The sequence below is a fragment of the Puma concolor genome, chromosome E2 (assembly GCF_028749965.1).
Source record: "Puma concolor isolate L17-30 chromosome E2, mPumCon1.1.hap2, whole genome shotgun sequence".
Classification (NCBI taxonomy): Eukaryota; Metazoa; Chordata; class Mammalia; order Carnivora; family Felidae; genus Puma; species Puma concolor.
In genome coordinates, this window is record NC_141681.1 from 14757829 (window position 1) to 14871765 (window position 113937).

The 113937-nt window shown below is 40.6% G+C and overlaps 2 protein-coding genes, 1 long non-coding RNA gene and 1 pseudogene across 4 annotated transcripts; 2 read left to right on the forward strand and 2 right to left on the reverse strand.

Annotated features, from left to right (window-relative positions):
- Positions 1 to 18272: 18272 nt before the first annotated feature.
- On the forward strand, positions 18273 to 18550 carry LOC147573393 (ragulator complex protein LAMTOR5 pseudogene; annotated as a pseudogene).
- A 21031-nt stretch (positions 18551 to 39581) lies between these two features.
- Positions 39582 to 80136, reverse strand: LOC147573394 (uncharacterized). Its single transcript, XR_015244713.1, has 3 exons — positions 79918 to 80136; positions 75635 to 75705; positions 39582 to 40033 (listed from the first exon to the last, which is right to left on the reverse strand). It is a non-coding gene; the product is annotated as an uncharacterized LOC147573394 (long non-coding RNA).
- On the forward strand, positions 46057 to 57284 carry CHST4 (carbohydrate sulfotransferase 4). Its single transcript, XM_025920816.2, has 2 exons — positions 46057 to 46377; positions 55379 to 57284. The coding sequence occupies exon 2, from the start codon at positions 55394 to 55396 to the stop codon at positions 56528 to 56530; it is 1137 nt and encodes a 378-aa protein (XP_025776601.1). The 5' UTR covers positions 46057 to 46377; positions 55379 to 55393; the 3' UTR covers positions 56531 to 57284.
- Positions 80137 to 82147: 2011 nt separating the features above from the next.
- TAT (tyrosine aminotransferase) lies at positions 82148 to 92704 on the reverse strand. Of its 2 annotated transcripts, XM_086688997.1 has the most exons (12): positions 92579 to 92704; positions 91743 to 91989; positions 91485 to 91589; positions 89167 to 89234; positions 87915 to 88073; positions 87576 to 87714; positions 86956 to 87008; positions 86010 to 86162; positions 85286 to 85414; positions 84861 to 84944; positions 84186 to 84284; positions 82148 to 83341 (listed from the first exon to the last, which is right to left on the reverse strand). In XM_086688997.1, the coding sequence occupies exons 2-12, from the start codon at positions 91975 to 91977 to the stop codon at positions 83201 to 83203; spliced, it is 1365 nt and encodes a 454-aa protein (XP_086545123.1). In that variant the 5' UTR covers positions 91978 to 91989; positions 92579 to 92704; the 3' UTR covers positions 82148 to 83200. The 2 variants fall into 2 exon arrangements, with proteins under 2 accessions (XP_086545123.1, XP_025776517.2); XM_025920732.2 differs by lacking the exon at positions 92579 to 92704 and having other exon boundaries at positions 91743 to 92007.
- Positions 92705 to 113937: the final 21233 nt, after the last annotated feature.

The following is a 113937-nucleotide window of genomic DNA, read 5'->3' on the forward strand; positions in this document are numbered from 1 at the left end:
AATAATCATCAAAAATTAAAAGCACTTAAGATGAGATATCAGACCAAATTTTATCACAATAAATGTAAATAGGTTAAAATACTCTTAAAAGCATCAATACATTAAATGGATGAGAAATACTCTGCCTAGATGACTGGGTTACTTTCCATAAGTACAAGGGTAAATAAGCCTGTGAATAGTGTTATTGCCTTTACCTAGACAGCCTTCACAAATGGGAGATCTTGTTTTTCTAATATCTGGAAAGCCCTTCCTCTTTTCACTGAGGACAAGACCCTATGTACTCATGAAGTATACTATCCTAAATAGAAATTACTGATTACTAATTAGTAATTACTAATTACTAACACAACAACTTATAAGTGAGCTATCTTCTCATTATCCTCTTACAGTTCATATACAATACATTCTGTCCTGATATTTCTTGCCAAAGTCCAGTAATCATTAAAGACTGGGAACAATAACTTCTGTGTACCAGTTTCTCGTACCAAACTGGTGGATTTGGACGCTCCAAAACAAATGGACACTTACAACAGCCTTAGTTAAAAGCTGCAGCCTTTGGTGAGAGAACCCAGGAGGCTGCTCTCCCCATTTAAAACTTTTTAAATGTTTATTTATTTATTTTGAGAAAGAGAGAGAGAGAGAGAGAGAGCAAGCAGGAGAGGGGCAGACACAGAATCTGAAGCAGGCTCCAGGCTGCTAGTGTCAGCACAGAGCCCAATTCAGGGTTTGAACTCACAAACCGCAAGATCATGACCTGAGCCAAAGTTGGAGCCCTACCAACTGAGCCACCCCGGAACCAGCACTCTATATATGTTCTCCATAAGTTACAGGCTCAGCTGGCTTTGCCAGCCTCTCCAGATGTTCACAGCTTCTTTGTTTTCCAAAGTTCTCTTGATAGAAAGAAACCGGTGCTTACTAGATAGGATGAGTGGCACTACTCATCTGGCTTGGGATATATCCATTCTTACTGAATCAGTATTAAATAACAGTTTATAAAAACCCACTCCAGAAGTCCCAGGAATTTCCACCAGGGAACACTTCCCAAAGGAAACTCTATCAGGGCACTGGTTCTCAAACTTGGCTGCACATTGGAATCACCTGGGAAGATTTTTAAACCATAGATGTCTGGGTCCCACCTCCTACGGCAGTGAGTCTCAACTGGGTGATTTGCAAATGTCTTTTTGTTGTAGGCTTCTAGTGCATAGAGCCCAGGGACAGTGCTAAACATCCCACAATGCACAGGAAAGCCTCTCAAAGCAAAATATTACATAGTTCCGAATGTCAGTAGGGCCAACGTTGAGAAGGCTTGTTAAAGATTCGACTGTTTACGTAACAGGTTCGGCCCGGGCATGGGAATTTTAAAACCTTCCCAGGTAATTTTAATAAGCAGCAAAGTTTGAGGGGGGAAATCTCAACAGGGAGACATGTTGCTAGAGAATATTTGAGTAAGTGGCTAAATTCCTTTCAACCCTTTATCACTGAGTATTAACTGGAAACTTTCTATACCTTCCCATTTGATCATGAGTTGGGGGTTGAAGGTGGTTGGAAGGAGGAAGAGTTAGTTGCTTTTGTGAGGAACTGCAGGTTTCCCACAACATGCCAGAATATACATCTCCACAAATGTAATTTTGCTGCTTATTATTGGCCTCACTTAGGAGTTGGCTTCCCTAGTGTAGTTCAGGAGGATCATTAACTAAGACAAACAATCACATCCCAGGAACAGCCCAGAAAGAGTTACACATGGGAGTAACAACTCCCTTGCTCCAGCTGCTGCCCTGGAGGATGACAGGGGCTTCTTTGGGGGAACCACCAGGAAGTGCCACCACAGCTATGCAAATCCACAGGGCTCTGTTCACAAAGAACACAATGTGACTGGTGCTCCCTGGCTCCAAGGCCCCCAAAGGAAATTTTTAGACTCACCAGATTGCCTAGACCTTTAAATCAGATCCTTTTATTTTTTAATGTTTGTTTATTTTTGACAGAGAGAGAGAGAGAGAGCATGCGCATGCATTGGGGAGGGGCAGAGAGAGAGGGAGACAGAGGATCTGAGAGGGCTCTGCACTGAGAGCAGAGAGCCTGATGCTGGGCTTGAACTCACGAACCATGAGGTCATGACCCAAGTGGAAGTTGGATGCTTAACCGATTGAGCTACCCGAGTGTCCCTGAATCAGACCCTTTTAAGTCTTTTTGCCAAATAAAAACATCCAGGTAGCTCTCTAGGTATTTATTCTGATATTTACTTATGTTATCTCAGGTAATGCTAAGGAGAATATGCGTGTGTGTGTGTGTGTGTGTGTATAGTATGTGTATATGTATATGTATACATTATAATATGAAAATGTTTTTAATGAAACCAGTTTCACATTATACATACAAACCTGCAACTTGCTTTTTTCATTTCATTTTCTATACTGTCCATGTCACAGGTCCAGACATGTAGATACATTATTCCATTTAACACTGTAGAGTATTACACTGCATGGGACTGATAACCATAAAGAACCATTGCTTCCGAAATACAGGCAGAAAGAACACAGACATTTCCTGGACCCTATAACATGACATTAAAAGTACAAAAAGGATGAGAATCTACAAGGACATGAGAATGAAACGGGATGAAAACAGAGGAGAGCTGTTGACACTGTTGAGGGAGATGGAAAGGGATAGAGAAGTGATAACCAGAGACAAAGGGAAGCCTTGCATGGGAGCCAGGTGGGGAGGGGTGGCTAGGACCCATGGTTAATAGTACGGGACAAGCTGATTCACCCAGTGGAAAGGCTCAGGAATCAGCCATCAGGTGTCAGGTATTTTGCAAGGCAGAGATGAGCCATAGACCAGATGTACAAGGAGAAATTGGACCTGCAGGTCTTACCCACATGTACACAGCCCAGAGACTTCTCCCAAACCCTGCAACAATACACTTACTCTCTGGGGGGAAAAATAGCAAAGGGTCAGATTTAAGCAGTGGATTTAAAACAAGGAAATGAACGAAAGTGTATACGCTGAACAGAGAAAAATCACAATGCTCCACCACTGCCCCCTGCCCATTCTCCCACCTGGCTCTCAAACACTCAACCAGGGTTATAGCCTTTGCATGGGAGCCTGGAAGAGCCTTCTTTACAGGCAATGGGCAGTGAATAATCCCAAATTAACAGACATCTTGGGTAAGGGTCTATCAACAAAAAATTTGGAAGTCTCTTGAGCTTTTCCTCCTGTAGAAGATTGCATGTGATTCTAAGGTCTCAAACATGTCCATGCCTATGGGTAGCTTGAATGTAACTGAAATAAAAAGGAAGCGGAAGGAATACTCTAGAAATAATGATTAAGGATACAGGTGATATTTTATGTTCACACTGGGACCCCTAAGGAACACAGTAATGGAGGTAATGGGGAGCTGTTGGAAGATGTCAGTCTGAGATGGACCAGAATGAAGTGAGAATCAAGAGCAGCAACCAGGATGTCTCCTTCCTAATTCCCATCAAGGAGGCAAGGGGGCTCAACGTGTCAGGGAACAGAGTATCACCAGTGCACAATCCAACCCCGTAAACATCCTGTGTGTAACTACTATGTTCCAGGTTCTGAGTTAGGGAACATATGTGGATATAGAACTAAGATGCTATTCTTGCCCTCAGTGAACTAGCAACCTATCCAGGGGAGACTGCCAATCATAAAGCTCCCTGCCATCCTAGAGCAGACACGTGGGCCCCAAGACTTTCCTGTTACCTTCACAGCCCCCTGCCTAGGCACAACTTAATGCAGCCGCACCCTCATTTCCTCACTCTCCTCCAGCCTGACACAGAACTGTCTTTCTGAGAGCACTCTCCCTCAGTTTGCACAGCTAAAGGTCCCTTCTGACTTCATGTCAAACCAACAAATAAGCATGGAAAAAAGCTATGTGCAAGGGGCTAGCTAACTTTGGCATTCAAATTTAAAGTCTTCAGAATATAGGAGGGCTAATTTAGCAGGTAGCAGAGAAAGAAGATTCGGTATTATAAGTTGTAGTTTCAGTCTGCACAGACTCTCAAAGCCACCCCACTGAAGAGGAAGTTTTTTTTTAATTTTTAGTCCTGTACCTCCGGATGGGAGAAGTGTCCCTCAGACAAACTGTTGCAAAGCCTTGAGGCCATAGCACAATGCTTGGAGAACAGAGGGGCATTAGACAAGATCTTCAGAAATACGGTGGCTTCGTTCTACAGCTGTGGAACACAGCATTTTTGCTTGCACACCCCTTAAAATGAAAAAATAGGAAAAACTAGGTAGTCATGGCCAACAAGCACATGAAAAGATGTTCAACATCATGAGTTATTAGGGAAATGCAAATCAAAACCACAAAAAGACACCACTTTATAGCCACTAGGTTAGTCATAACTTTTTTATAATGAAAAAAATAACAAGAGTTATTGAAGAAGCAGAGAAATTGGAACCTTGTACATGGCTGCTGGAAACATAAAATGGTGCAGTGTGGGAAAGTTTGGCAGTTCCTCAGAAAGTTAAAGACAGTTATCAGCAATTTTGCTCCTAGGTACAGACTCGAAATAACTGGAAACAAGTATTCAAACAAATGCTGTACACTCCTGTCACAGCAACATTATTCATAATAGCCAAGAGGCAGAAACAAGGCAAATGTCCAGCAGGTGATGAATGCATAAGCACAATGTGGTATACACAATGAAATATCATTCAACCATGAAAGGGAATGAAGTACTGATACACCTCAAAAACATTATGTTTAGTAAAAGAAGCCGGGCACCAAAGATCACATATTGTATGAATCCATTTATTTGCAACATCCTGAACAGGTAAATCCACAGAGACAGGAAACAAATTTATGGTTGCCAGGAAATGGGCAGGGAGTGGGGGAATGGGAGTTCTTGCTTAATGGGTACAGAGTTTCCTTTTGAGATGATGAAAATATCCTTAGAAATAGAGGTGAGGGTTGCACAATATTATACATACACTAAATGCCACTGAATTGTAGGCTTTAATATGGTTAATGGCCAATTTTGTTATGTGAATTTTACTCAGTAAAAAAATCCATGAAAGAAAAAAACCCTAAATAATCTCCCTACACGGTTTTAGTTAATATTTAGCATTTTGCATGTAAGAATAAAGAATTGCAAAGGATGTAATTTCAGGTATATCATATGGTACTGGTGCCCTTCTGGCTGTGCAGACGGCAGCTCTCGGGTATATCATAACAACATTTGAAAATAAAACTGTTACGTCGTTCTTTTAATTGCATCCATATGGGGCACCTGGGTGGCTCAGTCTGTTAAACCTTGTCTCGGGTCAAGATCTCAAAGTCAGTGAATTGGAGCCACCCCCACCCCACCCCCATCAGGCTCTCTGCTGACACCTCAGAGCCTGGAGCCCCCGCTTCCGATTCTGTGTCTCCCTCTGTCTCTGCCCCTCCCCTGCTCATACTCTGTCTCTCTCTCAAAAATAAATAAACATTAGATATGTCCATGTAATCTTAATGCTCTAATCTGATACCCCGTTGCCCATTTTCTTTTTTAATGTTTTATTTCTTTCTTGAGAGAGAGAGCAAGTTGGGGAGAGGCAAAGAGAGAGGGGAACAGAGGATGGAAGCAGGCTCTGTACTGACAGCAGAGAGCCTGATGCAGGGCTGGAGCTCACAAACCTTGAGATCATGACCTCAACCAGGAGATCATGTCCTGAGCCGAAGTTGGACGCTTAACCGACTGAGACACCTAGGCGCCCCCTCCCCCATCACCTATTTTTAAAAGTACATGAACAACCTCTTCTTTATCAGTTATTTTATATCATTCCTTTTTATCCTTGCAATTATATTTTCATTACATTTCCTCTCAGATATTTATCTTTGTGTAATTTTTAAAGTTTTTGGGTTTTTTTGCTTGTTTGTTTTGTTTCCAGGAGTGCCTAGCTGGTTCAGTTGGAAGATCATGCAACTCTTCCAAGTTGTAAGTTCAAGTCCCACATTGGGTATAGAGCCAGCCAGATGTCCGAACCCGGATACTCCCCTTGCATGCTTTTGGCTTCTGTAATCTTGCTTGTCTCTTGATCAGCCGACTGCCCACGTAGCACAACCGATAAATGCCCCCCCTTTTTTTCCTTGAGCGCCTGCAATCCCACCCTGGGCAGGCGATAGAAAGTTTCCAAGTACCCAGAAGCTGGCCAGGCATAAAAGTAGGCTAGTGCCAGGGCTGGGGTCTCAGCCTTTGGAGAGGACTCCACTGAGCTGGCACTGGTGTGAAATAAACGTCATTTCTGATTCTCCGAGCGCGTGTTGCTTCTCTCTTCCTGTGTGCCGAGTATTTGCTGTAACACATTTGGTGCATTGGCTAGGAAGCGGGCAGCCCCGCTGGCCCCTTGAGCGACCGTTGTCGGAGGCCAGCAGAGAGGCCACTCATCGCAGGCCGCTGCAATGGAAAGGAAGGCGCCCCGCCAGTGATTTCACTGGGTCGTGACCCTCACCAGCAGATAATAGTTGGCCACCGTTGCAGTTGAATGGACTCCAGGGGGAATCAGAAATTTCTGCCAGGATGGGCCACTGAATCAGGTAAATGTCCCCAGGGACCCAGGGCAGAAATCAAGCCTGCCCTAGAGGCAGAAGGGGAGCTTGATCACCTTGCAGGTGACCTAGTCGCCATATAGGACAGGGAAGTCCTGGGTGGGAGTCTGCAATCTGTCTGAATGCGTGTGTGAGTGCCCATGCTCCATGGTTTTGGCTACGCAGCCTGAGTGGGTCCTGTTCTGTGATTCCCTGACGACCTCATACGGCTCAAGGTAGAATCAGGTCCGCAGAGGCCTGATCAGAGTCAGGGGTTTATACTGACCTGCCAATGCTAAAAGGCGGCTAAATCTCTACAAGAGGAATGGCCAGGAGGACAAAACGACCTCTTGCCTCGTGTTTGTCCTGCAACACAGTACACTGGGAGGGACCCATCTAGGGTATCAGGATGGAGTTGGCGGGGGGGGGGGGGGGGGGGGGGGGGGGGGGACTCCTCAAAACCAACTGTTAGAACCAACTGTCTCTAGTTAGTCTACCTCAGAACAGGGACTAAGAAATATTCCTAAGCAGCTGCCGAAACTCCCTTTGTTTCCGGGAAATCCCCTGTCTTCTCTGGACTGACATGGGCTGCCTAATTCCACTAGTGGAAAACAAAACAAAACAAACCTGGAGTACACTCCTCTGAGCTGACAAGATTTAAAACTGAGAATTCTCTTACTCTACCTTCTGCTAGCACCTCGCTTCTTCTGCCTTCCCTTCCCTTCCCCCTCCTGTTTCTTTTTTTTTTTTTTTTAATTTTTTTTTCAACGTTTATTTATTTTTGGGACAGAGAGAGACAGAGCATGAATGGGGAAGGGGCAGAGAGAGAGGGAGACACAGAATCGGAAACAGGCTCCAGGCTCTGAGCCACCAGCCCAGAGCCCGACGCGGGGCTCGAACTCCCGGACCGCGAGATCGTGACCTGGCTGAAGTCGGACGCTTAACCGACTGCGCCACTCAGGCGCCCCTCCCCCTCCTGTTTCTGCACCACCTGGGGTGCGGCCTGCATAACTGGCTCCTCAATGCCTCAGGCATCAGCTCCTCCTCCCACCCTAGATGCCCAGGAACGAAGACCACCCACTTCAGATTTCTCCACCAATGTCCAAGTAAAAATAAACTGTGGGGAACAAATTGTTTTAAGTGGACCCAAGTAAAACATAATCAATGTTTAAGCTAATTTAAGTTTGTTGTTTTCAGATAGACCTGTTTATCAACATTAAGTAAAACACACACACACACACACACACACACACACACACACACACTTTTATTCTACCTAGATTTGCTGAAGGTCAAATAAGCTCATGTTATCTCTGTTCCAATCTGTTAGCAAAAGGATGACTTAAATAATGGTTAACTTTGTCTCATAGTTTTCATGGGTAATTGTTAAGATAGCTTTCAAAGTCTTTGGTAACCTAAAACGTTAAAGTTTTGCTTGCATGATAAATTGGGATTGAATTCATTGGATATCTAAGGAGATAAGAGAAAAAAGCACCAATTACTAGATGTAGGTTTGTGCTTTTGACTTGTTGCAGAGAAACTAGGGATGTTTAGATCTGTTGGAAAACATGCTTTGTGCTTAACTGATTCATAAGTTTGCCATCTAAGGAATTCTGGTGTAACAGTTCACAATTGGTCACTAGTTTTCACTGGAGACTAAGACTTCCAAGAGTTAAATTCTGCTAAATGTAATTAAGACTGATGGAAATAAGAAAACAACTATGTAAATAAAAAGTACATATGTAAAAAAGATGTACGAAATGGAAATACATTTTTGTTAAAGGTAAAAGAAAATAATTTTGTCCTAAATGAGACTGCTTATTTAGAAACAAATGGCTTGGAACAGAATCTGAATGCAAAGGAGAGTTGTAAGAGGTTCATGAAGGAAAATCTTTAAAAAAAGAAATTTTATATATAGTTAGGATGGACTAAGCTTAAAATGAATGGATTTTAAAAGTACCCTGGTTTAAGATTTTAAAAATCGAGATACATGTATGCAATGTAAGGTGGATCCTGATTTAATGGCAACCCTTCCTGAAGTCCAGCAATCAGGAGGGAAAATAATGAAGGGCCCCTTACCTGTATCCAAAGCAGACCTAGAGAAGGAGGAAAGAAAGTGTTCCACCTCTTCCTTCTCGGGTACTCAATCCATATAAAAAGTGCAATTCCGCTCCCTGCTGCCCACCTTATCTACGTCCTCCCCATAATGTAACAGGCATGTTTCCATTGAAAGAAGCTAGAATGCCAGAAGGAGAAACCTTTTACATTACAAGGTTTAAGACAGATAAAAGGAGATCTAGGTAAATTTTCTGATCAGGTAAGTATATAGAGAGGATTTTCTGAATATTATTATGTTTTTGAGTTGACCTGGAAAGATATAATGCTTTTGTTAAACCAGACTCTTAATGAGAGAGAAAACTGTGGGGTTCAGGCAGCAGCTGAGAGTTATGGGGATGAGTAACTCATTAATTACCATGGGACTGGAGGTCCGGTAGGAAACTTCCAGCTCCCTCCTGGAGCTCAGGCCATTCTATCCCAAGATCCTAACTGGGACTATGACCATACTTTTGGGGAATGGTATCGCTGGCAGCTTGTGTTTTTAAAAAATTAAAGAAATCTAAGATTAAGCCCTTAAATTATGCTTAATTAGCTACTATTTTACAAGCACAGAACGAGAGCCCGATGGTCTTCCTGGGGAGGTTGAGGGAGGCTCTCATTAAATATATGGCTATCTCCCCTGACACCCCTAAGGCTGAGATGGCTTTAAAGGGCAAATTGGTCACTCATTCAGCCCAAGATATTCAGAGGAAATGCAAAAATTGGCTGTTGGCCTAGAAGGCACCCTAGAGGAGCTCTTACTAGCTGCCAATTTGGTATATTACAACCAAGGTGAAGAGAAAAACACAGGAAAGGAGACTTAAAAAAAATCTAAGCTCTTAGTCGCAGCCTTAAGTACTATGTCAGACTAGACTTCCAGAGGTCCTGGCACCAAATGCCACTCATGTGGTCCTTCAGGGCACTGGAAACAAGACTGCCCTCAGAAGGGACAACAGAAGTCAAAGCCCCATAAACCATGTCCCTTGTGTGGAGACAATCACTGGAAGCCTGAATGCCCTCGGGTACATCTATCTGCAGGGCTCAGATAACCAGTGTCCCTGAAAGGAACTGAGGGGGTCTGGGTCTCTTCAGGGTGGCTCCCCGGAATCAACTGTCTATTGGAAACCCAGAGCCTCGGGAACTCTGGATATAGAAAACAAAAACAAAAACAAAAACACCCCAAAGACCAAAAAACCAGTTGATTTCTTTCTTGATCCTGGAGCCACCTTTTCTGTCCTCCTATGCACTCCTGGCCAACTTTCCAAACCCAGCATTAACAATTAGAGGCATCTCCAGAAAACTTTTGACCAAATTTTTCTCTCAGCCCCTGGGATGTATATAGGGAAACCTACTTTTTTTTTTCATTCTTTCCTGATAATGCCAGAGAGCCTTAATCCCTTGCTAGGAAGGGACATTATAACTAAATTAGAGACTGTAGCATTACTAGGTCCAGGACAGATAAACAATTGCATGTTTTTAAAAAAATTACTGGATATTGTAGACTGTGGATATCAGGGTTCAGAAAATAGCTCACCTGCTATATCAATTATTAAGAGAGACTCAATCCCACCTACTCCCCTGAGGAAATGAACTGAGATCTGATTCATGGACAATGTCTCCAGCCCTTAAAATCGTTACAAACAGAGCAGGGGCAATTACTATTATCTGTCTCACAGAGAGAGAATATCAGTAAAGCACCGCATCAGGCCTTTCATTTAGGGAGGGATAAAACTTATCAAATGGCCCAAAGGATGTTTACTGGAAAAAAAAAATTGTCAAGGACATTTCAACAAATAGTATCAGCCTGTAAAGTTTGTCTTAGAAACAATCCTCTCAACCACAAACTTACTCTCTCAGGCAATTAAGATACTGGAGTCTACCCAGAGGAAGACGGACAATTAGATTTCACTCATACGCCAAGGTCAAAGGGGTTGCAACATTTGTTGCTATGGGTTGATACTTTTACTAATTGGGTAGAGGCCTTCATCTACAAAATGAAAAAGGCACAAAAAGTAATAAAAGTTCAGCTGTATGAAATAATACCTGGGTTCAGCTTACCTAAAAATTTACAAAGTAATAATGGGAAGCGGCTGCCTTGGCTCTTTCTATAGTAGGACTCCCAGCTCTTGGAAAAGTTTACACCTTGAAATAAGACAAACTGTCTGCTTATACTCAGTAAAACTATAAATAACACCCCACAAGCGTTAGATGCTTTAAAAAAAAAAAAAAAGTTAGGGCCAAACTCTTGGAGAATAGAGCCACCATGGATTACTTAATGCTCTGCTTCTCCATCACCTGTGTTATGAGAGTTCCCCTGACATATATCGTTTCAATGTAACCGGTAATTCTCACAGAGTCTTAGAACTGATAGGTGACATTCAGACAAAATCAGGGTCTCTCCTGGATTGTGTGACATTATCTTAAGATGCCCTCTTGTTGGTCAGTATCATCTTTACTTTGTGTTTTTCTCTTTGTGTCTGCTAATGTTTTTGCCACCTCATGCCTGCCAGCCTTCCTGTAAAACCATTCTGTGGGCAACTCAACTGACTCTTGGGTAGACTCTAACTGCTGTACCCCCACACCATCCCTTATCAACTTGAAGAAGCCAGAATGGTCATCATCTCTGCTCCCTAACAGCTGTTACAGGCCCTATTCCAGGGCAAAGAATAAATAGGAAAAGGATTAACATTAGGCAGGGAGAGATTAGGGACCTTCCAGACCTTCAGACCTACAGACTGCAGCTACAAATGGGAAGTTAAAGAAGCAGATGGAGTTCTCCTCTTATAAAATCCTTTATGGGTGCCCTCTCCCCATTATCAAGGGCGTAAGGGGGGATCTAAATAACATAGGCAATCTACCCCTAAGGCAACAGATGTGGGCCCTTGCCTCTACCGTAACCACCTTACACCACTGGGTTAGGGAACAAATTAACAAACGGAGGCAGAAATTAGCAGACTCAGGGAACTCTTGGAACAACATATAAAATTGGGCATCTTGGCTCCTCCCTTTTGCTGGTCCTCTCCTAATGTTTTTCATAGCCCTCCTGTTTGGTCCTTGTATTAATATGCTAACCAGATTTGTTTCCTGTTGCCTAGAAGCTATAAAACTCCAGATGATGCTTCAGTTGGGCCATTCTAGCCGTGGCTGACTCTTTTGGATGTCAGAAGAACCCAGCTGTCACATTCCTCCCTTCAACGTCCCTGCCCAGCAGGAAAAAGCCAGAACAGTCTTCGCCCCTCCTCCCATGGCAGCAATGAGTTCCCTGGCTCCCACAAACGGATTTTCTCTAAGGTTGCTACAGCAGCTTGAGAATCAAGAGGGGAGAATGAAAAGGAAAGCAGACAAAAGCAGATAAAAAAGGGCCAGCCAGATGCCCAAGCCGGATACTTCCCTTGCATGCTTTTGGCTTCTATAATTTTGCTTGCCTCTTGATCAGCTGACTGCCCACATAGCACAACTGATAAGTACCAGCACCACCACCCCTGTCTTTTTTTCCTTGAGCCCCTGCAATCTCGCCCACCTGTGCAGCCAATGGAAAATTTCCAAGTACCTGAAAGCTGGTCAGGCATAAAAGTAGGCTAGCTCCAGGGCTGGGGGGCTCAGCCTTTGGAGAGGACTCTGCTGGGCCGGCACTGGTGTGAAAGAAAGTTTTTTCTGAGTCTTTGCGTGCGTATCGCTTGTCTCTTCCTGTGTGCCAAGTATTTGCTGTAACAACTTAAAAATAAAATCTTTAAAAATAATAAATAAATAAAGGTTTTTCCCCCGATACCAAAGTCTCCAAATATTAAAAATTTCTTCTGGATTGGGTTGTTATAGTTGGTATTAGTATACAATTGATCAAAACAACATAAACATTACAAACCTTGATAAGTAATATGAACAATTATTAAACACAAAAAAAGAAAATAAATTGTTAAAAGAAAGAAAAAAATTGTTGAAAACACAGACCTCTTAAGAGAATGGATGGGGCTTTTCTTTTTTTTCCTGTTTGCTCATGAATTCATGAATAAATATTACAACTTGCTAATATGAAAAAGTTCAGCATAAGCCTTTATTGTTTGTCTTTGTTTCTATATATTTAAGCACTGTTCACATAAATAGGTAGATGGGAATGGAGAGTTTTGTTATAGCAACGTCAGTCATTCAGTCCTTTCAAGGTATATGCCAAAAATCACAGTGATAAATCATCAAAAAATTAGTTTTAGCGATTTATCAGCTGACAGCTAGATTAGGTACTCCTTCAATGAGTTTATTTTTTTAGATTTGTTTTTATTTACCTTTTAATTTTTATCATTGAAAAGTTCAGGTCTATACAAATGTAGAAAAATAATAAAATGAATCTCCATGTGACCACCATCCAGCTTTGACAATCTTATTAACCCATGGCCAGTCTTCCTTCATTTCTATCTTTTCCTGCTATCTATCCTCCACTCCCACCCCTTCACACTGCTGGATTATTGAAGAAAATCCAAAGTATCATCTGCAAATATCTCCATAAATATCTCTTTAAAAATAAGGACACTTTAAAAAAATATATTTTTAACATTTCTTCACTTTTTGAGAGACAGAATGTGAGCAGGGCAGGGGCAAAGAGAGAAGGAGACACAGAATATGAAGCAGGCTCCAGGCTCTGAGCTGTCAGCACAGAGCCTGATGCAGGGCTTGAACTCACAAACCGTGAGATCATGACCTGAGCTGAAGTCAGATGCTTTAACCGACTGAGCCACCCAGGTGCCCCCAAAATAAGGACATTTTAAAACAAACCAGTACACCTAAAAAATGTAAATCATCCACTATCCAGCCATTGTTCAAATTTCCCTGGATTGTTCCATATATGTTTTTATTTTGTTTTGTTTTGTTTTGGATTTCAGTGTTGGTTTTTCAACTCAAGATTCCACGAATGCCCACAAATTTCATTTGGCTGATACTTCTCTTAAGTCTTTTTTTTTTTTAATCAATAGATTCTTTCTCCTTATTTTTCTTTTCCCTTTCAATTGATTTGTTTAAAAATGGGGTCATTTGTCCTGTAGATATGTTTTCCATGTTCTTGATTTTGCTGATTACATCTCCTGGCCTCCATATTTCCTCAAAATTGATATTTTGATCTCAAGACTTGATTAGATTCAGATGTGATACTTTGACAAGAGTCCTTCATAGCTGGTGTATGTGTACTTTTTATTTCACGGGAGTTACCTAAAGTCTGAATGTCTCTTTTTGTGATAGGCTGTATCAGTGGGTTCAATGTTATTAGCCATATCCACTCATGATGAAGGTCTCCATCAGCTTTGCATCTAATGGTTTAGCAGCCAATAATGATCATTGCCTAGATCGGTCATTTCAATACAAGTTCTTCCTTCAATTTTAATGAAAATAAATGATTGGAAACATGGAAAATAACTTCTTGCCTAATTATTAGAGTCATCACTTTCTTTCTTTTCTTTTTTTTAAGTTTATTTATTTATTTTGAGAGAAAGAGAGTACATGTGAGTAGGGAAGAGGCAAACAGAGAGGAAGAGAGAGAGAATTCCAAGCAGCCTCTGCACTGATATGGGGCTTAAACTCATGAATGGTGAGATCATGGCCTGAGCCAAAGTCAGACTCTTAACCAACTGAGCCACCCAGACACCCCAGAGTCATCCACTTTCTTAATTTCTGGAAAGTAGTATACTCAAACAATTTCAAGAATTACTAATTATCAGATTACATAATTATTAATATTGAGAATTATGTAATTATAATAAGTTATGCTTGTTACTCTTTCATGTAAGAGGGACCTTATTCTAATATACTCAGAAAATATTGGGAAAACCAAAATATTAATTCTAATACACCATAGCCAATTCAATATTTTTTAAATAAAAACAATTTTCCCATCCCACATTAAAAAAATATTAAAAAATTTTTTTAATGTTTATTTATTTTTGAGAGAGAGAGAGAGAGACAGAAAATACGCAGGGGAGGGGCAGAGAGAGAGGGAGACACAGAATCTGAAGCAGGCTCCAGGCTCTGAGCTGTTAGCACAGAGCCCAATGCAAGGCTTAAACTCACAGACAGGGAGATCATGACCTGAGCTGAAGTCAGATCAGATGCTTAACCAATTGAGCCACTTAAGCTCCACCCTTACCCCGCATTTTAAACACACTTTTGTGAAAAGTCTTGGAGATATGTCTTTTTACACTTATGAAAAACACTCACCATATAACCTAATTGGCAACTCTGATCCTCATTTTCTTTTTTTTTTTAAGTTTATTTATTTAGTTTTTAGTAATCTTTATGGCTAATGTGGGGCTCAAACTCACAACCCCAGATGAAGAGTCACATGCTCTTCTGACTGAGCCAGCCAGGCATCCCTCTGATCCTCATTTTCAAACCAATAAAGTAAATGAGAGCTAATTTCTGTCTGACTTTTAAAATTCAAGTCATTGGGACACCTGGGTGGCTCAGTTAGTTAAGTGTCCAACTCCTGATTTCAGATTAGGTCATGATCTCACAGTTGGTGGGATCAAGCCCCATGTTGGATTCTGCGATGACAGCATAGAACCTGCTTGGGATTCTCTCTCTGTTCCTCCCCTGCTCATGCTTTCTCTCCCTCTCTCAAAAATCAATAAGTAAGTAGGGGCGCCTGGGTGGCTCAGTCGGTTAAGCGTCTGACTTCGGCTCAGGTCACGATCTCGCGGTCCGTGAGTTCGAGCCCCGCGTCGGGCTCTGTGCTGACAGCTCAGAGCCTGGAGCCTGTTTCCGATTCTGTGTCTCCCTCTCTCTCTGACCCTCCCCCGTTCATGCTCTGTCTCTCTCTGTCTCAAAAATAAATAAACGTTAAAAAAAAAAATTTAAAAAAAATTAAAAAAAATCAATAAGTATTTCAAATAAAATAAAATAAAATTCAAATCAATATGTTAATGGGCATTTTGAGGGATATTAGAACAATTACTGAGCAATAAGTTATGGAACATATCTTGTATGATACATTACCAAAAGCAGGCAAGAATCAAATAATGCAGCTCTTACATAATTAATTTATTCATGTTCAGACTAATTTTTAAAAACAAGATAATTATGCTATTTGCCATATATGTTCCAATATGTTATGCAACTAATATTGTGAGTTATTTACAAAGCAAGGAATATGAGGATTTTTTTTTATTTCTTGGATGTGTGCATGTGCATATATAAAAATCAGGTATTCAGCTTTTGAAAATAAAATGATGCATAAAAAACAGAATTAACTTTATTACTTTTCACATCATGTTTTTTTTTTTAATGTTTATTTATTTTTGACAGAGAGACACAGAGTGTGAATGGGGCAGAGGCAGAGAGAGAGGGAGACACAGAATCCGAAGCAGGCTCCAGGCTCTGAGCCGTCAGCACAGAGCCCAATGCGGGGTTTGAACCCACGAACCATGAGATCGTGATCTGAGCTGAAGTCGGACGCTTAACCGAATGAGCCACCCCGGTGCTCCTGTTTGACATCATGATTGAACTTTTCCAATGAAAGAGAAAGGCATATTGCACTAATTAGTCCAGGATTTGCATCATTAAACATTAAAACATTTTTTTTAATGTATATTTTTATTTTCTGAGAGAAACAGAGCATGAGCAGGGGAGGAGAGAGAGAAAGGGAGACACAGAATCTGAAGCAGACTCCAGGCTCTGAGCTGTCAGCACAGAGCCCAAATAGAGGCTCGAAACCACAAACTGTGAGATCATGACCTGAGCTGAAGTCGGACGCTTAGCCCACTGAGCCACCCATGCGCCCCTCATTAAACATTTTATAAGTTAAATCAGATGAGGACTGACTGCTATTGGAGTAAATATTTCATGATATGTTTTGATAAAACTACCTTATTAACTACCATATTGATTAATGCACAGAAAATCTGAAAGAAATCACATGACAGTTTTGCTGGCGAATTTATCCGGTGTATCTTGAATAATTTGATAGTCCCAGATGAAGTTTCCTTGAAAGGAATCAGCGTTATTTACTTGTACCCCTTTGAAGATAGCTTTTCTTTCCACAAAAGACATCCTGGGGTGAGTACTGAATAAAATGTACAGAATGGAATGGTTTATCTTAAATATGCAGGGAGGGGGGCTGGGAAGGTACTTGGAGGATTTGATGTTTGCTTTGATTTCAGGAGGTTGTTGCTAGGAGCAAAGTTTTTTCAATAATAAACTAGAGATGGAAGAGGTGAAGTCATTTCCACTCCATTATCCCACTACACAATATCTGAATTCAAAATATCCCAACGGAGGCCAATTCCTCCCAATAAAAAAATGTACAAACAATGGAAGACAAAAAGTAGGCAGTTTTTCTTCCCCCTTTGATTAATTATTAAAGGAGCCTTTTCAGAAATCTGTATTTCAAAGTGTCCCTTTGTTTGGTGCCCCAGAGGTTTTTACTCCCAGGGGCAGTTCAGGGCAGGTTAAGAGTATGCATTCCTTTTGTAAAGCAAGAGGAGGACAGATTATGAAAGCAGCTTTGAGAAGGAGGACCTGTGTGAGCAAGCAGCCCTCCTTTCACGCAAAGCTGGGGATCTGGAAATAGATGCTGCTGTTCCCACTTTGAAGACATCTGACCATTGACCTCCAGCTTTGAGGATATTTCCTTGGGCTGGACAAAGGCAGATATAGCAGGCTCACCACTGAGTTGCTTTGGAACTCAGGGAACATTCTTCATCCATCTTGTTCTAATCTTGCAAGTGGAACCAATGTCTAGGTTCCAGTTTCCCTCCATAGTATTTTGAGAATTAAGCATGAGAAATAGTTACTACTACTACTTAGGTTTTGAATAGTACTTTAACTTTCCAAAAGACTTTGTTGTCTGGATCTTGTGTTTTCCTCCCAGTTGTCCCTCAAAGGCAAGTTTTCCCCTTGTGTGACAGATGTGAGTCATGGAGACCCAGGGCAAAACAAGCCAAAGATCTCACAGCAAATAAGTGCCGTGGTTGGGAGTAACACCTTCACTTGCCTCTTTCCTCCACATGCATCAACATGGGAACATACTGAGAAAACAACAAAAGCAGAGCACAAAGAAATCACCAATTACATCAAATACTAGCAGATGAATAGAAAGTATGAAGCATTTCCAGTACGTATACTTCATACAATATATAGTGTATCTAAGTTTCTAGTGCATCTGGATTTTTAAAAAATATCATTTTCATAAAGTAATAGAGGCCAGTGAATATTCTTAGTTCACTCCATCAAATTATGACTCAGTTAACTGAAGGGGATAAAAAACAAAACCATTCTTTACTGCCCAGTAATGTGTGATGTACTTTGCGCTTCTGTAACCACCCTGTAAGATGATCCTCCCTGGTATGGAATGATGCCAGCCAAACAAGGAATTTTTTTAGAAATAATTACATTTCAGATTATTTTCAGATTGCTTCATTTGAAACAAAGTTTTATTTTTTGCCACCCTGTTCCTTTCCCCAGAGGTAATCAATGAGAAAGAATTTAAACCATGAAATCTGTTGTAATCCTGCACATGCCCTGGGCAATATGAAATAAGATATTTGGGGCTAACATCTTAGGTAATATTACCTAATCCAGTAAGTGTTTGGATATTGTAAGACCTTGGTTTATGGACAACTAAGTATATAATGTTGGAAGCAGGGTAGGGGTGAGGCAGGCAGCAGGCGGGATGGAGACGACCTTGGAACAACACTTGGAGGACACAGTGAATAATTCATCCATTGTTGGAGTCCTGTGCACAGATTCACAAGGTCTTAATCTGGGCTGCCGCGGATCCCTGTCAGATGAGCATGCTGGGGTAACATCTGTTCTAGCCCAGCAAGCAGCTAAGTTAACCACAGTCCCCACTAAATTCCTGTGGTGTGTCTAGAATCAGATAATGGGAACATTGTGATCCAGAAACATGATGGCATCACAGTAGCAGAGCACAAAATGGTCTCTTGACATCATTTCAGTTCTCCAGCAGCCTGTCTTAGGGGCTTGATCCTATGTTAATTATCTTGCAGAACTATTAAACTTCCAGTGGTTAGGCCCCATTTGTTTAGTGTGCATTGGGCACTTTTCTATGAATTTTAGAGTAAGCTGCTTTTTCACACTCAGCGGACTGACTTATCAAAATATAAGTAAGAAAGAAAGGATCATGTTTTGAGGCAGCAGATCCAGGTCACCTTGTATATAGAATTTTGTTATGTTCAATAAATCTGGTTGGAGGACAAGAAAGAAAGAAGAAAGAAAGAAAGAAAGAAAGAAAGAAAGAAAGAAAGAAAGAAAGAAAGAAAGAAAGAAAGAAAGAAAGAAAGAAAGAAAGAAAGAAAAAGAAAGAAAGAAAGTCGGAAGCAGGTTCTAGTCAAGGGTCAAGGTAAAAATTTACATATCACTTAAGCATAAAAGAGGACAAGGAGTGAAATAATGAGTGTGGGAGAAATGAATCGTAACTGGGAGTTGTGTGTGAGTCCAAGACAGGAAAGGAGCTTCCACAAGTCCATCGAGCAGTTAAGAGCAGAGAAAATCCAGGTGCCCAAGATCAGTCAAACAATGTGTAACCTAGGCCCAGAATCCAGTTCCAAGACGACCCTTCTTCTCTGAGCTGCCCCAAAGACTGCCTAGTGATCTGGAGCCCCTGCTCCTGCCCTCCAAAAGTTATGTATGATCTAAATTGCTTTATGAGCAGAGAACCCTTCAATTTTAGAGCCGAAAAGAAACTTAAATATTACCTAATAACACCAAGTTCTCAAGCAATTTGCTCCTTGGGCCACATAATACTCTTAAAGGTATTGAGGACCCCAAAGAGTTTTAGTTTATGTCTGGGCTATATCTACTGATATTTACCATATCAGAAATTAGCTCTGATAAAATTTTTAAGTACTTGTTAATTTAATATTTTTAATGTGTATTTATTTATTTTTTTTTTAATTTTTTAACGTTTATTTATTTTTGAGACAGAGAGAGACAGAGCATGAATGGGGGGAGGGTCAGAGACAGAGGGAGACGCAGAATCGGAAGCAGGCTCCAGGCTCTGAGCTGTCTGCACAGAGCCCGACGCGGGGCTCGAACTCGTGAACCACGAGATCATGACCTGAGCCAAAGTCCAGCACTTAACCGACTGAGCCACCCAGGCGCCCCATAATGTGTATTTATTTTTGAGAGAAAGAGAGAGACAGAGTACAAGCAAGGAAGTGACAGAGAGAGACAGAGACTCAGAATCCAAAGCAGGCTTCAGGCTCTGAGCTGTTGCACAGAGCCCCACACAGGGCTCAAACTCATGAACTGCGAGATCATGACCTGAGGCAGAGTCGGATGCTTAACTGACTGAGCCACCAGGCACCCTGTACAGAAGGTCCCTTTTATGACTATGTGCTTTCCTACATGTGCATCCTGACAGTCATTTAGATATATAAATGAGGTGATGGATACCTATAAATGTTTACTACAGGGCTTGGCTCATAGTAATCACTCAAAAAAAAGGGGGGGAGCTCTTCCTACTATTGTTGTTAATAGTTGTTATTAAGTACATTCCAAGCAATGTGCCAGGGACCAAGGGTCATATCAAAGTGAGTAGGATGGCCTGAGCTGTTTAAGAGTAGGGGAGGTAAGATAAATACACACCTATATAGAACAAAACAGATTATGTCAAGAATGATAAAAAAACAAGGGAGATGCCATATTCATTCATTCATTTATTCACTCAACAAATATTAACTGATTGTTCCCCATGTACCAGGAGCAACAGCCAGGAGGGAGCCAATGTAGTGGAGTCAAGTGAATGAGAGGGAGGGCGGCAGAAGTTAAGGTGAAGAGATAGGGGTGGCCCATGCGCATACTGTGTGGGCCTTTGTAGGTCAGTATGATTGGGGATATAAGGAAATGTTTCATGAGAAATTGGCATTCGAGTTAGAAATTGAGAAGAGGTAGGATTTGGAAATAGAGTTGATACACACATTTTTTTTAATTCACATTCAACAAACATTTGATTTTCTTGCTAAGTCTGCTCCATGTTGTACAAAGGATCCCTACTTTCTTTTTAATTTTTTTAAATGTTTTATTTATTTTTGAGAGAGAGAGACACACACACAGAATATGAGTGGGGGGGGGGGGCAGAGAGAGAGGGAGACACAGAATCTGAAGCAAGCCCCAGGCTCTGAGCCATCAGCACAGAACCCGATGCGGGGCATGAACTCACAGACCTATGTGGGGCATGAACTCACAAACCGTGAGATCATGACCTGAACCAAAGTCAGACGCTTAACCGAATGAGCCACCCAGGTGCCCCCAAAATCCCTACTTTCAAAGAAGAAAATTTTGCATTTGTTTTTATTATATAAGGAATACATGCTCACTTCAAAACATTTAGAACATGCAGATGAGCAAAAATGAGAAAATAAAAACCACCCACAATCTTCCTATCCAGAGAGAATCCCTTTAATTAAGGCCAGGATTAGAGTAAGGTGAGTGACACATTTGCCTCAGGTACAAAATTTAAGGGAGTGTGGGGGAGGACAGTGCTAACAAATTCAGCAATCAAGATAAATCATATTTTAATGTAATAGTTTTTAAAAAGCAAAAAAATCCACAGTGACACAATACCTAAATTTTAATAAAGGCAGGATCCAACCCTGCACTTGTCTTGCTCACCTTCCCTCTCTTTACCTTCAGACTGGCACTGACTGGGCTTGGTCATTTCCTGTGTGTCCCCTCTCCTCCAGATCCAGTCTCTGCCCTCCTTTAGGCTGTGGGAGGCTGAGCCCTGGTGGCGGGTGGGGGGAGGTACCAATGGGCTTCTTTGCCTTCTGGCTTCCAGCTGGGTTCAGCCAACGGGAAGCAATTGCAGGAAACCAGAAAGTGGGGTGTTTCTTCTCCACTCTCTCCCTTTTCATCACCTAAGTTCTGGCAGTGGTGGCTTTTTCTGCAAAAACAGCTCCTGCCCAGAGGCCCCTCTCCCACACTTCCCGCTTTTACAGAGCTTCCTTTCCTCCTTCAGGCATATAGGTGCTAATGGCTTACTGCTATTGTCAGAGTGTGGGTACCTCACATTCTCTTGTTGATTCCCTTAATGCTGCTTACATTTCTGTAAGTTGACCTTTTAGAAGAAACTACTTACTATATTCCAACTTAGGGTGCCTTCTGCTTTTTAAAGGAACCTTGACTGTTAAAACCATTGTCAACATTTTAGTTCTAAGATATTTACCTTAAAAAATCTTTTTTAACATTTATTCATTTTTGAGAGACAGTGTGAGTGGGGGAGGGGGAGAGAGAGAGAGGGAGACACAGAATCCTAAAGCAGGCTCCAGGCCATGAGCTGTCAGCACAGAACCGGACACAGGGCTCAAACTCACAAACCCTGAGTTCATGACCTGAGCTGAAGTTGGACACTTAACTGACTGAGCCACCCAGGCACCACAAGCATCCAACTCTTGATTTCAGCTCAGGTCATGATCTCTCAGTTTGTGAGATCAAGCCCCATGTTGGGCTCTGCACTGACAGCACAGAGCTGCTTGGGATTCTCTCTCTCCCACTCTCTTTGCCCTTTCACCACTCATACTCTCTCAAAATAAATAAATAAACATAAAAAAAAAGAGTCTCTTATGGAGGTTTGTTTCCCTTTCTTTTTCCCCCTTCCCATATGTTCATCTGTCTTGTTTCTTAAATTCCACACATGAGTGAAATCATATGGCATTTGTCTTTCTCTGACTGACTTATTTCACTTAGCATAATACATTCTATCTCTACCCATGTGCTTACAAATGGCAAGATTTCATTCTTTTTGATGGCTGAGTAACATTCCATTGTACATATATACCACACCTTCTTTATCCATTCATCAGTCGATGGACATTTGGGCTCTTCCCATAATTTGACTGTTGTGTGTGTGTGTGTATATATATATATATATATATATATATATATATATATATATGTTGTATGTATATATATATATATGTTGTATGTATATATATATATGTTGTATATATGCTGCTATAAACATAGGGGTACAGGTACCCCTTCAAATCTGTATTTTTGTATCCTTTGGGTAAATACCTACTAGTGCAATTGCTGGAATGTAGGGTAGTTTTATTTGTAACTTTTTAAGGAAACTCCATATTGTTTTCCAGAGTGGCTGTCCCAGTTTGCCTTCCCACCAACAGTGTAAGAGGGTTCCCCCTTCTCCACATCCTTGCCAACACCTGTTGTTTCTTGTGTTAATTTTAGTCATTCTGACAGATGTGAGGTGGTATCCCATCATAGTTTTGATTTGTATTTCCCTGATGATGAGTGAGCATCTTTTCATGTGTCTGTCTGTTAGCCATCTGGATGACTTCTTTGGAAAAATGTCTATTCATCTCTTCTGCCCATTTCATTTTTTTTTTAATGTTTGTTTATTTTTGAGAGAGAGAGAGAGAGAGAGAGAGAGAGAGAGAGAACATGAGTGGCAGAGGGACAAAGAGAGAGGGAGACACAGAATCCAAAGCAGACTCCAGGCTCTGAGCTGTCCACACAGACCCCGATGAGGGGCTCAAACTCGCCAGCTGTGAGATCATGACCTGAGCCGAAGTGAAAGCTCAACCAACTGCGCCACCCAGGCACCCCCTGACCATTTCTTAACTGGATTATTTGTTTTTTGGGGTGTTGAGTTGGATAAGTTCTTTATAGATTTTGGATACTAATCCTTTATCAGATATGTCATTTGCAAATATGTTACCCCATTCTGTAGGCTGCCTTTTAGTTTTGTTGATTGTTTCCTTTACCGTGCAAAAGCCTTTTATCTTGATGAAGTCCTAATAGTTCATGTTTGCTTTTGTTTCCCTTGTCTCTGGAGACAGGTCTGGTAAGAACTTGCTGCGGCTAAGGTCAAAGAGGTTGCTGCCTCTTCTCTAAGATTTTGATGGTTTCCTGTCTCACAATTAGTTCTTTCATCCATTTTGAATTTTTTTGTGTGTATGGTATAAGAAAGTGGTCCATTCTTCTGCATGTTGCTGTCCTGTTTTCCCAACACCATTTGTTGAAGTGACTGTCTTTTATCCATTGGCTATTCTTTCCTGCTTTGTTGAAGATTAGTTGGCCATATAGTTGTGGGTCCATTTCTGGGTTTTCTATTCTGTTCCATTAATCTATGTGTCTGTATCTGTACCAGTACCATACTGTCTTGATGACTACAGCTTTCTAATATAGCTTGAAGTCTGGAATCGTGATGCCTCCAGATTTGCTTTTCCTTTTCAGGGTTTCTTTGACTATTTGGGGTCTTCTGTGGTTCCACACAAATTTTAGAACTGTTTGTTCTACCTCTGTGAAAAAATTCTGGTAGTATTTTGGTAAGGATTAAATGTGTAGATTGCTTTGGGTAGTACAGACATTTTAATAATAGTTGTTCTTCCAATCCATGAGCATGGAATGTTTTTCCATTACTTTGTATCCTGTTCCATTTCTTTCAAAAGAATTCTATAGTTTTCAGAGTACAGATCTTTTACCTCTTTGGTTAGGTTTATTTCTACGTATCTTATGGTTTTTGGTGCAAATTTAAACGAGATTTATTACTTTATATATATATATAAAATTTATTTATTTATTGCTGTTTCATTATTGGTGTATAGAAATGCAACAGATTTCTGTACATTGATTTTATATTCTGTGACTTTGCTGAATTAATATATTAGTTCTAGCAATTTTGGGGTCAAGTCTTTCAGGTTTTCTACATAGAGTATCATGTTGTATGCAAATAGTGAAAGTTTGACTTCTTCCTTGCCAGTTTGGGTGCCTTTAATTTTTTTTTGTTGCCTGATTGTTGAGGCTAAGACTTCCAGTATTATGTTAAATAGTAAAGGTGAGAGTGGACATCCCTGTCTTGTTCCTGACCATGGAGGAAAAGTTCTCATTTTTTCTCCATTGAAGATGATATTAGTTGTGGGTCTTTAATATATGGCCTTTATGATGTTGAGGTATATTGCATCTATCCCTACTTTATTGAGGGTTTTTATCAAAAATGCATGCTGTATTTTGTCAAATGCTTTTTCTGCATCTATGGATAGGATCATGGTTCTTATCCTTTCTTCTATTGATGTGGTATATCATGTTGATTGATTTGCAAATATTGAACCAGTGCTGCAGCCCAGGAATAAATTCCACTTGATGGTGGTGAATAATTCTTTTAATGTAGTGTTCGATTCAATTTTCTAGTATCTTGTTGAGAATTTTGCATCCATGTTCATCAAGGATATTGGCTTGTAATTCTCCTTTTTCATGCATCTTTGTCTGGTTTTGGAATCAGGGTAATGCTGGTCTTGTAGGAGTTTGGAAGTTTTCCTTCCATTTCTATTTTTTGGAACAGTTTGAGAAGAAGAAATATTAGCTCTTCTTTAAATGTCTGGTAGAATTTCCTTGGAAAGCCATCTGGCCCTGGACTTTTGTTGTTGGAAGATTTTGATTACTGATTCAATTGTTTTGCTGGTTATGGGTCGGTTCAAATTTTCTCTTTCTTCCTGTTTCAGATTTGGTAGTCTGTACGTTTCTAGAAATTTATTTATTTCTTCCAGATTGCCAGTTTGTTGGCATATAAATTTTCATAATATTCTCTTAAAATTGTTTGTATTTCTGTGGTGTTGGTTATGCTCTCTCCTTTTTAATTTGTGATTTTATTTATTTTGTGTTCTTTATCTTTTCTTTTTGATAAGTCTGGCCAGGAGCTTATCAATTTTATTAATTCTTTCAAAGAACCAGCTCAGTTTCGTTGATCTGTTCTGTTTTTTGTTGTTGTTGTTGTTGTTTGTTTCTATATCATTTATTTCAGCTTTAATCTTTATTATTTCCCTTCTTCTGCTGACTCTAGGCTTTATTTGCTGTTTCTTTTCTAGCTCCTTTAGGTGTAAGGTTAGGTTGTGTATTTGAGACTTCTCTTGCTTCTTGATGTAAGCCTCTATTGTAATATACTTCCCTCTTAGGACTGCCTTTGTTGTATCCCCAAGGTTTTGGACTGTTATGTTTTCATTTTCATGTGCTTCCATGTAGTTTTTAATTTCTTCTTTAATTTCCTGATTAACCCATTCATTCTTTAGTAGGATATTCTTTAACCTCCATGTATTTGTGGTCTTTCCAAATATTTTCTTGTGGTTGACTTCAAGTTTCATCACATTGTGTTCTGAAAATATGCATCGTATGACCTCAATCTTTTTATACTTGTTGAGGGCTGATTTGTGACTCAGTATATGATCTATTCTGGAGAATGTTCCATGTGCAGTGGGAAAAAATGTGTATTCTGTTGCTTTAGGATGAAATGTTCTGAATATATCTGTTGAGTTCATCTGGTCCAATGTGTCATTCAAAGCCATCGTTTCTTTGTTGATTTTCTGCTTAGATGATCTGTCCAGTGCTGTGAGTGGGGTGTTAAAGTCCCCTATTATTATTGTATTATTATCAATGAGATTCTTTATGTTTGTTACTGATTTATATATTTGGGCACTTCATGTTGGGGGCATAAATATTTACAACTGTTAGATCTTCTTGATGGATAGATCCCTTAATTATGATATAAAGTCCTTCTTCATCTCTTGTTATGGTCTTTGGTTTAAAATCTAGCTTGTCTGATATAAGTATAGCTACTCTGGCTTTCTTTTGATGTCCATGCCTGATAGATGGTTCTCCATCCCCTCACTTTCAATCTACAGAGGGTCTTGAGGTCTAAAATGAATCTCTTATAGGTAGCATATAGATAGGACTTTCTTTTTTTTTTTTAATCCATTCTGATACCCTATGTCTTTTGACTGGAGCATTTAGTACATTTACATTCAGAGTGATTATTGAAATATATGAGTTTAATGCCATTATGTTACCTGTAAAGTTGGTGTTTCTGGTGGTGTTCTCTGTTCCTTTCTAGTTTTTGTTGCTTTTGGTCTTTTGTCCCCACTCAAAGAGTCCCCCTTAATATTTCTTGAAGGGCTGGTTTAATGGTCACAAACTCCTTTAGTTTTTGTTTGTCTGGGAGATTCTTTATATTTCCTTCTATTCTGAATGACAGCTTTTCTGGATAAAGTATTCTTGGCTGCATATTTTTCCCATTCAGCACGTTGAATATATCCTGCCATTCCCTTCTGGCCTGACAAGTTTCTATTGACAGATCTGCTGCAAATCTGATTTGTCTTCCCTTGTAGGTTAAGGACATTTTTTGCCTTGTTGCTTTCATGATTCTTTCCTTGTCTGTATATTTTGTGAAATTGACTATGATATGTCTTGGTGATGGCCAGCTTTTGTTGAATTTAATAGGAGTTCTTTGTGCTTCTTGGATTTTGATGTCTGTTTCCTTCCTCAGATTAGTTTTCAGCTATAATTTGCTTAAATAAACCTTCTGTCCCTTTTTCTCTCTTCATCTTCTGGGACTCCTATGATATGAATGTTATTATGCTTTAAGGAGTCATTGAGTTCTCTAAGTCTACATTTGTGACCCAATACATTTCCTTCCCTCGTCTTTTCAGCTTCATTATTGTCCATAACTTTATCTTCCATATCCCTGATTCATTCCTCAGTTTCATCTATCCTCACTGTCATGGCACCATTTGGGTTTGTATCCCAGTTATAGCATTTTAAATTTCAGCCTGACTAGTTTTTAGTTCTTTTATCTCTGCAATAAGGGATTCTCTAGTGTCTCCCATTCTTTTGTCAAGCCCAGCTGCTTCATTTATAATTATTGTTTTAAATTCTAATTCAGACATCTTACTTATATGTATATTGATTAAATCCTTTCTTCATATTCTTTCTTTTGGGGTGAATTCCTCCATCTTGTCATTTTGTCCAGAAAAAAAAAAGGAAACTGGATCCCAGGTGTGTTTTGGTCTGTCTGTTAAAAGAAGCTAGATCCAGGGGCGCCTGGGTGGCTCAGTTGGTTGAGTGTCTGACTTCGGCTCAGGTCATGATCTCATGGTTCGTGGGTTCGAGCCCCATGTTGGGCTCTGTACTGACAGCTTGCTCACAGCCTGGAGCTCACTTCGGCTTCTGTGTCTCCTTCTCTCTCTGCCCCTCCCCTGCTTGCACTCTGTCTCTCTCTGTCTTTCAAAAATAAATAAATGCTAAAAAAAATTTTTTAAAGAAGCTAAATCCAGAAAATAAAAAAGTAAAATTAAAAATTAAAAAAAATATATATATCTATATTAAAAAATAGGTGGCTCAGTTGGTTGAGTGTCTGACTCTTTTTTTTTTTTTTTTAATTTTTTTTTTCAACGTTTATTTATTTTGGGGACAGAGAGAAACAGAGCATGAACGGGGGAGGGGCAGAGAGAGAGGGAGACACAGAATCAGAAACAGGCTCCAGGCTCTGGGCCATCAGCCCAGAGCCCGACACGGGGCTCGAACTCACGGAGCGCGAGATCGTGACCTGGCTGAAGTCGGACGCTCAACCGACTGCGCCACCCAGGCGCCCCGAGTGTCTGACTCTTGACTTCAGCTCAGGTTACCATCTCATGGTTCATGAGTTCAAGTCCTGCATCTGGCTCTGTGCTGACAGTGTGGAGCCTGTTTAGGATGCTCTCTCTTCCTCTCTCTCTGCCCCTCCCCTGCTTGCTCTCTCTCTCTCAAAATAAATAAACTTTAAGTTTAAAAGCAAACTTTTAGTTTAATAGTTTAATTTAAAAGTTTAAAAATAAGAGAAACAATAAAACTCTATTTAAAAAAAAATTTTTTTTCAACGTTTTTTATTTATTTTTGGGACAGAGAGACACAGAGCATGAATGGGGGAGGGGCAGAGAGAGAGGGAGACACAGAATCGGAAACAGGCTCCAGGCTCCTAGCCATCAGCCCAGAGCCTGACGCGGGGCTCGAACTCACGAACCGCGAGATCGTGACCTGGCTGAAGTCGGACGCTTAACCGACTGCGCCACCCAGGCGCCCCGTAAAACTCTATTTTAAAAAAAAGAAGGAAAGCTAGATCCTAGATGTGTTTTGGTCTGCTTGTTAAAAGAGGATAGATCCAAAAAATAAAAATAAATTACAAAATAAGAAATAGAAAAATTAAAATTAAAAGTATATATATGTATATATGTACATATATGTATATACATGTGTATATATGTGCATATACGTACACATATATGTATATACATGTACACACATATACACATATGTGTACATGCATGTGCATATGTGTATATATATACATATGTATATATGTACATATGTATATATACATATGTATATATGTACATATGTAGGTGTGTGTGTGTGTGCATATATATATATATATATATATATATATATATATATATAGGGGCACTTGGGTGGCTCTGTTGGTTAAGTATCTGACTTCAGCTCAGGTCATGATCTCATGGTTCATGAGTTCAAGCCCCATATCAGGCTCCCTGCTGACAGCACAGAGCCTACTTCAGATCCTCTGTCTCCCTCTCTCTCTCTCTCTCTTTCTCTGCCCCTCCCCCACTTGCTCTTTCCCTCTCAAAAATAAATAAACATTAAAAAAAATTTAATGATCAAATAAAAATAAAAAGGAAGCTAGATCCATCCAATTTCAGCTCAGGTCATGATCTCATAGTTCATGAGTTTGAGCCCCAATCAGGCTCTGTGCTGACAGTTCAGAGCCTGGAGACTGCATCAGATTCTTTGTCTCTCTCTCTCTCTCTGCCCCTCCCCTGCTCACGCTCTGTCTCTCTCTCTCAAAAAAATAAATATTAAAAAGAAAAATTTTTAAAAAAGGAAGCTAGATCCTATTTCTCCTAGAAATGAAGCTTTGCAACACTCTATGATCAGTAGACTTGGGGCCCTGGAGCGGTTTGTGCTGGTTTTCTGGGGTGAGGCCTGTTGTGCACATTCTCAGGTGGACTTGCCCTAGTGGAGAAGAGCCTGCAGTGTGCAGGGAGGCGGGGCTTGGTGTAAGCAGCTCCAGCCTCCACTAGGTGGCACTGTTTTGCTCTCTGAAGTCAGTCAGTGCTGATGGGTGAGGTGAAAATGGTGTGGCTCCACTTGATCATCCCCAGAGCTGAGAGCTCACACTGGCCACCCTTCAGGAAGCCCTCACAGAAGAGCAAACAATCACTTCTGTGTCCCTGGACTTCATCAGATCCTTTCTTCATCCTGTCTACCTCTGAGCTGTCTGCCTGCCAGGCAGCACAGCACTCCTAGGCTTTATCTCAGGTGATGGCTGGGTTCTAAAACTCCAGATTTTAGAGATCCCCACAGTGCAGTCCCACACCAATCCCCTGAGGGAGGGTCTTGCTGCGCTGGGGCCATCCACCAGTTCGTCCCAGAAATCGGCTGCACACATGCGAGTTTAAGGCAAAGCACAGCAGAAAGCCAGCACCAAGGCTCACTGCCCTCAGCCAGCGCCCCCATTCCTATGCTACCATACAGGGCAGCTCAAAGGTACCAGCTCGATCCTTCGCCCCCAGAGAGGTCATGCTGTCTCTCCCGAATGCACTCCAAGCGGGGGAATGCCTCTTCCTGTACAACCCAGGGGATCCTCAGACCATGCTGCCCACTCAGGGTTTCTGCCCTCCTCCACCAGGGCACTGCCAAGCCCACCGGGCACAACGCTGGCGATGGCGCAAACTTTCACAACTTCAGACTCTGTGCTCTGCTGTGTTTTTTTTTTAATGTTTGTTTGTTTGTTTGTTTGTTTGTTTAGAGAGAATGTCAGCAGGGGAGGGGCAGAGAGAGAGGGAGAGAGAGAGAATCTCAAACAGGCTCTGCACTGTCAGTGCAGAGTGCAAAGTGGGGCTCGATTCTGACTAGGCTACTAGATAGATTTTCCTCTGCAGACTTTCTGTCTATATCACCTGGGAAAATATTTGGAAAAAAATGACCCTAAAAGCTAGAGTCGTGGAGCCACCTGGGCCCTGGTTTGTTACACATTTGAGGAATTCAAGGGGATAACAACACACCTGTCCCTCACAGTCCACCCTCAACCTCCCCTAACTGGTCCCTTGAACCTAGCCTGCTCCTTTCCTGGTTCTTTTGGCATCCTGAGAACTGGGATGTGTTTGGAGCTTCGTGACTTGGTGTCCCTAAGACCAACATGCCAGATTCAAGCCAGGGGTACCAGTGATTTTATCAGTAGGAAGCTAGAAGAAGCTGGAAGAGCCAGCTTCCTGTAGGAAGCTTCCTGTAGGAAGTGTAGACTTCCTCCTCTCCCCCTAAATAAATTGTGCTCATGTTCATTTAGTCCTCATTGCCTAATGATTACAATTCATGCCTATCTGATTACAGTTTTGAAAAACTGGAAGGAATATACATTAAGCAAAAGGCCCCTTAAGAAAAGGGCCCAGAGGATGCCCCCTCTTGTCTGCTCTTCAGGGAGGCAGTGGGTGGAAGAAGATGTGGTGGGGAGGGCAGATCTCCTCAAGAGAGTGAAAAAAGTTACTGTACAGAGGAAACATGAGAAAACCAAGACAAAGTGGAGTTAGCATCCACAATAGAGATGCAGCCAGGCAGAAAAAGTAACCACACTCTTTAGGGCTCCTGAGAGGGGTCAAAGTGTCATGGGAACTGACCAGCACACAACTGCAGGGAGTCCACGGGGGAAGCCCTGAAGGGAACACCACAAAGGGGCAGCATTAACACTTCCTTGATGGCTACAGGAGGGCTGGGAAATGTCCTTTCCCAAACATTCTGAAGAAGAAAAACATGAATCTAAGTGAAGATGGCTTTAGGTGCTGTCCCTTAATCTTTTTTTTCTTTTGGTCCCTTATTCTTTTGCTTAGATTGTTGGAAGAGTTTAGAATTTTCCTTTTTGCTTTTCAATTCTTTCACTTTGGATTTGACATTAACCAAGCACCTAGTGTGTACCCCAGCTTGGTGCTGGGGACATAGAGGAGAGGAACCTCAAGGCTCTTAAAATCCAACAGGGGAGACAGACATGTAAAGGAATATGCATAATTACAGAAGTTTGTACATCCCAGAGAATGCTCACTTCTATGAGGGAAGGAGCGTGGATGGGAGGAGACAGAACTGTCCTTGGGAACAAGACAAGGTTGCACAGACAAGGCATGTCTAAGCAGAGTTTTGAAAGCTGAATCGGAGTTTGTAAAGTGGAATTGGGAGGAAGGTGGAGAGGAGAACATGCCAAAGAAAACAGGTATAGAGGAATGGAACACGAAAAGGCTTCTATCACTAACATGACAAAGGATTTGAGGTAAGATATTTACCTTCCTGACTCTAAGTTCCACTTGAATTAAAAGAAATAGTGACACCTATGTAGCAAATTCAATTAGTGGATTATGAATCATTTTTCAAGAACACAATGATACCCTCACACCCAAAAGGTAAATGCTACCAAAACTCAGGTGAAATGCATTCTTGGAAAAGGCACTTAGAAAAGTTTATACCAATATTGATTCTGGTTTTGGTTACATGGAGTCCCATTCATTCTGACTTCTGACTTTCACACCCGTCTGTAACTAGATTTTTTTTAAGTTTTATTAAAACTTTGTTTTAAATTTGAGAGAGAGCAAGAGAGAGAGCTTGAGTGGGGGAGGGGCAGAGAGAGAGGGAAAGAATCCCAGGCAGGCTCCGTGCTGTCAGTGCAGAGCCCAGTATGTGGCTTAATCCCACAAACTGTGACGTTATGACATGAGCCCAGATCAAGAGTCAGACACTTAACCAACTGAGCCATCCAGGTGCCCAGGTGCCCCCCATAAATAGTTTTTTTATAGAACCAAACAAGCAGAGCCAGGGGACTATATCAAAAGCACAATAGAAGAAAATGAGACAACCCAATAACCTGAGGGGGAAAAAAGTCATTCATGGACTCCTAATAGACAACAGGCCAAATGACTATCAGGAAGAGAAAAGCAAACCTTCCAAAATTTCAAAATAATTCCTTGGTCATTTACATCCAGTATGAACCTAGACTTCAATGAGACATGTGATTTTACAACAAATGGGAACATCATCTGCATAACAGTATTTTGGTATTAAATTATTTAATATAACTATGAAATACATTCCTGCAAAAACCATCCCACATAGTATTGCTAGAATCCAGCAGCTAACATTGACCCAACCCTTCATGATGTCACTTCTTTGCTCAAAAGCTGTTTAACTATCCTCTGCTCAGTAAAAGGTGATGTTGAAATGTCCCTAACCTTATATTCAAGGACTTTCACAATTGGGATCCATCCTGCCCTGCCGCTTCCAGCCTTTTATAAAAAATTTATATGTAATTGACATTTAACGTTAGTTACTGCCAATCTTACTTACAATTTCTCTGCAGAAATGCACTTCTTTGGTAAAATTACTTTCTGTGTCCCCAATACATGCCATACCATGTGACTGCTGACACATATAATAATATGTTTCATATGAAATATAAATAAAACATATATATATGTTTATATATAAAACATATATATAAACATATATAAACATATATATAAATAAAACACATATATATGTTTATATATAAAACATACATATATAAAACATATAATAATATGTTTTATAATAATGATATTCTCTGGCTAAAATAAAAAACATAAGAAATAAGTATTGGCGGGGCACCTGGGTGGCTCAGTCACTTGAGCATCTGACTTTGGCTCAGGTCATGATCCCACAGTTCATGGGTTCAGGCCCTGCGTTGGGCTCTGTGCTGACAGCTCAGAGCCTAGAGCCTGCTTTGGATTCCATGTCTCCTTCTCTCTCTCTGTCCCTCCCCTGCTTGTGGTCTCCCCCCCCCCCAAATAAATAAATAAACATTTTTTAAAAAGAAGAAATAAGTGTTGGCAAGGATGTGGAGAAAAGGAGCCCTCAAACACTGTTGGTGGGAATGCAAACCGGTGCATCCACTGCAGAAAAGAGTATGGAGGTTCCTCAAAAAATTAAAAACAGGATTACCATATGACCCACTAATTCTACTACAGGGTATCTACCCAAAGAATATGAAGACACTAATTTGAAAAGATACATGCACCCCTATGTTTATTGCAGCATTGCTTATAATAGCCAAATTATGGAAGCAACCCAAGTGTCCATAGATAGATGAATGGATTAAGAAGAGGTCACACACTCACACACACACACACACACACACACACACACACACACACACACACACACATAGAGGAATATTACTCAGCCATAAAAAGGAAGGAAATCTTGTCATTTGCAATAACATGGATGGATCTAGAGGGCATAATGTTAAGTGAAATAAGTCAGAGAAAGACAAATACTATATGATTTCACTAATATGTGGAATTTAAGAAACAAACAAGTGAACAAATAAAAGAAGAGACAAACAGGAAAACAGACTATTAACTACAGAGAACAAACTAACAGTTACCAGAGGAGAGGTAAGTGAGGGCATGGGTGAAATAGGTGGAGAATTAAGAGCACACTTACCGTGATGAGAACTAAGTAATGTATAGAGTTGTTGAATCACTATATTGTATACCTGAAACTAATATAATACTGTATGTTAATTATACTGGAAAAAATAAAAGAACAATATTCTCACCTTCCCACTCTCATACCTGACTAGGCCACTAGATGTATTATCCTTTACAGACCCCTAGAAGAAGTTATCTTTTTTTATGTTAATACAAATAATGTTTTTTTAAGTTTATTCATTTATTTTGAGAGAGAGAGAGAGAGAGAGAGAGAGAGAGAGAGCAGGGGAGGGGAGGGGAGGAGCAGAGAGGGAGAGTGGGAGAGAGGAAGAGAGAGAGAATCTGTGCTGTCAACGCAGAGCCTGACATGGGGCTCAAACCCACGAACTGTGAGATCATGACCTGAAGTCAGACACTTAACCAACTGAGCCATGTAGATGCTCCAAAATAATGTTTGTTTGTTTTTTTAAGGCAGTGCAAGTTTCTCAACATTATTTAGGAAATGTCAGTAATTACAATGGTTTGGTATTGTGTACTGAAGATCATAGTAAGAATATGTACACTGAGTCATATCCACTTACACTCTACCCTTTAAAGTGTATTTTGTGAACTGAGAACAAACTGAGGGTTGATGGGGGGTGGGAGGGAGGGGAGGGTGGGTGATGGGTATTGAGGAGGGCACCTTTTGGGATGAGCACTGGGTGTTGTATGGAAACCAATTTGACAATAAATTTCATATATTGAAAAAAAATAAAGTGTATTTTTTGGGATTTAGATTATCTTTAAACTGACTACACAATATAATAAACTATTAAATTGAGTGCCAATGTTTAAGAAATGACCACTGTACTTGAGGTAGAAAAGCACTTGAATCTGTGATGAGAGTTTTTTTTAATTACTAAAAAATATTTTTTTAGAGAGAGAGAGTGCAAGTGGGAGAGAGTGTCAGAGGGAGAGAGATACTCTTTTTTTTAATGCTTATTTTTTAGAGAGAGAGAGTGCAAGTGGGGGAGAGTGGCAGAGAGAGAGAGAGATACTCTTTTTTTTAATGCTTATTTTTGAGAGAGAGAGAGACAGAGTGCAAGTGGGGGGAGGGGCAAAGACAGAGATGGAGACACAGAATCTGAAGCAGGCTCCAGGCTCTGAACTGTCAGCACAGAGCCCAACGCGGGGTCAAACTCACGAGCCGTGAGATCATGACCCGAGCTGAAGTCAGACACTTAACTGACTGAGCTACCCAGGTGTCCTGAGAGAGAGATAATCTTAAGCAGGCTCCACTTGGAACCCAGTGTGGGGCTTGATCCTACAACCCTGGGATCATGACCTGAGCCAAAATCAAAATTGGACACTCAACTAACTGAGCCACCCAGGAGCCCCGAGCTTATTTTTTATTGTAGTTTCACGCACCTTGTTGAATTCAACAAGTTCAACCTTGTGGTTGAATTCATTTCATCACATTATTTAGTTATGGGGAATTTTGCACTTGTTGTGCACAAAGCAGAAAGTCCCTTTATAAAGCTTGAACAAAGGTTCATTCATTCATTCCTTTTGCAAGTTTCACAGCACTCTCAGTGTGCCAGGCACTATGCTAGGTGCTAGGTATACACAGATAAGAGGTGATCATGTTCTAAAGGAGATCCCCAACATTAGCTGGGGAGATAGAGCTAAGGCTTGTGACAGAGCTATGCTCAAGAGATTCTGTATCAATGATCCAATGGCACCATAATGCTGAGTAACAACCAACCATAAAACTTGAGCAATATAGGACAATAACTGTTTATTTCTCATACATCTGGGGTGGTTGCCTAAGCAGTTCTGCTGATCTTGGTTGGGCACCCTGGAGTGCATGGCTGCTGTTGGCTGATCTAGGATGCTCTCATCAGAATGATTCATCTCTGCTCATGTGTCTCTCATTATCCAACAGGCATGTTCTAATGGCTTAGACACAAGAAGAAGTGCAAGCCCAACTACACAAGTGATTTTTTAATTTCTGCTTAAAAACCTCCCATTAGTCAAAGCAAGTTGCATGGGTGAGACTAGAATCAGAGTTATATGACACAGGGCATGGATACAGACAGGAGAACTGGGGTCAGTACTGCAATCTATTACAGGCTCTGAACACATGGACTAGGGACATCTAACAGCCTAAAGAGATAGGAATGGTTTCCCTCAGAAGGGATAGTGACTTGAGTTGAATCTTTTTTTTTTTTTAATTTTTTTAATGTTTAGTTTTGAGAAAGAGAGAGAGAGACAGAGTGTGAGTGGGGTAGGGGCAGAGAGAAAGGGAGACACAGAACTCAAAGTGGGCTCCAGGCTCCATGCTGTCAGCACAGAACCCAACGCGGGGCTCAGCCTGAACTCAGAAACTGTAAGAGCATGACCCAAGCCGAAGTTGGACGCTTAACCAACTGAGCCACCCAGGTGCCCCTTGAGTTGAATCTTGAAAGAGAATGGAAGTTAGCTAGATTATACAGAAGGGACAGTATGTTTAGCAGAGCAACCCACACGAGCTAAGAACTTCAGAGATTATTAAGTACTTCTACGTGTTTGCTCCATAGGATGTATATACCCTTTATCTCTTTTCCTCATTTCCTATTTGGAATTTAGATGTGCGTCCTAGATGTATAGCAGCCTTCTTTTTAGCATGACACAATAATCATCAGATTGAAGGTCTACAGAAAGATCGCACCTAACAGCATCACTGAGCCACTGAAATGGCCTTGTCAATGGGTCAGCACCCAAGAACTCCTGCAAAATACCCTGGAGAACTACCCTGCTGCTTAGTGCTGCAAGCACCATTATGTCCCTTTTTTCCTTCAATGAAAACTCCAGTTCCTTCAGTCAAGCTGACTCCAGATGCTTTGCATCAATTGCAAAAGTGGTGACACTATTTCTCTCCAGGATGAAGTTTCTAAATTTCTGGAGTTTCAAGTGCTCTGGAAAAGACAGAACCCTTATCCTGGCCTCCACATCATCACTGCCAAACATCAACAGATGCACCTTGGACTCTCATGGCAGGTCCTTCCTCAGTATTCAGTTTGACCACCACTGTCCTCCTTGAGACCACTGTTACCTGTTATCATGATTCCCTTTATCAGGGTTTAGGCCAGTCACGCAAGGAGCCCAGGATCCTAGGTTGTTCCTTATCCCTTGCATTTCATCCCCAATGGCCTTGTACATCTGACCCCATTTCCCAGATCCCCCACCTCCTGAAACCCTCAGCAATTCATTGTCAGAAGTGGCAAAATCCCTCTTTTTTCAAGGTCTCTGAATTTTTTCTCCACTTTTTTGCTCTAAAGGGACACTGCTTCCTCTGCTTCTCAAGCTGTGGCTCTTTTTCTCCCACCTCCCACAGTGGAATAATTGGTGTCCTTCATTATTCTTTAATATTCCTCATTGCTGCTTCCAGACTGTTCTGCTTCCCCCCTTCCTAGCAACTGCCCAGCTTTGATTCTGACATTAACCAGGCTATGCTACCCTCATTGCAGCCATATGGCCAGTCTCACTTTTTGACTCAGCTCCTACACAATCTCAACATCCTTAAAGACGATCCTTCTAAAATACTAACTTCTGGGATACCTGAGTGGCTCAGTCAGTTAAGCATCTGGCTCTTGACTTCAGCTCAGGTCATGATCTCATGGTTCGTGAGTTCAAGCCCCACATCAGTCTCTGTGCTGACAGTGTAGAGCCTACTTGGGATGCTCTCTCTCTTCCCCACCTCCATTCATGCTCTCTTTCTCAAAATAAATAAATACACTTTAAAAATAAATAAATAAAATACTAACTTCCCAAATCCTTGACCTCCTCTGGTCAAAAAAGCCTGTCGTCCTCCTTAGCTTAGTTATTCCCCTCAAGCCCTTGTTTCACCTCTTATCCTGCTTAGATTCCATGGCCCTTTATTACAATCACTCTTTTGAATTCACCCTTGGTTCCCTTTCCCCTCTCTCATTTCGTTACACTCTTCTGACAGCACACAAGCCTTAATTAAATCTAACTCTCCACTTATGTCTACACAAGTGCAACAGCTGAACATGGCTGGGACATTCACACACCTATGCTACTGCTCCCACTTTAAGTTCATGACCACGCACCTCACAAAGGCCATCAATCCTACTTACATTACCCCAGCATACCCATCCTCATAAAGGGTAATTCCATACCTTCTCTCTCTTCAAAATTTCCACCACTTTTTCCCTATCTTCAGACTCAGATGTCAACCTTGTTAACTAGTTCACTGAGAAAATAAAAACGGTAAGAAGAAAATCGTCACAAACTCCCAGAACATCATTTCCCTACCTACCTGCATCTGGGCTCATATAGTCTACATCCCTCCTATTAATAAGGATGAACTCTATGTGCTTCTAACTTGGGACAACTCTCCACTTGTGTCCACCTTATTCCATCACTCTAACCATTCTCCTCTCTGTCCTGGACCATTTCCACCAGTAAATAAACAAGCTGTAATTACTCCCATCTTAAAATTAAAAAAACCAACAAACTGTCTTTTGACCTCACTTCCAACTACTGTCCCATTTCTCATCTCCATCAGACAGTGATAGCTGGTTATCTTCCCTACTTCCAATTCCTTTCCTCCCAACAGATTTTCAAGCTTATGACTCTATAGAATGTCTTCCTGTCAACGTCATTAATAACATCTTGCTATATCCAGTTGTAAATAACCAGTCTCTATCTTTCTTAATCTTTCTGAAGGTTTTATCACAACTGATTACTCCTTTCTCCTTGAAATACTTTTTCCCTCCTTGCTTCCAGGACACCACATCCCCTTGTTTTCCTCCTAACTTGCTAGTGACTGCTTCTCCTGGTTTCCTTTGTTCTCTTCTCTATCTCCCACTCTTCCAGATGTTCTCCTCCAGTCTCTTGGCTCTACATACCATCTCTATCTTGATGACTCTCAAATGTGTGTCTCCAGACTGGACCTCGCCTTTGAACTCCAGGCTGTATATTCACCTGCCTACTCCAACATTCCCACTTAGGTGCCCAACAGACATCTTGAAATTGACACATCTCAAATAAAAACTCCTGATTTCCACCCCTAAACCTAATTCTTCCCATTTTTGAAAATGGCAACCATATCCTTGAGTTGGCCCAGACTCCCTCTCTTACTCTTATCCCCAAATCTGATCCATCAGTGAATTATTTGACTACCTTTAAAATATATGTTTTAATAGATACTGTGGAATCCACTACCTTCACTGCTACTACCCTGATCCAGGCCACTGGTCTCTTGCCTAGCTTCCTAGCTGATCTCCCATCTTCTGCCCTTAACTGTTTATTCCCCTCACTGTATTCCAAATGATCCTTTTAGAATATAAGTCATTCCCAAATTCATACCCTCCAGTAGCTTCCCATTTCATCCCAAGTGGGAGTCAAACTCCCACTAATAAAGACAAACACTCAACTTCCTTGTTTACTCCCCTATTACTCACTCTGATTAGTCACACTGTTTTTCTTGTGATTCCTAGCTTAGTACCATTGCACTTGCCTGTTTTCTTTGCTTGGAATGGTCTTTCCTGAAATATTTTGTTTGATTTTCCCCCTCAACTCCTTCAAATCCTCGCCAAAATGTTACTTTCTCTGATCCCACAATTTAAAATTGGAATAACCCCCACCCATGTCACAATCTCTCTCTTCTTTTCTTATTTTTCTTCATATCACTTATTGCAATCTGATAAACTACACATTTTATTTACATGCTTGTCCCCATCCAGTAGAATGCAAGCTCCACAAAGGCAGGGATTTTTCTCTTTTGTTCACTGCTACTTTTAGGGCCTACAGAAAATCCTGGTGTGTAATAAGCAACCAACAAATATTTTTGGAATTTATTGCATAAAGAAGATTATGATGGAGAGTAGAGAGACACCCACTCTTAAAAGGTGCTTAATGGCATGCCAAAAAATTTTCACCTTGTCTATAATGAGCTCAATTGCAGTTTTTCATCAGAGAAGTGACTGGGATTAGATCCATAAAATGAAAGCTCACTCTAGCTGTAGGGTGGAGGACATAGACTGGAGCAGGTAGGATTGGAGGTTGAGGGAAGAGTTAAAGGGCTTTTGGTGGAAATTCAGGCCAGAAAAATTGAGAGCCTGAGCAAATACAGTGTCTGTGGACAAAAAGAAAAGGGAAGCAAATGTGAGTTATATAGGGGTAGAACAGACAGACCTGGTGATCAGTGTGATACATGGGGTTGGAACCCACCAGAAAACACCTCTTTATTCTCCCCAGATTTCATCCCCAGAAACTCCTTGACTAGGTCATCATGGATCACCTATGTCAATCTGTGAAGATCTTTTGAAAGCCTGGAGGTGGAATTCTCAGATCATATTCTGGCCCAATTCCAGATAAGGCATGCACTGTCCAATAATGACAAACTCTTGAACCACCAACAGCATATAAAATTGAGCTTTATGAGGAACTCCTCTTTATTCCCCATTTTCTCACCCTCTCTGTCCTATTAAGGGGCCTCAAGAAAGTAAGCATCAACAAGAAACTTAACGCCATGTTTACCTTTCCCCTCATCCTGACCTACCCTAACCCAACTTGTTCTCCTACTATTGAAACGAATACTTTCAAACACAGAGATAAGGGCCAAGGGAATCCCCAGCCAGGTGTCCACCCCCAGGGCCCAGCTCACGGAAGCAGGTTCTACTGAAGGCATTGTCCATTTGATAATAGGATTTATAGCAATCAAAATTCCCTTCCTGGCACACTTTTTCAGAAGGTGTTGGTTCCCTAGGATGCTGAGGTCCAACCTCTGTAGCCTGCAGATGTTTAGCCAGCAGAAAGTTCTAGTCCTCCAGAATCTATTCTCTAAATCCAGCCAATACCCTCACCAGTCCTGATGCTAGGCTTTGGTAAGTAACATAGGGCTGATGACCAATGCAGGGAGTATAATGTCACTCAAGTTTCAGGTCTTGACATTCATATTGCAGACTGAGGCATACTGAGAAAAAGCACAGAATTCTGGAGCCCTCATGTGAAAATGCACTCAAGGAAAGCCTGCTATTCTTTTAACATGACAGTGAACAGGAAAGACATGTAGCCAAGTACAGCAGTGAAGAAACTCCAATCATAGTACACAGGGAGTGATGGTCTGGGTAAAGATAGGGATGAATAGTATAACCAGTGGAAAGATTCTTCCTGACTTCTGAGAAAATCAGACTCTGGCTCAGTGGCTGACTCTTTACCATTTGAGTGGGTCCCCAGACTATAAAGATGGCAAAAGTCCAAGGGATGGAGGGATGGATGGACACAAAGCTCTGCTGAACAGAGGGCCCTGGGAGACAACTCTCTTGAAATCATGCTTTGAGAAACACCTAAAGTACACACAACCTTTTGTCAGGATTCTTAAGGTAATTGGATATTGCAAGTTGATATAATTTTGTGTTTATATGATGATCAAATGTACATTTTTCTAGACAGATGGTATTTATCTTTCATAAGATTTTCTGACACTCAAAAAGAAAGAGAGTCAATCCATACAACCTTAACTGAATTTTCTAATATGGTCCATTTGCCACATTTCAAGTGTTCCGTGGTCTCGTGGTAGTGCTGCTGTGTTAGTGCACACACATAAAATTTGTCACAGAAAGTTCTATGGATGGTGCTGACTTACAGAAATGGTGTTTTTCTCTATAAAAGTTCTGTAAGAAGGCTTGGATATCAGATACCCACATTCAAATTTCTTTTGGTGCTGTGGAAAACCACAGATATGCTTAGAAGATGCATATCTGAACATGCTGACTACCACCAGATGCTAGTAACCAAATGAGGCTTTTCTTTAGCTGGTTGGCATTCTACCAGCACAAATTGCTATCAAGAAAAAGATGGTGGGTGATATGAATTATTGAATGCCCTCATTATATTTGGGAAGGCTTCAGAAAAGCATGAAAAGAACAGCAGAAAAGGCTGGATTAAAATTATCAGGGTTCATCATTGACAAAGACCTAGTTTCTCTCTTTTTTCCTTTTACATGAGGCTAGTAGAATCCCCCACAAGGTCTTCAAGGACTGAGGATTACATGGTGATATAGGGAATTTGGGCAGTTCTTTCCTCTTTATGAAGATTAAATTTCTATTCCTATAACTGTACAAAGAGTTCTGCCCTGAATGAACTGTCAACTACTCTTAGGAGCACAGCAAAAGAGAATAGACTCAATAGTCCTGTCCATGATCATTCAGAGAGGCAGCATTGCCTGATGAGTAAGACTGGACTTTGATATCAGACCAGAGTTGAGATGTAGACTTTTCCCCTACAAACCATGCAATTGTGGATACACAGTTTCGCTTCTCCATGCCTCTATTCTGTCATCTGGAAAAACAGAACTTATCTCCCAAGGCCACAGCAAAGACAACAATACTATGATCCAAATAAGCATGAAGTGCAGGGTTTAGCTTGTAGCCAGCCCTGAACAAGCAGGAGCTTTTAGTCTCTTTCATAGTCTTCATGTTTCCTAATTCCTTACTGGGAATGCCCTCTGTTTTGGATTTTGGATACCCTGGGTTTTTTATTACTGTGAACACCTATTTTTCTTTTCTTTTCTTTTTTTTTTTTTTTTTTTTTTTTTTTTTTTTTTTTTTTGAGAGAGAGAGAGGGAGAGGGAGAAAACAAGTGCAGGAGGGGCAGAGGCAGAAGGGCACAGAGGATCCAAAGTGGGCTCTGTACTGACAGCAGAAAGGCCGACACGGGGCTCAAACTCACAAACTGTGAGATCATGACTTGATCCGGATGGAGTAAGATGCTTAACTAACTGAGCCAAGCAGATGCCCTGTGAATACCTATTTCTTAATGGCTGCTCCCAGCCGAACCTTTCCAAAAATTCTTCCTGATTTATGAGTCACAAACTAAAGAGGCTAAGATCTGTGGTATTACATGTAAGGAAAGAGGTGGGGCAGCTACTTGTACTGAGAATTATGCCAGGTGTTTCATTAATTGTTAAGATCACCATATCCATCACAGTGTTATATGTAATAGGGAAACTGGGAACAATCTAAATGCCTGACAGAACACTGGAACATTGGCTTTGACAAATCATTTCAAAATAATGTCTCCCATTAATATTTGTTTACATGCATAAATGATTATTACATTGTATGAGGTGGAAAAATCTGAGCCAAACACCCCTCTGTCCCAGCATCCCCTAGAGACACTTGTGTAAATGCATGCCAGGAGGCATGTTGAGAATATTCAGTTATATGGGAATGCAAGCTGGTGCAGCCACTCTGGAAAACAGTATGGAGGTTCCTCAAAAAACTAAAAATAGAACTACCCTACGACCCAGCAATTGCACTACTAGGCACTTATCCAAGGGATACAGGTGTGCTGTTTTGAAGGGACACATGCACCCCCATGTTTATAGCAGCACTATCCACAATAGCCAAAGTATGGAAACAGCCCAAATGTCCATCGATGGATGAATGGATAAAGAAGATGTGGTGTATATATACAATGGAGTATTACTCGACAATCAAAAAGAATGAAATCCTGCCATTTGCAACTACGTGGGTGGAACTGGAAGTTATTATGCTAAGTGAAATTAGTCAGTCAGAGAAAGACAAAAATCATATGACTTCACTCATATGAGGACTTTAAGAGACAAAACAGAGGAACATTAAGGGAAGGGAAACAAAAAAAAAAAAAAAAGGGAAGGGAAACAAAAATAATATAAAAACAGGGAGGGGGACAAAACAGGAGACTCATAAATATGGAGAACAAACTGAGGGTTACTGGAGGGGTTGTGGGAAGCCGGGATGGGCTAAATGGGTAAGGGGCACTAAGGAATCTACTCCTGAAATCACTGTTGCACTACATGCTAACTAATTTGGATGTAAATTTAAAAAAAAATTTAAATAAAATTTTAAAAATTAATTAATTAATTAACATTTTGTAATACCAAAAAAAAAAAAAAAAAGAAGAAGAAGAAGAAATTCTATTTCCGTAACAGTTACAGGATGATTCAAATTATCTAACTTATGCTGGATGAACTGTAGTACCTTATGCTTTTTAGGGAATAGTCCATTTTATGTAAGTTGTCAAATATATGTGTGAAGAGTTTTTCACAGTATTCTCTTTACCCTTTTAATGTCTTCAGGGTCTATAATCAAGTTCCCTGTTAAATTTTTGCTATTAGTAATTTGTGTTTTATCTCTTCTTTGTCAACCTTGCAAGAAGTTTATCAAATACATTGATCTTTATGAAGAAAAAAAAAAAAAGAATATACAGTCATAGCTCCAAACTACAAACATTTCAGATGTCCATTAACAAGACCATGGACAAATAATGGTATATTCACACACAGAATGTTACAAGGATAATAAAAACAAATTTTTAAACTGTAACTCTATGAAACAACATGACGAATTTTACAAGGATAATATGAAATGAAAACAGCAAAGTTCAAAACTGATTCTATTTACATAAAGGTCAAAACAGAGAAATTATAATTGTCTTGTTTAAGATGATAAAGTACAAGGAAAAGCAAGGAACCACTCAGTGTAAGTAACTGAGTAACTAAGGTGGGGCGAGACTATGGGAGGCGGGGGACACTGAAACAGCTCTGACAAGGTCCTGGTTTTGTTTTGTTTTGAAGTGGTAGTTCCTATTTATATTACTTCTTAAATTGTACCTTCATGCCCTTATTATAATTTCATAATATAAAATGTTTTTCAATAAAGAAAAGGGAAAACAAGCACAAATCTATACTTTCCAATGTGATCTCAATTATAGAGATTTCTGCATGCATGGGGGAGAAAAGATCAACAGTGGTTTTCTCTGGGCAGCAAAATGTAAAGGGATCTATATTGTTTTCCTTAGAGATTTCGTATTTTTCAAATTTTTAATAATGAACAGTACTACTTTTATAATAAGAATAGGGGCGACCGGGTCACTCAATATGTTAAGCATCTGACTTCCCCCTCAGGTCTTGATCTCATGGTTCATGGGTGTGAGCCCCGCCTCTGGCTCTGTGCTGACAGAGCCTGGAGCCTGCTTCAGATTCTGTCTCCCTTTCTCTCTGCCCCTCCCCCGCTCACACTGTGTCTCTCCCTCTCTCTCAAAAATAAATAAACATTAAAAAAAAAAAAAGAATAAAAAGCAAAACCATCAACCGCTCAGTTCTGGCTCTTCAATTTACATCTCAGCATGGAATCACTTTGAGAAAGAAAAATTTCTCTTCTCCTTTCCAGGGAGAAATTGGGAGAGAGGGAGAGTCACACAATTAAAATCCTACTACTACAGGTTGGTCATCTGTGTCAATGACGAGGCCTTGGGTAGCTCACTCAATGGAAATCAGCAAAGATACTTCCTAGATTATCCTAGAACTCCTATAACTCCCTGCCTGTTCTTTCAAAGTCTAGAAAATGAGCCAGAAACTGAGCAAGAAGAAAGAGGTATTGGGATTAACTACCACTTTTTAACTCATCATTGTCATAACATTAATTAACGTTGCAGGCATTAATCCTACCCTAACATTCACAAGAATTCAATAAAGTAGATACATATTTGACACTGATATTCTAGGGCTCAGAGGGGTGGAAGGACTTAGCCAGATGTCTGAATGCATTTCAGTGGCATTTTGGCCATGTTACTTGAGTTTTCTCATCTATTGTTTACACTCACAAAAATCATGTAAAATAGTTCAGAGTAGTTGTGTGATTTGCCCAAGGACACACAGCTATCAAGAAGCTATAATTTTTAATAACTTGTTTCTTTTTGTCTTGAGGGGGTAATATTTTTCCTGTACCCCAACTAAATGCCAATACATCTATGTTCTCCCATACTTTTAGTTATGACATCTAGGTAATTATCTAATTATAATCTCCTGTAAGAAGCAATGAAGATGTTGAACATGACACAGAGGCTGCAAAAATGTTATGTCCCTAAATCCAGTGGAGTGAGCAGGCAGGTACAATCCAGAAATAGCATTCAAGTTTTCTCTTTTTTTTTTGCAACAGAGATGAGATTAAGGTATAAGAGTAAGGTTTAAGATTTTGTGGGTTAGTAATTGTCTGATTCCCCTATCGACCTCATCTCTCAGGTCTCCAGGGTTCGCTCTTCTTTTTCTACTTTGCCCTAAGGGAGTTAACCTTCGCAGCTGCCTTCAAGGACCCTACTTTCCGGCTCCCAGTCCTGAGGAGAACGCTTCCTCCTTGGCTTCTCCCGGCAAACCTCGAGCAGAATCTCCCAGCCCTTGAGTCTTCTCAGGGTTAAAGCTGCTAAATATCAAGGCTACCCAGGAGTGAGTGCTTTCTCAACACCGTCTTGGAAGGTGGGTCACTATTTTGGCAGAAGGGAGAGGGCAGTGGAATTCGTTCTGAGTAGGGACGGTTACGCAAAATGCAAGGAGGAAGAGGAAGCTGATAGGGGAATTGGTGAGTCAGAAGAGAAAAGGACGACTTGGCTAGCAGTGAGCCTCCCTAAAGCGGTGGAGAAGCCTAAGCCATTATCAAGGTAAGAAGAGAGTTTTCTCTGGATCACCTCCACAGCAGAGCCACTGTCCTGGGGCTCCTGGAGCGGAGTATCAGAAAACCTCCGACAGCTTTGCTGGGGATTTTAATGGCAATGGGAGAAGAGGGGGTTGTGGAGGGAGGCTAAATCAGAATCACCTGGAAAATCTCCTCGAAAAAGCACAAGCTGCTTGCCAGCACCTTCCTCAACCCCACGCAGCTCCATTCCTGAAAGGATCTGGAAAAGCCTAGAATGCCAGTAGGGCTGTCCTGATAGATGTTTTGTAGATGGTCCCCTAATGCATCTAACTTGTTCAGATCCTGGCTTCTGAGCTCAAGTTTCTATACTTCCTGTGGCTTCTCTGATCAGGTGCTGGAGCGTGGCAGGCAGGAGGTTCAGAGAGCTGTAGATTTTCTCTAGCTCAAGTGAGGTGTGATGTGATAATTGAAAGCTCTCAGACCTGAGACTCAAAAGACCTGGGGTCTGATTCAGGTAGAGCTATTTCCACCATGGAGTCAATCAATTAAAGTTCAGCTTACTTATTCTGAAAAATAGGTGTGTGGCTTATCACTGTCCTGTATATCTAGCTGGATTGTTGACAAATGGGGTTTCAAAGTTCTGGAGTGCTACTATTCAGATGTAAAATAGGATTAAGTTAATAAGATTAAGTTATGAAGCCAGCACATCAGCCAGAGTAGAAGAGACTTGTGTCTTGTTTGGACTCAGACAAGTCTAGAACTTCTAGTTGGAATTGAAACACATTTATATGTGCCAAATAAAAATATCTTGCCCCATCTTCCTTACCCGGATCAATTAGGGCATCTCAAACAGGAAAAACTACTCTACAAATGTTCGTCATTCAGTCATCACTCAGTAGATGTTTCTTGAGTGCCTACTATGTCCGGACACTACTGTTGGCACTGGAGTCACAGCAATGGTGAGGACCCGGGTCCAGACCTCTTTGTACTTTAGTCTGGTTAGTGTTTGTTATTATAAGGTCACCTTGCCTAGGTGCTTACCTCCATGGTTTTCCTGGGTTTATGGCTATATGTGTGGATGCCACTTTCCCCAAGCCAGCTCTCATCTCTCGGTTTGTGAAAATATTTCATGCCATCTTTAATTTCGGGTTATGGGAGCATAATCTCACAGGGGAATCTAAGTTAGGAATGTGCCAATGGGTGGAATCCAGGGCTCTTAAATTGCCATCTGTTAATTTTTTCCTCAGAATTCTTCATTTTGTTTCTAAAAGGCTACACAGTACCCATTTGGGGGTTATCCACTATTCGGCCCTCTGGAATCAGGCTGAGGTCATCCACCCTGGCGCTTCATGGTCCCTGAGCCTGACATGGGTGCTCCCTCTTGGGGGACAGTGATGGTAGGATGTGATGAGGGTTTTCTCCTTTTTTTTCTTCTTTGCCTGGGCTAGTTAGACAAGAGAAGTAGTCTGAGTGGTCTCATGCTCTCCAATATAGTTTTTATTTCTTCTTAAAAAATTTTTTTTTGTGGGCGCAGCTGGGTGGCTCAGTTGATTGAGCATCCAACTTCTGCTCAGGTCATGATTTCACTGTTTGTAGGTTCAAGCCCCGCATCAGGCTCTGTGCTGACAGCTCAGAGGCTGGAGTCTGCTTCGGATTCTGTGTCTCCCTCTCTCTCTGCCCCTCCCATCCTTGCTCTCTCTCTCTCTCTCTCAATCAAAAATAAAATAAAACATTAAAAAATTTTTTTTTAATTTTTTTAATGTTCTTTTTTTTTTTTAATGTTTATTTATTTTTGAGACAGAGAAAGACAGAGTGTGAGCAGGGGAGGGGCAGAGAAAGAGGGAGACACAGAATCCAAAGCAGGTTCCAGGCTCTGAGCTGTCAGCACAGAGCCCGATGCAGGGCTTGAACCCACGGATTGTGAGATCACGACCTGAGCCGAAGTCGGATGCTTAACTGACTGAGCCACCCAGGTGCCCCATTAATGTTCATTTATTTTTGGTAAATTTGAGCAGGCCCTGTGCTGACAGCAGGGAGCCTGATGTGGGGCTCAAACACATGAACTGTGAGGTCATGATCTGAGCCAAAGTTGGAGGCTTAGCCACCCAGGCACCTCAGGTTTTATTCCTTATTAATAAATATTTTTAAAAAATAATGTTCATGAGGGGCACCTGGGTGGCTCCATCAGTTGGGTGTCTGACTCCCTCACGTCATGATCTTGTGATGATCTCGTGATTCGGTTCATGAGTTCGAGCCCCACATTGGGCTCTGAACTGTCAGCACCAAGTGTCTCCCTCTCTCTCTCTGCCCCTCCCCCACTCATGCTCTCTCAAAAATAAATAAACTTTTATTTTTTATTTTTTTTCAATATATGAAATTTATTGTCAAATTGGTTTCCATACAACGCCCAGTGCTCATCCCAAAATGTGCCCTCCTCAATAGCCATCACCCACCCTTCCCTCCCTCCCACCTCCCATCAACCCTCAGTTCTCAGTTTTTAAGAGTCTCTTCTTATGCTTTGGCTCTCTGCCACTCTAACCTCTTTTTTTTTTTTCCTTCCCCTCCCCCATGGGTTTCTGTTAAGTTTCTCAGGATCCACATAAGAGTGAAAACATATGGTATCTGTCTTTCTCTGAATAAATTTTTAAAAATTAAAAAAAAACTAATGTTTATAATTTTTTTCTAGTTTTCATTAATACACATTCAGTGTAGAAACTACTTTTTTTTGGAGTAAGGTTAACTGTACCATATTATCAAACCTATGCCTCTGACTTTCTTAATATCTTGCTCCATGTAATTGAGGTAGTATTGGTTCTGTGCTCAATACTCAATGGAATCACCTACACTTTATTTTATTATTTTTTGTATTTCACCTAAATTTCAGTAACTGATACTAAAGAGACATCTGTGTGCATTTTAAAGGACAAGTTTCTCTCAGTGAATCCCACTCAGTTATCTGCTCTCCAGCAATGACTATGCCTCACCCCATATGCAACTATTATTTATTCAACAAGTGTTTAAAGAGCCTTAAGCAGTTATAAGTTTCATGTACCTGTAAATAAGATAAGATATACCATTTACCCTTAAGTTACAGCGGCCCAGTGGGAGAGACATTCACCTACAGTTATTTAAAGTGAGAGATGGATGGTACTGGAAAGTTTGGGGAACAACTAAATCTCAGGAAGAAGGGCTTCTAAATAACAAGGCAACTTTGAAAGACCTGAAAGTAAAGTATGGAGCCTCATGTGCCAAAAAGGAGGGGACTGACGGGGGGTCAGAGATCAGATCATGAAGGACTCTGGGGTACAAGACTTGGGGATTTTGATTTATTCCTATATGTACTGGAAAGTTATTGAAGGATTTCAAGGAGAGGAGTGATAGATTTGTGCTTTAAAATGATAGTTTTTGGCAGCAGTGGATGATGGAGAATAGAAACAGAAGACAGAGGCTACTTACTATCAAAGACCAGGCTAGCGATGAGCAGACCTCAGATTCTGACAACAGCAAGGGTGGAATTTGAGAAACTGAACAGCCAGGAAAGAACACTTGGAAAGGTGGACTAGGGTCTCTGGAATGGAGAGATCTCATGCCATACACTTCTCACAAATGCCTACCAGCTCCAAGGACTACAGAAGAGGTTGGTACAGGACAGTGGGGGAGAGGCGGTGGTTAGATTAGAGATTGCCATAAAAAACTTGAATTGCCCTTTCTTCATGGAGCCATATCTGCTCACTTCTCCCAGGCCCTCAAGCCATCTCTACGGCTGATTACAGTCTCTGCAGAAATGAGCTTTGCCTACAGTATTCCCTGGCTGTCCTGGCTAGACCCAACACAGTGACAAGAGATGGGACTCACTCTATGAAAGCATATTTTCTTTCTGGCCAGGGTGAGTGCTCATGGTAAAAAAAAAAAAAAAAAAAAAAAAAAAAAAGGAGAGAACAGAATCAAAGGGTTTCCATGGGAATTCCTGAGAACCATGGATAACTAAAGCCTGGGGACAACTGGGGACAGAGTTAGAAGCCCTGGCTCCAGCTCTGAGAGAGAATGGGCATGAGGCCAGGAGCTACTGGCAGGCAAGGAGGACTCAGGGCCATTGATCCCACTCAGGATACTGAGTTGGCCCAAAGCCAGCATGGGGGAGAGACAGTATTAACTTTGAAAAGTCTACATCCCTAATGCTTAGGAGATGCTAGCTTTTTCTTGAGTTGATTATAGGCCCTAGAGGCTCTGCATATAACTTTCTATCAGTTTCCTTATAAGTGTGCATGGGTCAAATTCTTCCCTTCTTTACTTTTTGTCTCTTTTGCTGTGCTGTTTCCTATCTTTTTTCCAATTTTCCTTCATACTCACATTACCTCTGGGAGAAGATATCTTGCTAACGTCATTTCCTCAGTCTTTGGGGGTGGGGGCAGACGGGGGCATTCTTGGCCATTATTAATAATAGCCTAGTTTTTAATCATTTCTTCTTGGGCTCAAGTTTAAAACACCTAAGCGTATATCTTAGCTGGTCCTGTTATAACCTTCAGGGCCAATAAAGGAATTACTGCTGATTGACATTTCCCTGGCATATAGCACGGTGATTTGGGCCATGAAGGAGACATGATCTTCACCGGATCCTTCTGGCACACAAGGAGGAAATATACTGTTGTAATGAATGGAAGAGAAGAGTTTCTGTGCCCCTGCCACACAAGGTTTGGCTTGGGTAAATACGCACTTCCCAGAAGGTTCAGGGGACTTCCAAGGGAAGCCCACGTGCTGGCAAAGCACGCTCCATCTCTTCAGGAAGCAAGTTATAAACTTCAAGAGTCACATTTGTGGCTGTCCAATTCCTCCTCTAAAATCTACCCTCTAGAATCTCTGCAGCTCTGGATATACAGGATGGTTTATGATCAGTATGAAGGTCATCTGGGTGACAGATATCAAAGCTATACACTTCCATATTTTTTGACTCCACAATCCCATTTCTGGGGATTTAGCTTACATACACATGTAATGATGTATGAACATAAAGGTCACTACTGAAGTTTTTGAAATGACAAAAAAAGCTGGGAACAATCCAAAAGCCTAACCGCAAGGAAACTAGTTAAATAAATCGTGGTACATGCATATAACAGAAATCTATGTAGTGGTAAAAAGGAATGAGGAAATGCTTTATGTGCTACCATGGAAAGTTCAGCAAAACATAAAGTTTATAAAGCAAGGTGTGGAGGGACGCCTGGGTGGCTCAGTCAGTTAAGCATCCAACTTCAGCTCAGGTCATGATTTCACAGTTTGTGGATTTGAGCCCAGCTTCCGGCTCTGTGCTGACAGCTCAGGGCCTGGAGCCTGCTTTGGATTCTATGTCTCCTTCCCTTGCTCTGTGCTCCTCCCCTGCTCATGCTCTGTTTTTCTCTGGCTCAAAAATGAATAAACGTTAAAAAAAATTTTTTTAAAGCAAGGTGTGTATAACTTGCTACTTTTTCTGTTATAAAGGGGAGGAGGGGAATTAAGACTACATATACATGTGCAAAGACAAAAAATGAACCCAGTTGCTACCTGGGGGCAAGTTGGGAAATCGGCAGATAGGGGACGTGTATTGGAAGTAGACTTTCACGGTACAGTAATGACAAAACACCAGCTGGTAGATTAATCCTAGCTTTGAGCAGGGGCGCTTGGGTGGCTCCATTAGTTGAGTGTCTGACTTCAGCTCAGGTCACCATCTCACAGTTTGTGAGTTTGAGCCCCATGTCAGGCTCTGTGCTGACAGCTCAGTATAATGAGTTACCATCTTAAGAATTCAAAAGAAAGAATTGTAGATTTCTTTGCTGCCACTTGAAACTTTTGCAAAAGAAAGCTCCTGGATGGCTCTGTCCGTTAAGCATCTGACTGTCAATTTTAAGTCAGGTCAAGATCTCAGGTCGTGGGGTGCCTGGGTGGCTCAGTCGGTTGAGTGTTCGACTTCGGTTCAGGTCATAATCTCACGGTTTGTGGGTTCAAGCCCCGTGTCGGGCTCTGTGTCGACAACTTGGAGCCTGATGCCTGCTTCGGATTCTGTGTCTCCCTCTCCCTCTGCCCCTCTGCTGCTCACGCTCTGTCTCTCTCTCAAATAAGTAAACATTAAAAAAAAAAATTAAAAAAAAAATCCTATCCATGAGCAGAAAAGAGGTTACTGATGCAGCAACTGGTAAAATTCTTAGGTGTTCTTTCCCCCAGGAAAATACTGTGACCCATTGTCAAGGTATGTCATTACCCCTGTTCACAAAGAGCTCTAGCTGTTTTCTAATTTATGACTATAGGCTTCATCCACAGACACAGATGCTTGTCATAGTATTTCCCCTTGCTGTTAAAGACTTGGACTAGGACAGGCTCCGGCTGGCAAGCACCCGCCTTATTGCTCTCCTGCATGCGGAATTGTAGGAAGCCTTCTTTTAAATTCTAAGTCTGTGGATTTAATGTCCATGATAATGATACTTCTTAAAACAGTTTGAACCATGTGATTATTGCTTATTAAAAACTTTTTTAAAATTAGGGATAAGACCTGTCACCAGGAAACCAGCAAACCCTAAATCCAGCTCCAATTACTGTTTAGAAATACATTTTCTTTGTTAAAACTGGAAGGCAGAATATCTTAGGTATGTAGTGATATGTAAATTAGCACCTTGTGGGTGCCTGGCTGGCTCAGTCTGTGGAGTAAGCAACTCTTGACCTCAGGGTTGTGAGTTTGAGTCCCACATTGGGTATAGAGATTATTTAAAAATATAATCTTTGGGGTGCCTGGGTAGCTCAGTCAGTTGGGTGTCTAACTCTTGATTTTGGCTCAGGTCGTTATCTCACAGTTTATGGGCTCAAGCCCTGGGTTGGGCTCTGTGCTGACAGTGAGGAGCCTGCTTGGGATTCTATCTCTCTCTGCCCCTTCTCTGCTCACACTTGCTCTCTCTCTCTCAAAAATAAACATTAAACAAACAAAATTTAATAAATAACCTTTAAAAAAATAAAAATAAAAATAAAAATTTAAAAAAACAAAAATTAGTACCTTGCTACTATTAATATTTTACACTATGTGAAATAGCTATTCTATCTCTCAATAGTTATTTATGCTAGGAAGCCACCCAAAATGATGATCCAGATTCATCTTAACCCATAACACTAACATATATATGTTATATAAAAATAATGTTATATATATTATTATATATAAAATTATAAAATATATGTTATATAAAATATATAAACATATTTTATATATGTTACATATAAATATATAAACATATATGTTATATATGTTATATAAAATTATAAAATATGTTATATAAAAATAAAAATTATATATAATTATATATATAAGTATATATAATATATATTATATAATTATATATATTTTATATTATATAATTATATATAATATTTTATATTATATATATTTTATATATATAAAATTTATATATATTATATATATGTATATATAAATATATATACAATTAAAAATTATATATATAAAATATAAAATTATATATATATAATTTTTATTTTTTTTTAGAGAGTGAGTGTGTGCACACAAGAGGGGCAGAGGTATCTTAAGTAGGCTCCACACTCAGCACAGAGCCTGACATGGGGCTCATTCCCATGACCCTGGGATCATGACCTGAGCCAAAATCAAGAGTTGGGCGCTCAACCAGCTAAGCCACCCACCTGGGCACTCCCATGGTCTTTTCATACAAAGTGAGCCTTGATTATAAAGGGATTAAGTTGAGGGTTGCCACCAGTATATATGAGCCTTAGTGTGAATTACTAAGTGGAACTAATTTCTCTAGATATTTAACATCTAACAGCTGGAAAATCATCCTGACATTCTTATTCTGTTGGACTAAGATACTTTACTGTCACCTACCAGAACATTGTTTTTTAAAGTTTACTTATTCATTTTGAGAGGCTGAGAGAGAACAGGGGAGGGGCAGAGAGAGAGAATCTCAAGCAGGCTCTGTGTTGTAAGTGCATAGCCCAACAAGGGGCTCAATCCCACAAACTATGAGATCATGACCTGAGCCAAAATCAAGAGTAGGACACTTAACCGACTGAGCCATCCAGGTGTCCCTCAGAGTTTTAAAGATTTTTTTTTATTTTTAAATAATTTTAAATAATAATTTTAAATAATAAATATCTTAAAGTTCTAATGAGATGGCATTCCCTAGGGTTGTACAGTATACAACCTGGCAATCTATACTGAGTAGCCCTGATTAGGTTGTGTCAAGCAGTTAAATATTCCCCCAAGCAGCAGCACAGTGGCTAACAGGTCATGGCTCTTAGGTTGGCTTGCCACAACTTCCATAGGGTTGGCTATTAAAGAGACAACACTTCGAGACATATAGATTCAGATGTAAGGTCAGCATTGGGTCACTTCCTTATGTCCGTAGTCCCACAGGATGAGACCAAGCCAGAGGGGATCAGATGACAGGTGCCATGGACACTTGGCTCTGCCACTGAGGAGACAACTCCAAGCTCAAGCCAAGCACTTTTATAGCCTGCAACCATATTGTTCAGGGGATTGAAAGTCCTGTGCTTGCTTGAGATGAAGGAAGGTAATGAGAAATGGCCTATGGCAACCTCCCTCAAGATAGGGGAGGTGGGTGAGGTAATTCTTCATAAGTCAGCTGATCTCCCTTAGTTTCAGAAGGACATTTAACCAAAACTTGGGTCAGACTATGGTTAAGCTTTACCTAAGTGGCCTGTGTAGAGACATGCGTATCACCAAGGTGCCAGGGTGGAACTGTTCCTCTACGTTGATGAAATATGACTGAGCTCAGTCATTTTTGGTAGGTCACTGGAAAAGAAAGACCATCAGGGAGGAAGTAAAGAGCCTATGATAAATAGAACTTACTGACACACTAACTGCAAGGGACAGGGATTGATTCAGAGAAGGATCTGTGCAGTTGGTTGTTAGAAATTTCCAGCACTCTAGCTGCTCCTTGCTCAGGGTTAGGGAATAAAAGCAGATGGAAGGCAGACACCAAAACAGAAGCCTAACACAGCCCTTCTGCTTGTTCCTTAAGGTCCTCCACTTCAGCATGATGCTGCCAAAAAAAATGAGGCCACTGCTGTTCCTGGTTTCCCAGATGGCCATCTTTGCTCTATTATTCCATCTATATGGCCACAACTTCAACTCCCTGTCCACGAAGGAGGAGCCCAAGCCCATGCATGTGCTGGTCCTGTCTTCCTGGCGCTCTGGCTCCTCTTTTGTGGGACAGCTTTTTGGGCAGCACCCGGATGTCTTCTACCTGATGGAACCTGCCTGGCACATCTGGATGACCTTCACAGAGAGCACTGCCTGGAGGCTGCATATGGCGGCCAGGGATCTGATACGTGCCATTTTTCTGTGTGACATGAGTGTCTTTGATGCCTACATGAAACCTGGTCCTCGGAGACAGTCCAGTCTCTTCCAGTGGGAGGGCAGCCGGGCCCTGTGTTCCCCGCCTGCCTGCAATGTGTTCTCGCGGGATATGATCATACCTCAGGCTCACTGCAAACTTCTGTGCAGTAAACAGCCTTTTGAGGTGGTAGAGAAGGCCTGTCGCTCCTATAGCCACGTGGTGCTCAAGGAGGTACGCTTCTTCAATCTGCAAGTGCTCTACCCACTGCTGAGAGACCCTTCCCTCAATCTGCACATCGTACACCTGGTGCGGGACCCCCGGGCAGTGTTCCGTTCTCGAGAACACACCACAGAGGAACTCATGACTGACAGCCGCATTGTGATGGGGCAGCAGGGGGAGAAACTCAAGAAGGAGGACCAGCCCTACTATGTGATGCAGGTCATCTGCCAAAGCCAGATGGAGATCTACAAGGCTGTGCAGTCCTTGCCCACAGCTCTGAGGCAACGCTACATGCTCATACGCTATGAGGACCTGGTCCGGGACCCCCTTGGCCGTACTGACCAAATGTATAAATTTGTGGGGTTGAAATTCTTGCCCCAGCTCCAGACCTGGGTGTACAACAGCACTCGAGGCAAGGGCATGGGTAGTCATGCCTTCCACACGAATGCCAGGAATGCCCTCAACGTCTCTCAGGCCTGGCGCTGGACCTTGCCTTATGCAAAGGTTTCTCGACTTCAAAAAGTCTGCAATGATACCATGACTTTGCTGGGCTACCACCTTGTCAGATCTGAGCAAGAGCAGAGAAACCTGTCACTGGATCTTCTGTCTACCTAGACCCTCTCCAAGTAAGTCTGCCAAGAGGGTTGAGGAGACTCTGTCCCCACTTGGCACCAGCCTCAGCCACATTAACTGAAGTCTTCTGAGCCTTAATTACATTTCTATCAGTGTACATGTGAGCATGGGTTGTGTCCACACATGTTCAAGCTAGGAGATCTCTGTCTCTACTCATGCCAAGAAGAGATTCAGGAACCTATATGAGCAGCACATTACACTGCTGAAAAAGAAGTATCGCCTTTCTTCTCTTCTTGGCCCTCCTATCTGTGTATACCTCAAAGACTTTGGGGCCTGGGGCCCTATTTGACACCACACAGTATCAGTGGAGTAAATCCATAAACTTCTCTGTCCCCAGCGGGACAGGAAAACCAGTGAAATGGGTCTTCTGCCAAAGAGCCCACCAGAATATTCCACAGGGATATGAACTCTGAGCCCATGGAGCTTCTGGTGGATTCAAAAACGGAACAGAGAACAGGGTTGGATGCTTACTGGTGAGGCTGGCCATCACAGCTATCAGTTGTCACAAATACAAAGATCTCTGCACAACAAACAGAGTGAGCTCTTAAACTCATGGTGTGGCTGGGCCCCCTGTGGACATCATTTCCCCTCAGTGTTTTCCTATCACCTAGAAGATTTTGACTTGTGAAGCTGCCATCTGTTAACACTAAAATTCCAAATAGGATTCTGGTTGGAGTTTCCCCTTTTATGCTCTGTACTTACTTAGTAATAAACACTAATTCTTATAGAATCCTAACCTGATAGCACAAACATCTTTATAGATTTTTAAAAATACTTTTTCTATTATCTATTACCCACACATTAAAAAAAATGCTAAGACAGTGTTCGGTGTCAGATGATAAATTGAGTCTAAACTGATCAATACTGACCATCACATTATGTTCTTACGAATCTGTTGCTGGGGCACCTGGGTGGCTCAGTCAGTTGATCGTCCATCTCTTGATTTCAGTTCAGGTCATGATCTCATTGTTTGTGCGATCGAGCCCTGTGTCAAGATTCCCCTATTTGGGATTCTCTCTCTCCCTCTCTCTCTGCCCTTCTTCTCATACACACACTCTCTCTCAAAATAAATAAGATAGACTTAAAAAAAAAAAAAAAAGAATCTGTAGAAAGTAGACAATCAGCAACTAAGCCAGACTCTCATTCTTGTGCAGGGTGTGAGTTGCAATAATATTGTATATATCACATATATCACTCAAGGGTCTGGGCAAAGGGTTTCCTTCCTTCCTTCCTTCCTTCCTTCCTTCCTTCCTTCCTCCCTCCCTCCCTCCCTCCCTTCTTCCCATTTATTTTTTTTTTAATTTTTTTTTTCAACATTTATTTATTTTTGGGACAGAGAGAGACAGAGCATGAACGGGGGAGGGGCAGAGAGAGAGGGAGACACAGAATCGGAAACAGGCTCCAGGCTCCGAGCCATCAGCCCAGAGCCTGACGCGGGGCTCGAACTCACGGACCGCGAGATCGTGACCTGGCTGAAGTCGGACGCCCAACCGACTGCGCCACCCAGGCGCCCCCTTTTTATTTTTTGAGAGAGAGAATGAGAGAGGGAAGCGGGGCTCATCCAAAGCAGGGCTTGAGCTCACCCAAACAAAGGGTTCTTTAATGTGATCCTCAGCCAGATGACCTCAGGTCTAGGATAGCTGGCGCTTTTCACCTCTTCCTGGTCACCTGTCCACATAACAGAGGTTGTTTCTCCCAGTCTTTGCAGCACCCCCTGGTCTAGTTATGCATCAGAATCTACTGTTAGACATTCATTTTGCTATGCCCCACCTGAGATCTGCTGGAATTGGAATCTGTCACAGTGGAGGCTGGGCTTTTGTATGTTGATCAAGCAACCCTGGTGATTCTTTCATGGCCAGCCTGGCAAGACCACACCCTGCACGGAGCAGCAGCACTGTTTGCCTTCCTGCTCCAAGACAGATGTCTTTTCAGCATATGCCAAGTATCCATGTTGCGTACTTTTGACATTGGTACTGTCCTCAAGTTGGAAGGAATAGGAAAAAGGTCTGTATCTGTCTGGAACTCCAGGGATCTCGGAGTCCTGACTTGTTTAAATTTCACCTTGGCCAAATCTGAAAGATACCATCATTTCATCTTTCCTTTTTTCCCACTCCCCCTTTGGACATGGTCCTCAGTCCATAAAGTGTGCCCGATGTCAGATGGAAATTCTCACACTTGATTCTGCCGAGAAGCTCTCAGGCTGTGGTAGCACTGGTGACATGGGAGTAGCTACCCTTGCCAGCTGGATCTGGCAAAGTTCAATGACATGTGGCTCTAATGGAGTGAATTTATTCTAACATCCAAACCTAACCCACTCTAGGCACTCCTTAAGAGCCTAGGATCTCCCAAGCAAATGCTACTTGCCTCTACAAACCTTCCAAAACTGTGAAAGAGTGAAATTTCTCTAGCACTGGAAATAAGTCCAGAGCAGTAGGTTATGGTGCAAACAGAGTGAAGATCATTGGCAGGGAGCAGGGGAAGACAGCAATAGACTCAACCACCTCTGGTTTCCCCTTTGAAATTCCAGCCTCCACCTGAATTGTCTTAAAGTTAACAACTTCCTTAGGAACCACTTCTGTGGGATGCTGGAGTACAGAGCTGATTGCTTTTCCTTCTCCCAAGGAATCGTTATGTTCTCATGAGTGCATGGGCTCCAGAACCATGCTGCCTGGGTAACCCTACCAGCTGGGTGACCGTTAACATCTCCATGCCTCAGTTCCCTCAACTGTAGGGTAGGTGGAATAATGGTGGCAGTGACTTCTGGCAACCCTTGGGAGGGCTGATGAGTTAATATATGAAACACGCTTAGCAAGCATCTGTCATGTAAGCAAGCACTCACTAAGGGGTAGTTGTGAATATCTTGATAACGACACTGGTTTTAGCCTTCTCAAGGACTATCTTCCATCATTTCTGGTAACATCCTTATTAAGGTGATGCTCAACAGCAGATCCAGAGCCCTTTATGGCGTTTCTGATCATAATGATACAATTAGATTTATAACTCTCTGATAGTCTAGTTTATGTATATCAGTTGTTTTCAACCCAAGGCAATTTTGTTTCCCAGGGGACAGTGGGTGACTTCTAGAGACATTTTTGGTTGTCAGAACCGGTGGGGTGGGGTGTTACTGGCATCTAGTGGGGAGTGGCCAGGATGCTACTACACATCCTATCGTGTACAGGAGAGCCCCCACTCCCACCCCCAACAAAAAATTCTCTGGTCCAAAATGTCAGTAGTACAGGTGTTGAGAAACTTTATTCTACATTCATCAGATGGTGAATATATACAGTATGAAGAGCCAATGACTCAAACAGATTTCTCTTCTATCCTCACTTGGTCACATTCAGTCTTGATCAAATAGTACACCCCCAGGCCAAGCATCCTGACTGGGCAGATGTCGCAACCAGGGCTCTCCTGGCACTCACTCAAATCATCTTAAAGGGAGTAAGTAGTGCAAGAGACATTATAAAAATACAGAACAGCATCACAGGGGTCTGACGAGAGGAAGTGAGCACAGGCAGGCTTCCTGAGACCAGTCATGCACTGACCAGTCTATGCCTTAACTGGTCTTGACTTCTATCCACTCTAATTCAGTCAGCTGTGGCTAGAAGAGAAGACTTCAAAGAGGCAAAACAGTCATTTAGGTCCTCGAGGAGGATGGGCAGGACAAAGGAAGCAAGGAGCAGACACTGCACTTTGACAAACGAGCTGTCTAAAATGTCTGGGAACAGAAGAATCACTCATGAATGTCAAAAAGTTCCACAGGCACTATGGTAGTTAAACCATGGTCCTCCAACCTTTTTCCCATTATCACCTCCCACTGTTGGCAAGCCTATGGCAGACATTTTTGTTCCAATCGTCCTCTACCATGAATGTCAATACCACAAATTTACTGCATATTTTTATGTAGTTTTTATGGCCCTCCAAATGGTCACAAATCACTGTAATACCTACATATTTTGCCCCCCACAAACCACGTTTTAACCCATTGGTGGCAATGGCAGCTCCACTGAGAATGCATGATCTAGACCACTGTTCCAGACACTTAGCTCCATTCCCAGCTACTATTTTCCTCACCATGTCTTCTCATTTGTCATCCCCCCAAACCATGTTCCTTGCTCTCACCAGTAAGACTTGTACCTTGCTCAACCATAATTAAATGTGATTATACAAAATAACACATATGAGAGCAACTTATAAACTGTCAGGACATATAAAAATGTTGTCTAGTAGTAGTAGTATACTAATAATACAAGTAACTCATTGCCCCCCTCCCACCAGGACTCATTCTAACCGTTGGCCTTGGCCCTGTTTGCCTTGTCACATTTCAAGGTGGTTTCTTATGGTCCTGGTAGAATAATAAGGAAGCTAGTTTATTGTTTGTTTTTTAAGTTTATGACAAGAATTAAGAACATGTGGAACACAGGCATATAGTTGCTATTTGTAAAGAATGAGGTATGTAAGGAAGTAAGCTATTATTCCACCCAAATCAAACAGGCTTAAATGGCTAACGACAGTGTAAACAAACACATTGGATGAAAGGAATAAAGGCTCCTGTACTTTCAGGTAGGGTAAGGTGAACAGAGGGGACTCCTGATTACCTGATCCATCATAAACCAAACTACGAGACCTTAAGAGATACACACATACACAGAGCATTCTAGAAGCAAATAAGCTTGAAAAAGTTGACAATATGAAATTTAACCAGATTTTTAAATGCAAGACCCTCAGAACTTCAAATATGTTCATGGGCGTATTAAGAATAAAAAAGTAGATAGTGATTCTCCCAAACTTCTTTGAACAAGGAAGTTTTTTTCCTCTATATACCTATTAACATCTGTCAGGAGACTGTTTCAAGAAAGGCCAGTCTGAAAAATACTGAGTTGTCTTCAGCAATCCCAATCCTGGAGAGCCCCAACATGCTGGGTTCTCTTTGCTTCCTCCCAACCCCCAGTGGGCAAGTGCTAAATGGAGGACATCACATGAGGGCAGTTAATTCACTGGGGTTTTATGTTTGCCCACATCAATTTATGATCACTTCAACACTCACCTGCAACCCTTTCCCCCTCAGTACAAGAACTTTCCCCCATCGTCTTCTGGCTTCATACCTTCCCCTTCTTCCCAGAGAAGAGAAAAGCCATCTGATAATGGACTTCTCAAATCTTCACTACAAACATCTAAGGTTCCCATAACATTCTGTCTTCCTTCTTTAAAGTTTTTTTTTTTTTTTTTTGAGAGAGAGAGAGAGAGAGAGAGAGAGACAGCATGAATGGGAGAGGGGCAGAGAAGAGAGAGGGAGAGAGACAATCCCAAGCAGGTTTCGCGCAGCCACTGCAGAGCCTGACATAGGGCTTGGACCCATGAAGCCACAGGAACATGACCTGAGTCGAAACCAAGAGTCGGATGCTTAACTGACTGAGCCACCCAGACGCCCCTTCTGTCTTCCTTCTTCTATTGTGTTACCAGATAGAGGTTGTTCTGTCTCCTGTTGAGTCAGCCTCCTAGTGGCCAGCCTCCCCACTATCAGAGCTTTGGATTCTATCCCCTTACCTTTTCAAGAACTGTATACTTTTAGTATTCACTCTCTCTAAACTTCTCTTCGATTGAATCCTTCTCTTTGGCTTTTTAACTTACTCAGTATACTCCCATATTGAAAAAACTCTCCCTTGTTCCCATATCATTATCCAACTACAGATCTTCCACTTAAAATGGGGTTAAATCCACCCCAGGTCAAAAATACTGGAAGTCAAAAATGCATTTAATACCCTTAATGAACTGAACACCATACCTTGGCCCAGCCTACCTTAAATAATCTCAGAACACTTACACTAACCTACAGCTGGGCAAAATTATCTCCCACAAAACCTATATTGTAATAAAGTGCTAAATATCTCATGTAATTCATTGAATACTGTATTGAAAGCAAGAAACACAGTGATTGTATGGGTAGAGATGGTTGTAAGTGTATCAGTTTTTTACCCTTGTGATGGTGTGGCTGACCAGGAGCTGTGGCTCACTGCCCCTATCCAGCATCATGACAGAACTGGACCACATATTATTAGCCTGGGATAAGATAAAAATTCAAACTGATGTTTGGTTTCCACTAAATGCATACTGTTTTAGCACCATTATAAAGTCAAAAACTCCTTAGTCACACCATTGGAAGTCAGGGACCATCTGTATTAGCCTCTCTCTCCTCACTGCACAGCCAAACTGCTCTAAAGAATAGTCTGTATTCATTAGCTTTGTTTTTCTCACCTTCTACTTCCTCCTCCACCCACTTCAATCTGGGATTTGCCCCCTTCTCTAAACCGCTCTAGTTAACAATAAAATTTAAGTTCCGTGTTACTCTTTTACTCAATGGACATTTCCAATTCTCATTTCAGCAACAAATTTGATGGAGAACTTCCTTGTTCTTGAAACACTGTACCCTAGTTTCCCTCCTCTTTCCCTGGCCACTTCTCAATTTTTTGTAGAATTATTCTCTTCTACCTAACTATTCAATGTTGGAGTTACTTAAGGCACAGCATAGCTCCTCTTCTTTTCCCACTCTATGCTTTCTCTCTAGACTATCTCATCCATGCCCATTGGTTCTTAAAAACCACCTACATATAGATGATCCACAAATATGTATATTTGATGTATATTTTCTCTGAGCTCCAGATTTGTAAATCCAGTCACCTATCCAGGTCCCTTAAACATCTCAAAAGATACCTCAGACTGAAACATGTCTAAACATCGCATTCACGATTTTCCCCTCCTCAACCCTAGACCACACCAAAGATCTTCATCCCTCCAGGGTCTTTTCCCCACTTTTTCAGCCTGTTGCGAAATCAAAAACTGTACTTTGCCTTGACTTCTTCCACCAATCAATCCCCAGTTTTCAGCCTGTTGCCAAATCAAAAAACTGTACTTTGCTCTTGACTTCTTCCACTAATCGATCCCCAACAACTGTTGATTCTACCCCATCAACATTTCTTAAGTTCTTTCATTTCTCTTTCCTTGTTCCTCCAATCATCCCCCGTTTTGTTCATGCCACCACTGTCTCCTTCCTGAACCAGTGACTGGTCTTCCTGCCTCCAAGCTTCCCACTTCCAATACAATCCAGGGGTGCCTGGGTGGCTCGGTCGTTGGGCATCCGACTTTGGCTCAGGTCATGATCTCACAGTTGATGGGTTCAAGCCCTGTGTCAGGGTCTGTGCTGACAGCTCAGAGCCTGGAACCTGCTTTGGATTGTGTGTCTCCTCTCTCTCTGCCCCTCATCTGCTCACGCTTTGTCTCTGTCTCTCAAAGTTAAATAAAAATGTTTAAAAAATTAAAAAAAAAATACAATCTACACTGTATTGAAAATTCAGAAAGTCCAAATTTTTAATATAGTTTAGATAGCCTTTTGTGATCTGGTTCTTGCATCCCTCTCTTGCCATTCCCTCTTGACTGTGCTTTCCTACCATCTCCAATTTGTAGTTCTACCAGTGTGCCACATATATGTCTAGATCTTAGATTATGCTATTTCTCCCACGTAGAGTGTGCTATTCTCTCCCACGTCCAGCTTCTCTGGCTCATTTTTTTTTTTTTTTAATTCCTTCTCAACTAAAACATTTCCTCTGGGAGTTTTTCCCAGCTTGACCCTTAGGCCTCTGTTGAGTGCCACTTGTACAAGCTTTCTACTCACAGAATTTATTACAATATAGTAAAACCATCCAATTTATGTGTTTTTGGAACTCTCTGAAAGTGGAAACTATCTTGTTTATTGTGTTATAATCAATGTGTCACACAGTTCCTGGCACATGGTAGGCTCTCATTAAATGTTTAATAAGTGAGCTTATCTGTATTATATGTAAAGGACTCATTTTCTATGTAATACTTAGAAAAAAAAGCTGGTCACAGAACCTTCTGTTCTGAGAAATATAGTGACATGTTTAGAGATTCAGATAAGAAAGTACCAACATTTAAAAGTTTCCTGTTTGAAAGAAATAAGGGAAGTTGAATCTCAAGGCCAACAGCTCAGAAGTGCTGGGTCAAGTGGAGTGGCAGGTAGGACGTGGGGGATAAAGCAGATATTCAGAAATTAAATTGACTTCTCTGGAGCTACTGGGTGGCTCAGTTATGCCTCCAGCTTTGGCTCAGGTCATGATCTCAAGGTTCATGAGTTCAAGCCCCATGTCAGGCTCTGTGCTGACAGCTCAGAGCCCAGAGCCTGCTTCAGATTCTGCATCTCCCTCTCTCTATGCCCCAACCCTGCTTGTACTCTGTGTCTCTCTGTCTCTCAAAAAATGAATAAATGTCAAACAAAAATTAAAAAAAAATTTTTTTTCAACGTTTATTTATTTTTGGGACAGAGAGAGACAGAGCATGAACGGGGGAGGGGCAGAGAGAGAGGGAGACACAGAATCGGAAACAGGCTCCAGGCTCTGAGCCATCAGCCCAGAGCCTGACGCAGGGCTCGAACTCACAGACCGTGAGATCGTGACCGGGCTGAAGTCGGACGCTTAACCGACTGCGCCACCCAGGCGCCCCTCAAACAAAAATTTAAAAAGGAAAAAGAAATTAAATTGACTTCTAATATTACTGTAGCAAGAGGAGCTTCAAATTATGCTGGTTTCTGAAGAGTCGCATGTGTTCACAGGGTGTAGCATATTATCTAATCAAGTGGAACCTGGAAGCACTTGGCAAAATCTTGCTTACTGATTGCTTTCCAACTGGCTTTTAGCCAAATATCCAAGCAGAAATATTTTTATTTTTTTAATTTTTTTTTTAACATTTATTCATTTTTGAGAGACAGAGAGAGACAGAGCATGAGCAGGGAAGGGGCAGAGAGAGAGGGAGACACAGAATCCAAAGCAGGCTCCAGGCTCTGAGCTGTCTGCACAGAGCCCGACGCAGGGCTTGAACTCATGAACTGCGAGATCATGACCTGAGCCAAAGTCGGATGCTCAACCGACTGAGCCACCCAGGCACCCCCAAGCAGAAAATTTTATAAACCTTTAGCTAGGTGGAATAATTATAAAAGAAGACTAACATTACTAAAATAAAAAATGAAAGTGGAGATATTACTACTGACTTTATAAAAATAAGGGGCGCCTGGGTGGCGCAGTCGGTTAAGCGTCCGACTTCAGCCAGGTCACGATCTCGCCGTCCGTGAGTTCGAGCCCCGCGTCAGGCTCTGGGCTGATGGCTCAGAGTCTGGAGCCTGTTTCCGATTCTGTGTCTCCCTCTCTCTCTGCCCCTCCCCCGTTCATGCTCTGTCTCTCTCTGTCCCAAAAATAAATAAACGTTGAAAAAAAAAATTTTTTTAAATAAAAATAAAAAAGATTATAAAGGAGTGCTATGAACAACCATATGCCAACAAATTAGATAACGGACAAAATGAACAAAGTCCTAGAAAGACACAAACTACCAAAACTAACTCAAAAAGAAATAAAAACTCTGAAAGACCTATAACAAGTAAAGAGATTGAATCAGTAATTTGAAACTTCCCACAAAGAAAATCCCAAACCCAAATGGCTTTACTGATAGATTCCAACAACCATTTAAAGAATTAATTTGAATCCTCTTGAACTCTTCCAAAATAAAGGAGGAAATACCTGCCAACTTGTTGTATAAGGCCACTATTATTCTGAGACGAAACCCAGAAAAACATGTTATAAAAACCCCTACTTACCAATATCTCTTACAAATATAGATGCAAATCCTCAACAAATACTAGTATCAACTGAAGCTCCACAACATGTAAGAAGGATTATACACCATGATTAAGTGGGAATTATCCCACTAATATAAGCTTGACTTTAAGAGTCTCATGCTCTACCAACTAAGCTAGCTGGGCAGTTTAAGCTTGACTTTACATCAGAAAATCAAGTAATGGGGGCACCCAAGTGGCTCAGTCAGATGAGTGTCCAACTTCAGCTCAGGTCATGATCTCATGATTCATGGGTTAGAGCCCCGCATCAGGCTCTATGCTGACATGACAGCTCAGAGCCTGGAGCCTGCTTTGGATTCTGTGTCTCCCTCTCTCTCTGCTCCTCCCCCACTCACTCTCTTGTCTCCCTCTCTCTCTCAAAAATAAAAATAAACATTAAAAAAAAGTTTAAAAAAGAAAATCAAGTAATGTAATACACCATATAAATAGAATAGAAAACAAAAATCATTTTATTATCTCAATAGATGCAAGAAAAAAAGCACTTGACAAAATCCAAAAGCATTTAATGATTAAAAATACTCAATAAACTAAGAGTAGAAGGGAGCTTCCTCAAACTGAAAAAAAGGGCATCTATTAAAAACTCACAGGGGCGCCTGGGTGGCGCAGTCGGTTAAGCGTCCGACTTCAGCCAGGTCACGATCTCGCGGTCCGTGAGTTCGAGCCCCGCGTCGGGCTCTGGGCTGATGGCTCAGAGCCTGGAGCCTGTTTCCGATTCTGTGTCTCCCTCTCTCTCTGCCCCTCCCCCATTCATGCTCTGTCTCTCTCTGTCCCAAAAATAAATAAACGTTGAAAAAAAAATTAAAAAAAAAAAAAAAACTCACAGATAGGGGCACCTGGGTGGCTCAGTCAGTTAAGCATCTGACTTCAGCTCATGTCATGATCTCATGGCTAGTGAGTTTGAGCCCGCATCAGGCTTTGTGCTGACAGCTCAGAGTCTGGAACTTGCTTCTGATTCTTTGTTTCCCTCTCTCTCTCTGCCCCTCTCCTGTTCCCTCTCTGTCTCTGTCCCTCAAAAATAAATAAACATTAAGAAAAAAACCTCACAGATAACATCAAACTTAATGGTAAAAGAACAAACCAGGAACTAGACAAAAATGTCTATTCTCACCTTTTTTATCCATCATGTATTGGAGGTGCTATGAAGGGCAACTGGGCAAGACATAAAAGGCATCCAGATTGAAAAGAAAGAAGTAAAATTATCTCTATTTTCAGATGGCATGATCTTACATATAGAAAATTCTGGGGTGTCTGGGTGGCTCATTTGATTGGGCATCCAACTCTTGATTTCATCTCAGGTCATGATCTCAGAGTCTTGGGATTGAGCACACCTCTAAGTATGGAGCCTGCTTAAGATTCTCTCTCTCTGTCTGCCCCTCTCCCCTACTTGCTCTTTCTCTAAATACAATACAATACAATACAATACAATACAATACAATACAATACAATAAAATAAAATAACTAAGAAAAAGAAAATCTTAAGGAATCCATTAAAAATATTAGGAGTAATAAAGGAGTTTAGCAAGGTTGCAAGATACAAGATCAATAAACAAACACCAATTCTATTTCTATATACTATACACAAAATGTATTATATATACACCAATTCTATTTAGTCTGTTTATTCTATCTTTACACCAATTCTATTTCTATATACTAGCAAACAATCCAAAATCTCATCTGGATTCTTTGCAGAAATTGACAAGCTGATCCTAAAATATTGTGGAAAAAAAGTCCCAATTTCAAAACTTACTACAAAGCAATAGTAATTAAGACAATATGGTCCTAGTATAAAGACAAATAGATCAATGAAATAGCCAAAAAATGAACCTTTGCATATATTGTCAAATAATCTTTGACAAGCATGCCAAGACCACTCAATGGGGAAAGAATAGTCTTTTCAACAAATGGTGCTAGGACAATTAGATATCCATATGTAAAAGAAAGAAGCTGGACTCCTACCTCACACCATATACAAAAATTAACTCAAATGAATCATAGGCCTGTATGTAAGAGTTAAGACTATTAGAAGAAAACATAAAAGTCAATCTTCATGATCTTTGGTTGGGCAATAGTTTCTTAGATATGACATCAAAAGCACCAGAAACTAAAGAAAAAGAGATGAGTTGGACTTAACCAAAATTAAAAACTTCTATATTCAGGGTACCTGGGTGGCTCAGTTGGTTGAGCGTCCAACTACAGCTCAGATCATGATCTCACGGTTCATGGGTCTGAGCCCCACATCAGGTTCTATGCTGACAGCTCAGAGCCTGAAGCCTGTTTCAGATTCTGTGTCTCCCTCTATCTCTGCCCCTCACTTGCTCATGCTCTGTCTCTCTCTGTCTCAAAAATAAATAAACATTTAAAACAATTTTTTAAAGAACTTCTATGCTCAAAGGACACCATCAAGAAAATGAAAAGATAACCCACAGAATGGGACAAAACATCTGCAAATTATATATCTGAAAAGGAAACTGTATCCAGAATACACACTTCAACAATAAAAAGAAGAAGAATCCAATTTTAAAATGGGCAAAGGAGGAGAATAGACATTTCTCCAAAGAAGATATACAAATAGCCAATACGCACACGAAAAGATGTTTAAAATCATTATTCACTAGGGAATTGCAAATCAAAACCACAATGAGATACCCACTATGATGGCTAAAGTCAAAAAGACATAATAAATGTTTTGCAGTTCCTCGAAAGGTTAAACAGAGTCACCATGTGACCTAGCAATTCCATTCATAGGTATATGCTCAAGGAAAATGAAAACACATACCCACATAAAAACTTGTACATGAATGTTTATAGCAACATTATTGATAATATCCAAAAAGTGGAAACAACCCAGATGTTCATCTGGGTTCACTAACCAATGAATGGATACATCTGGATACATCAACCAATGAATGGTAGTATATATACATATATATATATATATATAGAGAGAGAGAGAGAGAGAGAGAGAGAGAGAGAGAGAATACATACATATATAGTGTAATGTTCTGCCATAAAAAAGAATGAAGTACGGATACAATACTACAGCATGGATGAGCCTTGAAAACATCATGCTAAAGACATCATGAAAAAAACAAAACACTAAAGACCATACATTGTATGATTCCATTTACATGAAATGTCCAGAACAGGCAAATTAATGCAGACAGAAAATAGATTAGGACTAGGATAGCCTAGGACTGGGGGGTGAGAATGGGGTATGAAGGTAGAAAGTGAATATTAATGGGTATGGGATTTCTTTTGGGCGTGATAAAAAATGTTTTAAAATTGATGGTGGTAATGGTCACACAATTCTGTGAATATACTAAAAACCACAGAATTGTATACTTTAAATGGATGAATTGTATATGAATTACACCTCAATAAAGCCATTCAAACAAACAAAAGAGAAACCTCCAGGGGTTTCCCAGTCCACACAGTTCCTCTCCATTCATTCATTCCTATACATGCTCTTTCTATCAATTTTCTGGCCTTTGTACTTGTGGTTTCTACTTGGAACATTTTACCCCAAATTATCTGAAGCTGATCTTCTCATTACTTAGTCTCAACATTATTTAGAATCCTCCTTAGACACACTTTCCCACAAGTCTCTCCCCCTTCAATTATTTCTTCTCTATTCTGTCAAGAGTTAAAAAAATAGTTAAAAATATTTAACTATAAAAAGAGTTAAAAAATAGTTAAAGTGACTCAGATATTTAGCCAATGTGTGTCAGGTAGCCCCTCAAAATGATGTTAACTCCCTGAGCTGAAGCAGGATTGGAATTCTTATATATAAGGCACAGAGGAGGGGCATATGGTTATGATACTGCCCCAGGTGCCATTTTTCTTTGTCGGTAACGGCTGCCATTTGCAGCTGGAATGAGTGGGTTATGTTGGGGTTTTCATGCCTCTTTCTCATGATTGTTGGTGCAATCTTACTTCAGTAGCTTTTGAAACAGTTCTTTTGAGAGCTATCTTTGTAAGCCCTGTGAGTCACCTCCTGCTAGTTAAGCTTCAGGGGAAGGGGAGGTAGAAAGGGGGAAAAAGAGGAAAGCAGAGGAGAGAGAGAAGAAAAGAAGGAAAGGAGGTAAAGATTAAACAAAGAAAACTGGGGTCTTTTTTCATTCTTTCACAATTCTTTATAACACTTCTCAGTACCTACAGGTGTCTTAGTTATTTGCATGTTTATTTTCTGTCTTCCTTCTTCGGGTAGGATGTTTCTGCCTTGTTTGTCTGCATAGCAGATGCTCAATAAATACCTTATGGCTGACTGGCCAAATTCCACAACAACATGCTAAATCCAGGACGAAAGCATGAACAAACTGTTCTGACACTCTCTAACCACTCCTCTCATTTCTCCTCTCATTTCTAACTTCTAAGGCAGCTATGGGCCGAGTCTCCATCACCTGGGTGCTTTTCAAAGTTACAAATTCTTGGGCTGCACTTCCACAGACTGGTTCATCTGTGCTTTTAACTGCATATCTCTTGCCTAGAGAGACAAATATATGTACAAAAGGTGAGATCAAAATTTGTCTAACAGTCTGTCCAGTGCTTCCACCTGGGGATCTGTGTGTTAAGAAAAAGAAGAGAGGCTGAAAAAAATAAAACTGGGCGGTTCAGTCAGTTGAGCGTCTGACTCTTGGTTTTGGCTCACGTCATGATCTCGTGGGTTCGTGGGTTTGAGCCATGCACTGGGCTCTGCGCTGGCAGTGTGAAGTCTGCTTGGGATTCTCTCTCTCTCTCCCTCTCTCTCTGCCCCTCCTCCACTCACAGTCTCTGTATCTGTCAAATAAATAAACTTAAAAAATAAAAGATGTAATTCCAAAGCTTTGAATATGGTTTGGTTCTTAAATGACATTAACAGATTATTTTTAATTTTGTTAAATGTTATAATGGTACCATGGTTGTGTTGTATGTGTGTATAAATATATGTACGTATAAGTATACATACATATATACATAATCTCTATTAATGATGTAGCATGCTAAAGTACCTATGGATGAATTTACATATCTCGGATTTGCTTTAAAATGCACCAGCAAAGAAAAGGAGGAAACGAATTGGCAAATTGGTGGTAATTTTGGGAACAGGGTGATGAATACATTAAGATTCATTATACTACTCTCTCCACTTTTCTGTATGTTTGAAAGTTTCATAATAAAATATTCTTTAAACAATAGTCTCAAATTAGTGATAACTACCAGTCCCACCAAGAGGCGCTTGTGGTAGGAAAGTATAGTCGCAAATGTTGTCTATTTGCCCCAAAGTGAAAACTGAAGAGGAATGGGTAAGAAGTAAGGTTTATGGGCCAGACTCTTTGGGTACATTTCTTCATGGAATCCCCCCTTCACAACTCTGTTAGGTTAATGCCACCTTAACTGTGTGATTGAATTCAGCATCACTAATCATGGGACAAACTGGTATTGCATGCCTCCTGGTGGAGTGTATTAGGAAGTACCCATCATCACTGACATGGTCCTCTTGCCAAAAAAAAAAAAAAAAAAAAAAAAAAAATGTTTAACCAGAATCTAATCATGAGGCAGCAATCAAGCACTGAACATGGATATTCTGCCAGACAATGGGCCTGGACTCTTCAAAACTGTCAACATCATAAAAGGCAAACTTTTTAAAAATTTTGAAGTTTATTTATTTTTTTTAGTAATCTCTACACTCAACATGAGGCTCAAAACTTGGACCCTGAGATCAAGAGTCACATGCTCCTCTGACTGAGCCAGCCAAGCGTCCTAAAGACCAACATTTTTTTTTTTTCAACGTTTATTTATTTTTGGGACAGAGAGAGACAGAGCATGAACGGGGGAAGGGCAGAGAGACAGAGAGACACAGAATCGGAAACAGGCTCCAGGCTCTGAGCCATCAGCCCAGAGCCTGACGCGGGGCTCGAACTCACGGACCGTGAGATCGTGACCTGGCTGAAGTCGGACGCTTAACCGACTGCGCCACCCAGGCGCCCCAAGACCAACATTTTTTTAAAGACAAGTGCACTGCTTTCAATTAAAGAAGACTAAAGAGATAGGACATCAAAATGAAATGGATGAACTTCGATTGGATGGGGAATATTAGATACTTTCAAAATGGAAAAAAAAGACATTTTCAAAATGGACAATGTATTAGATAATATTTTTGAAAAAAAATTAATGTAGTGAGTGTAACCAAAAAAAACCAGACCAAAACCAAAACAAACAAACAAACAAAAACAAAAACAACAAAAAACCAACCAACCTTATGAAGTAAGGGGTAACCCTCTTTTAGAGACTGGGAACTAAGGTTCAGGGAAACAAAGGGACTTGCCCAAGAATCCACAGCTGGCAAATGGCAGAGACCAGACAGGCCCAGATCACCCTGCCTCCAGAGCATAAGCTCTTGGCTGGTGGGTGCTTCTTCCTCTGCAGCATCCCCCAAAGATTAAGAGACAGGACTGTGATCTACAATAACTCCAAGGGGATGGTCATACCTAAAGGTAGTAAAGAGGCACCATTCACTCTTGTCACAGCACTGGCAGTAACTCATTCATTCAGAATTTAATTGCTGTTTGAAGTGATCAGCAAAAACCGGTAGTCCCTAGACTCAGGTTGCTTACAGCCTAATGAAGGAGACGAAGGTTACTCAAATGTTGAAACCACTCAAGGGAATATATAATAACAAAAGGAGGTAAGAACAATGAGGAAAAGAAAGCTGACCAAAGCTGAGGGTCAACAGAAGACTTCTATGAGTTGTACTTTGAAAAATGAATAGAGGTTAATGATACAGACAGAGGGAAGAGTGTGAACAAAAGGCCTATGGCAAGAGGGAAAAGGACTTTGCAGCAGGAAAACCCCCAAAGCTAGCAGGTGCCTAGTGTAAGGTGAAAATGGAGGAAAGTAGACAGAGTCAGACAATGCAGGACCCTGAAGGCTATGCAAGCCCCCCCGCCTTTTTTGGTCACATTCACTACATTTAGTATTTTTTCAAATTATTGTCCATTGTCCATTTTGAAAGATTCTTTTTTATTAAAAGTTTCTAATTTTGTTGAATTTTGAAAGCAATGGAAAGTTACTATTTAGGCAGGTGACAAAATCTGACTTCAAATTTAAAAACAAACAAACAAAAGAAACACTTTAATTGCAATGTTGAGAGGACGGCTGGGCAGAATAGAGGTCATTAAGAGACTGTAGTAGCCAGTGATAATTTGGATTAGAGTGAGCAGTCTATAGGGATGGAAGTGGTCAGATCTAAGGGGTATTGGGAGTAAATGGGCAAATGCAAGTGAAGGAGGTGTTGAAGATGACTCTTCGGTTTCTAGCTTGGGCAGCTGGAGATGCCATTTCCTGAGAGACGGAACAGTGAACAAAGGCCAGATTTGGAAGATATGAGTGATATGAAGAATTGGTGGTACTTTTTACACCTCCAAGTGGATGGTAGGAGGGAGTTGGATGTGCAAGTCAGAAGTTCAGAAGTCTAGACTAGGGATGTACATCAGGGAATCAATCATCAACTTATGGTTACTGAAATATGGATAAGATGGCGTCAGAAAGGGAGGAGTTAGCAGATGAGAACCCCTGGGATTGGATGGTTCCTTTTTTTTTTTTTTGATCTTTTTTTTTAATGTTTATTTATTTATTTTAATGTTTATTTATTTTTGAGAGAGAGAGACAGAGCATGAACAGGGGAGGGTCAGAGAGAGGGAGACACAGAATCTGAAACAGGCTCCAGGCTCTGAGCTGTCAGCACAGAGCCCGACACAGGGCTCGAACTCACAGACTGCGAGATCATGACCTAAGCCGAAGTCGGCTACTTAACCGACTGAGCCACCCAGGCGTCCCTAATGTTTATTTATTTTTAAGACACAGAGAGAGAGACAGAGTGCGAGCAGGGGAGGGGGAGAGAGAGAGAGAGAGAGAGAGAGAGAGAGAACTCAAAGCAGGCCCCAGGCTCTGAGCTGTCAGCACAGAGCACAATGTGGGGTTAGAACGCACAGACTATGATATCATGACCTGAGCTGAAGTCGGACGCTTAGCCGACTGAGCTACCCGGGCACCCCATCAAGCTCCTTTTAATAGACATCTCTGCCATCTTCAGTTCAAGGCTTCTAGGAAGACACTGGTCCAGTATTCATAAAAGGATTGCTGAAACAATGCTGAGGGCCTGTGAGGCTGGAGACCATGTACCAATGGCACCAATTTACCTTTTTATGTATGTAGGTATTTATTTATTTTTATTTTATTTATTTTTATTTAATTTTTTTTTTTTTAATTTACATCCATGTTAGCATATACAAAGATTTCAGGAGTAGATTCCTTAATGCCCCTTACCCATTTAGCCCATCCCCCCTCCCACAACCCCCCCAGTAACCCTCTGTTTGTTCTCCATATTTAAGAGTTTCTTATGTTTTGTCTCTCTCTGTTTTTATATTATTTTGCTTCCCTTCCCTTATGTTCATCTGTTTTGTCTCTTAAAGTCCTCATATGAGTGAATTCATATGATTTTTGTCTTTCTCTGACTGACTAATTTCACTTACCATAATACCCTCCAGTTCCATCCACGTCGTTGCAAATGGCAACATTTCATTCTTTTTGATTGCCAAGTAATACTCCATTGTATATATATATACCACATCTTCTCTATCCATTCATCCATCGATGGACATTTGGGCTCTTTCCATACTTTGGCTATTGTGGATAGTGCTGCTATAAACATTGGGGTACATGTGTCCTTTCAAAACAGCATACCTGTACCCTTGGACAAATACCTAGTAGTGCAATTGCTGGGTCGGAGGGTAGTTCTATTTTTAGTTTTTTGAGGAACCTCCACACTGTTTTCCAGAGTGGCTGCACCAGCTTGCATTCCCACACTAGAAATTTCTTATTCTTCCCAGTGTGGAAGCGCAACTGATGTTTTGCCCTGTTTCTATAATAAAATACCAGAATCAAGAAAAAACACTTTGTATCCTAAGATGAAACAACAATGATGAAGTCACCCCAATCTAGTTCCAGTTCCTAAGAAAATGTTTACTTTCATTTTTTTTAATGTTTATTTCTTTATTGAGAGAGAGACAGAGAGAGAGAGAGAATCCCAAGCAGGCTCTGCACTGCCAGAGCAGAGCCAGACGCACGGCTTGATGTCACAAATGGAGAGATCATGCCCTGAACTGAGGTCAAGAGTGAGACACTTAACCAACTGAGTCACCCAGGTGTCCCTCTACAACAGCAAGAAAAATTTTAAAACTAAGTAATACCTAGTGTGGACTCCCTAATAAAAAATGGTGCTATACTTTTTAGAATGCTAATGTCTAAAATAATGTCACAATCTTTGTGGATATGGTTAACATGAGCAAAAGTTACTATTTCTCATCATGAACAGATAAATGAAGGTGGTAATTTCGTGGGCTTCTTACCTTTCTTAAAATTCCTTTAAATGCCAAACAAATATTTGAATTGATCTTCCTGAAATCTGATTTCTTTGTACCTTTAAAAAAGGAAAACAGTGTATGGAAATACAATTCACATACTGCAAACTTCACCCATTTAAGTGTAAAATTTAATGGTTTTTACTGTATTCAAAGTTATGCAACCATTAACACAATCAATTTGAGAACATTTTTATCCCCTCACCCAAAAAACCCTGTACCTGTAAGTATGCACTTTCTACCTTCCACCCCCCATATTACACCCTCACCCTCAACTCCACGCAACACTAATTTATTTTGTCTCTATGAGTTTGGCTATCCAGTACATTTGATATATATGGAATCACACAAAATATGGTCTTTTTCACTGGATTCTTTCACTTAGCACAGCATTTTCAAGGTTCATCCACAGTGTAGCATGCATCAGTACTTCATTCCTTTTTACTGCCAGGTAATATTCCATAGTATGGATAGATACATCACACTTTATTTGTCCATTCATCATCTGATGGATATTTGGATTGTTGCCATCTTTTGGCTGTTATGAATAATGCTGCTATGGACATTTTTTTTTTTTTAATTTTGAGAGAGAGAGAGAGAGGGAGAGAGAGCATTCGAGCAGGGAAGGGCAGAGAGGGAGAGAGAGAGAATGCCAAGCAGGCTCCACACTGTCAGCACAGAGCCTGCTGCAGGGGTCCAACTCATAAACCGTGAGATCATGACCTGAGCTGAAACCGAGAGTCAGATGCTTAACCTACTGAGCCACCCAGGCGTCCCCCATCTTAACCATTTCTAAGTGTAAGTGCACAGTTCACAAATGTTCACTTTATTCACATTGTTGTAAAACAAATGACCAGAACTTTTTCATTTTGCAAATATGAAACTCTATACCCACTAAACAATAAACCTTCTTCCCCCCCACACCCATGCCTGGTAACCACCATTCTACTTTCTGTTTCTATGAAAGTGACTACGTTAGATACCTCCTATACTTGGCATCATGATACATTTTTGTCATTTTGTTACTAGCTTATTTCACTTAACATAATATTCTCAAGGTTGATCCATGTTATAGCATTTCCTTTTTTGAGGCTGAATAGTATTCCACTGTATGTATACACCACACTTTGTTTAGCCATTCACCCATCAGTGAACATTTGGATTGCTTCCACTGCTCGACTCTTGTGAATAATGCTGCTATGAACATACATTTGCAGACCCTGCTTTCAATTCTTTGGGATATATACCCAGAAGTAGTACTGCTGGACCATATGGTAGTTCAATTTTTAGTTTTCTGAGGAAGTGCTTTAATATTTTCCATGGTGGCTGTACCATCTTAAATTCTCACCAACAGTGAACAACAGTTCCAATTTCTTCAAACCTTTCAACACTTCTCTTTCTTTTTTCTTTCTTTCCTCCCTTCCCTTCTCTTTCTTCCTTCCTTTTTTCCTCCTTCCTTCCTTCCTTTCTTCCTTCCCTTCTCCCTTCCTTCCTTCCTTCCTTCCCTTCTCCCTTCCTTCCTTCCTTCCATAGTAATCATCCTAATGGGCATGAGGTGATATCTCACTGTTGCTTTGTTTTGAATTTCTCTGATGATTGGTGAGCATCTTTTCACCTTTCATCTCCTTGGTTAGGTTTATTCCCAAGTATTTTATTCTTTTTGATACTATTGTAAATGAAATTAGTTTCTTTTTTTTTAAATTTTTTTTAATGTTTTATTTATTTTTGAGACAGGGAGAGACAGAGCATGAACAGGGGACGGTCAGAGAGAGGGAGACACAGAATCTGAAACAGGCTCCAGGCTCCGAGCTGTCAGCACAGAGCCCGACGCGGGGCTCGAACCCACGGACCGCGAGATCATGACCTGAGCCGAAGTCAGATGCTTAACCGACTGAGCCACCCAGGCGCCCCGAAATTAGTTTCTTAATGTCCTTTTTAGATTGTTGTTAGCGTATAGAAACACAACTGCTTTTTGTGGGTTGATTTGCTATGCAACTTTGCTGAATTCAGTTGTTGGTTCTAGTAGGTATAGGTATTTTTTTGTGTGATTTTACTTTTTTCATATTTATTTTTTTGAAGTATAGTTGATATGTTTTAGTAGTTTTCTTATGGAATATTTAGGGTTTTCTACATATAAGATCATGTCATGTAATAATAGAGATAATTTTACTGCTTCCTTCCTAATTTAGATGTCTTTTATTTCTTTTTCTTGCCTATTTGCTTTGGCTAGGACTTCCAATATGATGTAAATAGAATTGGTGAGAGTAGGCATCCTTGGAAAAGCTTTCAGCCTTTTACCATTGAGTATGATGTTAGCTATGGGCTTTTCATAGATGGCCTTTATTAGTTTGATATCATTTCCTTCTATTTCTAGCTTGAGTGTTTTTGTCATGAAAGAGTATAGAATCTTGTCAAATGCTTTGTCTGCATCAACAGAAACAATTGTGCTGTTTTGCCCTTTATTAAATTTTTAATTTAATTTTAATTTTTTTTTCGAGAGAGAGACAGAGCATGAATGGGGGAGGGTCAGAGAAAGAGGGAGACACAGAATCTGAAGCAGGGTCCAGGTTCTGATCTGTCAACACAGAGCCCAACATGGATCTTGAACTCACAAACTGTGAGATCATGACCTGAGCTGAAGTCGGATGTTTAACCGACTGAGCCACCCAGGCGCCACCCCCTTCTCTCTTTTTTTTTTTTTTTTTTTTTTTTTAGAGAGACAGTGTGCATGAGCCAGGAAGAGAGGCAGAGAGAATCTTAAGCAGGCTCCATGCTCAACATGGATCCTGACACAGGGCTCCATCCCACGACCCTGGGATCATGACATAAGCCAAAATCAAGAGTCTGACACTCAAGTGACTGAGCCACTCAGGCACCCCTCATGATTTATTTTGTTGTGGTTGTGTATTACACTGATTGGTTTTCATATGTTGAACCATTCTTGAGTTCCAGGAATAAATCCTACTTGGTCATGGTGTATAATCCTTTTTTTTTTTTTTTTTTTTTTTTTTTCAACGTTTATTTATTTTGGGGACAGAGAGAGACAGAGCATGAACGGGGGAGGGGCAGAGAGAGAGGGAGACACAGAATCGGAAACAGGCTCCAGGCTCTGAGGCATCAGCCCAGAGCCTGACGCGGGGCTCGAACTCCCGGACCGCGAGATCGTGACCTGGCTGAAGTCGGACGCTTAACCGACTGCGCCACCCAGGCACCCCGGTGTATAATCCTTTTAATGTGCTGTTGAATTTGGACTAAGTTCAGGCTCATCTTCTCTGTATTGTTCCAATTTTAGTATACATGCTGCCAAAGCAAAAAACTCCTGTGGCTTTATTTTTCAAATGGGGCATAAAGTGGGGCACCTGAGTGGCTCAGTCACTTGAGCATCTCACTCTTGATTTAGCCTCAGGTTATGATCTCACAATTGTGAGACTGAGCCCTGCATTGGGCTCCTCACTGAGAGAGGAGTCTGCCTGAGATTCTCTCTCTCTCTCTCCTTCTGCCCCCCTCCTTTGCTCCCACTCTCTCTTAGATAAATAAATAAATAAATAAGGCATAATGTACTTTGAATTACATAATGTACTTTGCATTTCAATTACCAAATGAGTCAATGTCTCAAAGAGCAAGAATTCTTTTCCATGCCTGAAACGCTGACAAAAATTAACACTTGCTAGTTCTTCTCCTTGTTTCCTTTGCAGAAGTAGCATCGCATCCTACATAATATACCTCAATTGTAACGTCAGAAAGTGACTGCCTCTTTGGAAGATGCTGTTTAACAATCTGACCCACAAAGAGCATCCAGATTTGTAGATTCTAGGACACCCTATGAAACTTGTTGGTCAACATACCCAAACTGTTTAAAACAAATGAGAGTATGAATTAGATGTACTGGGAACTCAGTTCTCCAATGGATTCAATAATTCGACTTTTAGGGTACTTAAAATACAGCCCCTCCTCAAAATAATAATAATATAACATTACGTAACATAAAATACAGCCCCTACTGTAGTAATGTGCGGAGTGTGCGGAACATAGCGGTGGATTCATTTATCCGGCTGAGTAGGGATCCAAACATATATGCCAGGTACCAGGGACTCTGAAGGACACAATTCTTTGGAGAAAAGTTCCAGGGACCACACTTTTGTTGTCAGTTGACAACAGCTACTGGGAATTTCTGCTTCTGTTTCACAACTCATCGGACTGGCTGGGATTGGCCCAGAGCTGGGAAAAGAAATAAATGTACAATTCACTTATTTAACAGGTATTTACAATACCTAGGGATGATGTGTCAGCTTCCGAGAAGCCTCCTGCCAGGTGCGGCCAGGACAGGGGGTAAAGGGGGAAGAGAATCTCTCCACAGGGCGCGGGTCCGGGAAAGACGCGAAAGGAGGAAACAAAACCGAGGCCCGACGTTGGGAATAAAACCGGCATCTGAGGAAGGGATCCACCCTTGCCGACCTCTCAGGGATCTGGGCCTGCGCCCTGAGCGGCCCTTCGTGCCTCGCTCCGCCCCCCGACGGCGCATGCGCCTGGAGCAGCGTGGCGCTCGCGCTCGCGCTCGCAACAGCGCCTACGCAGCCAGGTGTTTCTCCTCCCCACTCCGTTCCTACCCAGCTGTCTGGGAGTTGTTGGCAACTAGAGACTGGGGTGGGACGTGGAGTGACTCCTGGTCTGTGATACTGGCCAGTTACCCTATAGGCGGTGCTCTGGCCTAGAAAGAAAGGTGAAATCACAGACTTTCTAACGCATTCACCTGCCACTGCCATCGCGAAGCATCTGGAAGCTGTCGGGGCGGGGGGGGGGGGGGGGGGGGGGGGACGGGAGGTGAGAATTTTAATCTTGTTTGGAAGCAACCAGGCACAGGGGTTCTTTTTATTTAGAAACACCCTGGAGGTAATGGACACCTCAGAAATATCATCCTTTGTCTTCCATAGGAAGCTGAATTATAAAGCTGCGTAATGGTTACTTTATGGGGCGCCTGGGTGGCGCAGTCAGTTAAGCGGCTGATGAGCACAGCTCAGGTCATGAACTCACTGTTCTTGAGTTACAACCTCATGTTAGGCTGTGTGCGGTGCAGGCAGTGCGAAGCCTGCTTGAGATTCTCTCTCCCTCTCTCTTCCCCTCCCTTGCTCGCTTGCTCTCTCAAAATAAATAAACTTTAAAAATTAAAAAAATAGTTACTTTGAAGAGAGGAAAGAAAAAAAGGAAACCTTCACACACACACACACACACACACGTTTACAGGAATGTTTTTGTCTTTGTTTGTATCTTTTGAAATGTGTCCAGTCTGCGGTTTTTTTTTAATGCTTGAGTATGTCCTTGACTCCTCTATCAAAATGTAGACACGAAAGAAACTCGCAAGTTTAAGAAATCTGAGTAGAATTCACTAAAGCTGGATAGAATTATATGTACGTGTTAAGATAAAACATCTTGTGTAAACCACCAAGTTTTCCTGAATATTTCTGGACAGATCTTCAGGGGATGGGGCAAAGGTGGTATAGGAAAAGAGGAACCGGACACTTTCAGAAAATTATTGGCAGTGGTGGCCTACAGGAAACAAATCTTTATTATCTCTATTGTTGTATGTTCCTTTTGGATTTGCCAAAGAAAATTAAAAGGTAAATTTTAGCGTGAACTCACTAAATGTGGGCATTTGATGTTTATTTTTGCAAAGGAAATTAAGTCAGTGTGATTGGCAGGGTTGAGACCTGAAGTTCCTCTTCCGGGTAAGGAAAATTTCTCTTAGTAATCTGTAGATTGGTTATGGTATACTCCTGCCCCCAACCTTGCAAGATAACTTCATGCTCCCTTCTGTAAGGGAAGTTTTGAGAAAAAAAATTAGTCTACTGTGCCTAAAAGGATTTGCAGACAAAAGGCGGATAATGAAAAATGTCTGACACCTCTCATTCCCTGGGTCACCTGAACCCATTCAGTTTCATTCACCAGTGAGTGGTTAGCGGATGTAGAGCATAGGAATTTGGGACCAGAGGTTGGAGTTCCAAAAAGTTGAAAGTGTAAAGTCAAAGGCCAGAGGTTTATAATGTTGCTTCTTAGTTTGTCTTATTTATTTTTTTAAAATTTTTTTTTTCAACGTTTATTTATTTTTGGGACAGAGAGAGACAGAGCATGAACGGGGGAGGGGCAGAGAGAGAGGGAGACACAGAATCAGAAGCAGGCTCCAGGCTCTGAGCCATCAGCCCAGAGTCTGACGCGGGGCTCGAACTCACGGACCGCGAGATCGTGACCTGGCTGAAGTCGGACGCTTAACCGACTGCGCCACCCAGGCGCCCCTGTCTTATTTATAAGTAGGAACCCAGAAATGAGCTCCCAAATAAAATATTTTAGGAATAGTGTTTCTTAAGTAACTCCAAATGTCAGTACATGGACAGGGAAATAAATGAAGTCTAGTGGGTAATGCATCAATCAGACTGAGCAATGAATAGGAATGAATAGCAATGAATAGGATAGGAATTCCCCACAGAGGAGAAAAACCACAGAAGAGCATACTTAGTAAAATTTATTTTTTTAAAAAAGAAGAAAAACAATAATTTATGCCCTTGGCAAAATAAAGGATCTTGTCAATATAAATGTTTCTTAGAAAACATATGAAAAGATAATATAATATACATATCAATAAATCATTATCAACCTTACAGCAAAAGCAATGATTCCATAACAATGATAAATGAGAATATTTCTGGCCCTTACACCACAGTATTTCTGGAAGGTCCTATGATTCCTCCTTTTTTTTTTTTAAATACAGATGTGCCCTCATTTTAAGAAACCCTGATGCACACATATCTAAATTTAGAAAGTCCATTGATTACCTTTACAATCAACAATTCTGATTGATTGATTTATTGATTGATATAATCTCTGAACCCAGTGTGGGGCTTGAACTCATGACCCCAAGATCAAGAGTCACATGCTCTACCAACTGAGCCAGACAGGCACCCCATACGATCAACAGTTCTTAAAAAAAAAAAATCAACGAAAATGTTTCTGTAAGGGATCTTTCAAATTAGCAAACTTTCCTAATGTGTTTAGAAAATAATTAACCAATATATGTGTCCCCAACTGCTTTCATTATAGTTCTATTGCATAAAGCGAGGTATACCTGAAGTGAAGCAGTAACAGAATTAGGCCTCAGACCTGACTGGAGAGAGTGTATTCTTATTTATAGTATGAGGAAATGGTTGGGGCACAAATTCTCTCAATCTTTTGTTTCTCTTATCATGAGCTTTTAATTTTTTTGTCTCTGGTGCTTTCTGGTAAATTTTGTTCACCAAGTACTCTCAATAAAAAAGGAGGAAGTCATATAGGAGGGGGCAGATTAATGAATGAGTGAGTCACTCCAGCAGAGCAGAGTGAGAGGACAATCTGGGATTCAGAGTGTGTATGTGGACATAGCTGGGGGAAAGCAGGAGCGATTCTGAACGCTTGACATGCTTTTGAGGCCCCTCTCCCAGTAGGGGCACCTGATTCCCCTTGAGGAACAGCAAGGCCCAGTCCAGCCTTCCCCGGATGGGACACATACTCAAGAGAACGGACTTGGGCCTATTTGTCACACTCCTCCTGGCTCCCTTCAGCACAGTGATAGTGCAGCTCGCAGAACTCCTGGATCCGGCTACAGGCCTCCAGCATCATCACTGTGGGGACTGTGATCACCACTCGGAAGAAATTCGGGTACTCAAAGCACTGCAAAAATAAGAGCCTGTTATTCTCATAGCAATTGAATCTGGTACTAAACCACCCTACGATGGCCAGGGTCCTAATCAGCAAGAAGCAGTGATGTCATTTACTCAGAGCTATCAGTTGACTCAGTTCCACTGTGAAAGGTGAAATAAAATGGGGTCACTTATGTCAAGGGGTTTTAAAATGGACCCAGAAGGCCATTAAGGAGATGGATCTTATGCACCTCTTCACCCATGAAACCATGAACTTTTGAACTGGGCCAAGCCACCAATCTCACAAGGACTCAGCCAGAGTCTTGAGACTTGCTACAGTGAGACTTCGTTTAGTGATAGCCTTAGTAACCAATTACAGTCAGCCAAGATTAGTTTTCTGCCACCAATCAATCAAAATTCTTTATAAATAGCATATACAAGCATTCCTTTTTGTCTTTAAAAACACTTAAAGGGGTGGAAGGACACTATTTGGGTCACTGCCCAGATCTGTGTTCCCCAAATTGCAATTCTGAGACACCGAATAAATGTTTTTGTTTTATTTTAGCTCCGCTTCTTTTCTTGGTTGACACCATCATTGGGGTGCTAAGTCTAGAAACAATTCATCTTAAAAGGGACTTGTGGGACAAGCCTGTTTCCCCTCACTTAAAATGTTCAGCCACAACGTTTCTTCCCGGTATGGATGGGATAATGATGAGGGAGAAACAAATTTTAAATAGACGTCATGAAACACATCAGTTTGAATCTTATCAAATGAGAATACACTTTGTTGAGGGGAAAAAAAGGCAGGCTAAAGACCAACTCAACCCGAGGCTCTAGAAACTGTTGGGAATGTCCTGAGAGACATGAACACTCACCGTTGCTGGGAGGCAGTGGACTGACTGCTCAGCAACTAACCGCTCTGTGAACTCCACATCATTCTCAAATTCTGGGAAATGTTCCATCTCAATGCCAACCTATACCAATTACAGGGAGAGGCAAACTTATCAGGAGGGAAAACAGGCCAACTCCCCATGCCAGAAACTAACATAGGGACTGCTCTAAAAAATATCTTGGAACTCTACTACTGATAACTAAGAGTTCTAACACTTAGGAGCCCATGGAATTTTTCATAGGAAAGACAGGATGTCTTTATATTAATATTTTAGTTTATTGAAGCATTCCTTCCTGGATGTTGATAAGTGAAAGCTGGAAATAGAATGTCAGTGTTTCTCTAAAAAGGCAACATTAACATTGTGAGCCGGGCAATTGTTGATTGCATGGAACTATCCCACCAATTACAAGATACTAGTGTCTCCAGTCCACAAAATGCCAATGCCCCAAGTTATTCTGGTAACAGGGGCACCTGGGTGGCTCAGTCGGGCAAGTGTCGACTTTGGCTCAGGTCAAGATCTCAGAGTGGCCTGAACAGACATTCAGAACAAGGCGATTCCTAAACTAACAGGTCCGGAGGCTTAGCTGGTTGTCTTTGTGAGTCCTGCAGACCAGCTTCTGCTTGCCTTACAGAAAATGCCTGCCACCTACATACTTACCATGAGGTACATGGCCCCAGAAGGGCGGACTGGCCGGAGTCCAGGGATGGCAGCTAGTGCGTCATAGCAAAGATCAACGTTGGACTACAAGAGGAGGCAGAAAGATGTCAAGAATCAAAATATAAGTGAAAGAAAGGCACGTCATTAAAAGTAGAGCCCACACTGGAGGCAGGGAACCTAAGTTTGCTCTGCTGGCATCAAGGGCACAGGAAGTAGGCGAGAAAAATATCCTACCACTTTTGGCCAGGAGCAGAGTGAAGTGCCAGAAATGAGAGACATGGAAGGGTGGATAGTTACACTGATGCCATCTCCTGATTTGGAGGCCCCATAATGGCACACTGCTCCAGAAACGAGGACATGTGATTCCTAACTCCACTGGCGGCATTTCCTCACTCCCAAAGTAAAAGGCTACGGGCTGCCCTTACCTTCAAGAAGCTCAGAGTGTTGTGGTAGAAGTCCTGAGGGGTGCGATGTAGGATGCTTTTCAGAGCTCCCTGGACAATGGTGCAGGGTCCCAGGATCCGCTGACTCAGTTTCACCAACCCATCTCGGATCTAAACGCCCCCAACCCGCAAACATATTATTTAGCCTTCCTTAAGCATTCCAGTTTTGGGGATTCTGGTTCTGGCCATTCTTTCCATCAGATGGTGCGTGCCTACTGGCACTCTTAGATCAGACCACTGGGGTTTGTAGCCCAGCTCTGTCACGCACATGCTGCGTGACTCAGCAAATTGTACAATGTCTCAGTGCTTCAGTTTTCTCAACCGTAAAAAGGAGATAATACTATGGCCTCCTAGAGTTGTTGGGAGGATTACAGTAAAATAATGTGTATCAAGTGCTGGCATATTGTAAGCCTGCAAACAAAATCAGGTATCATTATAGCTATTGTTTCCTTATTTGTGGTCCTAAAATTAGAAGCAATGGAACTTCTTCATAGAACCAGGTACAAGAAAACTGAGTTTTGGAGAGGAATAACTAAGTACCATCTTTACCCAGCATCTTTTGGCACCCAGAACTACAGGGCCAAGAAGAAAGAAGAAAAAACAACACTAAAACAACAAAAAAATCACCACCCAACCACTGTGCATGCAAATTAAATACACATATATATCCTAAATTAGACATACTGTATCACCTCATTGCTCTTACCTCATTGCCAAAAATGTCTCTTCGGTCATGGATGAGGATCCAGCCCAACCTCCAGCCAGGAACCAGCCAGCGCTTGGCCAGCCCTCCACAGGACAGGATGGGGACGTTGCTGCTGAGGGTGGCCAGAGGCTCAAATTTGGAACCCGAAAACACCTGAGGAGAAGAGATCCTTGCAGTTGTCTTCTGGCTTACTTTCCTCCAAATCCCATGCCTTCCAGTCTTTACCTTGTATAACTAGGAACAGGGCCTTGGATTTATGGACTCATCCTACCCTAAAGCATAACTGGGAGCCTAGGAGGCTTCAAAGGAGACTATACAGAGACATATAACCTGACATCTGGTCTGGATTAAAGGAAGCCTACGATGAGGATACTGATCCTGGCCCAGGAATATATACAACTCAACAAAGCTTGCTCTGGGGAATGAATGCTTGTTGGAATTAGACATTTAAAAATATAATAGGGGTCCACAACCCTTTACCTGAGATTCCTGGGCCCATATTTGTTGCAGAATGTAGGATTGTTTGGATTTTTGAGAAGTTTACCTGGATCATATATTATGTAACACCCCCAAGGCAGTGTGGGACGGCGCTCCTAATCAAGCATATTAACATTTCTTTCCCTTTCCTTACATTCTTGACAAATATATATATACATATATAAGTGAAATACATAGAAAATCTACAAATATCTTTACATCAAGTCAAGCCAGGTTTTTCCACCAAAGGAATTTCAAAAATCTTCAGATTTTTATAGCTTTTTGGACTTTGGAAAACTGGCTAAGAGATTGTAGAATCTATATGTACTTTTAAGAGTGTAGGGATACTGATATGCTGTACTGAAATGATTAGGAATTACTTCTGGTGTTTTTGATGCCACCTCTAAAGGTCCCATGAAGTAATTTGGAATTGAGATTATTGTAGTGATAGATCCTGCCCAAGACTTACCATGTCTCCATAGATCTCATCAGCTAAGATGGGGACACACTGCCTTGCAGCCACTAAAAATAAGAAAAAAAGGCTGAAATCATTTTTGTTGTTGTTGTTAAGTAGGCTTCATGACCAGTATGGAGCTCAATATGGGGCTTGAACCCACGACTCTGAGATCAAGACCTGAGCTGAGATCAAGAGTCGAATGCTTAACCAACTGAGCCATCTAGGGGCCCCCAGGCTGAAATCCTTTTTAATGTGAATTGCCTTAGCAATTAATATTCACCTGGACTTATTATATTTTGCATTTCATATTTATGTGTTTTGTTTTCCAATTTAAGAACTATAAATTCTTATACTCTTCCAGGATACAGAGGCTAAATATACCATTTAAGTAACCAGATATTTCAAACCTGCTCTTCCACATATGGGAATAGTGAAGAGGCAAGTGCTGCCTTTTTCTCCTTCTTGTAGGTGAGGTCTACTGCTCCAGGGGCACACTATTCACTGGAGACCCCAGTAGAGCTCCCCCACCCCCCATCCTCAGCTCGGAACTAACCCTCTTCTCATTCCAGGAAAACAGCTCAAGGATCCTATCCCCATATCTTCTCCTGTCAAATGAAGTCTGATGGACTTACCAGCCAGAATTTTCTGGAGATGACTTTTACTGTACACTGACCCACAGGGGTTTGATGGATTATTAACAATGAGACAAGCTGTCTTTTCATCAATTAGAGATTCCAGTTGTTTCAAGTCAATTTCCCAAGACTTTTCTGGCTGGGGAGAAAGAAAGGGTGAGACTAAGATGGTTCTGAAAACTTGAGGGGGAATATTCACTTAACAGTATATTCTAAATAATAAAATGTGTTTGTGGCCTCCACCACCCACTTCCAAATCTTTCTGTGCTAAGACAATTGTCATATATTTTTACAAAGCCATAATTGAACACTGGGGTCTAAAATTAAAAAGTTGTTTACCAATAAATTGTAGAGTTTGACCTCAATTCCCATTGATTCAGCCAAAGTCCTATAAAGAGAGAAACCGGGTCTTGGAACTAGGATGTTTTGTCCTGGGTTGGCCAACACAGCTAAACAAAGTTCAATAGCCTGACTGCAGCCACTAGTCAGAATGACATCCTGTGAAGAAATAAAAGGTACATTTTGTTAAGGGTTCCAACAGCAGTGGGAGAAAAGACATTGTCAGATAGGTGAGTGGGGAGCAATAATAAACTTACTTTTACAAGCTCTAAGTAAAGTAGTAAGGACTGTACTAAGCCAAAATTGGGGGAAAATGCTTATATATGTCCATATCTAAATGTTGAAAATATTGACCACTTAAAAGAAGTAAATCACTTTAACAAGTACATGTCAGCTATGACTCAGCAGACTTCCATGAGAGATCATTATGACCTTGGACTTTTTCACTTGGTTATTTGTTTACCTTCGACCAGAAATTTGAAGCCTGATTCTTCTCTGAAATACAGACTGAGGGACCTCTTATGTTAAGAAATATCAACACACACAGTAGACGACAGAGGGAGAGTGGCATTTAAACTTGTGGCCCTGCCATCGATTGAATATTCCATAGTACCTCAATCTTCCCATCTGAGTGAGCTTTTTTTTTTTTAATGTTCATTCATTTTTGAGAGATAGAGACAGAGGGTGAACGGGAGAGGACAGAGAGAGAGAGAGAGAGAATCTGAAGTAGGCTTCAGGCTCTGAGTTGTCTGCACAGAACCTGACAAGGGGCTTGAACTCATGAACCATGAGATCACGACCTGAGCCAAAGTTGGACGCTTAACCAAATGAGCCACCCAGGAGCCCCCCCATCTGAGTGGGGAAGTGAATTATGGAAGCTACAAATTTAAGAAAGAAATTTAAGAAAGATCTTATTGGTAAAATAAAAAATGTTACTTATTTGGTGTTATGAACTATTGTTTTTTAAAGTTCTTTTGCAGAGAATCAAATGTAGAGGAACCTCTGAATCCTTTGAGCCTCAAGACAAAACACCACATAAATTATATTCAACATTATCATCATACTGTAATGACATTAAATATACTCAGGGATTAAGTGGCCTCACTCTATGAGAAGTTCTCAAATTGCTAAAGGGAAATTCTTCACGCCTTTTGTTTCCCGAAACTGTTATTCCTTGTGGAACAGAGACAAGGAAAATGGGGTATAGTTTGCCCAGTATTACTTCAGAGCTGTTACCTTGGTTAAGCCCTACCTTAGCTTCCAGGGGTGCCTCGGGCCGGTGGTAATAAGAAGCAATATCCTCACGACTGGATAAGTAGCCTGAAAGAGCCGGAAGGAAGAAGCTGAAAGTTTGCATCTGGCAACTGACCACTATGCCCTAGAGTCAAAAGGACCTCAGGCTAACTCCTGCCCCTGCTTAGAGCACAAACTGTTCAGTTTAGCTCTCAGCCACTATAGATAAAGGAGTTATGTGTTACAATTTTATAATAATCTCACATGTGTAAATAATAACAAGGAGAACTTCCCAAAGTATAAAATACTCTGCACCATCTTGATTACTATGATTATGTTTTATTTTTCATAAAAAACAATATTTAGATTTTTCCTAAATCCCTTCCAGGACTATATATTTTGAAGACTTGTAATCAATGCATGTAATACATTGGGTGCCTTTTAAGTTTTTTACATTATATCATATACCTATTAGTGGTTTTGCACAAGTTTTTCTTTTAAATTCAATTCTTATACAATATTTCCAAATGTTGGCTTACAAGTTTGACGTAGGGACAGCATCATGCAGATTGGTTTGCGAAACTGCTTTTAAGAAGACTCCATTCAATTATAAAGATACAATATTTCATAATGTTCCACTTAACAGTTAGAGATAAATGTCTTGAAGTTATATAAATCAGCACTTCCTTAATTACTAATAAGGAAGAGAATTTTCCTAGATAAATGTTATGGCCTATATTTCCTTTGGCATGAAATGTTCATATCGTTTGAATATTTGTGAAGTTGAGAACTGGTTTTGGTTTTTCAGGTTGAATCTGTTCCCTAATACTTTGGGTATAAAAGTTATAAACTTGTTTTATAATCTAATTTTTGGTCTTCTTTTGTTGATTTTTGTTTTATGAAACTTTATAAAACATAAACAATCAACCTAAAAATTACGTCCCTCAGGCTCTTTGAAGTGTTTTTAAAATTCTATTTTAGCACAAAACTGGATTTGCATTCTACATTAGAAATATGTCACTATATCTTGTCATTTGCAGCAACATGGATGGATCTAGGGGGTATCACGCCAGGTGAGATAAGTTAGACTGAGAAAGACACATTCCATATGATTTCACTCATTGTGGAATCTAAAAAACCAGCAAACAAATGAACAAAGAAAAAAAGCAGAATCAGAACTATAAATACAGAGAACAAACTGATGCCTTCCAGAGGGAAGGGGGTAGGAAGATGGGCAAAATGGGTGAAGGCGAGAGGAAGATACAGCTTCCGGTTATAGAATGAGTAGGTCATGAGAATAAAAGGCACAGCATAGGGAATACAGTCAATGGTACTGTACTAGTGTTGTATGGTGACAGACGGCAGCTACCCTTGGGGTGAGCAAACATAACGTACAGAGATGTTGAATCACTGTCTACACTTGAAACTAATGTAACATTGTGTGTCAACTATATTCAAATAAAACAATATAAATAAGTTTTAAAAAGGAAAATAATATGTTGCTAGGTACATATGGAGACTGGGGGTGTGTGTGTGCAACACTGAAATAAAGTCAAAGGGTCACTTATTTTATCAGACATTTAATGTGGAAATGGTTAGTAGATGGAGACAGTTAAACCTAAATAAGAATAGGGATGGGCAAAAAGGGGTAAAGGGGCCAACTGTATGGTGATGAGCAGTAACCAGGCTTGTGGTGATCACTTTGCAGCGTATACAGTTGTATTATACAGCTGTACACCTGAAACTCCTACTGTAAAAACATCTCAATAAGAATAACTTCTTTCTGTCAGAAATAACCTTCTCTTCTTCAATGGAACAGCCCATTGTTTGTATTCTACTTCATTTTTATCTCTTTATTTAAGCTGAAACAGCTATAAATGCATTTGAATGTGATCAGAACATTCAACCACACGGTGATATTTGACCATAGTTAAAATAAGGGTTGAATGTATAGAGAAAAAGAAATGAAGCCAAGAAGCTATCTACATAGTGCAAATAAGTAAATTAATGTAGGACCTAGAGGCTAAGTAAACAGGCACCTGCAAAATCCAAGGCCTTCATATGAAAATTAGCAATGTTGGTTGAGAAATAAGTACGTGAACAGAACAAAAGAGGCAGAGCCAGTGGGCCAGAGGAAGCCAGGAAAGGAGCTGAACCCTGATGGCTGTGTTCAAGCATTCCGAGATCCTCGTCCCCAAATCCAAATGGCTATTTTATCTTAGCCTCTCCTTAGGATCTATGAATCAGGGAAGCAAAGAGAACTGCTGGAAACTTACTCCTAATAGAAGAGCACTAACAATTTGGACGCCACCAGACAGAGTCTCAGGAGAAGCTTACCAATGGAGGGGGCGTAGCCATTATACTTTCCCGAGTCTAGAGCATCTTTCATCGCTTGGGTGACTTCAGGGTCTGTAGGCAGGTTTCCAAACACAGTAGGGTCCCCTTTTCATGGAAGAGAAAAAAAGAGCCCCCAAGAGGTTACTCTTCCATGCCCAGTGCTCGGACTCCCTCTCTACTCCCATCTTCTCCAAGCAGTTGTCAGGATGGGGCTAACAGCGACGAGATCTGCCCCTCACCTGAGAGTCCCCAACTCACCAATTGACAGAGCAATCATGGTTTTGTTTGGATTAGGCTTCACCTTCATGCTGTCCACAATGGCCCGGATGGGATTGAAAGTTTTGTTGGACATGTCTGAGGGCCTCACGGACCATCTGGCCTTCCTGCCTTTCATTTTTCCTGGCACGGAGCTTCTCCCACCAAGGTTGACGTGCACATCCAGAACTGAGGGAAGGTTGCTGTTGCTGTTCATCTGAATCACATATGGGTCCATCACTAGTAAAGCCTATGGGGAAAAGGAGGTCCTTGTGACACTAAGAACAGAGCAGCATCTTGGCGGCCTATATCTGAACCTAAACGTAAGCGTGATTTCATTAGATGTCTTTCCAAACTGCTTTGTTGGCCACATTTTTCATGCTTTGCGAATAAGGGGAGTTTTAAGACTTTTTGCTGAGATGGAAAATAAAGCAAGAACCCATTTTATAATGTTAGCAAAGACCATGCACTGAATACTTATCTACTGTGAGACTACATGCAACCATAATGTCATTGAAAGTTTAACTGCTCTCAATGAGACTGAGGGGAACTGACATGAAAATCATGAAACAAAGCATATATATGTGTTGCCTCTTTTCCATGCAAAGCCTATCCAAGTGTCTCCCTAATGCTTCAATAGACTGTCTTGCCCTCTGCAAGAACCAGGAAGGACCATTCCACACTGTTAGAAATTTAGTGTTAATATTTTGTCATTAGTAAAAATAAAGCCCTATCCCACGAGCACCTTAGTGTCCTGTAGAAAAAAGAAGTCAATACACCATAAAGAAGAAAGCACACATCCCAGTTACCACCACATTAGCTGAGGCTTGAGATTTTACCTTCCAACTACAGGAGAAACTGCCCTCCCAGTAGCCAAACCTGGAAGCTCTTAGTCCTTCTTTGACAGGTCACAGTGACAATGGCCTCAGATGCAATTCTTGACTCCTGAAATAGTTTGCACAAATGGGCGTTGGGCCTGGAACTTTCCTGCTATTGGCTAGGGTGAGAACTGGGTGTCCAGCCCTCCTTTCCCTCCCCTTCCTCACTTGCTGCTTCTCACCTCTAACTCTTCCTCCACCCCCCCCCACCCCCCACCCCCCCACCATACCTGGGAGTTTGTCCTCACTTCAAACCTCTGGAATTCTCTGTGTTAACTCTTTCTGGGCACTTTGTGAGACATTTGAGAGGACTGTCAGAGGGCTTATTAGGATTACAGTTGGCAATTTTTATTAAATCTCTTTTGATACAAATAACCCATTAAAATGTTAACAGTACAGACATGTGTAAAGTAAAAAGTGAAGAGTCCTTCCTTGCACCTTGCTATCTACACACTTCATTTTCACTACCCCCAGAGTCCATACACTCTCCCCAGGGGTAGGCAGTGTTACGTAATGATTTGGCCATTTCTATCCATTCGCCAAGACAGATTAATAGATAGGTAGATAGAGGATAGATACATAGATGGATACAAGATAGATACATAGGTACATCATTTTATAGATTTTCAAAACACTGAAGGAATTAGCGAAGGAATTCACTATTCACTGAAGGAATAGTTGCACAATTTGTTCCGCAACATGTTTATTTACTTCCTGCATCCTGCACTCCTTTCCTTGTTCACAAGGTTCTTCTTCAGTCACAACAAATGGGCAGTTGAAACAAATTAAGTTTCACTCAACAAGTACCTTAAAAGATAGTAGTAGCGTCTTCAAGGCAACTAAAACCTGTGGAGAGTTATCCTGTACTGTGAATTCTCCTTCATTCACCTGCTAGGATGTTGTGGGGAGAATAAGATGTCAGGTGAAGTCTAAACAAACAACCTTGCTAAGCAAGCACAGCAGAAACCTCAGCATTCGGGTGAGCCTATAAAAAAGACCATCCACTCAAGGGTTAAAAGAAGCCTCTGGGACTCCATCTGCTCAGATCCTATCTGTTTATTTATTGGAAGACAAAGAGTTGTTACATAAGTTCTTTCTTCTCCATTTACTTTTAGGTGATTGGAGTCTCCAGTGGGGGGTGAATTACCTTTTATTCTTCTGGACCTTTCATCTCTTAGTGCTTTGAAGAACTTATCTAACACATTCCCTTTCCCACCCCAGTGAAGCAACTAAGTGTTCACCACCTCATCTTAGGGCGGAGCAGCAGAAGCACAAGGCAAGGGCAGGAAGCCAGCCAGGTCATAGCGAATTTCAAATTCAAAAGCTGGAAGCCCTGCACCCTGAGCTAGATATTCAGGGCTGCTCTGTTGCAAAATGCAAGTACACAGCCTTGTCTACAACATCCAAAGGCACAGAGAAGGAAGAAAGAGTTGCATCAGTTCTGCTATTTGGCACCCCATGGCAAAAGGCACATGGCTTCTTTGTTTTACTTAATGGTAGTTAAACATTGTACAGACGGATGTATACTTTTGCATAGCTGCCAACACAATGAGAACACCGTATTGTTTCCAAAGCACACAGATTTTGTCAAGAAAGAAGACCTTTCTTTCCTAAATGCTTTTATTCCATCACCACCCCCATTTGAAATATAATACATGTGTACTGGACAAAATCAGAACAAACTAAAAGCATTTATAATTCTACCACCACTCTTAACACATTACCCTTATTTCTCCCCCACAACATAGATCTCTTGTTCTTTACATATATTTTTCAAATTGAGATAAAATTCACATAACAAAATATTCACACCTTCATCTTTTCAGAGTATGAGATTCACTGATTTTTAATACACTCACAATATTGTGCAACAATCACCACCATTTAATGCCAACACATTTTCTTTTACTCTTACTGTTTTAGTAATTAAAATCCTCATATAGTAAATTGAAATTCTGATGTTTGTAAACTAAACTCTGAACACCTTTTCCCACAACTCCACTCCATACAGATGGTTGCTTTAGCCATTTCTTGTATATCTTTTCAAGTGTTTTCTGTTTCTATACAATACTTAATACTTACATAGCTGGTTTTAAAGTTGTTTGAAAACATAGATACTACAAATTTGTTCTATATAGCTGCACTGTCCGTTATTACAGCCACTAGTCAAAAGCAGCTATTGAGTACATGAAATGTGGTTTGTCTAAAGTGAGATGTGGTGTTGGTGTAAAACACACATCAGGTTTTGAAGACTTATATGAAAATAATGTAAAATATCTCATCAATAATTTTATATTGATTACATGCTTAAATAATATTTTGGACATTTTGGGTCAAATCACTAATTTCACCTACTTCTTTTACATTTTAAAATACTTCTACTAGGAAGTTTGCAATTCCTGTGTGGTTTGCATTCTGTTTCTATTGAATAATGCTGTTTTACAGCTTGCCTTTTAAAAAATCTTAACACATTGTCTTGATATCCTTTCCATTTTCATACATGGAGATCAATTTCATTCTTTTTAATGGCTATATACTGTCCATTTAACCATTCTATTCTTGTTGGACATAGGGCAGCTTCTATTTTTTTCTCTCACAAATAAAACATTGAACACACTCATTATTGATAATTGAAAATTATTTTATAAGTATCCTATAATTTGTAGGATAGTTTCCTAGAGGTAGAATCACATTTCACATACCGAAAGACCTGCCAAATTGATCAACTGATAGACTATAGGAAGAAGAGACAATGCAATATGTCTTATTTTGACAACCTCTTGGAGTTCAGACTACCTATCACAACTACATATCCTGCTTAAGGGCTGACAAAGGGAATCAACTGAGTTTTACAGCAAGGGTTCTCTGGGTGATCAGAATCTCAGAGGTTAAGATTCTTTTTCTTTCCTTTTTTTTTTTAAATTTTTTAATGTTTATTCATTTTTTGAGACAGAGAGAGACAGAGCATGAATGGGGGAAGGTCAGAGAGAGAGGGAGACACAGAATCCGAAACAGGCTCCAGGCTCTGAGCTGTCAGCACAGAGCCCGACACGGGGCTCGAACTCACAGACCGTGAGATCATGACCGGAGCCGAAGTCAGACGCCCAACCGACTGAGCCACCCAGGCACCCCTAAGATTCTTTTTCTTAATATTGGCCGTTGCAAGAGTCAAGCAAAGATGGGACTTTTTTAAAAGTTAGAAGCTGATTTCCGTCACTCAATGTTTACACTTTTTTTTTTTTTTTTGAGGGGGGGGGGAGCGTGAGCAGGGGAGAGGCAGAGACCCAGAATCCAAAGCGGGCTCCAGGTTCTGCACTGTCAGCACAGAGCCCAACGTGGGGCTCGAACCCACGAACTGTGAGATCATGACCTGAGCTGAGGTCTGATGCTTAACCAACCAAGCCACACAGGCGTCCCTAGATTCAGACTTTTAAGGATCACAGCTACACATAAGACTCAGATTCAACTCCCCCTCCCACAACAGCCTGTGGACTTGGTGTCCTGTCCTCATCTGGAAGTTAACACAGGAGCCTTATATTATTCAGATAATCCCCTCGAGGGTAGGAGTAGTGTCAGCCCACCTATGTCTCTGGTTTTCAGTTCCTTTTCATCGTTTGGCCCATTGGGCATTTCCTTTTGTATCTTTGGAGCTCAGTCAGGCGTTTTGCCTTATTTTATCCAACATTCCTAGATACGTACTTTTATTATTTTTTATTTTAAAAAATGCTTACGCGAGGGGCGCCTGGGTGGTTCAGTCGGTTAAGCGTCCGACTTCAGCTCAGGTCATGATCTCATGGTTCATGAGTTTGGGCCCCGCATCAGGTTCTGTGCTGACAGCTGAGCCTGGAGCCTGCTTCCGATTCTGTATCTCCCTCTCTCTCTGCCCTATCCCCCACACACGCCCTGTCTCTCTCTGCCTCTCAAAACTAAAGAAAACTAGTAAAAAAAAAAATTTTTTAATGCTTCTTTGAGAGGGGGTAGGGGCAGCAACAGAGCAGAGAGAGAATCCCAAGTAGGCTCCATGCTCAGCCCAGAGCCCAACATGCGGCTCAATCTCACGAACTGTGAGATCACAACCGGAGCTGAGTATTTTTAAATGGAACTGTAGTTGACACACAATGTTACTTTAGTTTCAGGTATACAATACAGTGATCGGACAAGTGTATGTTACACTGTACTATGTTACGCTATGTCACACAAGTGTAGCTACCATCTGTCACCATACAATACTATTACAATATCACTGACTATATGTATTCTATGTTGTACCTTTAATCCCCATGACTTATTCATTCCATAACTGGAAGTCTTTACCTCCCACCCGCCTTCACTCATTTTGCCCATTTTCCTACTTTCTTCTCTTCTGGCAACCATCAGTTTTTTCTCTGTGTTTATACATCTGATTCTGATTTTTTTTGTTTGTTCATTTGTTTGTTTCTTAGATTCACATAGAAGTGAAATCAATGGTATTTGTCTTTCTCAGTGTGACTTATTCACTTAGCATAATACCCTCTAGGTCTACCCATGTTGCCCCAAATGGCAAGATGTCATTTTTTATGGCTAAGTAATATTCCACTGTGTATGTGTTGTGTGCGTGTATCATACCTTCTTTATCCATTTTTCTGTCAGTTGGACATGGGTGGCTTCCATATCCTGACTGTTGTAAATAACGATGCAATAAACATGGGTACATATCTTTTTGAATTAGTGTTTTCACTTTGGGGGGGGGGGTAAATACCCAGTAGTGGAATTACTGTATAATATTTCTAATTTTTTGAGAAATTTCCATACTGTTTTCCACAGGGGCCACACCAACTTATAGTCCCACCAACAGTGCATGGTGCATGCATATAAATTTTCTCCACATCCTTGCCAACACTTGTTATTTCTTGTGTTTTGGTTTTTTTATGCTAGCCATTCTGACAAGTGTTAAGGCAATATCTCATTGTAGTTTTTGATTTGCATTTCCCTGATTAACGGTTGAACATCTTTTCATGTGCCTGTTGTCCATCCACATGTCTCTTTGGAAAAACGTCTATTGAGGTCATCTCCCCACTATTTTCCTTTTTTGTCTTGAGAGAGAGAGAGAGACAAAGTGTGAGTGTGGGAGGGGCAGAGAGAGAGAGAGAGAAAGAATCCCAAGCAGGCTTCCCATTGTCAGCACAGAACCTGATGCAGGGCTTGACCTCATGAATCACAAGATCATGACTTAAGCCAAAGCCATATGCTTAACTGACTGAGCCACCCAGGTGCCCCCGCCCTTTTTTAGTTGGATGATTTGGGGGTTCTTTCGATATTGAGCTGTATAAGTTCTTTATATATTGTATATTAACCCCTTATCAGATGTATCATTTGCAAATATCTTCTCGCATTTAGTAGGTATGTTTTCATTTTCTTGATGGTTTCCTTCAATGTGCAAAATCTTTTTTTTTTTCAGTGTAGTCCCAATAGTTTATTTTTGCTTTTGTTTCCCTTGCCTGAAAACTAGGAATATGTTTCTACAGCTGATGTCAAAGAGATTACTGCCTATGTATTCTTCTAGGAGTTTTATGGTTTTGGGTCTCACATTTAGGCCTCTAATCCATTTTTAGTTTACTTCTGTGTGTAATGTAAGAAAGTGGTCCAGTTTCATTCTTTTACACGTAGCTGTTCAGTTTCCCCAGCACCATTTATTAAAGAGTATGTCTTAGCCCTATTGCATATTCTTGCCTCCTTTGTCATAGATTAACCATATAAGTGGATTTATTTCTGGGCTCTCTACTCTGTTCTAGTGATCTATGTGTCTATTTCTGTGCCAGTATCATATTATTTTGATTATTATAGCTTTGTAGTATATCTTGAAATCTGAGATTGTGATACCTCCAGTTTTGTTCTTCTTTCTTAAGATTGCTTTGGTTATTCGGGGTCTTCTGTGGTTCCACACAAATTTTAGAATTATTTGTTCTAGTTCTGTGAAAAATACCGTTGATATTTTTATAGAGTTTGAAATGAATTTATAAATTGCTTTGCATAGTATGGACATTTTCATAATCTGAATTTTTCTAATCCATGAGTATGGTATATCTTTTCATTTGTTTGTATCATTTCAATTTCTTTCATCAATGTTTTAGTTTCCAGAGTTTAGGTTTTTCATCTCCTTCGTTAGGTTAATCCTAAGTATTTTATTCTTTGTAAAATTGTAAATGGAATTGTTTTCTTCTCTTTCTGCTATTTCATTATTCATGTATAGAAATGCAACAGATTTCTTAATATTTTTTATCTTACAACTTTACTGAATTTATTTATTGCTTCGAATAGCTTTTTGTGTATGTGGCATCTTCCGGATTTTCTACGTATAGTATCATGTCATCTGCAAATAGTGACAGTTTAACTTCTTCCTTACCCATTTGGATGCCTTTCATATCTTTTTCTTGTCTGATTGCCGTGGCTAGGACTTCAAGTACTGTGCTGAATAAAAGTAGTGAGAATGAACATCATTGTCTTGTTCTTGAGCTTATAGCAAAAGCTCTCAGTTTTTCACCATTGACGATGTTAGCTGTGGGCTTTCCACATATTGCCTTTATTATGCTGAGCAATGTTCCCTCTAAACCCACTTTGTTGAAAGATTTTATCATGAATGAATGTTAAATTTTGTCAACTGCTTTTTCTGCTTCTATTGAGATGATCATTTGATTTTTATTCTTCATTTTGTTAATGTGGCTTATCACATTGATTTATGGATATTGAGCCATCCTTGCATCCCCAGAATAAATCCCACTTGATCATGGTGAATGATCTTTTTAATGTATTGTTGAATGTGGTTTACAATACTTTGTTGAGGATTTTTGCATCTATGCTCACCAGGGATATTGGCCTATAGGTTTTTTGTTTGTTTGTTTGTTTGTTTAGGGGTGTTTTTTTGCAGTGTCTTTGTCTGGTTTTGGTATTAGAGTAATTCTGGCTTCACAGAATATATTTGGAAGCTTTCCTTCCACTCATATTTTTTGGAATAATTTGAGAAGAATAGGTATTAACTCTTCTTTAAATTTTTGTTAGAATGAATAGATGAAGGGATGGATGGCTGGCTGGCTGGATGGATAGATAGATTCTGTTTGTGGGAGTTTTTTGATTATCAATTTAATTTCATTATGAGGAATGGTCTGTTCAGATTTCTATTTCTTCCTGATTCAGTTTTGGAAAATTGTGTATTTCTAGGCATTTACTCATTTCTTCTAACTAATCCAATTTATTGGCATATAATTTTTCATAGTAGTCTCTTATAATACTTGGCATTTCTGTGGTATTGGTTATTATTTCTCCTCTTTCATTTCAGATTCTCTTTATTTGTGTCCTTTCTTTTTTCCTTGGTGAGTTTGGCTAAAGGTTTTTTCTTCTTTTTGTAGCTTTTTTTAGGTGTAAGTTTAGATTGTTTATTTAAACTTTTGTTGTTGTTGTTCCTTGGGGTAAGCCTGTAGCTCTATAGATTTCCCTCTTAGAACTGTTTTCACTACATGCAAAGATGTTGGACCATTTTGTTTTCATTTTCAATTTTTTTAAATGTTTTATTTATTTTTGACAGAGAGAGAGAGAGAGAGACAGAGCATGAGTGGGGGAGGGGCAGAGAGAGAGGGAGACACAAAATCCGAAACAGGCTCCAGGCTCTGAGCTGTCAGCACAGAGCCCGACACAAGGCTCGAACTCACAGACTGTGAGATCATGACCTGAGCCGAAGTTGGACGTTCAACTGACTGAGCCACCCAGGCACCCCTTGTTTTCATTTTCATTTGTCTCCATGTATTTTTTAATTTACCCTTTTTTTTTTTTTTTTTCTGACTCACTGGCTGTTTAGGAGCATGTCATTTATTTTCCAAATATTTGTGTTTTTTCCAGTTCTTTTCTTGTAATTGATTTCTAGTATCATACCATGTGTCAGAAAAGATGCTTGCTCTGGTTTCAATCACCTTAAATTTATTGAGACTTGTTTTGTGGTCTTTTCATGTGATCTATTCTGAAGAATGTTTCATGTGTACTGGAAAAGAATGTATATTCTATTGTTTTTAGACGGAATGTTTTATATATGTCTGTTAAGTCTATCTGGTCCAATATGTCATTCAAAAACATTATTTATTGGTTTTTTGCTGGATGACCTATCCATTGATTTAAGTAGGGTTCTAGATTTGTTTTTAAATTGAAGTACAGTTGGCACACAATGTTATGTTAATTTTAGGTGTACAACATAGTGATTCCACAAGTCCTAGATATTTTTCTTTTTTCTTTTTTTTTTTTTTTTTCAACGTTTATTTATTTTTGGGACAGAGAGAGACAGAGCATGAACGGGGGAGGGGCAGAGAGAGAGGGAGACACAAAATCCGAAACAGGCTCCAGGCTCTGAGCTGTCAGCACAGAGCCCGACACAAGGCTCGAACTCACAGACTGTGAGATCATGACCTGAGCCGAAGTTGGACGTTCAACTGACTGAGCCACCCAGGCACCCCTTGTTTTCATTTTCATTTGTCTCCATGTATTTTTTAATTTACCCTTTTTTTTTTTTTTTTTCTGACTCACTGGCTGTTTAGGAGCATGTCATTTATTTTCCAAATATTTGTGTTTTTTCCAGTTCTTTTCTTGTAATTGATTTCTAGTATCATACCATGTGTCAGAAAAGATGCTTGCTCTGGTTTCAATCACCTTAAATTTATTGAGACTTGTTTTGTGGTCTTTTCATGTGATCTATTCTGAAGAATGTTTCATGTGTACTGGAAAAGAATGTATATTCTATTGTTTTTAGACGGAATGTTTTATATATGTCTGTTAAGTCTATCTGGTCCAATATGTCATTCAAAAACATTATTTATTGGTTTTTTGCTGGATGACCTATCCATTGATTTAAGTAGGGTTCTAGATTTGTTTTTAAATTGAAGTACAGTTGGCACACAATGTTATGTTAATTTTAGGTGTACAACATAGTGATTCCACAAGTCCTAGATATTTTTCTTTTTTCTTTTTTTTTTTTTTTTTCAACGTTTATTTATTTTTGGGACAGAGAGAGACAGAGCATGAACGGGGGAGGGGCAGAGAGAGAGGGAGACACAAAATCCGAAACAGGCTCCAGGCTCTGAGCTGTCAGCACAGAGCCCGACACAAGGCTCGAACTCACAGACTGTGAGATCATGACCTGAGCCGAAGTTGGACGTTCAACTGACTGAGCCACCCAGGCACCCCTTGTTTTCATTTTCATTTGTCTCCATGTATTTTTTAATTTACCCTTTTTTTTTTTTTTTTTCTGACTCACTGGCTGTTTAGGAGCATGTCATTTATTTTCCAAATATTTGTGTTTTTTCCAGTTCTTTTCTTGTAATTGATTTCTAGTATCATACCATGTGTCAGAAAAGATGCTTGCTCTGGTTTCAATCACCTTAAATTTATTGAGACTTGTTTTGTGGTCTTTTCATGTGATCTATTCTGAAGAATGTTTCATGTGTACTGGAAAAGAATGTATATTCTATTGTTTTTAGACGGAATGTTTTATATATGTCTGTTAAGTCTATCTGGTCCAATATGTCATTCAAAAACATTATTTATTGGTTTTTTGCTGGATGACCTATCCATTGATTTAAGTAGGGTTCTAGATTTGTTTTTAAATTGAAGTACAGTTGGCACACAATGTTATGTTAATTTTAGGTGTACAACATAGTGATTCCACAAGTCCTAGATATTTTTCTTTTTTCTTTTTTTTTTTTTTTTTCAACGTTTATTTATTTTTGGGACAGAGAGAGACAGAGCATGAACGGGGGAGGGGCAGAGAGAGAGGGAGACACAGAATCGGAAACAGGCTCCAGGCTCTGAGCCATCAGCCCAGAGCCCGACGCGGGGCTCGAACCCACGGACCGTGAGATCGTGACCTGGTTGAAGTCGGACGCTTAACCGACTGCACCACCCAGGCGCCCCTCCTAGATATTTTTCTACGTGAAAATTCTCTAGGTCATTCTGACCTCAATATTGCCAGATATCAAAGTCTCTCTCCTTGTTTTTTTGAAATGTCACCTTCATCTTATACTAAATTCCTATATCTTTCTGAACCTTTTATGGAATATTCTATTCTAGAACAAACATTTTTAGAGTTCTTGATGAGCATTGCCAGCTTGCTTTCAGAAGGGCCAGTTTCCTTCCTATCAGTAATTGTTTGCAAACCCTGGGAATTATTTTCTAAAGAAATCTTTGCCAAATTGATTGTCAGGGGGAGGGGAATGGTATTAAGGTATTGCTGTTATTTCTGTCCCTTCTAACTTTGATAAGGGTGGTCACTTCTCATATAATTTTTTTTTAGCTCTTGGTGTTTTGTGAACTACCTGCTCACGTCCATCACATATAGGGGGACTCATCTTTTTCTTAGGTGAGACCTGGACCTAGGAAGTGACTTTGGGGCAATGAAACAGCTGCTCTGAGATCACCTGCCCAGTCTCCTCTGTCTCAACCCGGCTGGCTCAGGCTCAGGTTTACAGATCAAAGAACAGCCAGAAGCACAGGATTTTGGTGGGTGGTCCTGCAAATAATGCAGCTGACGCAGAATGTGCAGGGTTAAGGGGGTGTGAAGGGGGCAGGGGCTGCTGTATCAGGTCATCCACGTGGGCACACCCTCTTTAGTAGCTGACAACTGAACCCAGATCAGAAAGAAAAACAGCCAAAGCAAACAAGTTTTGGTAACACCCCTCTTCTGTAGCTCATGTTTTCTCTCAATAGAAACCTGAGGGGGAAAACAAATCAGAGCACCCAAGTCTACTTAGGAAACCTAACTGGGCAGTTAAGGTCCAATAAACTGTAGAAATACTCACAAAAAGCTACACCAACCAGCCATAGTGATTTTCATGTAAAAATCAAACAACTTTTACTCATTTTTTTCTTTTTCTTTATTATGTTGAGGGAGGGGGGGAGGGAGGGGGAGAGAGAGAGAGAGAGAGAGAGAGAGAGAGAGAGAGAGTGAGCCAGGGTGGGGCAGAAAGAGAGGGAGAGAAAATCCCAAGCAGGCTCCATGCTGTCAGAGCAGAGCCCGATGCAGGGCTCAAACTCACGAACTGGGAGTTCATAACCTGGGCTGAAACCAAGAGTCGGACACCTAACAAACTGAGCCACCCAGGCACCCTTCATTTTTTTCTTAAGTATAAAACTTTGTGTTTGCCATAGAAAAGGCTTTTTTTTTTAACTGTGGTAAAATAATAATAATAATAACATTAAGTTTACCATCTTAATCATTTTCAAGTGTACAGCTTAGTATTAACTATATTCACACTGTTGTGCAACAGATGTCTAGAACTTTTTCATCTTGCAAAACTGAAACTCTATAACTCTGTAACAGTGTTTAACTGTCAAACACTAATTCTCTCCCCTCTCTTCAGCCTTTGGCAACCACCTTTCTACTTCTGACCTTTCCACTTTCTGACAGAAAAATATTTTTAAATAGTTTCACTACCCAGAGATAACTATTATCCATTTTATCCACATTTAACATTTTGAAATATATACATATTTTCTTGGTATACATCCAATAGGCTTCATGTAACAGAGTTTTGCATTCTGTGTCTCCTTTTACATGATATTGTGAACATTTTCCTAAGACTATAAAAAGTTTTGTAAACTTGCTTTATAATGATTGCCTAAAATCTCAGGCCCTTTATTTTTATACACCTTTTCCCATACCCTTCTTTTCTCTACCCATGCAGAGTGGCATAAACCTCATGCCGACTTGGCATCTGGCCCCTACCAACACTCTCCCTCAGTTAACTCATCATCCTCACATCAGTCCTAGGAATAGGGCCTATTTTATCCCCACCTAACAGATAAAAACAAGGTCACACAGTAGCAAGTGGTGATTTGGACTTCCACTGTTGCCATGTGGCTCCAGACTTCACTACACAAGCCTGCCTCTCTTTAGATGACAAAGTGAGTTGAAAACTCACTAAATAGAAAAAAATTAAAATAGAAAAAAATGAAAATGAACAAAAACCCAGGGGGAGTTAATTTTAAGAAAATAATGGATTAACTATGTGGATTAAGCATTGACTCTTCACTTACCTTTTAAATTTAAAAAATAATTTTTTTTAACGCTTATTTATTTTTGAGAGACAGAGACGGAGTGTGAGCAAGGGAAGGGCAGAGAGAGAGAGGGAGACACAGAATCCAAAGCGAGCTCTGGGCTCCAAGCTGTCAGCACAGAGCCTGATGTGGGGCTCGAACCCACGAAGTGTGAGATCATGACTTGAGCCCAAGTTGGACACTCAAAAGACTGAGCCACTCAGGCACCCCCACATATTTTTTAACATTTTATTTTCTGAGAAACAGAGAGAGACAAAGCACAAGCAGGGGAGGGGCAGAGAGAGAGGGAGACACAGAATCCAAAGCAGGCTCCAGGCTCTGAGCTGTCAGCACAGAGCCCAGTGCAGGGCTCAAACCCATGAACATGAAATCACGACCTGAGCCGAATTTGCATGTTCAACCGACTGTGCCACCCAGGCACCTCTCAACTACCTTAAAAATATTTTTTTAATGGAGCACCTGAGTGGCTCAGTCGGTTAAGCATCCAACTCTTGATTTTGGCTCAGGTCATGATCTCACAGTTCATGGGATCAAGCCCCACATCTGGCTCTTCACTGACAGCACAGAGCCTACTTGGGATTCTCTCTCTCTTCTCTCTTTTGCCCTCCTCTCTCTCTCTCTCTCAAAATAAATAAATAAATATTTAAAACCATTAACAATTTTTCTTAAAAAAAAAAATTTTTTTTTTTTTTTTTGAGAGAGAAAGAGAGAGTGGGGTAGGGGCAGGAGAGAGAGAGAATCTTAAGCAGACTTCATGCCCAGAACAGAGCCCAACGTGGGGCTCGATCTCACAACCATGAGATCATTATCTGAACCGAAATCAAGAGTCAGACCTTTAATGAACTGAGCCACCCAGGCACCCCTCACTTACCTTTTATTGCTTATTTCCTTACTAGTTACTATGTATCTTTCCATCTTGAACCATTATCAATGATCACTCATCTACTGGGTAGAGAAGAGGCATATATTTTAATTCCTCTGAAGAAGTACAAGATGAAGAACATTCCTTCTACTTTTCCATGTCCTCTGTCAATCTGGCATGAAGTCATGCTTGATACTTGCTCACCAGTTGGCAATGAATAGTTCATAAACCAGAGGGAAAGAAATGGTAAAAGGAATAGTAAAGGAGGGGAAAACCAAAGTCTCTGCATAGTTATGGACGGTGGAGTGATGAATTCAGGAGGGATTAGGTAGCTATGCTGGACTTTGATAATTTATAATGCCACCTTACGTTTACAGAGAGAACTTTGGGTTTTGTTCCCACATTCATTGTCTCATGCAATATTTACCCCCAAACCCCCACAAACCTGTAAGCTAGACAGAAAGAAGGCGCCAAAAGAGAGGCAAACCTGGATGAGCTTTTAAAATTTTAATTAAACCTTTTATTTTAGTATAATTTTAGATGTACAGAAAGTTCTGAAGATAGTACAGAGAGTTCCCTATACCCTTCACCCAGTTTTCCCTATGTTTTAAAAAAGTCTATTGGGGCGCCTGTGTAGCTCAGTCGGTTGAGCGTCCGACTTCGGCTCAGGTCACGATCTCGCGGTCTGTGAGTTCGAGCCCCGCGTCGGGCTCTGGGCTGATGGCTCAGAGCCTGGAGCCTGCTTCCAATTCTGTGTCTCCCTCTCTCTCTTCCCCTTCCCCGTTCATGCTCTGTCTCTCTCTGTCTCAAAAATAAATAAACGTTAAAAAAAATTTTTTTTTTAACGTCTATTTATTTTTGAGACAGAGAGAATGAGCATGTGCAAGTGGGGGAGGGGCAGACAGAGAGGCAGAGAGAGAATCCCAAGCAGGTTCCCCACTGAAAGCGTGGATCCCAGCGCAGGGCTTGAACCTACAAACCATGTGATCATGACCTGAGCCAAAGTCAGACACTTAACTGACTGAGCCAGCCCAGGGCCCCAGTTTTCCCTATTTTTAACATCCTATGTTACTATGATACATTCTTAGTCACAAGTAAGAAATAAACATTTGTCCATTAAATTAACAAAACTCCATATTTTATTTGGATTTCACAAGTTTTCCCACTAATATCCTTTTTCTGTTCCAGGATCCCATCCAGGATACCACATTACATTAGTGGTCACGTCTCCTGAATCTAATCTACTCTGTGACAGTTTCTCAGACTTTCCTTATTTTTCATGAACTTGGCACATAGAACATTCCTCAGTTTGGGTCTGTCTGATATTTTTTTTTATGATTAGAAGGGAAGACCAGTTGAGCTTTCAATGTTAAGGGCTTTAAAGGTTAAAAGGAAATAAAACTTTACTCTGTTTGCTGATTGAAATGCCTGTTGGCCATTTTTTTTTAACAGAGCATAGCAAATAATATCCCATTTTGTTTTGTTCTTTGCGTAACCATTAAGCTATGCCCTATTAACCCAGTCACTTTTCTTTTATGAGAACTTGGTGTTCTTTCATTTGTGGGTGGCTAGAACCTCAATCACACTCCAATTCTTGGCATTCTTAGGAAGAATGTCATTTGTACTTACAGAGAGAGCCACTAAGCAAATAAGCCCAGATTCTTGGGAAATAATGTGTGTTCTTATCATTCTGATGTTCAGAATAATCTAGAGTTTAAGCCATATTCCAATTCCTCAGCCTTTCTACAATTACTAAATTTTGGGGGGGTAATACTACATTATTTGATGTGTTTTTAGAAGTTGAAACGTAATTCATATACCACAAAATTCATCCTTTCCAAGTGTACAATTCACTGGTTTTTAGTATATTCACTAGGTTGTACAATCATCAACACTATTTAATTACAGAACATTGCCATTACTCCAAAAAGAAACCCCATACCAATTAGCAGTCTCTGCCCACTTCATCCCTCTTATTGCTGCCCCTGCCTGACAACCAGTAATCTACTTTTATCTCTATGAATTTGCCTATTCTGGGTATTTACTATAAATGGAATCATATAATATGTGGCCTTCAATATTCAATATTAATAATAATATGCTTATTTTTATGATACGAGTGACCACTTCTTGAGACTACTGAAAAAATAACACCTGTGTCTGATGTTCTTTTGAAATGAGTCTTCTGGATTGGAAAACAGTTTGTTTTTTTTTTTTATAAAACTACATGCACTTACCATACAACCCTAAGAGAAGACATTCCATGCCTAGGAAGAGAAAGAAAAACTTATATCCACATAAAAACCTGTATGTGAATGCTTATAGTGGCTTTATTCATAATTACCAAAAACTGGAAATAGCCTAATGTCCTTCAATTACGGAATGAATAAACAAATTATGGGACATTCATTTAATGGAAGGGCTATTCAGCAATAAAAAGGAGGGAAATACCAATACACACATCAACATGAATCAATCTCAAATGCATTAGGCTAAGTGAAGGAAGCCAGACTCAAAAGGCTATATACAGTATGATTTCATTTACAGGATACTCTGGCAAAGGTAGAATTAAAAGGATAGAAAATAGATCGATGGTTTCCCAGAGGCTGGGAATAGGGGACAGAATGATTGCATGTGGGAATTTTGGAGGATGGAGGAACCCTTCTACATCTTGATTGTGGTGCTGGTTATGTGACTGCATGCATTTGACAGACAAAGACTGCAGAACTCTACACAAAAAGAGTGAAATTTACTGTTTATGAGTTATACCTCAATTATTTAAAAAAGGAAAAATAACAGGTTATCTCAAAAAACAAACAAAAAAACCCCACAAAAAACCCCAGACCAAACCCAAAATACCTGTGCTACGAAGGGTGACACTGAATCTCAGTCCCACAGCTCATCTTTCAAAGTAATTTTGCAGAAACAGGTGGGATATCAACTGGAGAGTGGCTTTTGCTCCTTTCAGAAAGTGGAAGCATGTTTTGCAAACAAAACATTTTTTTTGTACACTTTGGCTGCAGTATTGGTGGTAGAATATACTATAATACGGATCATCTCTACTCCTGTATTTATTTATTACTAGACCTCAATCACAGTCTTCTTTTTCACTTTCTACTTCTTTGCCTGTAGGATGTACTGTATGTAGTCATGTACTTTGTATTAATATATTAGAAATTTATAAATCTGTGTACTTTTTACACCATTAGACACATAATCAAAACTTTCACTAGGGTATTATATAAATTCAGTCTTACTAGAAAATAAACAAAAACAAAAACATATCCAGTATCAGAAGGACATGGGCTTAGAGTGGTTTTACCACTGAGAATCTCCTGATTGGAGGGGCGCCTGGGTGGCTCAGTCAGTCATGATCTCATGGTTCTTGAGATCAAATCCCACATAGGGCTCTTCACTCACAGCGCAGAGCCTGCTTGGGATTCTTTCTCCCTCTCTCTCTGCCCCTCCCCCTCTTGCTCATGCTTTCTCTCTCAAAATAAATAAATAAACATTTAAAAAAAATGAGTCTCCTGATTGGAGTACATTTGCAAGCAGCATGGAACAGACTTAGCCTTGTCCTCATTGCCATTGCACAGTAACCAGCAAACCCTAGCTGAATTGCTAGCCCCTGGAATCTATTCTCTGTGTCTCACAGCCAAAGAGATTTCAGACTTCACACTCCTCTTCCAAACCTTTAGATGGCTTCTCATTGTACTTGGAAGAAAATCCCAACTTTTCATAAGACCCCACATGACCTGGCCCCCACCAAGCACTTCAATATCACGTCCTACCACATGGCCCTCACTCTCCAAGCTTGGCCATACTGGCCTTTTGGGTCCTTGAACAAGCCAAACTCAACCCCACTTGAAGACCACTGACCCAGATAGATTTGGATCACAATTTCACCCCTTCCCAACTACATAAATTGGGAAAAATACTTAATCCTTGTTCATCAGTTTCCTCATTGGTAAAAATGAGAATAATAACAGTACCAATGTCATAGGGTTGTGGTGATATTTGGGAAATTAACACATATAAAGCACTTTAAACAAAGCTGGGCATGTTGTAAATGTTCAATAAATGCTACTAGGGTATTTAATAAATTTAGTCTTAGTAGAAAACAAACAAAACCAAAAACATATCCAACATCAGGAGGACATGGGTTTAGAGTGGTTTTACCAGTAAAAGTCTCCTGAATGGAGGGATGTCTGAGTGGTTCAGCTGGTTAAGCGTCCAACTATTGATTTTGACTCAGGTCATCTCACAGTTCATGGGTTTAAGCCCCACATCGTCTACGCTGACAGCACAGAGCCTGTCAATAAATGTTAGCTGTCATTATGTCTGGTTCTGGAAGCTCTCATCTTTTGTACCCTTTGTTCTTGTAATCCAGAATTGTTTGCATCCATGAGCTTGTCTACTGGGTAAAATATCTTACAGAGAAACTGTGTCCAAACAAGTCAGTTATTCCTTGGTAAACAGAGTGGTTTCAAGTACACTAATAACATTTTTATTTGTTTGTTTGTTAAACTTTTTCCTTGGGGATAATATTAGATTTACAGAATAGTTGGTAAGATAGTAGAGAGATTTTCTATATACCGTTCATCCAGCTTCTACTAATGTTAATATGTTCCATAAACACAGTACAATTATCAAAACTAAGAAATTAATATTGGTTCACCACCTACCTATACTACAGATTTCATTTGTATTTCACCTCTTTCTCCACTAATGTCTTATTTCTGTTCAAAGATCCCATCCAGGATACCACATTGTATTTAGCACTAATAATGTTCTAAATTATTATTTTATTAAATACTGTGGCCTTTGACTTCTAAAATATGTGAATGTAAAGTTACAGAGGTATATTTAAATTGCAAAATTATACTATATTTATGTTGCAAAACTTCCTTCTCTCTCTTCCTTCCTGCTTTATTTTTTTCCTTATCACTGATCACATCTAACGTGCTCTCACATTACATCCGATATGAGATGCCATTGACTGAAACATGTATCATCATTTTGGTACAAAAGAAAAAATGCCAGCAATTACAATTGTAAAATGCTATCAGTTGTAAGATGTATACCAATTTCTGAGATATTAACACATGAAAAGTTGTGTCTTAAAATCTATAAAATATGATATGCATTTTCCATGCTCTATTTATCATCTATTTGCTTCATCAGAATGTTGATTCCATGATAGCAGGATTTTTGTTCTATATTCAATGGATCCCTGGTGTCTAGCACACGGTGCCCCAAAAGTATTTGTTAAATGAACAAATGAATAATAATATAATGCCAGACAATATTTATTCAGCACTTGTGCCAAGCACCATTCAAAGCTCTTTACTTGTATTCACTCTTCTGATTGTGTTGGATGTTTGATCAGAATGGGAATTTATCACAAATTACCAACAGCTAATTTTCAATACTTTTCAATACCTTGCCTAACCAGAATATAAAATTAAGCAACTGAAAGAAAAAGAGAGTGTCTAAGTATCTTCTTTAACAATAAACTGAAAATATAAAAATAAAAAATTTTATTCATCAACAAATATTAATTGAGCCCCTCTCTAGTCTTGGCACTTGCAAGTTCTAAATACCTTACAAATGTTAATTCATCTAATTCTCACAACTACAACAGGAGGCAGGTGCTATTCTAAGCCCCGTTTTACAAATGAGGAAGCCCAGACACAGAAAAGTTAAGGAACTTGCCAAAGGTCACACAGTGACTAAATGGCAAAGCCAAAACTTAGGCCAAGGCAGCCTATTCAAGGATCAGAATTTTACCCACCAGCCTACACTGCCTCAGAGCCACTAAAACATCCTGTCCTGTGTTGACGGTACTTAAGTGACAGTTAAAAAAAGCAATAAAGCAAAAAAAAATCACTAACTTTTGTGACCAAAGTGACTCCCCCAACTCCTGGTTAATTAGGCCATTTGGTTTTCTGGACAGTTATCAAATGGCAAAAGGAAGGCAGAGCCAACCTGCTCAAAAGCTCTGGTTGGCTTTTGTTCTATTGACATTTGTTGAGTGCCCTTGAGATGACACGCACTGTGTTAGGCACTGGGGACAGGTAGCTAAGAGAGGCTGGTAGACAGATGACTGCCACCATGGAAGCCTGTAGAAGATTCATAATGCACCCAGTGGAACAGAGGGGACTTTGCTGACCCCTGAGTTGAAACGTGAAGGATTCCATTTGCCAAGTGCATGAGCAAAGGAAGGCTCTTCTCCCTACCTTGCAAACCTCCTGCCTTCTGGACCTGAGGCCGGGTGGATTCCTTCCCCTCTCTTTACAAAATTATTTTCAGTTCCCTAGAACATGACAGCAGCTCTAGTTCCCTATCTCTGCCAGAGCAAATATTGAGAAATGTCTGGCTCAGTGACTTCAGTGTTGCGCTCTATTGCGTGTGCCACAGGATGGATCTATTCCCTTGTCCCGACCTCACAAATGAGAATCAGGTGGCCAAGTCTGAGAAAAGTCCTGGTAAAGCAGAGTGGGGAATAACTAGGGGCTGTGGAGGAATGCAGAGAATGAGGGAAGAACAGAAAAAGAGTGACCAGAGATTGATCCTGCAAAGTTTCCTGCACCCCCGGGCACGGGGAGTGCAGACATGGTGATATAATATCACCTGACATCAGATCAATAATCAATAATTCATAACTAGGAGGCAGGTGAATGTCAACTGTTCTGGGATCTCCCAGGAACCCTTGTCTCCTTTCTTAAAAAATAAATGAAATAATAGTTATAAGCAAACACATGAACATACATCAGTGTTTTCTTAAGAGATTTTATATATGGCCAATCTATCAAAGTGACAAATAAATTTGCTTACAAGTTACTGATTTTTACTGCTCTATTGATTTTTTTAAATTACCATTAAGTTCCCACTTAGATGTCAATGAACCCTAACATGAAAATTATTAACTGCAATGCTTATGTGTCTTGTGAATACCTGATTGATCTGTTCCTGGCTCGTGCTTTGGCCAAAGTGTGGACTCTGGGAAAGTGTATATATCTTGATTTCTTTTCATGTTTATGCATTTCTGAGGGCATAAACTTGTTCAAACTTGTTTTATGTAGTGTTATACAGTGTTAGTTCCATGCACAAGGGAGCCCTTAATTCAATTTAATTAAGAAGTGGATGCTTATTTCTAAGAAGGGATTAATATATGAGCACATTTACGCATATCAATTTTTAAAAAAAAATTTAACGTTTATTTTTTTTGAGGCAGAGACAGAGTGTGAGCAGGGGAGGGGCAGAAAGAGAGAGAGAGGGGCACAAAGAATCCCAAACAGGCTCCAGGCTCTGAGCTGTCAGCACAGAGCCTGACACAGGGCTCAAACCCACGAACCATGAGATCATGACCGAGCCAAAGTTGGACGCTTAACCAACTGAGCCACCAAGACGCCACACCTACACATCTCAATTCCTAAAAATTCATAAAAGAAATATAATTTACAAGTGCCAAATAAATCAAACCAAAATATGCATCCTACCGAAAATGACAATTTGGGCAAACTCCTATATTTTAGCTTGTCAATATTGAGTGACAGTTCTCACCTGGGGATATTGACTTGGGTCTGATGTAAGCAAGGTCAGAAGGAAATTCCAACAGAGTAATAGAGCTTCAACCTCCAACTGTTCTTCTCCATGCATCTTTAAGTCATGTCTATCATGATTTTTCCCTCTCTTTAAAAAAATAGTTTTTTTTTCATGGTTGTGGTTTCCCTCTTGTGCAAAATATGGGAAGGTTCAGGTGTAAAGGTATATAAGAGAAAATAAAAATGGTAGCTAACACTTACCTAGAACTTATTATATGTCAGTCTGAATTCTAGGTGTTTTATATATATTAACTCATTTAATTCTTACAACAACCCTATGAGTTCAGTTCTGTTACTATGCTCACTTTCAACGGAGGAAAACTTTTTCATTTCATTGAAATGAAATTGAAGGAAACTTAGGTCCAGAAAGATTAAGTATCTTGCTCAAGTTCACAGATCTATCAGGTGGTGGATCTGGATTCAAACCCAGGTAGTCTGGCTCCCAGATTAATCTAAACCACTAATCAATGACCAGAAAGGACTACTTCAAGAATATGCCAGTCACCTTTATCTTTATCATGAGTGACTTTGAACTGGATGCCTAGTAAGTGGTACAATTAACTATGAAAACTTCTTTTAAAATTTTTTTTAATGTTTATTTTTATTTTTGACAGAGAGAGAGAGAGAGAGAGACAGAGCATGAATGGGGGAGGGGCAGAGAGAGAGGGAGACACAGGATCCAAAGCAGGCTCCAGGCTCTGAGCTGTCAGCACAGAGCTCGACGCGGGGCTCACAGATGGCAAGATCATGACCTGAGCTGAAGTTGGACGCTCAACCAACTG

Coding starts and splice junctions, on each gene's coding strand:
- CHST4 (XM_025920816.2), top strand. CDS start 55,394: ATGATGCTGCCAAAAAAAATGAGGCCACTGCTGTTCCTGGTTTCCCAG.
- TAT (XM_086688997.1), bottom strand. CDS start 91,977: ATGGACCCATATGTGATTCAGATGAACAGCAACAGCAACCTTCCCTCA. Junction 91,590..91,742: donor CATGATTGCTCTGTCAATTG/GTGAGTTGGGGA, acceptor TTCCATGAAAAG/GGGACCCTACTGTGTTTGGA. Junction 88,074..89,166: donor AGGCACCCCTGGAAGCTAAG/GTAGGGCTTAAC, acceptor ATTTCTTCACAG/GATGTCATTCTGACTAGTGG.